At 42.0% G+C, this 144,179-nt stretch overlaps 4 protein-coding genes and 1 pseudogene across 6 annotated transcripts; 2 read left to right on the top strand and 3 right to left on the bottom strand.

The window, feature by feature from the left end:
• Positions 1-685: 685 nt before the first annotated feature.
• Positions 686-20,890, bottom strand: smyd5 (SMYD family member 5). Its single transcript, XM_036551075.1, has 13 exons — positions 20,798-20,890; positions 19,221-19,329; positions 18,709-18,848; positions 14,158-14,279; positions 11,329-11,398; positions 10,853-10,957; positions 10,166-10,228; positions 9,704-9,774; positions 9,501-9,607; positions 5,836-5,892; positions 5,386-5,480; positions 3,205-3,275; positions 686-2,519 (listed from the first exon to the last, which is right to left on the bottom strand). Exons 1-13 carry the CDS (start codon positions 20,888-20,890, stop codon positions 2,372-2,374), a joined length of 1,251 nt encoding a protein of 416 aa, XP_036406968.1. The 3' UTR covers positions 686-2,371.
• Positions 20,891-21,611: 721 nt separating this feature from the next.
• LOC118793059 lies at positions 21,612-30,288 on the top strand (annotated as a pseudogene).
• An 8,270-nt stretch (positions 30,289-38,558) lies between these two features.
• Positions 38,559-60,393, bottom strand: abhd18 (abhydrolase domain containing 18). The gene is made up of 13 exons (XM_036551316.1): positions 60,211-60,393; positions 52,311-52,417; positions 50,614-50,698; positions 49,996-50,096; positions 47,249-47,324; positions 46,568-46,652; positions 45,575-45,602; positions 43,623-43,761; positions 43,281-43,370; positions 42,935-43,036; positions 41,069-41,441; positions 39,641-39,803; positions 38,559-39,115 (listed from the first exon to the last, which is right to left on the bottom strand). Exons 2-13 carry the CDS (start codon positions 52,400-52,402, stop codon positions 39,058-39,060), a joined length of 1,392 nt encoding a protein of 463 aa, XP_036407209.1. The 5' UTR covers positions 52,403-52,417; positions 60,211-60,393; the 3' UTR covers positions 38,559-39,057.
• Positions 60,394-60,665: 272 nt separating this feature from the next.
• mfsd8 (major facilitator superfamily domain containing 8) lies at positions 60,666-77,731 on the top strand. The gene is made up of 12 exons (XM_036551968.1): positions 60,666-61,124; positions 62,171-62,262; positions 62,529-62,572; positions 69,880-70,120; positions 72,040-72,153; positions 72,914-73,058; positions 73,545-73,603; positions 73,933-74,041; positions 74,585-74,719; positions 75,003-75,106; positions 76,164-76,387; positions 76,511-77,731. Exons 1-12 carry the CDS (start codon positions 61,066-61,068, stop codon positions 76,715-76,717), a joined length of 1,533 nt encoding a protein of 510 aa, XP_036407861.1. The 5' UTR covers positions 60,666-61,065; the 3' UTR covers positions 76,718-77,731.
• A 21,580-nt stretch (positions 77,732-99,311) lies between these two features.
• LOC118793459 (E3 ubiquitin-protein ligase RMND5A) lies at positions 99,312-116,511 on the bottom strand. Of its 3 annotated transcripts, none has more exons than XM_036551651.1 (10): positions 116,456-116,511; positions 115,960-116,113; positions 113,396-113,538; positions 111,701-111,835; positions 109,416-109,516; positions 108,235-108,401; positions 107,764-107,929; positions 107,459-107,561; positions 101,019-101,173; positions 99,312-100,043 (listed from the first exon to the last, which is right to left on the bottom strand). In XM_036551651.1, exons 2-10 carry the CDS (start codon positions 116,099-116,101, stop codon positions 99,980-99,982), a joined length of 1,176 nt encoding a protein of 391 aa, XP_036407544.1. In that variant the 5' UTR covers positions 116,102-116,113; positions 116,456-116,511; the 3' UTR covers positions 99,312-99,979. The 3 variants fall into 3 exon arrangements, with proteins under 3 accessions (XP_036407544.1, XP_036407542.1, XP_036407543.1); XM_036551649.1 differs by having other exon boundaries at positions 116,361-116,486; XM_036551650.1 differs by having other exon boundaries at positions 116,273-116,486.
• Between the last annotated feature and the right edge of the window lie 27,668 nt (positions 116,512-144,179).

Genomic DNA, 144,179 nt, shown 5'->3' on the forward strand with positions numbered 1-144,179 from the left:
TCTATCCTGATCTATCAATTTGTATTCTGAGGGAGATCTGAGATATTTTGTTATATTAAATGGTCTTGCATGAAGTGCATTCATAGCTTCTCTAACTCATACTTCATTTTCACCAGCTTCACTAACTATATACATTATAGTGCCAGTTTTATACATTGCCTTTTTTGCACCACTGTGAATCAATTTAGTCTGTTTTGTTTAAAACGTGCTTTACAAATATTACTTCCACTGATTTTGGGATGTGTGGATGGGGTGCCTGCCACAGCTCCTCAGTGTGGAAAGAAGGAAATGGTGTCATGATCTTACCCTCCCCCACACCTCCACTGGGTTGGCCCACCTTGACCTAGGGGCTGTGGTTGCCATGGTGACAGCGGCAGGTGCAAAGGCAGAGGAGCTGTCTGTGACCTGAGCTGACCGACGACTTGGTGGGGAGTGGGGCTCACCTGAACGCTTCAATCAAAAGCCCAAAATTAGACCATTTCCTCCGCTCTGCTACACACGTCATTTCCAATTTGCCACAAACAACATTTGAGATATAATTACATGCTTTTGCAAATTAAGATATCACGCAGGTTTTTTTCTTTTTTGAGTGGGCTGGAATACAATTAAAATGTGTCCTTTTAATCTGGAAAATGGAAATGGACAAAGGCTGTCTGCGTGCCTCTGCTCAGAGAGCTCATCCTGGGAAGAAACTGAGGACACAGTCGTTTGAGCACAATGCTTTATGACAGGGGAGTCAAACAGACAACACAGCATGACTCTACAGCTCATAAATGCGGAAGTTTACACTTAGTTTCTAAACGTCATTCCCTTGGTGTCCCTCTAACTGCTGCGCTACCGCCTCCCCCATGAATAAAGGCCGACACCTCACCGCAGACATGCTCTGCACATCTGCTGCAACAGCGGCATTGTCTGCGTTTTCATCCATTCACATTGCAAGATAACCCGTGTAAACCAAGTTCTTTGCTGAAATGTGAATCTGTCCAAAATGCCTGCATGCATGTAATTAGTCATGACAAAATCCGTCATATTTCCATCATGACATTACCTGCACACTTGAAGCAGGGGGGAATCGGCACAAGGCAGAACATAAAAGGTACAGCAGGTCATAACAGGGCTTCGTTTTAGCATAACATCAATGTTTGTATAATGGGATGCAACTACACAAGATTACTTGACCTGAACACTTTGCACCACTTTCATGAATAGATGAGCACCTTAAGACAACAATTCTGTCTGAAACATGCTCTGATTCTTACGCTAAACAAACAAGGAAACAGTCAGATCTCAGATGCAAGACGACTTGATCAAAGTGCATCCTGAGAAGGCACACCATTAGGTGCTGACAGACACGTTGACATGTATCAAACCTAGTTTGCCACTAGAGCTGCACATTTGTAGGCAGCACTCTTACACTGTTGCGGTGACAGTCTAACAGTATTTAAGTCTTTAGTCTGAAGATTAGTGATGCTGTATCAGGCATAGAGTGGAGATGGACTTCATAACTCCTGTTATGATTCAAATCCCTTCGTCAGGTTAAAAATAAGGGGCATGAGGAAGAAATGGAGAGATACACACATCAAACGGGTATAGTGAACCAGTCAAGTTCCAGCTCTCCAGTAGGAAAGAGGTATAATGAATCAACTTCATTCTAGCTCTACAGTAAAAAGGGTATAGTAAGCCAGGCTGGGTCTAGTTTTACACTGGAAAAGGGGTATAATGAACAAACCTGGTTCCAGCTTTACAGTGTAAAGACGGAGTAATGAGCCAAACTAAATGTGGTATTAGTTAGGTATACAGAGAAGAGAATATACGAACACAGAGTACGAAGTCAGAGGAGAAACAATCATTCTGATTTCAAACCCACTGATGAGGAATGTGAAGAAAAATTCAAATGCGACAGACACATGCCTGCATAGTGAAGGAGCGGTGGCAGGGAGGGAGCCTTGCCAGGTGGTTTTGGAGACACACACTCGTGCTCCAAAATGACAGAGCAGCTCCTCAGAAGTGGCTCGTGTATGCTGGTCTTATGCTGGTCAGGGAGGGGAGTGGCAGAGTAAAAATCCCTGCCACTGGAAGACTCAGGGTGGGGGGTGAAGGGTGTAGCCCAGCTGATGCATAACATTACCTTGGCACCTCTTTGGAAAAACCCTTACCCAAACAAAAAAATAATGAACGTTTGGTAACGCGTTAGTGGTGTTATGCGTTACACACGTTTACATGTCAGAATGTTATGTTTTTGCCCAGTGCAGGTGAGCTAACCAGGCGGGTGGTGTTCCGTGCCATGTATGGTGAATCGAGCAGGTGAGAGAGCCGAGAGAGATGGCTGTGTGTGCGTGGAGGGATGTGGGTGAGTGGGGGGCTGTCCTCGTCACACGTCTGTCATCTCGTCCTCCAGCTCATCCCCCTCTGTCTCAGCCTCTCCGTCCCCATCCTCCTCGTCATCCTCAGAGGTGAGGTCCGGATCCTCAGCTTGGGAGACGCACCGTGGGCAGGTGCACACGAACAGGTAGTTCTCCCTGGTGGGGGGGGGATCTGTTACCATGCAGCCTACCCACTGTCCCCTTTAGCCACAAGTCTTTTAGCTCCATTCAAGAAGAACTTTGGAGTGTGGCAATCACAGCCAGCATTGTACAATACAAGTCACTGCTTTCCATGGAGAGCTGGTGGCAGTCAGATGCAGCCCAGCAAAACCAATGGGGGGGAGCCATCAGATTTCTTTAAAAAGAGTACAGTTAAGGGATACTGCTGAGGCAATACCAGAAAAATGCTTTTTAGCAGGACACAAAACTGCAGTGTCCCACACCCCAGATCATAAAACAAAGCCAACTAATGCATCTGTATGAAAGGATACAAATGGAGGGAAATCAGGCCACAATCAATGTGGCTTGCAATGCACATCTGCTTTGAGTGTGGCTGGGGCAACCAAAATCTTTCACCGAATTTCATTTTCTCAAACTTATTCATTTCAGCAAATTTTAAAAATCATTTGAGTCTGATACTGCTGCATACATGCAAATGTTAACAGAGGAAATGGTTATTTTGCAGAGATGGCCTCAATGCACTGGGCTTTGGAAAAAGAGCCATGACACACAGCTTTTTGACAGCTGGGTGATGGGGATAACTGTATCTCAGCTCAAAGAAATTGGAAAAGCGTAGCTGCCTGAAGTTTTGAGCATCAAAGGGGAATGGGAATTTCCGTACCTCAGGATCTTGTGACGACTATGGCGGCTCCTCTCTCTCTGGCAGCAGTCCAGGTAGCTGATGCACACTTCCTGGAGAGGAGAACCCGCATGTGATTAACGGTTAGAGAAGCCTGCAATGAAGACAGCGTAGCTACATGCAGGAGGACACACGGCTAATATTTACAGATCAGCATATGTCCTTCACCCGAGGGAAATGCATGCAGGGCCGGGTACACTGGATTAAACAGCAATAACTTCTGCTAGGCTGTGTCACTCAGGTTTAATGCTAGCTGTTACCATTCTAACATCTCCCGTTACAGACATAATAAGAAAACTGCAGGTGGTAGCTTTGGGTCAAAATTACCACTAACTTCTAAATTACCTAACAATTAACTACCAAAGTCTTAAGATCCACATACAGACGTGGACAAATTTGTTGGTACCCTTACAGCTCATTGAAACAATGCTTCATTCCTCCTGAAAAGTGATTACATTAAAAGCAATTGTCTCATGTATACCTGCATGCCTTTGGTATGTCATAGAGTAAAGCAAAGAAAGTATGAAGAGAGACAAATTATTGCTTATTCTACGAAGATATTCTAAAATGGCCTGGACAGATTTGTTGGTACCCTTAGAAAAGACTATAAATAATTGGATTATAGTGATACTTCAAACTATTTTCTTTAATTAGTATCACACATGTCTTCAATCTTATAATCAGTCATTCAGCCTATTTAAATGGAGAGAAGTAGTCACTCTGCTGTTTGGTATCATTGTGTGCACCACACTGAACATGGACCAGAGAAGGCAAAGGAGAGAGTTGTCTGAGGAGATCAGAAAGAAAATAATAGACAAGCATGTTAAAGGTAAAAGCTACAAGGCCATCTCCAAGCAGCTTGATGTTCCTGTGACTACAGTTGCAAATATTATTAAGAAGTTTAAGGTCCATGGGACTGTAGCGAACCTCCCTGGACGCGGTCGCAAGAGGAAAATCGACCCCAGGTTGAACAGAAGGATAGTGCGAATGGTAGACAAAGATCCAAGGAAAACTTCCAAAGAGATACAAGCTGAACTCCAAGGTCAAGGTACATCAGTGTCTGATCGCACCATTCGTCGTTTTTTGAGCAACAGTGGGCTCAATGGAAAAAGACCCAAGAGGACTCCACTGTTGAAAGAAAAACATAAAAAAGCCAGACTGGAATTTGCTAAAATGCATATTGACAAGCCACAATGCTTCTGGGAGAATGTCCTTTGGACAGATGAGACAAAATTGGAGCTTTTTGATAAGTCACAGCAGCTCTATGTTCACAGACGAAAAAATGAAGCTTTCAAAGAAAAGAACACCATACCTACTGTGAAACATGGAGGAGGCTCGGTTATGTTTTGGGGTTGCTTTGCTGCGTCTGGCACGGGGTGCCTTGAGTCTGTGCTGGGCACAAAGAAATCTCAAGACTATCAAGGTATTCTGGAGCAAAATGTACTGCCCAGTGTCAGAAAGCTCTGTCTCAGTCGCAGGTCATGGGTCCTCCAACAGGATAATGACCCAAAACACACAGCAAAAAGCACACAAGAATGGCTAAGAACAAAACATTGGACTATTCTGAAGTGGCCTTCTGTGAGCCCTGATCTGAATCCTACTGAACATCTATGGAAAGAGCTGAAACATGCAGTCTGGAGAAGGCACCCTTCAAACCTGAGACAGCTGGAGCAGTTTGCTAAGGAAGAGTGGGCCAAAATACCTGTTGACAGGTGCAGAAGTCTCATTGAGAGCTACAGAAATCGCTTGTTTGCAGTGATTGCCTCTAAAGGTTGTGCAACAAAATATTAGGTTAAGGGTCCCATCATTTTTGTCCGTGCCATTTTCATTTGTTTTATTATTTAAAATATTCTGTTGAATAAAAAATCAAAAGCAAAGTCTGATTTTTATTAAATATGGAATACACAATGCTTTATGACAATTACTTTTGTCAGTTTCAAGTTATTTCAGAGAAAATTGTGGGTTCTTCTTTTTTGTGGAAGGGTACCAACAAATTTGTCCACGTCTGTAGTTCTCTGTGCTCCCAAAAACTGACAATTACTACAAACAAAAGCAGACAGGCAATGCTTCAGTCCCTGAGTTTCTTGGTTGCAATGCATAACTACAGACACAAAGCTACTGCCACAAATTCTTTCCCACCCCTTCCCCCTCCCTGTCTCTGACCTCTCCTGGGCTGATGTCACAGAGTGCTGTGAGGTGAAGCAAGAAGTTGTTGTCGGGGAAGGACGCCTCAGCATTGGGGACACAGCTGTGGTTGCCTAGACAATGTAAAGTGCCAGACAGAGGACAGAAACCAGTGGTTGGAGAAATCAGCAAGAAATGAATCTTCTCTTGAAGTTGTTCACCTCAGCTAGCAAATGTCTGTGGGAAATGGTTCACAAGCATAGGTGTCAGCACACTTGTGGGAGTTGCCCACATGACATGGATGGGCTGCAGTGAATGGTGTCTGCCCCTGGAGACAGTATTCCTCCTTCAGAGGGCTTGCAAAGAGGGTAATGTGAAAATACACACATATATATCCCCTGGGACATTAATGCCTGGACGTAACCCCAGACAGAGCATACAGGAAACTCACTGTGATGTCACTTCCTCCTCAAACAACAAAGTACTCACAGGAGCTCTGGAGCAGGAAGAGGCCTGAGCCCTCACAGTTCAGGAAGTCCCCTGTCTCTGTGAAGACAGACAACAACGCTTGCGGAAAAATGTTTTTGTCTAAAGCAGACTCAATAATCAGGATAAGTGAAAGGAAAAATTTCTGGAAGAACTTTTGGATCATGTAAGTGGCTGGTTGTCACTATCGCCCTAGTGTTGGTTTATACATTTCCGATATGCCACCGCACTGCAGTTATGCTCTGTATTGTTTATGCTCTGTATTCTTTCCACAGCTCTGACCAATCTGACCAGTTACAATGAACTGGGAGTTGCTGGGTTTGTGCAATCCCTCGACACTGAGTGGGGACACAGAGTCTAAAAAGCACAGGATCATTTAATCTAAAACTACCCAGCACCTTCTGCACTTGGGTATCAGGTTTACTTCCAGGCTTTTGTGAGCATTGTTTTCTGAGATATTGGGCCCTGGGAATACAGGAAGAAAAAGTAAAGCTCAAGCTGACACAGGCATATCACAAGGAACTATGTGGATTACAAAGCCTTTAACTTCAGTTCCACTTACATGAATGACTGAAGAGTATTTGCCATGTTAAATAAATGAGAGATAAAAGAGTGTGTGCCCCTCCCCCACCCTATACGGACATAGCCTTTATACACTCACCTGCTAACCCTTCAGCCTAGCCCCGCTCCTTTCACCATCACCCACGGGAGCCTATCAAGCCAATTCTAAGCATCATCATTGGATACCATTTAAGGCGAGACACTACAGGTGAATAGGGGAAAATTTTAAACTAAAAGGTATCACCATGAAACTTTTGTCAGTTGATTACTTTCATTATTATAATTTTTTTTGTATTGTAAGTTTCCCAAAAATTTGCATTTAAATATGCAAATTAGGCAATATATCATTAAATATGTGCTAATTTGCATACATTTAAAAAACTGAAATCTAGATAATGAATAAAGCCAGACTTAAAATATTTATTTCATTTTGACAATATGGTGTAGACCAAAGTTTTTACAGAACAGATTTTGGATACATCCTTTTTTCATTTTGTAAATCAGAAAATACTATGTACAGGTATTAAAAATGCATTTTCGGCACATTTTTAAGAACAAAATGTCTACTAAAATCAGACAAAGTTAGAAAGAAATGTATAAACAATATCCTTCTGTAATATCCTCAAGAAGTACTGTTATGAATGAATATGAAAAGTTTGGTTATATAAGTGCTCTAGAAGTTGAGATTTTTGGTTCAGGAGCATGGAAAAAAACTAATTTGAGAAAATGGCCGTTAAAGACATTATATTGTGAGTTCATATATTCAAATACGTCAGTATTAATGATTATTAGCAACAACAATCCATTCAGTGATACCCCCAATTGCCCACAAACAAACACTAAATATATCTAAATTGTATATATACCTTTATTATTATTATATTACTCTACAACTAAGGATCATAGGCCACAGGACCTTCAAATCACCTGCACCCAGCCCTTTGTGCCCTACCTGTCGATCACATGCTCTCATGCTGAACTGCGTTATCTTTGTTCTATCCATCCCCATATGTAATACCTTCTTTAATTCTTCTAATTCCTGCTGGTGTCTTTTGAGCTTTTAATTGCTCATTTAAACGGAACATGTGCATTATAAGCCACTGTTGTGTGCTGTCTGTCATTATCATCCCCCTGACCTTTCCCCATTTGTTGAATTTTGCGCCTTGATGCACTAACGCCTCGTGACTCTCTGGCAGACTCATCGTCAATTTTAGGATCAGGCTTACTTAGCCTGGCAGTTACTCTTCTTCTGGCAATTGATAACTGATCATGTCTCTTTTTAGGAGGTTTAACATGAATTCTGCGTGTTTTGCCCATTCTGCTTCCTGGTTTCAAACTTGGTGTTGAACGCAAAGGAGGAAGTTCTGAGCATGTCACCTGCCAATCACGTAGCCAGAAATGGTCTATAAACTTCATTAGCCAATGATATTTCGAGAAGCAACCATTTCATCACTCAGTTTGTTCAGTTTGTCGTCGCTAGAAGGAAAATGGCCATATATGAAGCAGCCAGCATTGTGCTACAGGACACGGGCTTTACAACCAGGTATTACACTCTATGGTTTTATGAAAAATCGTGGAGCTATATCGCGCTCAAAAATGCTAACATTGGCTAAAGTTACGAAAAATTAGAGGACTCAAATAGACAAAATGTAGTAAACATATTTGTGTGTAGTTTGGACATTTTTTTGACAATAGTGTTGTAGAAGACATGTTATAGAAGCAAAATAACCAAAAAATCTGAACATTGATGAGTGGAAGCAAAAACGCCATTTTTGCTTACCGTGTCTCGCCTTAAGAAAATCATTTCGCTGCTTACTATAACAGCCTCTCCCCTTTACAGACAGTTCAGAGAAGTTTACATTACAGACAGAATAAATAAATTAGTAAATAAATACAGTATATGTCTACACTGCCTGGTGATTATTGCCTACGATGAACAGATTTCCCTGTGTCCCTCTGTTTCAGCATTTTTCCGAGTTTATCAGAGACAGCTGGATCGTAGAACACTGTCCTGAATCCAGATGAGCGCTTCAAAGTCAGCCCGAAATAGAAGGGATTCTTTAATTATTGAGGGTCATGATGCAGCGGTCGTGGTACTCTCCAGTGGTGGAGTGAGTAAGAGGGGGCGTTTAACGTGACTGTATGTTTATTTAGGAGTATGCATCCATCTTTGGCTGTGACTGTGTGAGACAGTGTGTGTCTGTTTCTATGACAAAGGCTTTGTGCATGTCTGTGTGTCTTTGAGTGTGTGAGCATTTTGAGTGTGTGCCTATGTGCATCTCTCCTATTTGTGCACACTAATTTGCAGGATTCTTAGCACGTTTTAAGAGAGAGAATTGAGGGGACTGTGAGTGTGTATGGTCGTTTGTGGTTATGTACATTTCACATGAAGGCAAATGCATGTCAATTTCCATGTATATGAAAGCATGTGGCTCTGTGTGTTGTTATGGCCAGACTCCTGCCAAAGGTGACTACAGGCAGCTACAGGGCAGTTGGCAGGATAAATACTCCGCACATAAATGTACAACAACCCGGCTACTCACTCTTCCGTTTGGTCCAGCCGGGCAGACGACGCGGTATTTATACAGGTCAGAGAGAAGATAGTTGGAGATACAGCAGTGCACAGGAGTTTTAGATCGAGTGGTTTTAGAGAGGGAAGAAGGTAATGTGGAGTAGACTAAACATCGGTGCGCAAAAGAATGAAATAAAACGATGGGGACCGGCCAGTCTGCAATAGACCGTCGGACCGGTTCCACCGTCCTACCCAAAACAACAAAACAAAACTAGAAAATAAACTCAACAAAAATGCACCACCGTCTCACGAACTTTACACATAAAGTTGCCTTTAAACACTAAGTGAGAAAACAACTATATTAGCACAATATACCACGCTGGTACTCACTCCAATTCCCCGACGACTGTGCTTGCCGCCATAGATGTTTAAATTATCTGAGGTGCACACCTTCGTGCACCCGTGACCCTGACGTCACGTGACCCATAAACATAACCCTACTTCCGTGCACCCTTTACCTGACGTCATGTGGCATACCCATAACAGTGTGGGTGTGGATCTTTGTGTAGGTTTGAGTGTGCGTGTGAACCCTGACCTTTCTCAATGTCCTTGTATAGCTGATCGATGAAGGTGTCCAGCTGCTCCCTCTGCTGGCCAGACAGCTCCAGTGTGTCACAGCCGTGGACCCACTGACTGAGGGAGCTGGGAAAGCAGCAGCCACAGACATGCACCTGATCCTGTCATGCGCTGAACACAAACTATTCACTGCCAAGAAACTGTGAAGGGAAAGAGGGGTACCTGGTGCCGATGCCCTGGCCATTGGTCCCCACAAGCGAGAAGAGGGAGCGAAACCCCTCTGGAGTGAACCACTGAAATGTCAAGACACAGAGCTGCTGTATTGGGCACCATTCTCACAAGAGTCACATCTGACCAATATGAGTTACATTCTAAAAAGCAGAGAGAGTTCTGTGGGTTTGTTTAAGCAGGTTACTTGATTAATCTGACCCAAGTTGAGTGACTTTTCTGTCACTTATTTCACTCGTTCTTTTTGGTGCAGAAATGGTGAAAGGTGCATTTTGGGTTCACCTGTCCCCTATGTTCTGTTACCTGTTGTACCTGGAGACTCAGTCTTCTGAGGGCTACACACACAGAAGGTGATCCTATCCACTGAACTCCCACTCACATGTATTTCATGAGTGTGTGACTAGTATTTTTAATATGTCTGACTTAATAATATCACACTCAACAGGGAGAACTCACCCGGTTGAGGTGATCATCGTAAAGCGCCGTGGTGAACAGGTTCCGCAGCAAGGCCAGCTGCCCCTGTAGGGAAAACACAAAACATGCATTAGCTCCAGTTTAACTATGGTGCCACACCACATTACCCTGGTCACCCAGATAATCACCAATGCCAGTGAGCCAAGACCAAGGCTGTTGCCAGGCGTATAGCAGGTAAAGTTCCTCCTAAAAGAGTTTAGCATCTCACATTTACGGGCTGTTATTGGTGCCTCCCTTAATAATGCAGGCTTATGCGACAGGTGGTTTATGATTGATGGCCAGGGTATGCAAATCAAAGCACAGCTCTCCAGAACAATCCGAGAAAGAGGGATTTGTTGGGATTTGTCAGCTCAGTCATAAAGACAGCTCTGCTGTAGTCCCCGAGTGTCTGCCTCCTTGGTGCTGAAAAAGTTAATGTTACCCCCACTATAGTACAACAGGACCTTGATCAAAGATTTTGAAATGTCTGTAGGTGGGACCATCATGTCTCGTCATGCAACGGGCTGCTTTTCTAGATGACGCCTGTCATGCTTAAGCAGGAAGAGAATCTATTACAGCTATGAAATGAAAGTACAGAGAGTAAGGGGTCTTGCTGCAGATGAGCCATCTCTGGTGCACACAATCTTCAGCAACTCACTGTGCACTACTTGGCCAGCAGGTAGAGCTCACCTGGAACTTCTCTCCCAGTAGCTTGTGCGCAATCTCCTCTTCCTCATTGGCTGTCCGGCTGCAGAACTGAGAGAAGAGATTCAGCCAATGGCCTTTGTCCCGGGCCTGCAGGCCAAACCAATGAACAAAAGAGGGGGAGATAAATTTCAGCCTCATTCCTTATGTTAGCCTTCAGAACAGAAATTGATTTCAATGCTCAAGAAGGCGCCTGGCAAACAGTCATTATCCACTGTTATGTGCTATCACACACTGTAACAGAACACTGAAATATACAGTAATAGAAATATTAGTATGTATTGATGAATAGTAAATATTGCTTCTTTTTATGTTTCACCTTGACTTTGGAATCACTAACTGTGCATTAATCTTATATTCTGTATAACACCATACACCTGTTTTCAGCCAAGAGCCATTTTAGACTATAAGTCCCAGAATGCACCATAGGAAAGTGAAGGTGGAGGTGAGTGGGAAGGCACCTGCTTTACAGTAGAAACCATCCTGACCATCAGCATGATACTGGCTGTCTCTGGGGGAAAGTGCATGTTCCTGAAGGAGGGGGAGAGAAGGAAAGAAAAAAATGAAGTGGGGGGGGGGAGTTAGGGACAGTGTGCAGGCCCTGCCACCCTTTCATGTGCTATGGCAGCAAGTCCCCTGCTAACAGGGGTGCAGTGCTCCATGGTGATAGAAGGAGCTTTCAGGGAGCACTACCAATAAGTCCCTTCCGCATGGTGGTGCATCTGTGTGTAGAGAGGCACTCTCCTGTCCCTCCAGGCCTCATTGGCAGGTCCACACCACCACCAATCCACTGAACAGGACAGGACAAGATCCAGTTAAAAGGACAAGTGACTCTTTTGCATGCTTTTGTACTGTGTTTTTAACCACTGTGTTATACAAATAATTTTAGTAAAACAGCTTCCAATTTTGATTTTTGCAAAAGAAAAGCGAAGAAAAGAGTGTTGAGGGAACAGAAAAGTGGCTGTTCTGGTTAAGTCTTACACTGAAGGCTCCTGCATCAATAACCACAGTTCAGACACTTCTCTGTGCTCTTTTAAAAGTGTCCATGAGAAAGCATAGCCTGCATGCCAACACCAGGCACACTCCAGCTCTCTAAGAACTACTGACATGATATCCACTTTGCACATTTACGCTCTCAGATTCAATTCAAACACCTCCTCCCTTTCTCCATTTAATTTCACACTCCAGTTTAGATTTCAAATGATAAAAAATGTATACCACAATGTACTATGGATACTGATACTAATAAACTACTGATTAGTACTGATACTACTTCTTAAACTGCCAGAGTTGGCCTTTAAGAGGTAGGGTAGTATGCTGCTTGATGCTCATTGCTCAGACTGATTAAGAGAAATCATCCAGCTCAGCCAAAATTACACTGGAGGTCTGGTGTATAACAGGCCTCTGTTCACTGACCACTTGATCATTTAATGATCATTATATCAACAGACTGATAAGTTTAGTAGAATTAGTATACACCGGGACAATGATGATTGCATTCTGTGTAGTTTTTAGGTTGACCACAGAGTTACAACCTGTGACCTACATTCCAGGAGATGTTGCTATGTCGAACTAATCATGCACACAGGCACGCTGAAAATGTGTACGTGGCACAAGGCTGTCCCAACGGAGAGGCCTATGATTTCGAGCACTCATATAGCTGTAGTTCAGTATTAGGTCAGTCACTCCATATTTAACCATTTGGGAATGCATATATCACAGCATACATCACAACCAAGATATCTTAGATCTTTGCTTCTTATATTAAAAGTTTTGTTCTTGAGTGATATAGGGATTCTCTACCCGGTGGGACTTTCTCCCACTCTGCCTCCCATATCAGTGTTTGTGACAAAGAGGAGTCGGGTCAGTGTGTGCTCCCCTATCAACCAAGGATACCCTTGAAGCAATGTTTTTCCAATTAGGTGCCAGACTCTAAACGATGCAAGGTCAGTCATAATCAAATATCTGTACAGCTTAGGTCATTAGTTTCCCACTCTTTAGGATGCTATAAGATGTTGTTTGTGAAGCAGAGTTGCCAGTTCCAGCACCCGCAGCACCAGCAGCAGCAGCGGAGACGGACTGGACCGTGAGAGATTGATGAGTGTGTAAGGCGTAAGACTCTAAGTGTGAATTTAGTGCGTGTAACATCTGAAAGCTGCAAAGCCTTACTGTACTGAAGATCATCAATAAACATCTTTTGCCTCTTCCGCAACAACGATCCAGACTGAAGTTCTTTGTGTAACAGTTTATTAGTTAGCTTGCAAGTGCATCAATTTCACCGAAATCCAACACAGCCCTCTGTAATGAAAATGCAATATAGCAATATACAACTCTAGCAGCCCTCTGCAATGAAAATGTAATGGGTTGTTTAATACTATAGCCCTCTGTAATGAAAACGTAACAGGGTTGTTTAATGCTATAGCAGCCCTCTGTAATGAAAATGTAACAGGGGTGTTTAATGCGATAGCGGCCCTCTGTAATGAAAATGTGAGGGGCGGTTTAGCGCTATGGCAGCCCTCTGTAATGAAAATATATTGTGTTGTTTCATGCCACTGTATTTGAAGAAGCTAAAGAACCTAGAGGCTGGTAAAGTGAAATAAAAAATTTCAATCATCAAGAGAAACACATCTGGCACCATTCATCAGGAATTATGTCCAAACATAGCAGTGTTTGACATTAAGCTGACGAAAAGGACAAGGTTGGTGCCTGTTACTTTAATCACACCCGAGAACATGGCGGATGGGACACAGGACTGGGTTTGCCCCCTGTGCTGCCAATAAAGCCACTCAGGTGTATATGACTGATTTTACCTGTGCGGATGCATGATGAGGTGACCTGAGGACAGAGCTACAATGGACCATCGCATTTTTTATGGTTGCTTGGTCTTCCTGACTAATGACTGCTGCACGTACAGAAAAATGACACTTCAATCACAAAGACTGTCCTCCTCAGTCAAATGTAAAGAGACAGCCTGGGGCCTTTTTCACTGTGAATCATCCAAAAAAAACTGTGCATATCATCCTGAAATGAGAATAACATCACACTAGAACTGCAATAACAGAAGTAGGCCTGAGAGAGGAATTTCCGATTCTTATCTTCCACAGCCCAAAAGAGTGAAAAAGTTTCAAACTTGCTCTGACAGAGGTTATGGAAGAGTTTTGCTGCTTTTCATTTTCTGTAAAGCAAAAATTTTATGCTACCAATCCAAACTGGTGTGCAAGGGCCCAAAGACTCAGAGTCAAACCTCTGCCACACTACCTGGCACCACAGCCCCCCACCGCAAGCCCCACCTCCACGCCTCTTGCAGCTTGTTGATTGGGTGCTCCGGGTCTTCCTGGGACTGGCCTAGACAGAGGGCCCGATGGTACTGGTCCAGTGCAGCCTGCTGACACTCGCTACTGCAGTACATCACCTACAGGGGAGGACAGAATTCCAATTAGCATGTGACATACTGTGTACAACCCACTGGACTGTTCATAAATTGCATTCATCATAAAAGGCCACAAAATGACATAAACATCAATCATCAATAGTGCTACTGATTAGAACAGTCTATCAGGGCATCAGAAATATGATGTGAATTTTCCCCCTTAATTCATAGACATCTTATCTGGCTTTATGGAAGCAAATTTCTAGGACTGCCCCCCAATAGTCAACCAAATGGTAGTCGATTAGAAGAGTCTTAGTTGACCAAGTTTTCATTGGTTGGTTAGTCACAGAAAAAAAACCCCTCAAACTCTATTCGGGAGCTGCGCCTTGTCCTTAAAAAGTTATTAGACTTTGTGTCGGGCAGGAAATCATCCAAAGTGCGGGATCACTTTGAGCGTGTAAAGGACGACCCCAAGAAGGTGACATGCAAACTCTGCATGCAAAGATTTGCCTATCATTTGTCGACCTCAAACATGACTTATCATCTGAAACATGTAGGGGAGAACCGGGACAAAAGTAACGCGGCGATTTTCTCCGAGCCCATACAAGTCTGATATGCATGACTGTGTCAGCATGTACAGCATGCAACACTTACCAGAACCCCAAAAAATCGCGTGGATACATCGTACTTTCACAGAGTTGTACCCGAGAAGCCATTTTCGATCACGGAAAGTAAATTCACTCAAGCGGTACTTTTTTTTTTTTTTTTTTGAATGACAAATTTTGTCTATTGTTTCATGTGTCATAGTCATGATCATTTGACAGATTAATTAGTACTTTACCACAACCTGAAGTTTGCCATGTCAGAGTTTCTCAGTTTAGAAGCAAGTCAGGTTTAACTGTCAGGAGTCTTTGTCAGGACGATTGTAACAGTTGTTTCTTTCGTCCCTCTACAATAACTATACGTATTATATTATCATACCGAAGTCGTTCCACAATTCTACAAAATAGCACCTGGTATCGATAGAACACACACGAGTTGTTGATCACAACAAAAATTAGTTTCTGTCTGTAGCGCTATCTTTTAAAATGACGTTTATCTGAAAAGTGTTACTTTCGCCCCGGCTCTCCCCTAAGTAACCTAACGTTATTATCCCTTTCTCATGCAACTTATTTTTATGCAATGTAGCCCACTACATTACGTTACATGGTTCATTATGCTTTGATTAGCGTTATTCTCATAGTTTTCAGTTAGCATTTGCTACATTTTTTAACATTAAATCTGTTTCCTCAAAGCTAAAATTAACTATAATGTTTCCAATCTAGTGTTCTAATCGTACCGGTTTTAGCATATGTGCTAAACGGCAAATCACACCAGTGTGACCCTATGCACGAAAGGGGTATTCCATAATGCTACATATTTAATGGCCTAATTAACATTAACGAATTGCAAAGTTAAGGCTATATGCAGCTAAATACATATATCGTAATATGCACTATTAGGCTTATCCGAGTGTTCGTGGGGACTGGGGAAGCTAAATTACCTCACCTACTGCATGTTTAACTTCATGTTCTGTTTTTTATTTATCATTTGTTTTATAAGTTATTGTGTTGGTGTTACAAGCCCTGGAACTCAAACCATTCCTGTTTTGGTCTGAGGGGCTGAAACACTTCACACATCTTTCTAGACAGACTGAAAACCCACCTCTTCAGGCTGTACCTCAATTAACCCCCTACCCAGGTGTGATCTTTTGCTCCTCTTATGTGCAATTTTATATATGGAAGTGTATTTCGGTTTTATGTAATTGGGTAGTGAAGGTTTACTTGCATGTGTGTTGAATGTGTTAGCATTATATTTGGAATGATACAGTCCTTAAGTTGTACATATTGCTTTGCTTTTACATGTCAACCTAGGAACACAATCTCAGCACTATGTTTGGTACTGACACTTATTCCTGTGTGGTTAGGGGTGTCCTGTTTGTGCAAGTTTACATGCCACTTTATTAGATGCACTGTGTAAGTCGCTCTGGATAAGAGCATCTGCCAAATGATAATAATGTAATGTGAAAGACATCACAGGGCCTTTCAGTCGTGGTTGTTTGATAGCTCTTTGCAGGCCTGGCACCGACCCATGATGATAACACAGTTGATCTTTCAGCCTGGCTGCAGACCCCCTGGGAGCTCTGCACAGAGCAGAGCTCAGGAACAGCACTGACGCCTTCACATAGATGTAGGGGGTGGAGTTGGAGGCCTTCGCCTCCCGCTCTGCCTAAACTCAGGAGATTGACGGGAGGTACTGTCAGGTGCAGGCACCGTCTCTGCTCGACCTCCAGAAAAGAGAGCTGAGACACTGCCAGACAGCAAGGGTGGAAGCCGCTTACTGCTATTTAGCAAGCAAGGGGAATGGAGTGTTCTAATTATGATGAATTTACATGTTACGCCAGATCAGAGATTAAGATATGTTAATATGTTAAATTATATTAATGTGTTTGTTATTGCCACCATGACGTTCATAACACGCGTCACCTTTGTACCTCTACAGTGGCAATTCTGAACTCTGAAGACATGCCTGTGTCTACATTTAACTGTTTTAAACGTTTTGTCGGAGACAAGCTGCTCCATGCACAGCAGAGTAACCAGCTACATGCTATAGCAGTGTTTCCCACACATAGACTTTACTTGGGCGGGCCACCCAGGTATATTAATGGCCGCCAAAGTATTTATCATTTTTTATTTTTTTATCCGTCCGAGAGAACGACACCATCTGCGAGCGATAATTTTCTACCGCTCATTGCTGACCTTTCCGACTGTAACCAATGATTTCACAGTGTGACGTACTGGAACATGGGCAGCACGACACCGGCGTGAAATATAAACATTGAATTTAAAGATCCAATCAAAGTCAAAATGGAGGACTGGAGAAGTTTATACTGTGTGTCAGGCTTTTCAGAGATGTATGACACCACTTCGAAGTGGTACCACGACCTTGCTAAAAAACGATGCATGACGCAAAGTAGCATCGAGATGGGGCTACCAGGTTTGTAGATTTGGCTGTAATAATTTATAGTTATTTAGCTACATACCTGGCGTACTCAGAAGCTTGCTACAATCCCTGGTTATTAGCTAGCTAGTTGTTCTGTCAAAGTGCCAAATCCAAACGTGAGTTTATAGTATTAACGTTACAGGGCTACAAAAACTTGATAGCAAGCTAGTGTATTAGTATCCCTGTAAACACACATACATCTCTGAGACGTCTATGCAATGTATGCCGATAGACCTGGAAGAGGTATTTAAAAGAGAGTTTGCTCATCTGGAAGACGTCTCTGAGTCATCAAATTTGAATGTCTACAGTTTAACAACAGATTATGGGTAAAGTAAAACATCCAAAACATTTTAAACATTAAAGATCCCGAGACAACATTTCGTGGAACCCACGTTCTACGGGCTCTTTTCCTCCTTCGGCGAACTATCAGAGAAATTGCCAGGGCTTTTTTCTGTTGGCTAAAATACATGTTCAGCAGTTTCCAGAGGAACCCTGAAGCAACCTGAGGGTTGTGAGGTTGAACCCCTGTATACCATACAAGTAGCCCTACGCAAAGAAAGTTAATCTTAAATCCTCTTAAATCCCAGCTAAAAAAATAGGACAGGGCTTGAGCAGGACATGCAGCTGAGAAGACTCCACATGGAGCCCACATCTGGGGGGCGACAGTGGCTCAGGAGACAGAGCAGTTGACTGGGGATTGGAAGGTCCCTGGTTCGAATCTGGCTCATCCTAGCAGAGTGTCGAAGTGTCCTTGAGCAAGACACTGAACCCCCAACAACTCCCAGTGGCCAGTTGGTAAACCTGTATAGCAGCCTCTGCCACTGGTAGGTAGATGTGAGGCATATAACTGTAAAGTGCTTTGAGTACTCAAATGAGTAGAAAAGCGCTATATAAATGCAGTCCATTTACCATTTACCATCTGTGTACACACACCTTCCCCGCCAGGAGTACACTCAGGGGGGTCCTGATGTTGGTCATGTCTGAGGAGATCTAAATTCTGTGTGGACCCACCCTACCTACTGAGCCACACGTAATTACAGATGCATTTAAATTAATCCCCAGCCGCAGGGCCACATGAGCCCCGCAGGGGGTGATCATGCACCGCACCTCTACGGCGGGTGACATGAATCAGCACTCATTCATGCGTGCACAACTGTCAGCAATCGCACTGAGCACCCATGAATGAAACAGGCTTAGCTCATCCTGACCAAGAGGCAAAAGACTCGCAGGAAGAAGCACACACGTGGCAGTCGCAGGGCTAAAAGAGCTTACAAAATAAGCTTTTTTGATGAAGATGTTTGGGTAAACATTTTAAATGCAAATACATGTAATTGTTATTGGAAGCACTAGAACATTGTGCTGAGTCTATAACTCAAAAGTCACTGACCTGGTTCTGGCTGTTTTCATCATTGCCCCCTGGTTGACATACCTGGCATTGTGGGCAGGCCTGGTGCAATTCAGGTCGCACACTGCACTGTTCTGGGTAGGGGAGGAGGAGGCTAGCGTTTCCACTCAGTCGCCGTGCATTCTCCTGGGCCGTCTCCAGGGACCGCAGGCAGAAGTCGCAAGCTGCCCAGCATGGACCAGAGAAGGGGGAGAGGGGTGATATCGAAATGAATGGAGAGAGGGAGAACAGTGAACTGATGTTAGATCCAGCCACATACCAAAGCAAAACTTCACCACATGGCATAACACTGGACCAAAGGTGCATAGAGAAGAAAGAGACAAGAGTGAGAGACAAAAAGTGAAATTTAAAATCAATAAGCAGCACAGCCATGAAGAACACTGCTTTCATGACAACCCTGCGGCCTGACTTCCTTCATTTTTCCTTCATTAAAGCTACAAACACCATGTAGTCATATCACAGGATTAACAACATATCACTGGATTAATCAAGCCATTAAAAACACACCCCTATTTTTAGGCCCATTTGACACTCACCTCGATACTTGTACAAGGCATTCCACAAGAATTGAGCAGACACCAGAGGGCGCTCTACGAATATGGTATCCCCTTTTCGGATAGCTCTTTTGGCAAATAGTCCTTTCCCCTAATAAATGCAACATAACATAACATATAACATAAATGTTTAGGCATGCCTAATTTAAACTTCTTCTAAATTTCTATATAAAACCATTTCAATGTAAGAGGGGTAAGAAAGATTTCACCCCCATTGTTAATGCACAAATGCTGTCCCCTTCAGTAAAAAGAATAAACCAATCCCCTTCACCCAACTTGAAATTCAAGTGCAATAAAATCATTACTCTACACTCTGACATTTAATCCATATGACACTCGTGCCAGCACTGAGCAGCCATGCAGCTCTCTATCCCACGCTACAGTGACTTACATTCAGCAGGGCACCTTCACTGCTTTGCTGGCTTAAATGCTGCTAAAATGTGATTTACTGAAAAAGGGCAGTGCTACTTTTAGACTACTCGGTTAATGTATGCCCTGAAGCCACTGGGATGGCAATCAATGCTGTTTATGCACAGGCGCATGTGAAGGCTGCATTTCTGTAACCAAAGCAATGCTTTGTTCCCACTGAGCACCAGAAAAATATGGAAATGGAATATGACATGGAACAGGAATATGACATGGAACAATCACAGCTAGATATTTTTGTTGTTCATTTGTGCCATTGTGGTGGAATACCTTTCTTTACCTTTATTAAACAGTTAAACTGACAGTTAAACAGCTATTTTGGTAAACCTTACTTGCCAACATGAAGCTCACCCAGGGCATTCCTCTTAAATTAGCGCCAGTTCACTTTTTACGGAAAACTCGATTATGAAGCTTAAACCTATTTCAAAAATTTTACTAACACTTCGAAAAATATTAACGAATGATTATTATGCAAAATACGTTTACAAGCGCGTAAAAGTCCATTTTTTCAGACTTAAAAGCAAACTACTTGTTTGGCCTTGTGAGACTGTTCTTCGCATGAACTTTAAAAAATGGACGGATGTAATGGAATCAGCCAGTGAACCCAGTGAAGGTTTTCGGCTGGTCCACAGCAAATACACGGCTGACGTATATAACATTCTATAACAATTAAAACACTTTTCCCTAACCTAGAAATCGCCTCATAAACGTAATACATTCGCTGCGTACTATTCCAGCTCCTGTACAGCAGCTCGTAGTTTACAGGGTGCCGTGCCGGATGGCTACTGCCGTTATCTAATCCATTATCAGCGCTGCCCTACACATTCGGCTCCTAAACCAACAGACGGGAGTTTTTCCATACCCAGGTCATATCAGACTCATGCAAAAAAATGTAACATCACTTGGTGCTACAAAAATGTTTTCATAACCAGTGTTAAATTTCTGTGCTTAGCAAGACAGTGACAGTGCTCTCTCCAAATTGGTATTCCACGCAGCCAGCTAGCTAGCCTGCTAAAACCAAGTCGCAGCGCAGTACAATGTCTAAACTGTCCAGTTAAATATGAAGACCCTCTTCGTTGAAATGCTGTTTATAATGTACCCTGAGGACAGAACTCTCTTTCGTCAACACTCACCTTGATCTTATCAATAGGTCGGACCTCCACATAACTGCAAACTTTCATTGGCTCCACGCACAGAGAAAACATGTCCCCTATGGTGGCAGCCATGTTTAAATTAGACTCGCCCTTTCACCCCTGCGCGTATCTGTCTTCGGCGACAAACCCAGAAGCCTCCAGTGGAAAACGGACTGCGGCCTGCTACAAATGAGCTTACATCCCGTCAAGTCTGATGGACTGACCCTCCTTAATTACTCGATGAGTACTATGGTTTAATACTGGCATCGTTTGTAGCTTAGCTGATTTGTAGTGGTGTTCAAAACGTTTCTTTTTAGTGATTTGGTACCTATCGTTCAATAAAATGATCCGAATCTTTGACTCACTGATTCGTTCATTTCTATATCCCGTCGGACGGCATACACGAGTCTGTAAATGGTTTTACTGCATTTAAAAAAATTACCCTACAATGTTCCAAACATCAGGTCCATTATTAGCCTGCTCTGTGGCAAAACAGCACGTCTAAAACCAATTGTCAATGAAATTAATAAGTATTAAATCGTAATATCCATTACGTGAAACTGCATCATGCTATTCAAACAATCTTGCAGGCGCAAAGTATACTTCATCTTTAGGAAGGTAATACAACCCCGCGTATAATAAGTAGGCCTACATGTCATTTACTAAAACTAAAGAATGCACTGAGAAAAAAAGAGCTACGCTTGTAGGCCTATTCGAAACGAAAAACTTCGTTTTACAAGTTTTGAACTAAACGAACCCAAACATTTTAATATACTTGCAATCCCCACTCAAATCATAATGTGACAGTGAAGGCATGTCACTGCCCCCGCTATCTGTCACACATACGGTAGCCTAGTTCATTAAACGCACCGAACAAACACATGGGGTCTCCCACACACACGACCTAACATAACTGTGTTACAAAGTAACATAACAAAGTCTTAAAAGAACATTAATCATAAAGAAAAGCTAACGACAAAAACAAAAAGAATCATGGGAACACACACTTCCTTAGCAGCAGTGGCTAACTATCAACCGCTACAATATATTATGTAGTCTAAGCGTCATAATTAAAATAATCCACAAAACCACTGTAGTTTACTGAACTATTCAACAGTGATTCAGGTCAGTAGAGGGCGTTTCACGCTGTACTCTTTGGAATCGTACGGCAACATAATACTGAGAACATTTCGGAGGGCTGTACTACGAAGCGAGGTAACTGGCTTATCCAGGTAACTTCAGGGGTAACTTTGTGACGTCGGGTGTAACTTCCCGATTAACCCGTACTACGAAAGGTGGATAAGTCTTACCCGAGGTAAGTTGTCATGGCAATTGACGCTGCATCTCTAAACTGCTCCGAGCAGGTTATCTTCGCGGTTAACTCGATGTTACCCTATATAAGCACCGCCCCTTCCGCTTCCAGTCTTGTCGAGAAAAATGCTGGCCACATTTGGAAGACCCAGACGACACTGGCGCACGGGTTGTGAGAAGCTCACTCCGCAGGGCAGGGATGTTTAGAGGCCGTCAGAATCCTCTAGCTTACCCCGATAATGTTCTGTATGAAAGATATCGATTCTCATCTGAGGGAATTTAGTATCTTTGTCGGCTTCTAAGGCCAGACGGGTGGGCTGGGGTGCATTGCCACCCAAAAGGCTCGTTTGCCCACCCTATGAAAAATCGGTTAAATTAAAGGTTTATCTGAATTTATATAGTCTAGGCCTATGGCTTATCTCCGCTTTTATATTTCTCTAATGAATCATTGGTTATTTCAAATGTGTGACATAATGGAAGAGGAGTGGTCTTGAACTTTCACCAGTTATCAGCATAACCTTGTGTCAGCGCGCTTTCATTTAAACGGGAAAATGCTACTGGCCGGTTCTTGTGCGAGTCACCAACGTTTTCCATAGGCTAATTTTGCCCGAAAGAAGACTTTTGAATTGTTCATAAAACTTTTATCCATTTTTTTCTCATTCGTAGTGTTGACTAGTGTTTAGTGGCACTTAACCAGTGTTAAGTCGCTATAGTTCCTTGCTGGTTTGTCTTAAAGTAACCTGGCAAGCTGACTTGGATAGTTAAGTTTCTTGAGTTTTAAGAATGCATAGATAGATGGCTTATTCAAAAATGGTCTACCAAGATCACAGACCATTGCTGTTTCTGCCGATCTAGCCCTGCTTCAGTGTCGGCGGCACCCGACATTAAAAATACACGACCTGCCACCCCTGAATGCTTCCACTGTCAAAGACTGGGGCTTGAATAATGATAAACCTTCCCAGCCGATTTTGGCAAGTTACCCTAAACGTATGTTTGGCCAGAAGACGATGATTTAGCGCGAGCTGGTACCAGTCTCGACCGTGGCTGGAGTATTCAGCACAGCGTGATGCAGTTTTCTGTTTTTCGTGTCGTAGGTTGGGTGCCGGTGATAAGGAGGATATATTCACCAAGCGTGGCTTCACAAATAGGAAACGTGCCCTTGACCGAGACAGTGGCTTCCAAAAACATGCATCCAGTGTCATGTGCGGGCTATGTGTGCTTGGCAAGAATATCAGCACAGACATATCTCATGGGTTAAAGATCTCCGGCGTGCAGAGACTTTAAATCAGGCAATGAATTATTACTAGCGTATACGAGCTCTGATATTACCAGACCAGAGCGCAATTTTATTAAAAAACAATCACTGACGCGGTGTTTTTGCGGATGAGTTTTAACCAATGGTAGCCTGTTTAGGCGATGTACTGGCACGAGAGGACTGTGCTTCCAATCAGCAAGTAGTTTCAACTAATGTGAGGCGGTGCCAGGAAGTATTTGCAGGAACTGTATCAGTTGATTACTGCTCAATAGGCTAGCATGCATTGAAATAGATGGGGCATGGAAGGGAAACTTATGAAGGTTGGCGCAGACACAATCACAATAGAACAGGAGGTGAAAAATAAATGGCGGTAGGCTTGGTTAGATGAAAACGGTAATGACGGACAAACGTTCGGCTTGTGTTGTCACAAATTAAACGATCCCGGGGACCTGCTTTGCACCACGTGTTCGAAAAAATACAGTATGGGAAGGCAGCAAAAGGCATTGTATCGGCATGATACAGATCCCTCACACAAAGCAGCTGTTCGGGCTCTTCGTTATTCATCAACGTTGCCGAGAGCTATGGCCGGTGGAGCTGCTGCCGCTTCATCCATTCAAGATGAATCCAGTCGTGTGCAATCATAAAGTCCGCGTTTGTACATTTTATAGCGAAACATGACCTGTCTTTCAGGATAGCGCCAGCGCGTGTCAAATACACAGGTCAGCTACCTATCCACTCACGGCATTGCCTGTCACATTAGGCAATGTTTAGCGCACAAGCTGTCAAAACAGATGTTTTCACTGAACGTTGACGAGTCCACAAACCGCAACATGGACAGAATTTTAAATGTCTTGGTCCGATTCTATGATGATGACTTGGACAAAGTTGTAACATAGCATCTTGCTACTTGACCAGGTTTTATTGAAGTTGCACTTTTCATTTTTAATAGAATTTACGAAAAAAGGAAGCACTTTTAATCTGAGCACGGTAATACAAAATTGTATTAATGTATCAATTTTGATTTGCAGCTGTTGTGATAAGGCTAAATGTACCCAAAAGAAAACACAAGGCTATCTTGCATCTAATATTCTTGTCTTACTAGGCTTGAAAATGACAGCCTGTAATTCTGCATTAAGTTTGCTAGTACTGCACTCTGATCCTTCATTTCTGTAAATTTTGTGTCTATCAAACTACATTAATAACTGCAATTACAATATAAATGGAAATAATCAGCAGTTGTAATATTTTTTGTCATGTGGGAATAGCACAACTGTAGTATATGTGGGCCTACAGCTTTTATCAGAGTATTTTTGAATGAAAAGTAACTTGTGTTGTACAGGCAGAAAGAGAGGTTTTTGAGTTGTGGCTCTTTTCATATTGGATATAGTTGCCCACCCCACATATCCAAATGCCCACCCCAGGGTGACATGCTAGTAATGCCACTGAATGGCACTCGCTGGAGTAATGCCCTCACTGTTGAACAGACAGTGTGCCTTGCTTTGTGATATTTTGCCAGCGGACACTTCAATGAATTCCATCGGTGATGCTGTACATCTGAGCAAGAATACTGTATGCCGTGCAGTTCACAAGGTGGTATTTGCTCTCACTAAACTGCTGGACGCATTTGTTGTGTTCCCTGGCCATTTAAGCGTTCTAAAGATCAAAGAGGCTTTTTAAGCAATCGCAAGTATTTCACAATATAAAAACACTTGGTCTATTTTTAATATGCATAGGCTAGGCATATATATAGAACACATTTTTTTCCCATAGGAATCCCGAGGGTGATTGGTGCGATTGACTGTATGCATATCCCCATTAGAGCACCCCTGGGAGAACATGAGGGGGATTATGTGAATAGGAAGTCATTTCACAGCATCAGTGTTCAGGTATTTGGTCATATCGTATTTGATCTGACATGTAGGTTAACCTATATTATTTTGTCCTCTACAAATTCTACTTATATTCAAGACAATTAAAGACGCATTAGATGGTGATTTTCTTACAATGGTAGTATGTTAAATGGCCCGAAATCCTTTGTCAGATGACATGTGATCCCCATTTAATGGTGACCAGTCTGGAGGCTAGGTGGCCTGGGTCAGTGCACGATTCATGCATTTTTTGGGAATCCACTCTTGGTCAGAGATTTGAACAAGGTAAGACAACCACCACCCTATATTTCACACATCATGCTGTACTGTGACAACTTCTTTCTATCGTTCAAAGGGCATTTTGATGGCCTGCTGCTTGGGGACCGAGGCTACCCGTGTCTGTGTCACCTGATGACCCCCTATCCTGACTCACAAACAAGGGAACAAATAAATTATAACATGGCTCACAGTAACACAAGGGTCTGGAAAGAGATGACATTTGGGGTCATCAAAGCACACTTTGCCTGCCTGCAAGGCTTGCGGGTGCGTCCAGAGCAGGCATGTGAGGTGGTGGCAGCATGTGTGGTGCTCCATAGCATTGCCACTATTAGAAAAGAGAGAGCACCAGCTGCCGATGCCACCAGATGTAATGGACCCAGTGACGTTAGATCACCCAACAGGAAGAGCTGTCAGAGAGGCCATCACAAATTAGTTTTTCCACTAATAAAAAAAGACACACAAAATTATTATTTTTTGATTTATGTATTTATTTATTGGCATTCTCCCTTTCCTAAAAATTAAAAGAAAAAAGTTACAGATGGTAGAGACATATTGATCAAAGCATGGTCAATGTATAGCAATACCTTTTTGTCATGTTCCAGTTTTCCTATTTCCAGTTTTTTTTTTTTATTTGTAGCATTATTTTCTGGCAGTCGAGCTCAAGCATACACTTATAGAGTGACCGCACATCAGATGGGTCAGATCCAGCCTGCACAGCAAAACACATTGAGAGAACGAACATGGCATGCAGGATTCGGCATCATTAGTGTTACATATTGCCAGTATGAATAATCCTATTAATAGCAAAGGAAAAGCTACCCTTTGAGTTCTGTGAGAGGCCTGAGAGGAGGTAGCCATGGGTGGGGCAAGTGGTTGATTTAGCTCTTCCTGAAAGACAATAATGTGATTGCCAACTGAGCAAAGCTTTGTTCTCTTGAAGCCTCATTCTCATTCAATAGATGTATGACTGGAAACATCAGCTCATAACAATTTGCCATACATAGCCTAGTATTAGCCTATGTTAGTCACCGTTAAATTGTCAGACATGGCTGATGTGGTCTCTTCACCCAAGTCCTCCTGAAAAAAAAATTAAAGAGAAAAGCTGTTAGGTTGTATCAACATACAGTATCAACATTGATAAATCCACAGAACTCCTCAATTATTTCCACACTTACCTCTACCTGAGAGTCAGATGAGGGGCATGCTGGTGGCTGGAGTATAGTATCCCCCTCAACTGTACATGAGACAGGCATGTGAACTACATAAAATTATTTTAAACTGGGCAATCAAAACAATTGATATGATATTACCCTGTACGTAAAGGGTGGACATTGAGCTGCCACCTGGGTCAGAACTGACCGCCCCCTCAATCCATTGCCCTTTCGCCATTGCCAACTCCTCTGCCTGTGAAAATGTAGCAGGACGTGGCCCTCCTCCAGTTTTCACTATCTCTGCCTTTTTTCTGTTTGCTGTGAACACATGAATAAGCCATTATAAGTGTAGGCTACACACCACATCTGTACTCAGTATTAATGATGAGAACTATGAATACCACTTGATAGAATATTTTTATATTTCATCCTGACTTATTGCCAGGTGCGCTTTCCACTGGGGTTGCAGCTGAAATGATTGTTAGAATGAAGTTGTTCTTAACACAATAGCATTACATTCATACAAGTAACCCTACAGCCAAGGTGCTTTAGGGAGTAGATCTTAATTCATTAACAGTGAGGAACGGTCAATCTCAGAAATGTAGCCCATGCTTAGGCTGTAATTAAATTATCCTAATTGTTTTCACATATTTAGATAGACTATTTTACGTGTCCTTACATCTCAATCATATTACATATAAAAGAAGAGTCCGTAAGACAAACTAGAGAACATAGGCCTACGACAGCAGCACTGTTCTTACGAATTTACTCTGTCGGCAATAAGCTGCCAACAAGCCTTCCTGGCTTTGTTAGCTGCCACGGTGTTATATTTAGCTGTTAACGTTTCTTTAAACCCCTCATATCCTGACATTATCAACGTGCATTCTTCCGGGGAAAAATACGGAGCACGAGCCATTATGCAAAAACTCTGCCTGCCTTGCCGAACACGCCCCTTTAATGCGAATACGCACAAACTCCGATTAAGTTAACACCGAATCAACTAACCGACATCTTAATCACCGTCGTAGTACCGTTTAACACCAACTCAGGCAATCAGAGTTTGTCAACCCTGACTTTCCTTGATAACCCCGAGTTAAATCTGAGGTTAAACTACCTTCATAGTAGCCTACAGCCCTCAGGGCCCTGCTTCAGAAAGCGAGTTTAGTGAAAACTCTGAGTTTGTTTACCCTGAGATAAGGGAAACTCTGGGTTTTCCGTTCCAGAAACCTAGTAAACATGCGGTGGTTGGGCCAACGTTGGCTTATGGTCATTATGGTTGGCGACCGTCACCATCTGTTGCCAACGTTGGCACACCGTTGGGATGCCACTTTAGCCCAACGGTCACATAATCATCATGAGGCAACATTGGTACAACGTTGGACTAACACTCTACCCCAACCATTGCATAACTGTCATGAACCAACGTTGGCACTACATTTGCATTGTGACTTTTACCCAACCATGGCATTTTCGCAATTAATGTTCCGTTAGCTCTGGACAATTGCAAGGACATTTTTGAAGTTCAGCTGAAACGGTGTGAGACAGCTCTCAGTCTCAATCTGAAGAGAGAAGTAAAGCCGCATCTGGGTAAGTAGCCTACCTAATAACAGTTGTCTTATATTTCGTTAAATAAGTAAATGTATCATGTCTAATTAGCGTACAGTTTGAATTGGAATGGTTACTTTAATATATGGTATTTATATATTTATTTGTTGTCGTATGTTGGTAGTTTTAACCACTTTTAGTGAGATGGATTTACATAACGTTACCTGGTTCTGAGGTAAATTAGCTAGCGTGAGTAGCTACACTATATGGACAAAAGTATTTGGCCACACCTGTTTTTCAGGGTTTGGGCTAGGCCCCTTATCTCCAGTGAAGGGCAAACTTAATGCTTCAGCATACCAAGACATTTTGGACAATGCTATGCTTCCAACTTTGTGGCAACAGTTTGGGGAAGGCCCTTTTCTATTCCAACATGACTGTGCCCCAGTGCACAAAGCAAGGACTATAAAGACATAGTTTGATGAGTTCAGTGGTGAAGAAGTTGACTGGCCGGCACAGAGCCCTGACCTCAACCTCATCGAGCACCTTTGGGATGAACTGGAACGGAGATTGCGAGCCAGGCCTTCTCGTCCAACATCTGTGCCTGACCTCATAAATGCTCTACAGAATGAATGGGCACAAATTCCCACAGAAACACTCCAAAATCTTGTGGAAAGCCTTCCAAGAAGAGTGGAAGCTATTTTAGCTGCGAAAGGGGGATGTGATGGAATGCCGTCACTACGGTTGAGTGTGTGCTCTGACTGCCATACCAATGAGCCTAGCTCTTTGGCGTCGCGGTCAAAGTTGCATGGTTGTTACCCCGTAGACTCGGGCTCGATGCCGGGTGGGGTGACTGCTCTCGCCCTTCGCTACAAATGGTGTTAGAGTGGGATGGCTGGCTGCGAGGCCACCAGAGGCGTGCCCAGTGTGTGAGCTGTATGAAGGACCCCCAGGTTTGGCTGACCTCAGTGTGAGGGACCCCAGAGATGGGTGAAGCACTAGTGAGTGGGGCACCCTGGGATAGTACGGCAGGGGAATGTGTGAGGGACACCATGGTGTGTGAAGTGCATGGGCACGTTTCCTGAAGGGGAGGGCAGTGTGATGGAGTGCCGTCACTACAGTCGAGTATGTGTTCTGACTGCCATACCAGCGAGCCTGGCTCTTTGGTGTTGCGGTCAAAGTCACATGTTTGGTACCCTGTAGACCTGGGTTCAAGGCTGGGTGGGGTGACTGCTCTTGCCTTTCGCTACAGGGGACCAACTCTATATTAAAGTATATGTATTTGAATACAATGTAATGGTCAGGCGTCCGCATACTTTTGTCCATATAGTGTACGTAGGATATTTAGCCGTTTTAGCTAATCCCACACTGCTTGGTTAGCTAAGGCTACGTTTTTTATTTCGTACAAATGGTGAAGTGGTTAACGTTATAAGGGTGTCACAGATATTCAAAGAAAATATTCCATCTGGCCTCAATTTTTATGACAGTGGCTGTAGTAGGCTATCTATAGCCCATACCATAGCGCTATCAATAAGATAGTGTGCGCTAGGTTAGTGTCATATGGTTAAAAGGCAAAACATAGCTTCGTTAAGTGGATAAGTGCCGTTTTGCCTACAGTGCGGCATGCTGCTAAAACACAGTAACTACACTGTTAAAATAGTGTTTAGAAACCCTTAAGCGGGGTTGTGGGGTTAACTGATACAATAATGACTCAATAATGTGTTTTGTTTTTGTCTTTAAGGAGCTGTGCGGGCAAACTTCAAAGATGCCCCAGATGCTGACGTCTGTACGTCAGCGAAAAATTGGCTGCAGTATGCCAAAGACCATGACTGTATGTATTTTGTCATGGTTTAGCCTGTTATATTGTTCCAAATACATTTCTTTTTAAGTTTGTTTTAGCTATTTATTCAATTTTAAAATCCTGTTAATGTTTTTTTAAAAAAGTTTTTTTAAAAAAGTTTTAATAAATCGGTTTTCTTTATTGTTTTTGTCACTGTTTTAGGCCACTCGTTTCCTCTCTTCGATATCTCCAACAACTATGTTAAAAGTGATACAGATAGTGACTTCTCCAACCTTAAATTCTGAATGGAAATTTCTTGTGTAGCGCAGCAAATGTGATATGTTGTATATGAAGGGCATTAGGGCTGTCACTAATAAAAAATCCTGTTCGATATTTTAAACAGAAATGAAGACGAGTTCAAATTAATATTCAAATTTCCGTGTTAAAATGTTTTAAATTCCAAGGCTAAACATAGGCCAATCCAGTGGCAACTAACTAGTAATTGGAACCTGTATGCAGAAGAGGGCGTGAGAGCGAAGTAAACAGAGACAGTCCATATGAGGATTTATTACCGAAAAGTGCCATGCACAAAAACACTGCAGGCCTAGCTTACTGTATCAAAATCAGTTAGAGATTGGGCTGCCATAACATTAGGCTAATAACAGGCACAAACATGAAACTGTGCATCCTTACAACTAACAGCCACATTTACAATTTCAATACAACTCCAACCAGCGATTGTCAAAAAAAAAAAAAAAAAAAAAAAAAAAAAACACACACACACCAACAACTTAAAATGCGCTTAGCCTACCTGAGAACAACTGAAGCTAACTGGTACATTAAATATGTTCAAATAAGTCGACTGCAAATTATTTGCCAGGAACACAAGCTGATCAACATGATCGCAGTCCAGAGCAGAACGTTTTTTTATTAACTATATTCCCAGCAGTGGAAGAGACGCGCTCCGAATGCACTGACGTCCTGGGAACGCTAAGATACCTCGCTGCCAGCTGTGCGAGGTGTGGATATTTTGTTGTTGCCGTCATCTTCCACCACAGCAGTGGATCGATGTTGACTGCCTCGCAATTCTTTCAACAATTTTAGCATTCTTCCATTGTGGTTCATGATCTATTTTTATCTCTATTTTCAAAACTGGCAAATAAAGTTTAAATAATGATAATGTTAATATCAAATTTCTCCGTTCATTTTCGAAACGCGTGTTCATTGAAAAATTTGAATTTAAGGTGACAGCCCTAAAGGGCATATAATTGTTTCTGTCAAGGCTCAGGCAGGGACTCAGGCGCGGACCACGGGAGCTTCGGGTTCCAAGCGTCTTTAATGGAATCGTCAGGCAGAATCGCTAATCAGAAAACGGGCTGGGTCGAAAACCGGAAGGCAGTCCGTGGACAGAACGAGGATCGGGAAACCGGGGCAGGCAAGGTCGGGAACCGGACAGGCAGGCAATCAGGCGAACGAGGCAAGGAGGCAGGCAAAAACGAGGTCAGGGTACGAGCAGGGTCGAAAAAAAACGAGAAACAGGCAGACAGAAGCAAAACGCAAACGGCGGGGACGAAACAGGCGAAAAACACTGACGAACTAGCAACAGGACAGGGAAAAGCAGGGAAGATATAGGGCAGGGCTGACGAGGGAATGGGAAGCAGATGTGGAGGCAATCAGGCGGGCGGAGACCGGGCGGGGAGCGGGGCAGGACTAAAACACAAGGAAAACAAAAGCACATGGGCAAGGAAAAACAAAAACACAACAGCTAAGGAGGCGGAGCACTGAGTTTCTGCCTGCTTCAGAAGACCAAAATGTTGCATTTATCCTAGTACTGTGTCGACTAACAAATGCTTCTTTGCTGTAGAAAAAATGGCATTGAAACCAAATGGTAGGCTGATCGGTGACGGTTGGCTGGCGACTTTGGACGACCGGTGTTAGCGTAACGTTCTAGAACGAAATACTGCTCTGTGCAGAATATCACATGGATTATAGTTGGCTGCCAATGTTGGGCCAACCGTGCAGATAAACGATTGGGCCACCGTTGTAAGAAAAAAAAAAAAAAAAAAAAAAAAGTTCGACGTTGGGCTGTCATGGTTGGGCCAACGTCGAACCGATGAGAAAAAACGGTTGCCCAACGTTGAAAAATGACAATGGGCCAACGTTGGGGCAATGCAAATTGTTTACTGGGAAGAGAGGTAACAAACTCTGGGCCAGTTACCATTGTAACTGACTCTGTGAACCTAACCTGCTCGTTGGCAGATTTTCTTTAACAAACCCTGAGTTTATCCCCATCTCCTCCCTCCTGCTGAGCCTGAAGCTGTCACGGGAGTGACCGGGACACAAACGCGGACCACGTGATCTTCAGGTTCAGGGTGTTTATCAAAACGGCAGGCAGGCAGAAGGACAGTCAGAGACAGCCAGGGTTCAAAACACAGAGAAGCAGTCCAGGGGGAAAACCAAAGTCGGGGAATCGGGGCAGACAGGGTCGGGAACCAGGCAGGCGAGAAATCAGGCAATCGAGTCCAGGCGGCAGGCAGAATCGCAGTCAGGATACAGGCAGGAAAGGCGAAAACAGCAAACACGGAAACAAACAACGGCAGGTACAAAACAGGTCGAAACACTGAAACGAACTAGCAAGAAGACAGAGACACGCAGGGAAGATATAGGGCTGGGGTGACGAGGAGATGGGATGCAGGTGGGCAGGTGAAGGTGATGGGGCAATCAGACGGGCGGAGACCGGGCGGGGAGCGGGGCGGGGCTGGAACACAGGGAAAACAAAAAGCAAATGGGCAGGGAAAAACAAAACACCACAGCTAAGGGGGCGGAGCCCTGACAGAGGCAGCTGTCGGACATGGGGTGTCCTTTCCTCGTTAACCCAATCGATGTTGAAGTCGAATTAATTTGCATTCGCATCGCAATGTGATAGGCCGCTGCATCGATGGGACACATACCCTGCTCCTTCAGTTATTGAAGTAGACTGTGTAAACAGGAAGTCTTTCCATAGCATTAATGTGCAGGTACATTGACTACTGCCTTACAATAACAAAGACTATACATCAGAATATACTGGCACTAATATCTCATTCTCTGTACTGTCAAGATCATATGTGATGCAGCACACTTGATCACGAATGGTGAAGCCAAGTGGCCTGGCTCTGTGCATGACTCACGAATGTATCGTGAGTGTACCCTGAGCAACAGATTTGCACTCCTCCTGCACACTTGTCTCCCTCTTTTAACACCCTCAAAATGTCCACTGTATAATTACAGGCGAGTTTGATGGCCACCTGCTTGGTGACAGAGGGTACCCATGCCAGCCCTCTCTGTTGACCCCTTACCCTGACCCTGAGCCGGGCAACCAACACCGTTTCAATGTGGCCCACTGCAGGACTAGAGCCCATGTTGAGATGGCAATAGGCATGCTCAAAGCCCAGTTCCAATGTCTACGTAAACTCAGAGTAACCCCAGAGAAGGCATGTGACATTTGTAGAAAATTCTTTGTCTTTGTCTTTGTCTTTGTCTTTGTCTTTGTTTGCGCACCACCCCCACCTCTCACAGGCACTTGTTTACAACTCAGTTGAAACCTGGCCAAACCAGTCCTGCTGCTCCCCTTGTCAGCAGGACCCCCACAGGTAACTCGAGGCACAGGTGCACCCCCAAGGACGGCCCCCAGGTCACCATTTGCCCTCGGACCTGCCCGTATCTTTTGGCCACCAATCAGGGCCTCAATAGGGCCAAGGATACGGGACAATATAAAGGTGGTAGTGACCTCCCCCACCTCAGTACCGCAACAATACCTGGGAGGTGAAGAACTGGGGAGACCAAGCCTTTGGGGACCAAGCATTGTGCTGTTGTTGTGTGCGTCTGTGCCACATGCAACACAAACCCTCACATCCACCCATTCAAAATCCCCAATAAACAACTGAACCCGCAACCTGACTCCTGTGTCTTGACCGACACCACACTGTGGTAGCTAATTAGCCTGAGCCTATTTACGGGTGAAACTGCCCCCTCAGTTTCAACATTATTGTGGCATGTGTTGTTCTCCATAATATTGCCACCATTAGAGGAGAGCAACATCCTGCTGTATAAATGAACAACCCTGAGGAAGACCATCCCATCCACCCTGCAGATGTCCTGGGTGGAAGAGCTGTCCGAGACATAATTTGCCAGAATCACTTCACAGATTAAGATACCACAACCCCCAGCAGTCAAATAAAGAAAAATCATTCACATTTCATTTGGTCTTCTTTATTTCCTACAAATACAAAGGTAACAATTAGTATTTTTAACATAATTCATCTGTGACCATGCACCCACCTCTAACCGGCGTTCCAGTAATTCAATTTCAAGATCTGCCTTTCTAATCTGCCGCTCCAAGTACACCATGTCTAGTTCAGTTCAGTTTTGCCATTGTCTTCATGAGATGCATTTTGTACAGCTCCTTTACTGGTAAGTGGGAAAACATAAGAATGACATTAAATTAAATTCTACAGTTCTACATGGAGAATTAACCTGGCATTTACTGAACATCTCACTGTGTTAATCTGCTGTGGAGGTTGATGGACCTATCAACTATCAGTAGCTACCATACATAATACTAAGATGTATACCTCTGTGGGCCTTTCTGAATCCCTCTCCCTCCCCCTCATCATCATCCTGTGATGAAGAGCAGCATTCTGTTTCAGTATACTTTAAACTACTATATTTGGCAAAACCTCTGGAGTATGGAGTACTTACAACTGCAAGGATTTCGGTTGTGGCAGGAGGATCAATATATATATACAGTATACACACACACACGCACACACACACTGTAAATGACCCAATTTAAATTTAAGTTTAAGTTTGATTATAAAAGAAGAACAGCTCTCTGAATTGTATGTATTATCAGCAGAGGTGGAAAACCCCGGCTTCAGAAAGTAAAAGTCCTGCCACGTATTTGTTCCACCCATGCACTACACCAGCTGAATTTAATTAGCAGAACTCTTCAGCCAAGTAGAGGAGCTAATTAGTGAAATCACCTTGTTTAGTGAATGGCTAGAACAAATACATGGTAGGACTTTTACTTTCTGAAGCCAGGGTTTTCCACCTCTGATTATCAGTTACCTTACTATTACTACATTTCTCATGTTGTGGACTTTTATTATCTGACATTCTGTGTTGTATTGATAGACTTTTATTTTGAATTGTGAGCACACACCTCTAGTTCACAGCTCCCGCGAGTTGTGTGGCAGAACAAAAACAAAGGAAAAAGAAATTTAAAGTGAATTTAAAGTTTAGCACCCCCGGAGAGGGCATAAGCTCTTACGGTGATTTTTGTTGATTTCTGATTGTTTACGTTGAGTTTACAATAAAGGTGAAAAAATCATCACTGCAAGGTTTGACCATTCTTCCATGGGATGTTACACACACACTAACATCTTATGTAGGCACTTGTGTCCTGGGGGGTGATTGGCTCAGATGAGCCCCCTCCAGGGATGCCTTCAGCCACGGGTCACCCAGTGTTATGGCTCAGGGCCAGCTCTTCTGCCACTGTCAGAGGTGGTGGTGGTGGCCTTCCACTCATTTTGCGGGCCTCTACCATCTTTCTCTTAGCTGAATAGAACTCAAATGTTAATCTACTAAGCAGGATATTAGGCGAGAAGACATTTATGTGTGTTAAAACAGCATTCTGTTGGGGGTTAAACAAACAGACTCAGAGACAGTTTCTTCCCAAGAGCTGTCTCCATACTCAACTCAAGTTTGCACTAAGAAATTGACATGCCCGCTCACCACTGGCAATGTCATCACCACCACAAAGCTGCTAAGAACTTGCACTGACTTATCATAGCAGATTTGCACTATTATACCATAACTACTTGTTAACTGCCCATGGGATTGCACCTAAATGACAATAGAATTTTATTCAATAATATTCCACCACTTTTTCCACCAGTAATATCAAAAGGAAGTGTGCTTAAATGTTAAATGAATAGACTATTGCATTCAAACTTATGCATTGACTCGGGCAGCAATTCTCTCCCACACCAATTGTCTCTCCTTTGCCGCTGCAGCTGTGTTGCTTTTTTTCTGAAAATGTGCTCATACTCGCCATGAACACGTATCAGAATTTCTCCAGTGAAACTCCAGTGGGGCGAAGCAGGACGACCTTTTTTTTTCTCGCCGGTTGCCATGGTGAATTGTAGTATTGGCGCTCCATTGATGATGGCTTTACATAGTCGCCACTCACGCGTTTAACTCAGAGTAAACATACCCAGAGTTGATTGAACTAACTCAGATAAGCTGTTCTGGAACTGAAAACTGCTATGCCAGTTAATCAGCACGCATGTTTGCAAAGAGGAAGGAACGAATCTTTTGGATTAGCAATTCAGTACACTCAGTAGCCTACACCTCAAAGATTTGTACAAAAAGATTCGTTCCTTCACGTAGCCTGCTGCACATCACTACGATTTGATCTTGTACGAGATGTAATTAGGCACATCCGCGATTGGCACAATGATCATTTTCCCATTACAAGACTGATTAGATTGATTTACAAATAGTTGACCTAAGCTTGTCAAATGAGGTATCTTGCACGGTTAGACAAACGTTTTGCCGCAGTTCCTAATCTTTAGTTTGACTCAGCCGTTGAAAGCCACTCTGAAACACACACACTTCACATAACCATAACGTTTCCCCCTTTCGTGTCGTCTCGCCCGACAATAACCCTCTCCATGATTTGTCATTAATTCATTACCTGTTCGTTTAGATATTCTAGTTTATTTCGTTTCGTCAGTGTTTGTCTGCGTTGTGTTAATAAATTTCTTTATTATTACACCGTCACCTCGTCTGTATTGTATATTAACAAACCTGGCTCTAATAGGCTTAAAAGACCTCATTTTATTGTTATGTTTGTTGAATGTTAACTATCCATGCCAAATGGTATGTCCACTACTGGCCGTGTGAGGAAGTCTGACATCCCCTACACAGAAATATGAAATTTGCTCCTATAAAAGTGTTGGAAATACAAATTTAAGAACTCGCTGCTTTGCATTTCCCTTTATTGTGAAACTGAAAACTGAGTGTTGCTTTGTACAAAAGTGAGTACACCGAACTGAAGGGTAACATTTCCAACTGAAAAGTATTAAAAATGAACACAGTAATTAAATATTCTTGCTCTACTCTCCAAAACATCTGACAATTCAACAATACCCCATTTCAGATTTTATATCTAACACATGCTCCATAATTGTCATTTTAAAAGCAACTTCCATTTCTTTACAAGAAAACTGACTGCTCATTTTAAAACATACACATATGCTTTTAGCCTTTAGAAGACAAGGAACAATTTCAACAATTCTCCATCTGATTTGGAATCAGGGCACTTAATCTACAATGCCTTTGTTGTCTCCAATCACTCAAACTGCTGCCACTCTCTCAGCAGTTATTTTGATGTATGTTCATTTTGCAACTTAAGCTCAAACAGGCTGCGTAAAATGAACAGATGACAAACACATCTTGATGAACATTGAGTACAGTTGGAGGTGTCCATCATAGGTGTGTCTGTGATTATTTTTCATGATCTTTCCACCAATTAAGATATTATCTTTTGGGGAAAAAACACAAATACACACAAATAAACAAAGTGCTTCTGCTTTGTTCATTCCAAAATCAGAGACATACTGAGGAAAAATGTTTTGTAAGAACCTATGACATATGGCAATAGTGAATGATCTCTTAATGCATATGAATTTAACATTTTTTCATCAACTATAGAAACACTGATAATGATTTGCCATTACCTATTTCACGTCTTACATTAATTATAGACCTTCTGGAAAATGTAAATGAGATTTATCTGGGTTGATAACTATATGATAAAAGTTCCCAGCAGCCCAGGTATATGTACATGTCTGCATGCTAGGATGGGAGACAGAGGATTCATGAACCCTAGACTGGAATGGAACACCAATGTGCTGACCTGTATGACCCAATCAGAAGATTGCTCTCTACAGCAAAACACTACGAATGGTTAAAAATGTGAGACACTGCTGACATGACAGTTCCATCCATTTTATTATTAATGAGGCTTCACACACCCATGTCTTGTTCTGAGTCCTGTTTCAAATCCTCTTAGGGAATCAAACCAAATGATTTTTCTTTTAGAATGGAGTGTCTCCACCTGGGTGGAGTTACACAAAATGAGACTAGCCTCCTTGGCACAGAGCGCATTTGGCCTGGTACTTTACTGCAAATCTGTGGGAAGCTGTGATCCCTACAGCACAAGAGTGACAAGCAGAAGTGTGTTGGCTTTCTGGAGGGTGCCATGTCTTTGGTTTAATTGGGACTATGTACTGTAGTTGTAGTGACGCTGTTCTCAGTGTTTGACTTGAGAGGGCATTTTAAATTTGCCACTAACTAAAACTGTGTTACTGTACCATCATTCAAGTGTGAGAGTAAGTCAGTAGCTCAGAGCCTGAGTTTTTCTGGAGTAATGGACCAAGTGGGGTCTCTGATGTGCCATAATGGATGAACAATTTCATTCAAATTTTACTAATTGACATACATTCATTTATCCCAACATACACTGCACTGCACGCCCCCCCCCCCCCCCCCGGCATGTGACAAAGGCATTCTTTTTACACATGCATGGGGAACACCTGCCGTCAATCCCAACAGCCCTAAGGCAGTATGTGACTAAGGAGAAAGGGTGCTGAACTGGGTGTCAAAAATGAGGACAAAAGCACATGGTGAACAGCATGGGTTGGTTGAAGAGGCATTATAGGTCATGTGTACAATTCAATTCATATACCTGCTACACATTTCCATGTTTTACCATAGTACCATTATACAATTTTAAATAGCACCATATTCTTGTTTATTCATGGCAGGAGCAATATGTTAAGTTACAATGAAGCAATGTTTTCAGCAGATTATAATGTAGCTAGTCATGATTACATGACTCTGTTCGTTCCAGAATGCTGACGTCTCTCATCTTCAGTGTGTTGGTGGCTAGAACTGTACATTAGTGTCTGCTCGATCCTTCCCCTCGTAGATGGCACACGGTCGCTCCCTTCAGATCTCTCAGGTTCCTATGTGGAGATGGCGTACTTCAGAAGAAACCGATCAAAAGCATCATATATGGCCTGCCTGTGACAGTGAACACAAAAACACAGATCAGATATGTCACAGTCAGTGACATCACAACCAATGACAACCGCTACCATTGACGTCACTGCCAGTGACATTGGTGCCAATATTCATGTCACAGTTCATGTCATAGTTCATGTCATGACTGCCAATGACATCCCTACCTTCAGTTTCAAGCCAGTTGGACACATCCAAACAGAGGAGTTTTGACATGAGACATGAAACTATCTTCCAGGTAAAATGCATTCATATTTGTTAATTTAGTGCAGTTTAATCATTCACATTCTATAATCAAAATCTCATTATCCTATCATTTCAACAACCTTTACCTGCACAAAAGCATGGAGATCTATTAATTCATCCTGATAGTATGTTCTCATGAATCCATGCATAGGTGTGTATGGAGAGGCAGTGTTTTAAGGTTTCGCTGGAGCTCCTCTGGTACATCTAAATGAACAGACCTTTGGTTCTTATTATCAAACACATAGGAAGTAAGAAACAGACAAAATGCGCTGGCTTGTTCACCTGAACAGGCCTTGTTTGAAGAGATATGCGCTGATGTGGCCGCCATTCAGGTAGCGCACCTCACATCCTGGCCAGATCTCCTGCAGACTCCTCACCCCAGTGCGGGGGATATAGGCATCCTCCTTTGCCTGCACCACGATGATCAGGCTGGGGTCCACAGGGACTGTCGCACACACAGATATTCACACTGGTTACATTACTGCTGTAGCAATACTGCTTTTTTGGGCCTGAACTGTATTAAATTGAACAGAATGGAGTGGAATGAACCAGAACTGGATTGAACTGAACAGGCTACTTGTACTAAGTGACACTGCAAAAATAAAAAAGGATTGTAAATCCTCCTTTATTGTAAAAACTCTGACTGCATTTTACTTGAACTAGGTATTTTCTTAAAACCTAGACATACACCACTGTCCAACCAATATACACACTGACATGATGGTAATCGGTTTAAGGCAGCTCCAATGTCTTCATGAGTTACTGTCACTTCTGGGTTTAAAATCCAAAAAACACCACTTGAGTTGACTAAATGATTGTAATTAATGTTTCTATAATTCATCATGATTATTGAAACATGATTGTTAAACTGATCCTAGTGGTCATGGTCTGTTCTAGTAAAAACAGATGAACCGGAGATTGGGGGCTGTCAGCACATTCTTCAACAATAAAATGCAGTAAATGAGCAATCAGGCGATTGTAAGCTTTATGTAACCCATGCAGACAAGTATCTATTTGACATTTTGTCAGTCATCACATTAAAAGTTTGGAAAAATAATTTTATTTGGTAACTAAAAATACAATTTTTATATAGCTATGCAGCAGTAATGTTAAACATGTTGCTTCCTTGCAAGCCTGATAATATTAAGCACAATTAATGACAGCTGACACACTGCTAGCTAGATATAACTTCAAATGTATCAGCTATCATAAAGACTGTAGCCATCTACATTTCTGAGTAATGTTTTAGTTAGTTTCTCTCGTAGTGAGCCAGTCAGGGAACTTAGGCCAAGTTAGCAAAGTCAGTTGGGCTGAACATCTGATGATCTGAATATCATTTTAATATTGATATTAAAATGATTATTAGCAACTGGTAACCCAGACATGTTGCAAGTTGCAAGTTGCACAGTTCATCCTCAAAGTCACACAATTAGTGGGATAACCTGACACACAACATAGCTGTCTAGATTCTAAGTCAACAACGTCATAAGGACTATAGCTATCTTATGTATATCTTAGGTCTTATATTTCTTATGTCAATATTAAAGTTTGCCAACCGAGCTTCTTCGCCATGCAAAAAGACTGACTGAATGCACTGACTGGCAGTATTTATGCCAATTTATAAAGGGTACAGTGTGACAACTGACAAGTTGACAGTAAGGTACCTGAGAATTTGGTGATGTGGTATCTGAGAAGTTGATGGAAAGCTACCTGAGAAGTTGGCAATGTGTGTGCACTCGTCCATGACGCCCTTCATGAAGCAGAGGGACTCGCGCTGCAGGGTGCGCCGTCTCCCATCCATGCGGGTGATGGTCTTGGCGTTGAGCATGTCCATGTGTGGGGCGCTGCTGCTCACTGCAGACAGCATCTGGTCTAGCCTGTCACGCTCCCTGCCAACCAGCAGCCCCTGTCCATTGGATGTCCCGCCCACTCGTGAGTGCAGGGCCGATGCCCCCAGGTCCAGATTACCCTGCTCCGATTGATGCAGTTTAAGGAGGTCGGAGGTGAAATCCAGATCGGAGAGGGAATCCAAGCTGCTGGGCGAATTCTTCACAAAGTCCTGGCCCATCCTGAAAGAATCCCTCTGAAAGAAAAGAGTTTCAGTCAAACACCCCCAGACCAGCAAAAACACATCTCTTCAGACTCTATCTGGACCCCCCCAAAATTTGCTGTGTTTTTTGTTTTTGTTATCGTCTTTACTTTGGTACTCATTGAGCTGTTTTCGAATTCGGATCTTGTTAGTTGCCCTATACTCTGTAGTTGCAAAAATGACCTAGTACTGCGTCTTCAATAAATGTGCTAAATAAATAAATGTAAATGTAAAAAGGCAATAAGCAATGTAAAACCTCAATCCCTCTCCTCCTGAGTCCTCCATGTCTAAAGCATGCTGAAAATACAATTGTAGCCAATAACTTGGTAGTTTAATTACCTCACGTTTTGATTTTTAAATTTATTTATTTACCAGTGTATTTTTAACTGGTTTTAAACTGAAAAGGTCTGGTGGACAATTCTGTGACAGCAAGCAGCAGGAACGCTGGAGAGCAGTACTGTCCTGTATTTGTACTTTAGTGTATTTTTGTGTAGAAGCACAAACGCTGGAGAGCAGTGCTGTGTTGTATGTCTGTTTTTAGCATTTTAACGTAGCAGCAGGGATACTAGAGAGCAGTGCTGTCCTGTATGTGTATTTTAACGTTAGTGTAGCAGCACAAATGCTGGAGGGCAATGCTGTGCTGTAAGTGTATTAGTGTTTTAGCATAACAGCAGGAATGCTACAGAGCATCGCTGTGCTGTATGTGTGTTTTTAGTGTTTTAGCATAGCAGCACAAACACTGGAGAGAGGTACTGACTTAAACTCAGAAAGACACTGACCCTCAGCATCACAGTAAGAGGAAGCAGGCTGATCAAAGTGATGCATGTTTGTGTCAGCATTTGTGAAGAATATATGCCTACAAGAGGAAGGACTGCTTCAAAGGTGTAAAAAGGTACAAAGCCTGGAAGAATGAATGGCTCAACATTATTACAACATTATTAAATGGGATATATTACATTATTAAATGAGAATAAAGTAATGTGAATCAACATCATTTTAGTCATGTTCTTTTGGACACATCCACACAAGATGGAACCCTTGAGCTCATACAAAAAAGGCAGAATGAAAGAATGAACTGTGCTCAGAATCAAGTAGATTCTCTAGCCCTGCTTTTAAAAACCAGCACAACTGGTTACACAGCAGGTCCTAGGCAGACCTAAGACCTAACAGTCATTCTGCCAAAGAGTGGTGACTTCAAATGACTGAATAAAATTAAGAAATGTCACCCCTTTGGTTAGCATTACTGCTAATGACTTATGGTGCATAACAATTTTCAAAGAAAATCATAGAAAAATAATCAATTTCATAAGAATGATATATCGCCCAGCAATCATAACACCATCAGTGTGTGATGATTACACAGGACCAATATTAAACATTTTATCTAGACACTACCCCCCAAGGTGCAGACGTACCATTTCCTGTGAATGCTAGTTTTATTAAAACGTCTATTCTTCAGAGATTAAGTCAAGTGTAAAGTGACCCACCCCACAATACTCCAAAAGGCTGATGATTTCTTCCTCATACACAGTGTGCATAGCATACTGCTTCTCCAGTTCTCTCCAGTTCACTGCTTTGCTTAAAACGCCCTACAAAAAAGAAGTAAATCCTTTATTGGTCAGTGACATACTCCAAAGTGAAGTGTAATCACTGTACGTCATAAAACAGCCTATATTGCTGTTGTATACAGAAATTTGAGTTCTGAGACATTTAAAATTGCACGTCTATGAAATCACAGAACATACTTCGTAAAACAATAACAAAAGACATACTGGATAATTATGGACAGGTCTGTTATGGCGTGTATACGGAAAGGGTTACAGCAGATCTTACCGTGGTAAAAACACTGGAAGCAGTTGACCAGGAGAGACAGGGCACCAGAGGTATAGGTTTGGGCCAGTTTGTGACTGCTAAAGATGCCATCTGTGACCACAGCAAACACAGCACTTAATCTTACTCTCCTCTCAGAGATTCTTCAAATAATCCTTGCATATTTGTAACAGAGTACATAAATGAATACATTTACCACAGGGCCCTCATGTTATAAAGATCAGTGAATCTGTGCCAAATTTGCACAGTGGTCGGTTCTAAAGTATACATCACACAGGTACAGAGGGGTGGTTAGAGAGTGCATCTGGTAGAGTTGGGATGTGTGGCGTAACCACAGTAACTGACATGTCCTCCCATGGAGATGCCCGTCATGCCCAGTGGCCAGTAGCCCTCTCTCTCCAACCAATGCAGCAAGGCAGCCGACTCTAGGATCAGTGCCCCACCCATCACAAACAGGTCCGACACATTCTTCAGACTGGAGCGCCTGAAGAACACAGCAACACGCACCATAACTGCATCCCAATGTATTCACTGAAATGACACACAACTAGCACACATCAACCCTCTATCTGGGCTTCATTCATCAAAATGTTTATGGAAATGATCATATTTTGTTCTTGGGAAAAGTGCATTTGAATAATCTGTGGCAGATTCACGAAACATTCATAAACACCCTAATTTTGTTCTTACCCTCATTTATATGATAATGAACCCCAACTGTTCTTAAATTAGATGCTCGTGCATGCTATCTCTGATAAGTAAATGCCCAAACAAACTCCATATAAGGACATTCTAACTTCCAAGTCATGAGTATTACCCATGCTGCTGAAAGGGAAAAGCGAAAGATACTTGCTTTGATTCAGAGACATAAATAATTATGACAGAAGATACAAGATACAAGAAAAAAATTTATTTCATAGTTTGAGCAGTGTATGCAACACAAATAAATCACTGATCAAAAATAAGCACAACACAGAAAGGACTCCAACATCTAAATCAATTTTAGAAAACCGCCTTTAGAAAGTTTGTGGGAGTAGACTTTACAGATTTACACCAGGGATGACAAGGTGCACGGCTACATGTAATTCATACTTTTAGTCAAAGACACTTAGTTATTTGAAAGCAAGTCTGAATCATAGCCCTGTTATCTGGAGTGATTTGGGAGTAGGGTCTTCTCTGTGCTGTTCCTTTGATGCCAAACGAACGTCATCTTTCATAGCCATATTGTGGTGGGCACAGCAGGCCAGTGTCATCTTCCTCAGCTTTTTTGTTTTGTACAAAAGTGTGGTGCCTGCTGTATCCAAACACATCTGGCAGCCTTTTAGCAGACAGACAGTGCGCTCCATCACCGAGCAAATGTGGCTGTGTGGTTTCATGCTACCTCCCGTGGTGTCTGCTAGCAGCGCCATTCAGACAGGGCTTCAGCATGTAACTATATATAACAGACAACAGCTCCAATAAAGGTCACTCATCTGAAATGTTTGCCAATTTGCACATGGGCATTTAACCTACATTTCCCTTATTTATTCTGATAGAATTTTCGAGTTCATGACAGGAAAGAAAACCCACACACCGTTATTATTCTTAACCTGTCGTTAGTGCTGAGTTCACTGCTTGCTTACAGGCACAGAATCAAACTTTAAGCACCTGACCCATTATCTACAGTACAGACGGATTCACAATTATATTTTGGAAAGGTAATTAATAACAGTATAAATGTACAGTACAATAGATTAGTATATTTTTTGGTTAATTCCAAACTGAATTATGTTTTTTGGCAAAGTATTTCAACTACAAATGGTCGTTTAGTTCACAATATATTTCTATACTTGTACACTGTACAAGGCAAAAAAAGTCTTGCTGGAATGTGTGCTTGCGTATGTGGTACAAGTGCCCTGAAGCAGACAAAATTTGATCGTATGTAGGAACAAATTCCAGGTAAAAAGAAATTGATGAATTCCAAAGTGTTCATCATTTTGATCCTAAGGACACTATACACACAAAAATGTACATACACATGAACAGCAAATCTGGCCCATTGAAGTTACACGCACAACTAAAACACTCTCACTAAAATTATACACACGTCATTACTTCATGTCATCCATTCACTGTAATTATAGTCCACATCTCCTTAATGATGATAGATATTTACGTCAATTTTAACACCTACTCCAATAAGCAAGAATTAACAGTAATTAATAAGTTATAAAAGTAACTTGTACATGAAATAGATTTTTACGGGGGCTGGAGGGAGTTGGCAGACAAGTAAATGATTTGAAGTGAATACAACTTACACTTGGTCTTTAGGCTTTCTGTATCCATGTGGAGCTCAAAGTTAAGGAGAGAACAGCAAATATTATAGCAGGAAATGGGCCAACAGAAGACAATTATGATATAGAGCATTTCTGCAGTCCTGTTGTTTCATTCTGCTTGTGTACTTATATGGGAGGAAGTGTACTTCAGGGTTATTTGTAATTTTATATGTAGAGGTTTACTTTGCAGTGTGTATTGCGCTCTACTATCATGTTGAGCTAGGCAAGCATTTTTGATCTCAACTTTAGCACTGACACTTATTCACATGTGATTAGTGGTGTTCTGTTTGTGCAGCTTTATTAGACGTACTTTACGTCATTGTAGAAAAAAGCTTCTGCTAAATGAGAATAAAGTAATGTTACAATGTAATAATATAATGTAACACATAACAATGACTTATTACTAAATTCACTTTAAAAATGTAAATGTAAATAAAAATGACAGGGGTGCAAGCACAATGTGTATAGATGCGGGACAGTGAGTGAGAATGTTGCTGAATCTGTAATTGAATGCACACTGCACTTCCTGCTCTCTCCCCTGCTGAATCTGTAATTGAATGCACACAGCACTTCCTGCTCTCTCCCCTGCTGAATCTGTAATTAAATGCATACTGCACTTTCTGCTCTCTCCCCTGCCGAAACTAAAATTTAATGGAGCCTACGATTCCTGCTTGAACCCATGTTGAAACTACTTTAGTAGACACTGCAAGTCTTGCTTTTGTTAACATTCAAAAGGTTTAACAAGGTTTGTCCACTCTTTTGACCAATATAGACCATCTGTACTAGGAGTCCCCATTGGGGTCACTTATCTCCCAGCTACCTGGATCCTGATCTGACCCAGCAGAACTAGCACACTCTCCACCTCATGCTCTGAGTGAATAGGCAGGGTCAGTTCCATGATTTTTCAACACAAAGTCGTTGCACGAGTGTGACTGCCTGCATGTTCTCTACAGGTTCTTCCATACTGAAGGATATAGTAGGGGTTCTCCAGAAGAAGTGATGCCATGCCCGTCTCCTTTATCATTGGCCTGGCCATGAGCGTCCGTCTCCGCCAAAAAAACTGCAAACAGAAACAGCACATAGAGCAGACAGACTCACCACACAAAGAGCACAAACAGCCAATAACCTCACCACATATCAAGTCCCTCTAATGACGGAGCCAGCAGCACATACAGAGGACAAACACACCGCAGATCAATGCTCTCCAACAACACATCTAACATATACAGAACAAATCTGATTCCCAACAACTCGTACATCAGACAGGCAGCACAACTTAGCAGTGATCTATATGTTTTTTTATTGTCATTATACTTTGCATAAACCTGATGAAAATCCAGGCAGAAAAACAGAGGAACCAATATATCCCACTTATCAAAAGAACACTGCCTGTAGCTGGAGGCTGGTCTAAGCAAGCAAAGGCAACAACAAGCTCTACACGGAGGAGACCACAAAAAGCAGGAAGGAAGCTGCTGTTTGAGCTCAAGACGCAAAACCAGCACTCGCCACAACCTTCATTCAACAGGCAGCAGTGGAAGAGAGACAGAGAGAGGTAAGGGCCGGGGGGGGGGGGGGGGGCTGGCACACACGCAGTCGTTTCCACATTATAATCAAAACCATGTCCATGCAGGTCAGGGTGAGGTCAGTCACACTTACGTGGTCTCCAGTGCCTGCCAGATGAATGCATACTGGCTTGTACTTCCTCCACCTCTTGGGTACGATGAACTGGAACCTTTCACCAAAAAACAAAAGAGTGGCAGACATCGCTTCAAGAAGAACCAGTATCAGACACGAAATGATGTTTGCATGAGACAAGTGTTGTTTGTTTTAGATTAAAAAAAAAAGACAGACAGGAAACCAGAGAAAGAGAAGAGTATAAAGTTGAAAAGCTTGCAGGCGAACCCTGACAGCTACTAGGCCTGCACGATATGAGGAAAATCTGCGATGTGCGATAACATTGTTCAATATTGTGATGACGATATGACTCGCAATAAATAAACAAATATTGAAGTATGCATATTAGCTATACAGTTCCTATATCCTTTAATAGGTACACCGCTAACATGGACCCCAAACATTGACTAGTCTATGCCCATTGAATAAAGAAATGAAATAAAGTATTTCAAACATGCTTTTATTGAACAAATTACACATGAACACCCAACCAATTAAACAGAACATTAATTTAAATAAGACATTACAACTATAAGAAATTAAAGTTTAATTTCCCCTGCTCCCGTTAAAATATTTTCTTCTAAACCAGAGGTGCCCAAATTCTTTTCTATGAAGGGCCAAAAATTAATCTGGATGGAGGGTCACGGGCCAAAAATAAATGTTGATGTTATGTAAAATTACATTACATTAAAATGTATTATATTTTATTGAAAATTAATATTCTAAATCTAAAATAAAATTTCAAAATAATAAAATCATTACTCTTTAATCTGCTTAACAGTAATTTTATTAATTTGCAGAGATGATTGTCAAAAACCTAAAACATCCATATGCTTCTTTTTGGGAGCATAAACATATTTAAAAAGAAAGACCTTTCTGACAGAAAGTGCATGCAACTCAAGGTGCTTTAGAAAATTAAGATGAAAACAGTTTTGTAATCAAGAGTGGAAATTTGACTTCGACTTGAAAAATTGACAAAAATATAAAGTTTAATATCATAGTGACAACACTGAATAACAAATCAATATTGGATATTAAGTTTACATTGAGCAAAGTTTAAGCTACACATCATCACAAAATGCCCCCATATGGTAGCTAATGAGCCACAATATCAAACGTATCAACGAAAATTAGCTTCTCATTCACAGGGTCACTCGGAACGATTTGGTCATTTCGTTCCATATAGTAATGTTGGCTAAGTAATAACACCAACAACAGATTATTGGTCGGAAATACAATAGAATCCGCCAACCCAGGCTGCCAGGTTTGGCATAATTGTTTTGCCTAATTGGTAGTGATTTCGCACTGACATGTGTGGCTGAAATGGCAAGTCTGGTTTCCTTACTGTGATCACGTCAAGTTAACAAAATAAAACATGCATTTTAGCCATCAATTTCAATTCAATTCAAATCAGTTTTATTTGTATAGCGCTTTTTACAACACAAGTTGTCACAAAGCAGCTTTACATTGTTCCCAGGCCTGAGACCCCCTGAGAGCAAGCCTAAGGCAACAGTGGCAAGGAAAAACTCCCTATCAGGAAGAAACCTTGAGCAGAACCGGGCTCATGGGGGGGGCCCATCTGCTTCTGGCCGGCACTGGGCAGATAGAACAATAGTAGTTAACAGTAGAGTAATTATAAGAATGTCTCCTAGGATGTCCGGGTCTTGGAATGCAGTTGGCTTTGATGGGCAGGGCAGCGAGGTAGCAACACTCGTTCCTGCGCAGAAATAGCCACGGTCTGTTTCCACGGTTCACAGTTTATTGTAAGTAAACACTTGGCAGAGTGTGGTGTTTTAGTGCTTTTTCCAAAGCGAACCTTGTCGGGAATCGGTTTTGATAGCATGTAACACAATTTCAGCTTTTTATGTGACGTCAGTTGAAATCAGACCGGCAACCCTGTCAAGAAAAGGCCGACTGTAGTTTATCACAACCAGCGCTCACTACGCCCCTGCCCCTTTCCACTCTTTCGTGGAACATCAGTTTTAAGGGACGTGTCATCTTACCCGGAAGAACGTGGTGGCTGGAGCGCCAAAACAAAGGGAGCGAAATTGGGCGGCCCTGTGAGAGGTCAAATGTTTGTGTGCTGAGTCTGAATGCATGGCGCGTGTAAATAAAATGATTCATATCATTCACATGTTCATATCGCGATGACGATGAAAATGCGATTTATCGGTCAGCACTAGCAGCTACGCTATAAAACTGCCTCGATGCTCATTCTGATCTAGGAATGTGTATTGCCATTAATTTCATATTGTAATGGCTACTAAAATCCAGAGTTGTTTGAATGAACTTCTTGCAAACATCAGTAATTTCAGTGACCAACGCCATTTTACATAGGGTTCCTAGGGCTCTCCTTCATGAACAGTGATGACAGTAAAAGAGTTTTATATGTTTCATTGTTCTGTTAATTACCAAGCATTTGGAAACTGCCTCATGCAACAGCAATACTGTGGCTGAGTTTAGAAGTGAATTCTAGAAGTGAACACCCCAGAGATGTTCTGCAGGTGTCAAAGCTTGTAACTGATTGTGATCAATGGGTTTTTTAAACTTAAAGGCAGAATGCTCCAGTTTCACTTTGCTCCTATGTAACTTAAGAATCCAAAACTTCAAACTAGACCACATGAGCATGTCTAAGAAATACAAGAGAGAATGTGATTGGCTGCTTTTGTAGGACAGGTAGGCGTGCCTTGCTACTGCTTTCTGGGCAGGTGAAAACCTCAGCTCTTTACCTGGCTTTAACAGACTCGGGAGGCAGGATACCGGGAACACTGTGCTCCAGAGGAGAGATGAAATGACCACTGAGAATTTTGCAGTCGGTCTGCTCCTCTACCTAGCAAGAGGAAGAAAATAAAATGAGTTGAACCTGCAGAAGCTGGACATTACTGGAACACTTTTACAGTGCACTCACACCGGCAGCGACTTTATCGCTGTATTTCGCCAGGTCGCTGTATCACTGTCGCTAGCTGCAGCAGTCGCTGTGTCCCTGTCGCTTGCTGCAGCCAGCTTGTGGGCGTTGCTAACGTAGTTTTGAGGAAGTGGGCTACACACACTTGGCGACATACAGCGATAAAGTCGCTGCCAGTGTGAGCGCAGGATTACATTTCATCTATCAAACATCAGAATAGCTCAGCTCTACTGAGGGCAAATGCAAGTAAATTTTTAGTGTTTGCATTAACCATCAAAAAGGCGAATCTGACCGTTATCACTTTAGTTGAGCCACAGACCAGCCAGCTAACACCCACCATCACTGAATATTGTACAGAGCAAAACTTCCTGTTTCCGCAGTAAAACAGAGAAACATTTAAGGAGAAAACAATTAACTTGAAATGATTAAAGAGACAGAGTACCTTGTCTATGAAAACAGGATAGTCCTTGGGAACCAAGTCCTTACACCTCTCTCTGTTCCCGATTATCTTCCGGAACTCAAATATTCTATGTTAGAAGAAAGAACAGGGATGAGGGACAACAGGGCAGCTCTTAACGTAGCCTCCAGCTAAACACAGAAAATTTATCAGGATTTTAAATCACCATGGCCAAGTGCCATCTGCTGGTAAACATGGGTGTAACATTCGATTGGGTTAGGACACAACGAGGCAGCTCCAGCACCCCAGTCTGTAATTTCTTTAATTTTTTAAATCCTTTTTCAGGGGTCTAAGCGTGTAGTGCTGGAACCATATTGGTTTTGTTCCGATATTTATTTTTCTGCCCTAAAAGTGTCTGCACAGCAAAAACCATATAAGCTGGAGCAACCAAACTTAGCAGGTAGGTTCCAATTGTCACCCAGTATTCAGGTTAGAAAAATTACCCCGATTGGCCACGTGGTGGCGCTATAAGAAGTCACAACAATTTTTGCCCTATCACTCTGGAACCGTTTGGACTAGAATCAAAATGCTTTTTTCTCCTGATTTCCTGACTCCAGATGAACAAACAAGCCTCTAGACCAAAATGATGCGCCATACTGGATTTCCGCCATTTTAAATTTTTTGTAAAACCTTTAAAATCTGTCTCCTCCTAGGCCGTTTATCTAATTTACATGAAATTTGGTACACAGCATCTTCAAACCAATATCTTTAAACCCAGCATAAAGAAAGTTGCTATGTTAAAAAACGTGGCCACAGTAAACCAATAAATTCTGTGGGCATGCCCTCAATTGATATAATGAGGTGTAACTCCTGCATGCAATGACCAATCATCACAAAACTTGAGAATTTAGATTTATATGACATAAGGCTTAAGCCTACAAAATTTGTTGTAAATGCATCAATAGGTGGCACTATAGAAAACAAATGGTCATAACTCCTAAGGCACTTGCCAGATCAAGTTCAAATTTTGCATGCTGTGTCTTGGTCAAAGGTCCTAATAAAGTCCATAAGGACAAGTTGATAGCTCAAACAAGAAATTTCAGCAGCCCTTATGACCTATCATCATGAAACTTTGCAGGATTGTTTCAGATGTGTCAAATAGCAATCTGTATGAAAATTACATGGCAAACTCACTTTCCACCACTCCCCAGTCAAAAACTACACTTTGCTACATTCCAGATGGCTACACTCGGACCAACATTCATTGACCCAGAAACCTAGACTCAGGTCAACTTTCACTGACCTGAGACGGCAAAAATCATTTGGGTTCTTATAATGGCAAACATTCTTGCATATAATACATGTATTTCACAATGGCAAAAAACTGACCAATTTAACATTTACATTACCTGTCACATTTACATGAGAACTGATACCTATAGGACAATAGGCTTAAGGTGATCAAGTTTGGCGTAAATCCATGAATGGGTGGCACTATAGCAAAGAAATGGCCATATCTCCTAAACCAATTCCCTAATAAAGTTAGAATTTTGTATACTGCATCTAGGTCAAATGTCCTGATAAAGTCTTCAAGGACAAGTTGATGACTCAGAAACAATGGCAGCCATCACACATTCTCCATCACATTAGCACTGTAAACAGAGTGCCAGAGTGCAGGCATCCTGTTTATGCTCTGGGAAGAACAGGCAGAGTAGCCTGCTGGGTGCGAGAGGCTGTGCTACCGTTTCAGATCTTCTGGCTTTCCCCATCCCTGGATGAAGAGTTTGGTGAGGAGAAGCCTTCTGTAGAGAACATCCAGCCGACTCACCCCCATCAGAGATGCCACCACCTACAGAGTGAGAGAGATAGAGAGAGATAGATAGATAGATCCCACACCCCGACCCCAACACTCCCACGCCCCAACCCCTACACTCCCGTGCCCCAATGCCAACACTCACACGCCCAGAGCCCGACCCCAACACTAACACACCCACAGCCAACCCCAACACCGACACACCCACAGCCATACCCCCATACCCCTGCCCGACCCCAACACTACCACGCCCACGGCCCAACACCAACACTAACACGTCCACAGCCTGACCCCTACACTAACACGCTCCCACACCCCGACCCCAATATTCCCAAGCAACGTGCTGCTGTTCATTCTGGGAGAAATGAAGAGCAGCTTATGTTACTGCAGCCCCAGTCCCCAATTCCCAACACTGGGGCTTGCACCCACACCCACACCCACACCCACACCCCATGCCCGCTACCCCATATCTACACTCCAACACCCAAAACCCACGCCCATTTCCTCTCTCCTCATAGTTATGTTGATCAAGAAAACAGAGGACTCCTCGATAAAGAACAACACATACACATACATTCACCATCTAAGTGGTGTGAGCAGGACAAAATAAGTTTGAAAGAAGAGGCAGAATTCAGATTCCAAAGCTATCAAAAAGCTAATGTAGAATTGCACAGTTGCACAGAAGTTTTCAGCATCTCAGGAGTTTTGTCCAGAACAATGGGAAGACATGTGTGTAAGCATCTATACAGCATAACTGGCATGATTAAATTGATCAGGTACAATTCCATCAGTTAGTGATACAATTACAGAATCTAATTAGACAACACCCAATCACTGGGCTGATACAAATGAGAATGGACCTATGTTGTTAATCTGCGAACAGTCCACTCTAGGGGTCGACCGATTATCGGCTCCAATATTTAGCATTTTTACGATTATCGGCATCATTATTTTTTTTTTTATCAGATAAAATAAATTAATTTAAAAATGCGCTACTTTGGCTCTGATGCAGCCGCCTCCCTCTGTTTGTAGTCACCACTCTGTGGTCTCAAGCAATGTCCCGCCCACAGCTTGGTTATTGGTTACACGTCACAAGTAATAGCCTATCAACACTGAAGACTACTGTGCCACAGACGGGCACAGAGGAATGCATTTGCAGACTGGAGCAGCTGTGGTGAGCGAGTGGAGCTGTGTTTCGAAGGTAAGGCAGCAGATACTGCCGAAGTTGCAATAAACATCACAATCCTCTACGCTGAAGTTGCAAAACACCACAATCTTATGATCTATATCTATTATGACAAGCATGCCCAGTTTCCCAGTTACACTGGAAAAGCCCGAATAATGCACTTTGTTGCAGTGATATACAGTTAACTATAACAAGATAATAGAGTTTATTTAAGTAGCGATAGCTATATCTTTGAGTAATGCTGGTGCCAGTGCAATGGGGTGGGGGGATCTTCGAAGAATGGTCGAATAGTTCCCAGTGAATATCGAATAGTATTTTTGCTTGAAATGCCCATCCCTACATAACATTACCGAAGTATGTCCTGAAGCGGTCTCTGACTCTGTTTCTTGTAGAGAGGTGCAGGATATTGTTGTTAGAGACTTTAGACGTAATGGAACTGCATCCATTTTATTTATTTATTTATTTAAATTTTCAGTTAACTTTATAAGAAATGCTGCTGGGAGCTCCCTGCACTTTTTGTTTTAAGATAATGTTGAAAAGTTCTCTTTTAATTAAGCATATGCTTAAAGGCATTTCAACAAAGTTTTGTGTCGGAGTTTGTGTTATTCTAAATTTTGACACCAAGATTTTCATTTTTACTGCAAATGTATATCGGTTCCAAATATCGGTTATCAGTTTCCTTGATTACTAATGATCTATCGGTATCGGCCCTGAAAAAAACATATCAGTCGACCCCTCTCACCTGAACTGGAGCCTCCGATTTTCACCCAAGCAAGACATGCCACGTATACTAGCTTGTTTCATTACATTATGGGCCAACACACTAAATCAATTTAGATCACACGCTAAAACCATGCCACCCATCTCTTAGGAGGACTGTGTACTACTTACCTTTTTAGTTAATGTGATGGACCTAATATACTGTTTTCTCACAAAACAATATTAGGATCCTTGCTAAGAACTCTTACGGGCAAATCTCACTTTTGAAATGTGGCACCTGCCCTCACTATACTGAGAAAACAAAGCCAAAATGCTATCACAAGGGTGTGGTGTGTTAAATTCAGCTGGCATTCAGAGGCTAAAACTGAAGTTTCATAAGCTTTATCATTACATTTTCTATTTAATATAATTGCAGTTAGTTCAGCTGTCTTGTGTTAACTTGGAAAACACACAAGAACCAGACTTACTAACTTGAAGCTGATTTGTCACAATCGATGTCATTATCTGAGGGCATCTAAAATTAGAGGCAACACAATGAACAGGTTTGGAATACTATGAATGGTACATAATGATTAATAATAACATCTGCTACATTATGATTACCACACCAGCTCGACCTGTGGAGGTGACCACTAATTGAACAGGAAAGCAGAACAGCTGATAACATGTGACCAACTATAAGCCTTAGCAAATCATTACAGTGTTACAGTGATGCATTTCACAGTTATTCCCTGTTTCCCTGTTTATGGTGAAGCAGCTTTCTGTTTTTATGCACCAAAGATTTGGAACAAACCCCCATTGCAAATAAGACAAGCAACCTCTGTTGAAAGTTTTAAGAAACAGCTCAAAACCCATTGTTATGATCTTGCTTTCAATTAATTCCACTTTTATTATTTCACACCATTTTCATTATTTCATGTTTCTTTTATATTTCTTATACTTGTTTTATATTTCTTGTACTTGTCTTATGCTCTTTATATCGTAGGATTGTTTTATCATTATCAATTTATTTTATTACTATTATAGTCTTATTTATTTTTTATCTTCTTAGGATTTTATTGTTTTACTGTTTTTTTTTCCTTTGAACATTGTGATTTTTATTGTTTCTCTTGTAAAGCAGCTGCATTCCATGATATGAAAGGTGCTATATAAATAAAGTTTATTATTATTATTATTATTATTATTATTATTCTCCAGCTTAATGGATGAGTCATTTATACACCATTTATACACCACAACAACATGTTCTTTAATACTTTGCTTTCACATAGCTGTTGCTATGAACTACCCCATTGGAAGTATGATGTTGTTGAACAGTTCAGGCACAGGCATGTGGACTATGCTTGCAACTCCCAAATTCAACTTCACTGCAAAGTTCATTACAGTTTAGGGTTGCTCAGTTATGGCAAAAATCATAATCATGATTATTTTGGTCAATATTGAGATCATGATTATTTAACACGTTTACTCATTGACTTTGGAATCATCATGCATTTATTGAACTTATTGAACTCAATTTTAAAAAAATTTGATAAATAAATGAAATAAATGTACACATTTCAATAAATAATGCGGCACAATAATCTTTTTATCTCGATTATCTTGTTTTCATAATTGCTGGAGGCCAAAATCGTAATTGAAAATAAAATTCAACTAATCGCCCAGCCCTATTACGTTTTACTCTTAATGATGAAACAAAACTAATTTTTTCCCCATTCTGTTTTGTTAACATAAAAAATGTCTTCCATGGTCACTGAAAAACAATTCAAACCATTGCGCAAATGACTCTGCATGTGTAGTGGACTCTCTTGCTTAACTCTATCACTCAAAAAGTAAAAGACAGTGACTGACAAGGAAACTCTTTTTAAACAGGAGGAAGGGAACTGGGAAGATGGGGGGGAGTGTCCATGTGACAACATCGCCAGGGGTCCACGTGCCGCTGATGGAGAGGCTCAAAGCTGAAGCCAGCGCCAGAGCGTCAGTGAAGCCGCCTAACACACAAGAACATGCACATACAAGTACTGTACTAAAAATCAGCAGATTTTCCTGCTTTCGTCATTGTGTTTTACATTACAATATTTAGCAGAAGCTCTTACCCAGAGCGACTTACATAGGTTACAGTTCTTTACAATGTTATCCATTTATACAGTTGGATATTTACTGAGGCACAAGTCCTGCTCCTTAACCACTATGCTACGCTGCCGTTTTGATTTCTGATTACACTCAAGCCACTTACTACTGATGGCCTACTGTGGTGAGGCATCAAAAACAATCAACCATTACAAATAACAGAACCAACGCTATTTACAATTATCTTGCTCTAAGAACAGCTCATGGCTTTAGAGTACATTTCATAACACATTCAACAGAGGCATTACCATTCTATTACAGACTGACTAAACATAGTGAGGTGGTATAAATGCCTGCAGGTGGCAATGGTAAACCAAAGAAGTAAGCATATTAGAAAGTGCGGTCAGCAGTCCACCCCCAAAAAAGTCCCTGTGAAGGACACCTGCAGATATTCTGGCGGGTAGGCATGTTCTCCTTGCAACAGGCAACTGTATCCTGGCTCACCTCCAGAATATATCTTCATATAATACAGGTCCTTCTCAAAAAATTAGCATATTGTGATAAAGTTCACTATTTTCTGTTATGTAATGATAAACATTAGACTTTCATATATTTTAGATTCATTACACACAACTGAAGTAGTTCAAGCCTTTTATTGTTTTAATATTGATGATTTTGGCAAAAAAGTAAAGAAAAACCAAAAATCCCTGTCTCAAAAAATTAGCATATGTCATCCGACCAATAAAAAAAAGTGTTTTTAATACAAAAAAAGTCAACCTTCAAATAATTATGTTCAGTTATGCACTCAATACTTGGTCGGGAATCCTTTTGCAGAAATGACTGCTTCAATGCGGCGTGGCATGGAGGCAATCAGCCGGTGGCACTGCTGAGGTGTTATGGAGGCCCAGGATGCTTCGATAGCGGCCTTAAGCTCATCCACAGTGTTGGGTCTGGTGTCTCAACTTCCTCTTCACAATATCCCACAGATTCTCGATGGGGTTCAGGTCAGGAGAGTTGGCAGGCCAGTTGAGCACAGTAATACCATGGTCAGTAAACCATTTACCAGTGGTTTTGGCACTGTGAGCAGGTGCCAGGTCGTGCTGAAAAATGAAATCTTCATCTCCATAAAGCTTTTCAGCAGATGGAAGCATGAAGTGCTCCAAAATCTCCTGATAACTAGCTGCATTGACCCTGCCCTTGATAAAACACAGTGGACCAACACCAGCAGCTGACATGGCACCCCAGAGCATCACTGACTGTGGGTACTTGACACTGGACTTCAGGCATTTTGGCATTTCCTTCTCACCAGTCTTCCTCCAGACTCTGGCACCTTGATTTCCGAATGACATGCAAAATTTGCTTTCATCCGAAAAAAGTACTTTGGACCACTGAGCAACAGTCCAGTGCTGCTTCTCTGTAGCCCAGGTCAGGCGCTTCTGCCGCTGTTTCTGGTTCAAAAGTGGCTTGACCTGGGGAATGCGGCACCTGTAGCCCATTTCCTGCACACGCCTGTGCACGGTGGCTCTGGATGTTTCTACTCCAGACTCAGTCCACTGCTTCCACAGCTCCCCCAAGGTCTGGAATCGGCCCTTCTCCACAATCTTCCTCAGGGTCCGGTCACCTCTTCTGGTTGTGCAGCGTTTTCTGCCACACTTTTTCCTTCCCACAGACGTCACACTGAGGTGCCTTGATACAGCACTCTGGGAACAGCCTATTCGATCAGAGATTTCTTTCTGTGTCTTACCCTCTTGCTTGAGGGTGTCAATGATGGCCTTCTGGACAGCAGTCAGGTCGGCAGTCTTACCCATGATTGCGGTTTTGAGTAATGAATCAGGCTGGGAGTCTTTAAAAGCCTCAGGAATCTTTTGCAGGTGTTTAGAGTTAATTCGTTGATTGAGATGATTAGGTTAATAGCGTGTTTAGAGTACCTTTTCATGATATGCTAATTTTCTGAGATAGGAATTTTGGGTTTTCATGAGCTGTATGCCAAAATCATCAGTATTAAAACAATAAAACACCTGAAATATTTCAGTTGGTGTGCAATGAATCTAAAATAAATGAAAGTTTAATTTTTATCATTACATTATGGAAAATAGTGAACTTTATCACTACATGCTAATTTTTTGAGAAGGACCTGTATATCTCCACATCGTACACAGTATCTCTAGTATCCATCTACCTTGAACATTCCCACAATGCACTCTGGTATACTGCCACCTAGTGGTCATAATTAAACTGACAACTGCACTTAAAGGAATGAGTAAAAGGGTGGAGTCTAAAAAGGGGCACAGCAGGTATGAGTAAATTACAGTGACTAACAGGTGTACATGCTGATGCTCCCATCACAATGCTCTAGATACCATGTGTCAGAATAGAAACCTGGACAGCTTTCCAAAGAAATGCCACTGCTACATATTATGCTCCACCGTAACTCCAGTGTACCATTCAAATCTGCATTTCTGGATCTCAAGTATGGGACCAAGAAAATATAGAAACTAGATACGAGCTCCTGTTGATAAGGTTAATGCTTCTGGAAGGCTGATGAGGTATCAATGTTATATATATGCAAGTAGTACAGGATGAAGTGCAATAAAAGGGGGCAAAGATCACTTATTACAGGGGGCCCCTGCGACCCTGAAGCTATGGGGACCCCTACATTACACTTGTAAACACACCTTGCATTGATGTGACCAAATGTTCAAATGTTCAAATGTTATGTAACTGCACGTGACATTAAGCATTTGTAAGGGCCCTGTGCTATAAACAGATATTTCAGCATTATAACATTATATTTAGCATCACAGCGCAGGCAGGGAGCATGTAGCCATCAACAGCTGGTGAAAGATCATACTTTTAAATCTGTCTGAAGTAACTGAGTTTTCAAGGTGATGGCACATGTTTATATTTTTTTTTTCCTAAATCATGAGCTCAAAAAATTCAATCATACCTCCGGAACGAGTGCTGTTAAAGAGGCTAAAATGATGTTTCACAATCTTTACCATTACGTCCTCTATTTAATATAATTGCAATAACTCAGATGACAATGCCCTAGGACACTGTCATATTTTAAATAGCACAGCTGTCAAAGATGATTGTACTTTTGACAGTCAGAACAAGAAAGTCGAATTATGCGGAAGACCAGACCTTTTGCCACAACTCTAGCGACAGGACACAGACACCTAAAAGTTACATCTTTCATTGATGCTGTGCAAAACCACTACAACAAAGGCGTGTTAAGGTAATACAGATCTCAGGTCCTAGTTAACGCGACCGTCAACTCACGGGAAAATCGTGTCCTTAGCTAGGGTTTAAACAGAGTTATTGTCAAAGGCAAAGTGGTGTACACTGGGGGGTTAGCTAAGCCCATGCTAGGGACGTTTGTTCCCATTGAACCACCGCAACTGTTGGGACAACAGGTTGCTCCGTGAAATCAGGCAGCAAAGTCGCACGGCTCTGTATAGCGAATAATACAGTTTATACATCTAGCGATCTACTCCAACCCTCTTGCAATGGCCACAGCTTGCGTGAAAATTCAACCAAATATCTGCAATCAAATCAACCGACGTTACCCTATCACGGGAACTATCGTTGTCATTTCTGGCGACACTCTCAAAGCCAACGCGCTGAAAAGTTCCACGAGTTTCCGTTTGGCTAACAGTTCACATCTGAGACAGTTTCTCAAAATCAGAAAGAGCAAGGTCAATGAGGAAAAAAACACAGCATCGTGGGTCACGCGACACATGGTCCCTTAGTAACTTAAGTGAAAGACAGAAAAATGCTTAAGTTAAAATGAAAGTCAATCAATGACATTTCACAAGGCTGGCAGCTAGTTAGCTAGTAAGTTTATACTTACTCAAGGACGTAAGGTTGCTAGAGTCCTCATTCAACCAAATCGTTTGCATTTATTTGGTGGAACGTCTAGCTACATTGCAGAGCACAGCCGCCATTTGAATCTCTAGTTCTGACGGAGATGTCACCCTCTACCCCATCAGTGATTCGCAAAAATGAGAAAAAACCAAAGCCACTGCCATACTACTCAACCTACCGAGCTACGCTGACCCCTATGACCCCGGCGGAACACAGCGACTGGCCAATCGGCGTCGGGGCCAAAGTTCAAATAAAACATCACGAATATTGTATGACGTCAACTGGTTGAGTTTCTTTTCTCCTCGCTGACAAAACGTACGCATTTATGATTTGTTTAAAAAGTTTGAGCCCTTTTCAGTGAGCCAATCAAAGGTGTCTGCGCTGTGTTTTGTGAACATCTTTGTAAGTCGGTAGTTAGGTAGCTTGCTCGTGACTGTCGACGCTCGCTCTGGGTGTCTCTCATTTTTTGTCTGTCTGAACTTCAAACTTTGGATGGGGACGGGAAAAAGTCTTTCTCCCGACTGGACGAACGGGCGTACATTGTGCCCCCCCCCCCCATTTTAAAAGCGATCGTTCACGGCGCTGTCTTCCTGTGATGGAAACATATTAGACTTGCTAGCAAGCTTGTCTACCCAGCTAGCTGCAGTTAGTCTGTTTGGAAAGCATGTGTAACGTTCAACTGTTAAGGACGCAGCTAGGATAGCTAGCGAAGTGTTAGCAAGTGCTGCACATTTTGGACTGGAGTCTGATCAGCGAAAGCGTAGCTAGCACGAAAACGCTGAATCGCAAACGGTACCCGCTATCAAAAAGCAATCTACAGTAGCTTTCTAACTAGCTAACAATGTCGCAACTACTGGAATCTGAGGAGAATACACCCTTGTTAAAAGGCGATCTTGGCAGGTGGGTGAAAAAAGGGAGACTGAGTCTGTTTGCCTTAACGCTAACTAGCTAACTGGCTATCTTCGTAAATAACATCTAACCTGGTGACTAAGTGTCATTATTATATATAAATACCAAGTTAATATTAGTATCATGTAGTCTTGAAATTTAGTTTAATTGCTCTTCTGAATGGCGTGTGTATCGTTAAAACGATTACGTAGCTCTCCGTACACTATAGTTACAAATATCCCCCATGCTCTCGGCCTTTCCTGGAGTAGGAATAGTTCGCCAAATTTTGTTAGCCTACCGGGTACGTAATTCTGACTAGTGTATATGTTTTGTATTCATCGTACACCGAATGGTACACAACTTTCTTGCCGACATGCAAGAAGAATAGCCTGTCTTCAAATCAAATCAAGCAGAGCACTGAAATATAAAGGCAATTGTGCGAGGATGTGAATTCTTCCTTTCTTTTTACTTACTGAAGTCAAAATTCTTATTGTATTTTTCATTGTGTTGTTCTTCTCATTTATATTTTGAAGGTAGACTCAAGGGGGCTCGCCTGACTACAGAATATTAAATGATATAGTCTGTGTTGGATGAAAGTTTAATATGGAGAGAATCGAAGGCAGTTGGTTCATTAACCCAGGGAGATTTTTTTGTTTGGACTTCAGCTAGATGAGGAGCTTGGCGTGAGCCTGGTTCACCGAACCAGACACTGTGACAGGTGTTAATTTTCAAACATTTCATGGTTTATTCCAGCAAATGTACATAATTACATTTTATTGCTGTAATAAATGATTTGTGAGGTAAACACCCCACCCTCCTACTCATTTGTGCTAGAGGAAGTGCATAATTTACTTATGATGGGACAGCTTTGTCAACCCCAAAATGGCTGGACGTATCGTGTTATTAGTGATTTGAATGGATCACGGTATTCAGCAATGGAGAAGGAAATGTTGTGATTGGTCTGCATGAGCAAGTTATTGACAGTGTATAGTAGCTGAGTTTGTCATGTGGTTCATCACTAGCATTTCCAGGTAAAGATGCATTTTTGTCTTCTCCAGTGATGGCACTCTTCAGGACGCAGCACGCGAAGTTAAGAGTCGATGGAGGTCCATTCGGGTCATGTACTTCACTATGTTCCTCAGCAGCGTGGGTAAGCATTTTTGCGCACTCACGTATCCATACACGCATATTTGTGCAAGGTTTGTGTCTCTCAGCATGACCAAGGAGCACGTTCCTTCTAAAACAGTTCAGCTTGTGGTTCATGATGTGGCACTTGCCTCCAGCACTGCTGTTCTCAATCACCCAGGGGCAATGCCTACTTAACGTCTTCACAGCTGATCACCTTAGGGCTTTGAATTTTTGAATACTAATTGTTAAAGTTGTGTGAGATGTGAGTGATTGCCTTTTTCTCTTCAGGTTTCACCATAGTGATTACATCAATATGGCCCTATCTGCAAAAGGTATGTCTAAGAATTCTCATTTACTGGATGTCAAGGAAGTATATTATTTCTACCTGAGGTAGTTCCTTGAATGGATGAGAAGGAATATTTGTGTGTGTGTGTGTGTGTGTGTGTGTGTGTGTTGTTACAACTATTGCAACCGGTTTTGTGAGCACCGTTTATTATTATCTGTGTCAGTACTTAGTGCACTGTCTAGAGCCCGACTGATAAATCTGCATGCCGATATGAGGTAAATGCAGATAAATCAGTATCCGCGTTTATAACGGCCAATAAATGACAATTACAAAAGAAACGGAGAGACGGAAGATGGATCCTTCAACCATGTTATCAGTGTTGTAGTTGCGTAGTTTGTCCACCGGAGGGCACACTGCAACTCCACTGTTGGCAACACACGTGTTTGGAACGCCACAAATCACAACAATCAGCTGACCCTAGCAGAGTCGAGCAGAGTAGCCCACGACAGATCATCTGTGATCATGGTAAATTGATAATTGTCAGGTGAAATACATCACTTAAATAATAAATATCCCCCATCACTTCTCATCTTAGCCTAAATAAGCCTGACAATGTTCATGTCAGCCATGCCTGGTTTTGCTGAAGTGACGTGAAAGCCGGTGCCGTCAGTCAAACATCAAAATTCTGTTTAACGTTACGGTAGTTGAGTGGTGTAGGCTAAGCTGTTGACAGATTTGATTGTAGGTTTATTTATGAAACAGTGTGGCAGTTGTAGCAAGTAAACAAACAACAGTCCTATCATTTGTCCCTCGTCACTTCTAAAAATTCTCTGGCAACATTGCTTACAGCAGCTTATAATGCTGTTCATTGCTAAATTAGGTTACCCACAAAGCTAGCTAATGCCATGTTTATCAGTGGAAGACCACTGATGTTAATGAGCGGTTAAACTATAGCGTTTAACTTATTTTGCCTAAATGAAGCAATGGTAAATATACCTGTGACTGGCATGTCTGTAGTTACAATCGGTGCATTGGAAATTATTAACCCTTTTGCGCGAACGGTCACACCGGTGTGATTAGCCGTTTAGCACATATGCTAAAACTGGTGCGATTAGAACGCTTGATTGGAGAAATTCTGGCTAGTTTTAGCTTTGAGGAACCAGCGATTTAACTGTAGAAATACAGCAAATGCTAACTGAAAACTATGAGAAGTTTAATAACGCTAATGAAAACATAACGAACCTGTGCTACATAGCATAAAAAATAAGTTACGTGCGAAAGGGTTGAACCAGAGGGGGCACGTAAATAAACGTGAGCTGAACAAGTATCTAACATGGCTTGGTAGCCAAAGTTATCCAGCTTCTCTTTCAAACGTGTAGTGTGAAATCCCAAAGTCGCAAGTCCTCATTGCAGACAGTCATGTAGTATTAGATGCATTCAACAGCAGCGTTTACTCGAGGTCACTATCGGTTTACTGCATAGTTTAAGATAGTATGATTTTTTTAAAAACTTTTTTGTATTTTTATACATTTGACTTATTCATCAAAACTTTAATATATTTCGTTGTACTTTTGTTCAAAGTACTATTTTTAAACTGCAATATGTCATGTTATCTTGGTGGGAACTCTTAAATAACTACACATAACAAATGTTGGGGAAAATCTTTGTTTATGTTATGTGTTTCTGGGAGAAAAAAAAATATTAACCGATATATCATCGGATTTTTAAATCCTCAAATGTTGACATCAGTATCGGTCTTAATCGTATATTGGTCGGGCTCTAGCACTGTCCTTTAGCAGCAGTTACAGCTTTGAGTTGTCTTGGATATGTCTCCGTGAGCTTTGCATATTTTTATTTTGGAATTTTCTCCCATTCCTCAATGCAAATTTTCTCCAACTCTGTCAAATTAGATGGACAGCATTGGTGGACAGCAATTTTCAGGTCATGCCACAGCTTTTCAATTGGTTTAAGTCTGGCCTTTGACACGGCCATTCCAGAACACAAACCACCTTTGTTCAAACCATTCCTTTGTAGTTTTTGCCCTGTGCTTAGGGTCATTGTCCTGTTGGAACGTAAGTCTTTGCCTTAAACTCAGATCTCTGACTGACTGGAAGGGGTTCTACTCAAGAATTTGCTTGTATTTGGCTTCATCCATGTTGCTCTTGATACCTGAAACTGAGGGGGCAGTTTCACCCATAACTAGGCTCAGGCTAAATTGCTGTCACAGTGGGGTGTCGGTCAGGACACAGGAGTCAGGTTCTGGGTTCAGATGTTTATTGGGGATTTTGGAATGGGTGGATGACTGATGGTTACATTGCGAATGTGCAATTAACATCTATAGTCAATATATACAAACAGGCGTTTAAGCAGTGTTGCAAAGTACATTGCACTGGGATAGCATTGTAGACATACAGGCTTTGTCTGCATTAATGGGTGTGGCAATGAGAACAGTTACACGTAACGATCAAACACTCTCAATTAACGTGCACACACACCCTTCTCTCTCTACAGACAATTGTATTACAACCAGTTGAACTTAGGCAGAGTACTTACTTTGGCACAGACGCACACAATAACAACACAATGCTTGGTCCCCAAGGCCTTGGTCTCCCCAGTTCTTCACTCTGCAGGTGTTGGTCCGGTACTGAGGTTGGGTAGGTCACCACTACCTTTATATTGTCCTGTATCCTTGGCCATATTGAGGCTCTGATTGGTGGCCAAAGGATATGGGCAGGTCGGAGGGCAAATGGTGACCTGGGGGCCATCCTTGGGGGTGCACCTGTGCCTCGGGTTACCTGTGGGGGTCCTGCTGATAAGGGGAGCAGCAGGACCGGTTTGGGCAGGTTTCAACTGGGTTGTAAACAAAGTGCCTGTGAGAGGTGGGGGTGGTGCGCAAACAAAGACACAGACAAAGACAGAAACATGTGGCCCTTTCCTACAATAGCAACAAGCTTTCCAGTTCCTCCTGCTGAAAAGCCCAGCGCATTATGCTACCACCACCATGCTTGATGGAAGGGATGGTGTTACCTGGGTGTTTGGCTGTATTTGGTTTGCCTTTAGAAAGCTCAACTTTAATCTCATCGGACCACAAAATCTTATTCAAAAAGCTCTCAGGTTTTGTCACATGGCTTCTAGCAAACTCCAGATGTGTTGGTGTTCTGGCCCTGCCAATTATTGTTTCGATTGTTTTGGTGACCCCCGCTGGTTCTTTCCAAAAATGTCAATGTGACAGGAAGTGAGAGCACCCAGGAAGTGAGTGCAGTAGGAGCATTGCTAGAGCATGTTGTTTGTATCCAGGGAAGATCCTTTGCCATCCTCGCTTGTTATCCCTTAAGAAGGCATTCCCTGTAAGTAAATTTGTTTATCATCCATCTTTAGTTTGAGTACATCTAAATAAGTGAAATGTTAGTTGAGTTGTTATATTTGATAGCACTCTGTCGGGTTCTGTTAAGCGCATGTATATTGCCTTATGCCTTTACAGTATTTTGCAGTAGTTTTTACAGAATAACAGTAAATTACTAAATACTTACCTGGCATTTATGTATGCGAATATGATTTATGTACACGATACTTATCAGTGTATGTATCTGTATTTTCAGTTTCACACCATTCATATGATAAAAACACTCTCAACATCGCATCGTGGTCCCGAGAGTCATTGTATGGAGGTGTTTAGCTTGCTGGATAAATGAATGGGAGATTCATTGAGGCCAGTACAGTTGGCCTTTCTCAGAAGTGGTTTTCTTCTGTCCACTAGGGGTGCAACGGACCACAAAACTCTATCGATTCATGGTTTTGAGTCACGGATCAGATCATTTTTCGGATCAGCAAAAAAAAAAAGGGGGAGACACATATATCCTTGTTTTCCATTTATTACTTGAAGAACACTTAAAGCAAGGAACTTTTGCCCATGGCCTTAAGTGAAAACAACATTCAAGATGTCCAATGTTTAAATAAAATCTTAAAATAAAATATTCAATACTCAATTGTTAAATTAAAGTGCAATATGAGCGCTTGTTCTGCTGTTCTTCGGCTGTGTCTGAAATCGCTCCCTATTCGCTATATAGTGCATATATATACATTTTAAACTTGAACATTGGATGTAACTGCCAGCTAGCTAGCTAACGTTAGTTTCAGCTAATTTGAACAGATGAACCTGAATGCTAGTTCTTTCATTAAGTTAGGTAGTGATAGCTAGGTAGGTAGCGGTATTATGTAGCTAGCAGGTTAATGTCAGGTCCAACTAGCAAGGCACTTAGCTAGCTAGCTAGCTAGCTGGCACAGTTAGACACAAAGATGTTCATACAAATGTTCAAATAAATTTGCAAACATAAAACTATAGCCAGAAAATGATTAATTTATTGTATGACTGTGAATAGTGAGTGAAGGAGTGAGCGATTTCGGACGCAACCTTTGTCAGAAGCAGCACTTCTTGCTAAGTAAGGTTGCTGGTTATTAAAATGGCGCTTGTATCTTTTCTCTCTTCACTTTTCATCCACACTATTAATAAGCTGCGTTTTAACCGAACGTGAATCGCTTGCCTGAAAAATGACCAAGCGAATTTTGCGCACGTCACAGCTAGTATTTTTGATTGCTGCTAGCAAGTTGCTGAAGAGCGGGGGGCGTGGCTTTTAGCCCTACTTGAAGGTGATCAACAACGATATGATCCATTACACCACTACTGTCACTGTCCTGTAGAGGCCAGATCTGTGAAGAGCTGATGATATTGTTGTCTGCACAGGTTTTCCCATTTCAGCCAGTGAGCTCTGTAAATCCTTCACTGTTGTAGCTGGTCTCTTGGACACCTCTCTGACACTTGCCCTTCTTGCCTGGGTGCTCAGTTTGGAAGAACAGCCTGATCTTGGTAGTGTCTGGGTTGTGTTTTTTTTGTTGTGTTCTTTGTTATAATGGATTTCACAGTGCTCCTAGGAAGGTTCAAAGCTTTGCTGATCTTTTTATAAGCTTTTCCAGCTTTTTTCTTCCTAACAAAGTCATCACAAAGTTTCACAGGCAGTTCCTTGTTCTTTATGTCAGCAGGACTGATCTGATCTGATACAACTGGACAAGGGTGGATTTGAAATGAACACATGTGTACCTTGTTTACCATATTTAGTGTGAGCTCTTAAGAGAATGAAACACTTGTCCTAGTTTAGTCATTTTCATGTAGTGTGGTCCCCAAGCTATGGCCTGCGGACCGGATACGCCCCACCCCCACATTCTGGGTGGCCCCCGAAACAATGTGTGTGATATATTGTATCCGGACCTCTGTTTTATTTAGTTTGACTTTCCGCCTTAAGGTGCAGTTCGCTTGAAATTCCACATTTTTTCCTCTGCTGGCTATCGTATTTATGCTTCCATTGCAGCGAATTTTGCTTGCTTGAAATCGCTGATTTTGCCCCCATACAACCTGACAGCTGCAATGGAGGCGCAGGGTCTGCCTTAAACCTGCCCCCCCTGGGGAAAAAAAAACAGACATTAGACATCGTTTTTTTGGAGTAAAGACTGCTGTAAGTGTGGTAGATGATAGTGTGATAGGCGTGTGTGGATTTATTTAGCGACCAGTTTCACGTTAGTCATCTTTTGAATAATTTGGCAACAGCGATTGTAGCCTAGGCTATTAGCAAGCTAGTTTCTGTAGTGTTGATACTACTGTATGTTAAATAAAATTTGATTTCAGGATACGTTGAATTCACGTTAAGTGACAACCGCAAGTATAGTAAACCCAATAAACAGGTTTTATTTTCGAAGATAACTCAGGGCTCCCGCTCGTTGACACAGCAGATTAACTGGGGACAACACAGCTAGCTACAACAGTCGTTTAAAAGCACTGGCTAAAAACATTGAGTTCACGAGGTAACCACCTTTGCAAATCAAGGACGTAGGAAGTATTCTTTCTGGCTACTCACCGCACGCTATTTTCGGTATCAAATTCTCTATAGCCTACTACTGAACAGTATTCTGTCTGAGTATGTCGTAAATTTTCACATATTACATTAGCTTGTTACTTATTTCGCTGATCGTTAATGAACAAGTTAACGTTAGCTAGCCAGCTGTTTTGTCACTGACGTATTGCTGAGCTAAAGTTAGTATCAGCTAGCTAGCTAGCTAGTAGCGTAATACCGGTGGGAGAATTATGTGCACATGTAACCTGAGCATTCAAAGTATCACAGCTCAGTAAGCTATGCTGACAACCAGAGACCAATTTCTATGTCAACTGTTGCATTAGCTTGCTGGGCACTAACGTTAATGTATATGGATACCTAAATGTTTAGACTGAATAGTTGACTAACAGCCTTATTTCAAGCCATCCTGTTTTATTCTTCAATCAAGATATATGCTGCTTTAAGGACTGGGATTATGTATATAGACATGAAATTCATAGCAAGTTGTCTTCCCCTCCCTCCCATATCAAACTTTCCTACAGCCTTGGTTACAAGATTTTTTTTTTTTTTTTAGCCTAGCTCGATAATTTTCGTTTATTTTCAGAGGAAATGTCAAAGATGAATAGTAAACAAAAATTGATCATGAGTGCCGGGTGTTCAACGAACAATGGACTGATAATTATTTTTTCCAGATTTTCCAGTTCTGCAGATTTGCAGCTGTTTTCCTAATTTAAATGCCAAATATGTACTGTTCAGTATGCACATTTGGCTCTTCCCCTCATGTCCCTCACTCTATCAAACTTTATGTATATACACTACGTGCACTAAAATGGTTGAAGAAAAAGATGAAAGTGGTTGGAATGCTTAAGAATTCGTTTTAATTTTAGTTTAGTTTAATTTTTTTAAAAATTCTAGTTACCTCCCTATTATGTTTTATATGCAACTTTGACAATGTGCCATGGCAATGTAAAATAAACCCAGCTAACAATGGTATATAAACAGATTGAAATATATCATTAGATGTAATGGGTTAATATTCAACTAAGGTAGACCTGTTGTCCACAGTACTATTTACTGTTGCTGACATACTCCGGCCCTCCCGAAGGGTCAGGCAGAGTGATCTGGCCCTCCTAAAAAAAAGTTTGGGGATCTGTGGTTTAAAGAAAGGGGGTGAATACTTATCAATTAAGCAGTTTTCAGATTTTTACTTTTTAAATAAATCTGAAGATATGTAAATACTTTATTTCATTTTATTTCTGTAGAGAGTCACTTCAAAAGGAGCAGAAAAAATCCTATTCTAATATACTTAAATTTGATGTTGCAACACCGCTTAAAGAAATAATCACTGGGGGGTGAATACTTTCTGGAGGCACTGTAAAAATGGAGAACAACCCAGTGGATGTGTTGCCTTTTGAAGGTATTTGGGAAAGCTAACGGTTTGAGCTAAACATGCGCTCTCTTGCCGATTCAGATAGATGACAGCGCCAGCGCCAGCTTCTTGGGTTGGGTGGTGGCGGCCTACAGTCTTGGCCAGATGGTGGCCTCCCCCCTCTTTGGCCTGTGGTCCAATCACAGGCCCAGGACAGAGCCCCTGGTGTGCTCCATCGTAATCAACGTGGTGGCAAACATCCTCTACGCTTACGTGTACCTGCTGCCATCGCACAACAAGTACTACATGCTAGTTGCCCGGGCCTTTGTGGGGTTTGGCGCAGGTAATTCACCTCTTTTATTGCGCAAAGAAAATATAATTGGATTAGGGAATTTCATTGTGAATGTCATGTCATGCAGTACGAGTAACATTGATAGGCTTGCCAGGGTAAGGGTTGTATCTGTGATGTTGATAAACAGTTCAGTGATGTTGAACCTCTCTGTGAGGGAATGTAAGTAATGGTATACGAGTCATGACAGATGTAGACATATATGATTCAATTACTAATGTAGACATGTTTGATTAAATCACCATTGTAGACATATGTGCTTAAATTACTGATGACATGTTAAATGACCTGTTTAGACATTATATGGTAAGTGACTGATGTGGACATATACGATTGAATTACCATTGTAGACATATATTATTAAATGATGTATGTAAACATATGCAGTTTAACAGCTGATGTTGATAGCTTGATTAAATGACAAAATTGCTCCTGTACTGCAGAATGATTGGTCATGCTGTAGTTTTTCCTTTCAGTGTAAAGGGGGATGTGGACAGTTCAATTAAGTTTTTTGATTATGAAAATTGGCGCAAAGCTGTGACAGGCCTTTTTAATCCATTTTCAGGTAGTTGTCATTTGGTTATTTGCACTGATAACAGCATAGATAACTAGTTCAGTCTAGAGTTAGGGCATCGATGCAATGCAGGACACCCTATTGGATTTGTACAGCTAGGTGTGAATCAGTAAGTGTTTTGAGAAATGTACTGCTGGGGACATAAAAAAGCAAAGGATATATAGACAGTATATCCCTTAGAATTTAGTCATTTCTGAGCTTTTGATTTAATCTTACATGTACTATTAATGCATAGCTCAGATGCATTTCTGTTAGCTTGCAGAGCCAGTTGCCAAGCATGTTTGGTTGTCATGATGGACATGTAATTTTGTGTATATTGTTAATAGTATAAAAGAGCTTTATGATCATATCAACTGATAATACCCAGCATTCTTTCAAGGTCTTCTTTCCCCCTAGTTCAGTGCTCACATACCCCTTTTCCACCAACGTGAACTACCTGCTACTTCTGGGCTTGTGCTAGTGCCAGTTTGGAGTTGCTTCAACTTGCAAACCTTCTAAGAACGGGTTTGCATTTCCATGGGCAGAGAGCCACCACAAAGCCACGTCATTACATCACTGTATACGTCTGTATACGTCTCCACTTTCCCACTAGCGCCAAGCTAGCAGTGGTGGCTGCTACGTAACATTGATGTGAGAAATTAGTAGCTATGCTTGCTTGGCTAATGTTAGCTGACCAACAACTAGCTAGCTAGCCATCAGTGTTACGTTCATAACATCGATGTGAGAAATTAGTAGCTCACTACACAGTTAAGAAATACATAGCTGGCTGGCAACAAGGCGAAACGTTTGAAAAATAAAACTTTGGTTTTTCTCCTTCTTTTTAGGCAGACTAGATGCTACACTAGCTCTGGTTTTTTAAAAATTGCGGTCACAAAGTTTTAGTTGGTCACGATAATCCTGCCCTCAGCCCCTGACGTAGCGGTTCTTTGTTCTAGACCAGCAAAGAGTTGGTGCTGCTCTCGAACCAGTTTTCCTGGCCGAGAGCCGGTTCTTTGGCTGTCAAAACGCGAAGAACTGGTTGAAGATTAGGCACCGGCTCTGAACCGGCCCTCGAGGTGCGTTGGTGGAAAAGGGGCAGCAGAGGATACATGTGGTGCTGAAGTGGCTTTTCAAATGCTTTGAATAACATTTTCCCTGCAAACATGCGCACAATACCAAAAATGGGTATGTAGATGTAGTGTATGATAACACAGTCATTGTCACAGAGTAAATTGTGTCCCAAGCCTTTTAAGAGAGGAACATGTATATCCCTGATGTTATTATTGTAACCCTTGGTTTTTGTTATCTGATAACAAAACTGCTGTCACTAATATATGTCTGTCTGTCTATCTATCTACAGGTAACGTTGCTGTGGTCAGGTCCTATGTTGCTGGCGCTACCTCACTGAAGGAGAGGACCAGTGCTATGGCAAACATGAGCGCTTGTCAGGCCCTGGGGTTCATACTGGGTCCAGGTAGGCAACACCGCATTCTCACAATGTTACAACAACCCTGCATTAACATTGCACATCACAGTCAGGCCGTTTACGCGTCTTCCAGCTTTACATTCCCATGCGTAGGTCTCTTCTGTCAGCATGGTTTACTCTGAGAATGAATGAGCGTGGAGACTGAACTGAGCAAGTTGCTGAATCGTGGGCAATTTTAGTGGATCAGTGAAACTCAATCAAGTGCCTGTGTTCTCAGTCATAGACCTCCCATTCATCCAGGATGTTCAGTTTGGTCATGTGATTCTGGCTTTACTCTCCCTGTAAGGCCCCTCTGTCTCACTGTGACAAAGACTCCTAGCTGCACACTTTCCAGAGCAGTTCTTTATTGTACAAATGACACACCCAAAAATGGGTTTGTGGCCAGGATGGAACTAATGGACACTAATGTTTCACTCAGTCTGATACAGAAGTGATATATTGTTCATACTGAGCTATTGAAAGGTTGTGCATGCTGGAAACATGTAAGGTAAAACTTATTTTCCACAGAACCCCGGACACAGTTTCACAATCAGCCCTCCACCTCACAATGATCATTTATCATCAGTACATAACTGCAACTATGTAAATGCTCAGGGAAAAAATCACTAAGCATTTGGGAAATCGGATATGCCAAGTATACAAAGATCCATAGGCCTCTAAAAGGCATGGTCACAGAAGCATACATGTTTTGAAAGGTCGTAGCGCAACTTGCGGCACGTGTAAACTCTGTGGGTGTGTGCTTTCTCAGCATTGCAGGCCGGCCTGTCCTTCATTGGTGAGACGGGCGTGTCACTGGGTGTGCTGGACCTGCAGCTGAACATGTACACAGCGCCTGCCCTCCTGGCTGCCTGCTTTGGCATCATTAACATCCTCCTGGTCCTTCTGGTGTTAAGGTGAGGCACCACCTGCACACCGCCCTGCTGTGTGAAAATGGTGTGGAACGGTGGGTTTAGAGCCAGCCTAACGAGAAGGTCATGGGTTGGAATCCCAGCTTACTGTGGTTCAACCATAAAGCATGGTACCTAACCTGCATTGCTTCTCTGCCCAGTAGGTGGTTAATATGACAGGCTTCATATGTTTCCCATAATGCTGGTGTTCACTAAACTAGTGGGCTATAATTATTTTTACTTCTAATACAGTAGTATACTCTGTATATTACATCATCCATTTAACACTAATACAGCAATATACATTAAGTTATCTGGTGCTGCTGAGTACAGATTTTTTTTTCCAGAGTTTGACTCACAGGGAAAAGTTGGTGCAAGTGGATTAAATAACGAAATGATGTATGATATGACAGGAGGCACTGTTGCCTGCTGGGGTGTAGTGCATAGCATAGATTGCTTAAAAATGTGATGGTGTCATATTTCATTCCCCAGAGAGCACCGCGTGGATGATCACGGCAGGCAAATCAGCGCAATAAATTACATCTCAGAAGGTACTGTTCTGTAATTTCACGTTAAATTTTCGAAGATACTGCTTTCGTAATATTGCTTGTATTTCAGAGGGTACTGCTCTATAATCTTCCATTATGGTAATTTCAATTTTGGTGATTTTTTTGTGTTCTTCAACTCAGCATTCTTAACTATGAGCAGAAAACTGATATTGAGGAGAATTTACTTAGGTCTTTAGTGCATTTTTCTGTTTTGGAGTGTTAACAGATTTGCATGGTCCTGTAATTACTGACTCGTTTTGAATGAAATGGTGTTTTCCCTGTTGAATTTTGCATCTAAAAGGTGACTAATAAGGGTCTCTCTCATCTCTCAGAACGAGTCGGTGTGATGGAGAGCCTGGGCGGCGACATCGACCAAGTCGCCGTCATCACGTCAAACATCCTGTTCTTCATTGTCCTGTTCATTTTCGCCGTTTTTGAAACGCAAGTTGCTTTTCACAGTCTTCTCTGAAAACTGCTGTCTGGGTTTCCTCCGTGTCCTTATAAGGTTAAGAGGCAGCCATTTTGCTAAAGAACTCCGAACTCTGTAGCCAGTAACCAGCTCACCAGCTGTGCGGTAGGCCCCGAAACGTATCTGGTCACTATCTGTGCTCTGAAGTGAGGTTGTGTGTGCCCAAAGACCCAGCAATGAAAAGCAATGGGTAATTTACCCACTCAATTGATGTGCGGTAGGTGTTTCTAATTACGTTAAGGACAACTGGGTAACCGTCAGTGCTTCTCCCTGTAATTGGGGGCAGTCATTGCATACTTATCTCAGTTCAGTGCGCAGTTGTCTCCAGATGTATGTTTAATTGGCTGCAGGAGGCAGGTCTGGTGCAGGGCTCGTTAGCAAGACTATTTGCTCAGAGCTCTGCAGCACAGGCTGCTGGGAGTTCCTCAGTCCTGCTTTATTTTAGGCAGGATTAATAATGTGAGCCCGCTATGTAGTTTTAGCCCTCTCACCAGTGACTGCCTCTACTGCTCCAGGATAGCCACGCCCCTCTCCATGGATATGTTCGCCTGGACTCGGAGGCAGGCTGTGCTCTACAATGGCATCATACTGGCCTGCATCGGGTTTGAGTCCATCGTGGTCTTCTTAGTGGTGAAGGTGGTGTCAAAAAGGTGAGTCAAAGGTGCAAGAGGACCACTTCGATATCCAAGAACATGGTCTGAAAGAGACCATCTCAGCATTCATTGTGTGAAAAACCTTCAGAAACTCTGAATAGGTATAATCAGGGTTTCCTGATGACGCGGCTTGTTGAAATATTTAGATCTGTGCTGACTCCATGGAGGAGACTGGGGTGATGGTGGTGTTTTTTATTGATAAACCCAGCACTGGTGGTAGCATTGTTTTTTCATCTGTGAGTTCAGTAGAGAGACTGATTTGTTGGTTTTCCATTTTCAGGGTGGGGGATCGTCCTGTCCTCCTTGGTGGTTTGGCTGTCATCTTCTGTGGGTTCTTCATCTTGCTGCCTTGGGGAAATGAGTACCCCAAAATCCAGTGGTCAGGTACAGTTTCTCACTTGTGATAACTAGGGATGCACAGTCAGCCACTGCTGTGCAGCTGTAATGATTCCAGTGGCCAACACAGTCCCAAAGCACTTAGTTCCATGATTTGGACTCAAACTGAGGAAATTTTATTTTGGTCCACTGCTTATGAAAATATTTATGGAGGAATTCCTTAACCAGTGGAACACACTGTAAATCAAGCAATTGAATAGAGCTGGTGTCACTACAGAGCTCTGTTATGTGGTATAATACACTGTGCCAGGGCTATGATAGTGTAAGGCACAGTTTCCATGTTGAGGCCCTTTGATATTGCTTTGAATGTGAAGAGGCAGACAGGTCTACAGATGTGGGATCTCTTCCACACATGAGAACAAGAAGTTAGAACGTAACTTCCCTATAAACCACAGTAACTTTGATATGAACATTTGTAATGTATAGTAGGTCAAATGTAAACACACACAGCTTGCACAGTAGTGAGTTCATTAGCCAATTATGCAGTTAAAGTAAAATCCTGAAAAGGTATATAAGGAAACAACGACTATATTTTCAGTTTAGATTGAGATGCCTTATATTTTTCTACCAATGAGTCAGCTAAGCTCCATTTAAGATACTGAAGCATTACTATTACAGATCTCAATATGTCAATCTCAAATATGGCTTCTTATGCTGATTTAAAGCAAGAATGAGGCAATTATTGAAAGCATATTCATGGCTTGCTTCACTTTGCATTTAAAGCGCACATTAAAAGAAAAAAAAAAAGCTGTGGCTATCCTATTCATAATTATTGAAGTCCACCATTACATGAAAATCAGCAGCCCAAAAAAGCAAATGACATCCTCTTTAGATAGATTGGGCTCCAGGTATCCCAGATATGTGAAGGAAATAGGCTTTACCATAAAGCAAGTGATGTGTAATGTACTACCAAACTAAAGGCCATCAGATGAACCTGCAGGTGACGGATGGGGGATCTCTGATTGAGCTGTATTTGCCTGACTCAGCCTGTTGTAAAAGTTAACTTATTTCTGTCTTTCATTGCCTCCACCTCCACGGACTGCAGACCTTCTGAACAGCTCCACCCATGGCCTGATTAGCCCAACCCAAAGCTCCAACTCCACCCTGGAGCCCACAGGCTGCCCTGTGCAGCAGACGTGGTGTCTGTTCACACCCGTCATCCAGTTGGGACAGTACATCACCTCCGACATCCTCATCGGGGTGGGATACCCAGCCTGTAACGTCATGTCCTATACCCTTTACTCAAAAATCTTGGGTCCAAAACCACAGGTGAGCACTATCACTACCCTTCCACACACACAGGCAAACACACTTGCAGGATAAATGTTAGGGCGTGTGAGTATGTTGTGTTGTCTAGGTACACGTGTTAGAGTGTGTATGTGTCCTCCACAGGGCGTATACATGGGCTGGCTGACGGCGTCGGGCAGTGGGGCGCGGACACTGGGGCCGGTGTTTGTGTCCCAGGTGTACACCAGCCTGGGCCCGCGCTGGGCCTTCAGCGTCATCTGCGCGGTGCTGTTGGGCGCTCTTATCCTTCTGGCCGTTATGTACCACCGCCTCATTGCCTTCTCTGTGCGCCACGGACGCATGCATGAATAGCCCCGCCCCGCTTCCTCGGCGGGGCCTGCCCAACTGGACGTGGCATGTGGAAGCCTGCCAGTAGGTGTGGCTACCCAAGACAAATCATCTGTGAACAGTAACTGTTCCGTATTGGCTGAGAGACTGTTCTCTGTACAGGCCTGGGAAAGGAGCAGATTAGGCCAGTTGTCAGTGTGCAAAAAGCATGGTAGGTGGATACTACTGATCTTTCTCTCCAAAGTCACTTCCTCTTGAATGAGGAGGCTGGTTATCTACTGCATTTGATTTTGTGCTGTTTACTTATTACTTTTGTGAGAATGAGAATCAGCAGACTAGAGTAGCCTACAGACAAACTGGACTCAAGCAAGGTTCTAACTTGCTAGAGCAGACTGAACCTAGCTTGAGCCTGTCTCAGCTGTGTGTACTGATCCAGTAGGACCTCATATGGCAGTTTTTTTGGTACAGCCTCTACCTGAATGCATGGCGTTTTGAGGTAATAAATGGGTGAGGCGGACATCCTGTTGATTTTGATGACCACACTGATGCGGATGCAGCATACAGTACGGGTGGTTTTTTGAGACCTGTGCTACCTAGATTGGATGTCGGAGTAAGCATTGGAGTATGTCTCTTCAGGTGTAGCACTGTACAGGAATAATGCTCCTACGTCCTCTTACCCAGCCTCAGCAGCCAGCACTGTTCTACTTGCAGTCAGCCAACACACTGGCAGGGGTCTGTTTGCTGTGGAAATGCCTCTACAGCTCCTAAACCTTCAGCTTCAGCTCAGGTGGTTTGGGGAAATGCCTTCACCTTGCATTGGATGTAGCTGACCTACAGGTATCGTAAGTTTGTGGAAACACAGATATGGAAGCACAGGGCTCCCTCTCGAGGTGGCAGGAGAAGATGGCCTCTCTGTTGTGGAAGGAAGTGGAATCCCCCTCTCATAGGATGACGGTTTGTTTACCTGGAGCCATGATACTGTAGGCCAGGGGTGGCCAACCCTCTCCTGGAGAGCCAGTTTGTTATTCAGCAGCTTCAGGAGTTCATAACGAGTTGATCATTTGAATCAGCTGTGTTGGAGCAGGGAGAGATCTAAAACATGCAGGACAAGTGGCTCTCCAGGAGAGGGTTGGCCACCCCTGCTGTAGGTGTACCCAGCATTAGTCTGTGTTGTAGTTAAAATCCAGTTAAAGTGCATCGGTAGGCATACTAAATATGTTTAGTCAGCCTTCACCCACCTTAACATTCCTTTGGACTTGATTTTATTTGATTTTTTTTAACAAGGTACAGTTATTTGTGTGTGCTTCTAGCGCTGGGGTCTGTAAAACTACTGTCTTTGTTTTAGGGCAGTGTATTTAAGTGCAGTAACCTTATGGCTTAATGTTGTGAGCGCACTGACTTTACCATGCATGGTCCTGATCTAACTTTCAGGCCATGCATAAACGGAAGAGCTGTTATTTTATTTCTCCACTGAAATTAAAGTCTTGCTGTCACTCATAGATGTATGTAAATAAAGTAATATTCTCAGTTGTATAGCTGATAACATTATAGTGATGTTTTACTGGAGTAATGTTCAATGTGTTGTCTTTTAAATTGAAAGGAAGTTTAGGAGTAAAGGTGGATAATGTAGTTTTCCTTTGAGACCTCAGACCTCAGACCATCAGTAAATTAAATTGGCAATGAACCTTTCTCACTCACAGAAAAATTGCACAAACCCAAATGTGTGAATGCCGGAGTACCCTTTATATCACACAGTGATGTGAGGAGTGTTCAAGGGTAAAAGATGTGACTAAACCCAGAGAAAAACTGTGGAAGTAACAGCTGAAATGTTATGTAAATGTGGTCCATGATTCAGAAGCCATGGGGTCATTGCAGGCCATTTAACAGTGTAGAGAAGCTGGCTGACACTTCTCCCATAAATGAACCAAAAGAACAAAAGGTTAAAAGAAATAATTTATTGTAAAACCCAATAAACAAAACAAAGGAAACCAACCTATGCAAAGCAACAGCAGGGACACAATGAGCCTTCTCCTGCTCTGCAACCACACCTGTATTTAATCTGCCTTTAATTGGAGGTGTGGCTTGTTAGCCAATAACATGGTCCCCCCCACAAATCAAAACAGGTGCACACAATTAACAAGTGATTAACAATTAACAATTAGTCTGTAGGGAGAGGTGGTAAAGGCTCTCCTTCACAGACAGATAGCCCTTGTCCAGGGCATCTTACAGCATGCTGTTAACATTCATACACATGTGAATTTTGTACCAGAGAAGTATCTGAAATGGAAATGGTGGAGTAACGCAACTTGGGCAAATTCATACTAAAACGGTGTTAAAACAAAACATACCATGATAAGATGAAGCCTTTGGCTCCATATCCTGTGTGCTGTAACACAGCACAGTTACTCAGATAACTGACAGCACCCTTTTATAAACGGGGTATATCACTGCTTGTACATGCCAAATGGGGAGGGCACTGATTGAAGCTCCCCTGTTGGAGCATTGTCTGTATTAATGTTTCCACTTGGATAAATTTTCATGTCAGAATGACAAACGGTTGAAATTTTCCATCATTTTCATGTAAAAATGTCATCAGATACTGGCATATTTCCCAAACCCTTGGTAACTCCCCTATATTGATGCTGTACAGTGTTTCAGGTAGGGTAATCCCTTAACATTTCTTGAATTTCACGGTGACTTTTGTGAGTGATAGCATGTACCACTGCTCTGATACAGAAAACAGTAATTCAACAACAGTAAATTTTATTCATTAATTCATTAGACTTCATTTATTTAACATTCAAAATTCATTTTTAACATCAATAACATTTTTTTCCAACATCCTGTTATCATGATGATTTAGAAAGTCTGAATGTCCAAAATGGCAGATAGGTTTAAAAATGTTACAAAATTTATGAAGTGATGGGTAATTGCTAAATGAAAGCCATGTTTTTGAGCATTTGGATGGAAAAAATAACAGTAGATTTTTACCAAAGAGTTTACTGATCTTAATAATGGGATGTTTTATTTTTAGGTAAGCATTATTATGTTGTGAAGGTGTCAGTACTTACTAATCTTTGAATGTTTTTTGACTTGAATTGCAACAATTGTCAACTAATTGCATTAAAAATTATTCTGAACATAGCTGCAGTACATAGTGAGTTCTGTTTGATGTATCATTGTAAAAGGCTGTCGTGGTCTCCTTTTTCTCAATGGATTTTTTTAACTGAAATAAGCACCTGTAAATGGTTTGGGTTACCTGGTCCTGGATACAAGATAATTCTGCTGTGTGTATAGTGAGCTAATCTTGTCTCCTAACTGTACATTTAGAAAAGTGTTACTTTGATAGGGTCCAAACATATAATCCATGCTTATACATTTATACACTGCATTTAATTTTACTAGAGAAAATTGAAATTTGCAAATAGATGATGAATGTAAGTTTAAATGAAAATGAACTGTATACAAATATATTTGTTCATGTACAGTGTTTTGAAATAATTTTCATCATGCTGTATCATATCTAAAAATTTGCTGCTACATTGTCACATTTTAACTGAGAAACAAAACGTGTTATTGAAATTGTACTTTGGTCATGCCTCTCTGTTTACACAAGGGTGAGGTTTGTCTGCAAAATGAAACCAGGTATAGTTTCAAGGTGTTGCCATCTAGTGGACATGAAGTAAGCTGTCAAAAGAAATTGTAAAAAAAATCCCTCATTTTTTGAGACCTAAGTATGTGGCAGTGTTCTTGTTAATTTTAGTCAAAGGTATAATTGGTAATCAGGATTGGCTTATTTTATTAGACTGGAGCAGTAAAACTCAACTTTTTGGAGCTGTTGAGGAGGAGTTTGACTGCCCTCAACAAGAGCAAAAGGCAGGAATGTGGTGAGAGATAGGAAACAATACCTAAAGCGTTTTGCCTAAACCACAAGACATTTGGTTTAACATGCCAGAATTGAATAGGCACCCAATAGGAGCCATTTACTGGGTGTGAAGTTGTCTGTTAAACTTTCTTTGGGTTTGATAATTCATTATATTTTGTCTTTATGTAGAGTTCAAATCATAATAGAACAAATAAAAATTAAAGGGGCATAGTGAATGACACATTGAACTTGACGAAAACTAGTTTGAAGGGTCAATATTTAACGTTAGTACACATTGTCAATACACAGTGTCAATCAGAGGTGGAAAACCCCGGCTTCAGAAAGTAAAAGTCCTGCCACGTATTTGTTCCACCCATGCACTACACCAGCTGAATTTAATTAGCACAACTCTTCAGCCAGGTAGATGAGCTAATCGGTGAAATCACCTTGTTTAGTGAATGGCTAGAACGAATACATGGTAGGACTTTTACTTTCTGAAGCCGGGGTTTTCCCACCTCTGGTGTCAATGCATCATCACCTTTTGATTTTTAGTCGTGTAAACATTATTTGAATGTTATTTGATTAGAGTATATTGAGAAATCAGACCAATGACTCATCCAAAGGTAGAAAAGAAGTGTTGCATGGCTACGTCAGTGCTCTACAACAGTGCTCTTCAAACTTTTCCAGCAAAAACTAAACATCTCAACATGGCTATTTTTAAAACAAAATCTTCACTTTTCAATCTGTTGTGAAATCAGATTAAATAAACAGATATACCTGCCTCTGCACTGTGTTTTAATAGTTGCAGAAGAGGAGCCTGAGGGTAGATGTACCTGTAGTGCTTTCATTTTGAAGCCTAACCTGGGGCCAGTATATGGGTCAGGAGCCCTTCTTTCAGAACCAGACACTGCATGGGAACCACATGGTTAAATGAGAATCCTGTTGATAGAACTGCATGAAAACAGCAGTTTAATCAGTGCTTAATACACCAGTATTAACTATGCTTAACACCAGTCAGAACGCAAAACACGTCTGAGTAGTTTAGCATACTTCTTTTTGACATAACAAGCATTTAAAGAACAAATGCGCAAATAATTCTGTGTAAATTCCACTGTAGGAAAGGGCCACATTCCTTAGTTCCTGTTTGTGTACACAACCTCTACCCCTCACAGACCCTTTGTTTGCAACTCAGTTGTAACCTGCCTAACCGGTCCTGCTGCTCCCCTTATCAGCAGGACCCCCGCAGGTAACCTGAGGTACAAGCACTGCCCCAAGAACAGCCCCCAGGTCACCATTTGCCCTCTGTTCGTATCCTTTGGCCACCAATAGGAACCCCAACAGGGCCAAGGACATGGGACAATATAAAAGTAGTGGTGACCTCCCCCACCTCAGTACTGCACCAGTACCTGTCGGGTGAAGAATTGGGGAGACCAAACCCTTGGGAATAGATAGGTGTTATTGTGTCTATGAAACCACACACACAACATACAACCAAATACAACCAAACACTGTAAGGTGGATCTACACATACCACACGTACTCCACACCAAGCAAAGTCCCTTAATTGGTCCATTGGGGACAACTGAGAACGTATATTAGCTTCACCCTTTATGAATACATAGAATGTCAGTCTCTCATCTGTACAGAACAGGCTGGAGATGTGGTGTGTAGACATATTCACCTTCCTCTTTGCCATCTGACATCTGCGGCTGCTCAGTTTCTGTTGCTTAAGATCACAAGACTGCAATAGCTAAATATTCTGGCATGGCCAAGGAGGTTTTCCTCCTCTCACATGTAAGTAGCGTTCTCACCATTTGGCTTGTGCATGTGTTTCTGATGAGATGATGAAATTGGTCTGATACAGCACATTGTGTCTGAAAAATATAAATCCAGAGAAAACACTTGGTTTTACATGACAGAATAGGGTAGGCCTCCTTATGGGAGCCATTTACTGGGTGTGAAGTTATCGAAACATGAACACGAAGATGTAGATCTTGTATGTAAGATGTAAATCTGAAGAAAGCTCTGATTATATATGCAGTGTTGGGCAAGCTACTTGAAAAGTGTAGTGAGCTAAGCTAGTTACTCACCATAAAATGTAGCAAGAGAAATGTAGCAAGCTAAGCTACACCAACAAGGCAAAAGTCGTTTACTACATCAGAAGCTACTTTTTTTATTTTTTTTTTTTAATTGAACCAACTTTATGCCAAGTCAATGCTATGTCAGTGATCAATGTAACTGTCAAACAGATACGTAGGTAAAAAATGTTCAGTTCAATTGTTTATTAAACAATAACCGGTGATCGTTACTCTCACTGCTCCAAAACCAATTTGGCAACAAAAACAAATAAACAAAAAAATGTGCTCCACATAACAAAAAAGTGTCGAGTTCATTTAAACACATGTATTTGTCAAGGTACGGCCATGTCGATGCCTTCTGGGTCAATTCCTCTGCGTCCTCAGCGTTACAGGTTCCCTCTGCCATCTTTCCACCAAGTAAACTCAAGCTCGTATGTCTGTTAGGGATGTGCATCTCCGTCACTGAGGCCGATGCGATACACATCTCGATGCATTGCCAACGATCCGATACATTAAAGCCTACATATGAAGCAACTACTAATGCCATACGATACGATTCACCCCTATTGCGACGCAGTGCGATTCGACACGATTTGATTCAACACAATGCAATTCAACGTGATACGATGCGAGGCAAAGGAATATGATGCTATGCAATTCAATACGGTACAGATAGTTTGATTTTATTTCTTTGGTTCTTAAGCAGACAGCAAATCATAAATTAACTAAAAAAGTGCCATTTTAATTCACATATTTGTCTCTCTAGTGCTGCAACTCAGTAAGTAGCCTATCTCATTTATGCTGTTTCTTTTTGACTTAAATTAGTCGTGCTGCCTGTATACCTTATAGCAGCACGGCATATTTTGCAAATTGCATGTGTCTTGTCAAATTGCCGGTCTCTCTTTAAAAATCTGAAGTGTCGCCAAACATTTGATTTATGGCAATTCGGTGGAACATGTGACTCTTTCTCCTCCATGATAATTTGTGACTGGCTCGGACACGCCTCCATCTCGCGCGAAACTTGACCAACAGACTTGCAGAGAATTGGCCACTGATAGAAGTGAAGATGAGAGAGTGCGCTTGAGAAACAGTTTAGGGGGGAATTAATCTCAACATAAAATTATTGGTCACATTTCTAAAAAAAGGGATATGGCCTCTACTAATAATTATATATAAATAAATCGGATTTTACCGATGCAAAGATGTTAGAAACGATGCATCCCGAGTTCATCCCAAATTTTATCCGGTGCACTTTTTTTAATCGGGACAATCGCATCGTGAACTTTTATGCCGATGCACCGATGCGAATCGGTGAATCTTAACTATCCCTAATGTCTGTATTCCCTTACTCCCCTGTCGTAGGCATCATCTACGGTGGCCCTGAAGTGCAAAACACCTCAGCAAAATAAAAATCACAACAGCAAAATAACGAAACACAACAGCAAAGCAAAAACCACAACCGTAAATAAAAACCACAACCGCAAATAAAAATCACAACAGCAAATCAAAAATCACAACAGCAAATCACTAACAGCAAATCATTAAACACAACGACATTAATTTCTACCGGAAATTAATTTCTATCGGAAATGGCATCTGTCTCCTCCCAAGAACGTCATGATTGCATGATTGGAGACATACAGCGGGAGAGAAAATTCACCTAAGACAGGGGTGGGCAACCCGCGGCTCTTTAGTGTGGTGTCAGATTTATGTCAAATGTCGCGAGCGCAGGAAACATGCTGCGAGCGTAGAAAACATTCTCTCGCACAAAGCAGCCACCACGCTCGAGAGAATTTCTGCTTGGCGAGCGCTGGAGGGCATACGCGCTCTCGCGGGTTAACTGTGCTCGCGCGAATCACGCTGAGTTTTGGCAATTTGGGGGCGTATAACAAATACGGGTCTTACACCTGCATTACCCTTCAGTTGTAGACTTACTGTACCTAAAGATATAACATAAAAATGCCCACATACTTGGCTGTAAGAAGTCCTATCCATACCATACATAATCACATCAAGGAAACTGCAATGGCTTCAGCCATTTACCAGACATGCATCTACAGGCCCGTGTATTAAGACAAGCGAAGACACAAACCTGAATTTGATCAGTTTTGTATTTTTGAACGTATTTTTGTACAGATTATCATTCAAGAATTTTATTTGGACTGTGAAAACAACAGTTTAACATATATTATTTTCTCATTCTTTAGAATAAAACAACTGTTTTTTTAAGAAAAACAATATATATAAAAACTACATTTGATGGACTATGATAAGCTTCTTGAATCCCTTTCTGCGTGTTCTAACGGGTGATTATTGTTTCAAATGATGACACAGGTTCGTGGTGTTGCCTGTCTTTGATGGCACGTGTCTTCAGCAAAGTTTCCAGTGCATGCTGCTCTGATTTTTTGTTGGATTGTAAATAGCCAAATATCTCCAGACTACTGAAGTTGAGTGATCTTTCTTGTCGACCATGTCTTCATCCTTCGAGCTGGTCATGGGCACTGCTTTTTCTTCGGTGTCGCTCATTTCGCTTATTGCGCTCCAACTACAAGCCTGTCAGCCAATCTATCTGTAAACCAGACCACATGCTGGCCTGAATTTATACCTCTCATCGTGCAACCTAACTTGCGCAATGCATACCTCTATTCCTGCGACATGATTGGCAGTTCGTGGTTCATTTCTGTGATGCTATCTAAGCATGGGAAGTAATTAAATCGAACATTTGTTATATTTATATCGAGGAAAATTATATCGTGATCATTACTGTTATCGTTTGATCGCCCAGCCCTACTTTTGAATAAAACAGATCTGGTATTATGAAAGAATTTCAATCAGCGCTGTCAGGTGTATCGTAGCAACGCTGACAGTGCTTAAGCATTCTCTGTTTGGATAGTGGAACATAACATGACAGACAGGCTGAGGGAGAGCAGCGGGGTTTCCTTCTGCCTCATATAAATCGCCTTAATAGTCTAACCTGTAATATTTCTCTCCCATGGATTTGTACTTAAGTGATTCTCAAAATTACGGAATGAAACGCGTCCCGTATCAGTTGAATACGAACATTTTTAGTTTCCAATTACGGGATGATTCCGTATTGTACGGGACGGTTGGCAACCCTACTTCGCTATTACCATTAGGCTACTGGGGATCCGTTGATATATGGCTACACTGCTACCTAGCTGCTAACTCTAGGTAACATTACTAGCCTGCAGATTCCCCATACAATCATATGGTCTTCCCCGAATCGGACACGTTACCTTTACATTTTTTTTTAATTGTAGGCGCACATAATCGTTACTGTAGACAGATATTATTTAATATACATCTGATAGATCATGTAAAAAATTATAAAATGTAAGATTACATGATGATACGATAAAACACACTGTCGAGAATGGTCAATTTTCTGTTGGTACTGGTTAGACTACTGCCTGGTACCAAATAATCATAAATAGCCTACCGCAGCCACCTTGTGGTAAAACATATGAATGAATGCCCATTTAGACCTATTAGCAATGTTGATAGGCTAATTTAGACTGATACGCTGTGGTAGGCTACCTGCTTTTAAAGGGCTCAAATAGGCCATTTTTTGCGGCTCCAGACATATTTTTTTTCTTTCTGGCTCTATAGATAGTAAAGGTTGCCGAACCCTGTCCTAAGACGATAAGAAATGGAACTAACCTTTCTTCCCGCTAAGAAAACATTGAGGCAGAAGACTTCCGGTAGAAATGAATGTCATTGTGATTTGCTGTTGTGATTTCTGATTTGCTGTAGGCTAGTGATTTTTTATTTGCCGTTGTGAATTTTGAATTGCTGTTGTGATTATTGATTTGCTGTTGTGTTTAGTGATTTGCCGTTGTGATTTTTGATTTGCTGTTATGTTTTTTGATTTGCGGTCGTGATGTTTATTTTGCTGTTGTGTTTTTTTATTTGCGGTTGTGATTTTTAATTTGCTGTTGTGTTCCGTTATTTTGCTGTTGTGATTTTTATTTTGCTGTCGTGATTTTTTATTTGCTGCTGTGTTTTGCACTTCAGGGTTACCGTAATCATCCCAGGGATTGGTACGTGATGTCATGCTACGCTACGCCCTGCTTGATAAAAGAGCTTCGTTACTGAAAAGCTATTTAATTCAGGAAACAGCGACATTACCACCACGCTACTGAGAAATGTAGTTAAACTGGTAACGCCGCTACTTTAGCGTCGCTACTGCCCAACACTGAAAGGACAGTGGTAAAGTCATGAATTGGAAACCAGTGCCTTTAAATGATGTACTCATTTACGGTCAATAGGTGACAATATGTGTCAAGATAAGAGGTAAGGAGAAAAATTATAATTATTAAAATTTTAATTCGATTAAAGGGGCATTGTTACGTGCGGCGCACTGGGCGTGTGGAGTCTGGGCCGCCTGCGTCTCGGTTTCCCTCCCTCTCTCCTCTCACGCTCTCTCCTGACGCAGGTATCCCGCTGCGCTGCGTCCCACCTCCTCGTTCCAGCCCGGCCAACCAGAAGCGGGGCGCCCCGATTTAAAGATGCCGGATTCTTGGAGTGCTCACTCGCTGTTTTGATCATTCGTGTTTCATTACTTGCCTTACAAACTTGCCTCTACCGTGTTTTGATTTTTTGCATCGTTTATTGACCTTGTCTCGGTTTTGGTTGCATTCGGTTGTCCTGGGAGGAGGACAGGTAAGCTGGGGGATCCCCGTGTGAGAATTCACTGTGTTAGGGTTAGGTTAGAGGCGGGTGCCGCTTCTGTGTATTTTTTGGTTAAGATAGTTAGAGTAGGTAGGTTTTTGTTTGGCTCTGCCACGCTTTTTTGTTTTTGTATTCAGTTGTATTTGTATAGGTATTTAGGGTTGGTTTTTGTTTTGTTTTGTTCTTTTCTTTGGCACCGCCTGTTTGCCCCCCCCCCCTTTCCCTGTGAATGTTTGTTATTGCATATCGTCTTATAAATATTGTAAATATATCGCGCTCCCTTATACACTGCTCCCGCGTCTGTTTTTTCTTTGGTCCCTGCACTGTCCAAGCCAGCAGGCGCTGGTTGTTTCCTTTTGTATTGTGTCCTGCATACACACCCCTGGACACCATTACGCATCTGGGATGTAACAGGCATACAGAATAAAGAACTGAAGTTGACTAATTATCAACTATCAACTAACACATCTGCAATGGTTTCCATTTTAAAGCCTAACCTAGGACCAGCATGTTGGTCGAGACCCTTTCTCGCTTTCAAGCTGAAGAAAGTGTGATCTCCTCAGTCTGAACATGCAGTAGAACCCATGATCTCTGCCAATTACATAATGAAATATGAAAGCATGGGAACCAAGTGAGCTCCCCTGAAACACACAGCTCAGATTTCACATAAGTTTCATCTGCAACATTCTGTGGGAGTACTCATGCAAAATGTTGACTTCCTCCTGTACAAGACATATAGTGAACAGTCCCTGTACACAAACTGATCTCTCTGATGAGGCCATAAGCCTTATTGATTTATTGACTTTATGATTATATTATTACACTGTACAAGGTTTTTTTTTCAATTTTGGTGGAATATTTTGTCAAAATCATCACAATTAAATGCACAAAACAATTTTAATGATCTTGTTTTTCATTCCTAGATCAGACCATTTTGATTGCATTTTTTCATCTGGCAGTTTCGCTGAAAAGTTCATTGAACATCGATCACAAAGAGCTGGAAGGCAAAACTCTCTCACATTTTCTTTGCAGATATTTAACAAGCAACTGGCACTCTAAAAGAGGCGGTACTGTCATTCTCCCCAGGCTGGGACATAAAACAGCCAAAGCTGCAGACTAGGTGGATCTGTCTGAAATTGGGAAGGCCACAGGTTAATTCTACAGCAGCTCCTTCCACAGTGAAAGTCAATGAGCCTTGTCCATTTTGACTCGGATCGCCTCTTCCTGGCCGTGCTGTATGACCTCGTCTTCTGCATCGACCTTCTGCCTAGGGCTGCTGGGCCTGTACTGCCACGTGAAAGCCAACAGCATCCTGCCAGTGTTCGTCATCAACCTTCTCTTCTCCACCTCATCCACATCACCATCTTGCTCCTGTGGATCGACTACTACCTGAACAGCCAGCACTGGAGCTTCGGAAAGGACTCCTGCAGCATGGTGGCCTGTGTCTTCTACATAAGCCTTTTTGTCAGCGTCTATTTCCTGTGCTGCATAGCGCGGAGTGCTACCCCGCCATTGCCCACCCATTCCGCTTTGGTGGCTACTGCCAGCTCAGCACTGCCACGGCCGTCAGCATGACACTCTGGGCACTGGTCACCATTGGCATGTCAGCCGCCTTTTACATTGGCTACATTAGCAAGTGCATTGAGAATGTTACTGTCTCCAGAACTGTCACCACCCGTGCAAATCAAAAACCATGGTTTTCTGCAGAGGTGCGTACTTTGGTGAAAGCCAAGGATGCTGCCTTTAAGTCTGGGGACAGGGAGGCTCTCATCACAGCCAGAGCCAAACTGTCCCGGGCCAAAGCGCGCCTATGCAAAGAAGATCCACAGCAACTTCATGGACTCCAAGGACACGCAGCGCATGTGGCAGGGAATACAAACCATCACAGACTACAAACACCACCTCAGGTCTGTAGCAGTGACACTTCCCTGCCAGATGTGCTGAATGACTTCTAAGCATGTTTTGAAGCACAGAACAAGGTACTAGCAAGGAAGACAACCCTCTCCTCCAACGACCAGGTCTTCTGCCTGTCCACAGCTGACGTAAGGAATACTCTACGCAGAGTACACCCATGGAAAGCTGCTGAACCAGACAACATACCTGGTCAGGTGCTCAGAGAATGCACTGAGCAGCTGGCAGGCATTCTCACGGACATCTTCAACATCTCCCTGAGCACAGCAACAGTATCTGCTTGCCTCAAAACAACCAGGATCATACCAGTGCCAAAGAAGTCAACCGTGTCCTGCCTCAATGACTACTGGCCTGTAGCACTCACACCCATTGTGACAAAGCGCTTTGAGAGGCTGGTACTGAGGCACATGAAGGTCCATCTCCCAGACCATCTGGACCCATTGCAGAGTGCCTACTGCTCCAACCGCACAACTGAGGATGCCATCACTACAGCCCTCCACCTCACCCTCTCCCACCTGGACAGAAAGGACAATTATGCCAGAATGCTGTTTGTCACGGATTGAATGCCGTGCCATTTGTGGAAGACGCCATCGATTCCGTTTCACAACACTAAAGACATTTTTGTGAACTTGTAAATTCCCGGTGCCAATGGAACATCAGCGGGATTGGTTAAATTTTATGCTTAAAAAAGGGGGGGGGGGGGGGGGGAGAAACGAACTTTAAAAGTTTAAAAGTTTAAAAGTTGAAATGCTAATTAATGTAACTACAGTGTAGAGACGCCAGGGAGTCCTGCCGGCCAATCAAACACAGAAAAAAAAAACTCCGTAAAATTGTAAGGGAAAGTGTGTGAAAAGCATTTTGTTTATTGTTAAATGTTTCACAGGTGGGAGAAGTAATCAATGATTCTTTATGGTAATTGTAATTGGTAAATAAGGGGGGAAACGAAGGAAGTACTTACGCACCGGTTGGCCATGGTATGGCTGTAAAGGGGGGGAGGCGGGTGAAACCATGCACTTAAAAAAGGGTGGGTTTCGCCCTGGGCGAACCAAACAGTAAACAGCAGGGGGGGAATATATGTGAACACACAGCTTCTATGATGGTTGTAAATGTATTACAGTACCCCTTATTGTATGCTGGAAAAAAAATGCTACTCCTGAATAGCAGTTGTCTTTCCTTATGTGAAGTAATAGGAAATGGAAAACCATGTAAATCAAAGTATGTGTCTGAGTGTTTGCTGTATCCCAGGGGGAGGGGCTTCAGGTTTATAAGGCCTGGGTAGAGCACCCTCGGGTGTCTTTTCAAAAATGTGAAGCACGGCAGAGTACGCTAACTCTCCTGGGGTGTGCTATAGGGCCCAGTTGGGGCATAGCCTACTAGTACAAGTAAATTCAGGGTAATCTCTTTCTTTCTTTTCTTACTTTTGCTTTGCCAAGTTTTGTTGTTTGTTAGTACATGTAGCTGTTGCACTGTAAATACCTCACATTAGTAATTCGGGCATCTGTAAATAAACCACTGAGTTTGGAACTTCATCCCTCTGACGTTTTTATTACGCCAACCGGCATCCCAACACTGTTCATAGACTTTAGTTCAGCATTCAACACAATCATTCTGCAGAGACTGGTAGGTGACAGTTTTTCCCTCAGGCAGTTAGGCTCCTCCCCTCCTCGCTGCCCTCTCCTCCCCTCCCGCATTTGCACAGGAACAGAACCCCCACCCCCGGAGCACAGCATGCCCCTGCCCACTCCCCTGGACTGAGCACATAGCCACTTTAAAAAAATGCAATCTGTTTACATATTTACTTGCACTCTTTGCCTTACAATTTGATGTTGTGTTACTTTGTCTATTTATTTATTGTCTCTTATCCTGTTTATTTATTGTCCTGTGTATTTATTCAGTTGCATTGAATGTAGCACCATGGGTCCCAGGAATGTTATTTCAACCCTACTGTATACTGCATATGGATGGGCTGACAATAAAATCTCTCTGACTCTGACTCTGACTCTGACATTGGCCTGGAGGACAAGGGCAACCAGCTGTGCATGGAGACCTATGACTCGAGCCGGGAGTACGCTGCCTTCCAGCTGGCGGCCATGACTTTCTCCTGCTTCTGGCCTTCCTCATGTACATCTATGCCTCGGTTCACCGCAGACTGGCCAGTGTCACCTTGGTGCCACACCGGGAGAAGCAGAGGATCATGGGCCTGATGATGCTCATTGTGGCCATGTTCATGCTGGTCTTTGGGTCATACCAAAAATGCTGTCAAATATTCAACACAAACAGAATGTGTTCAAATAATAAATATTATCGCATGTTTTCAATATGGTTAAAAACATACAGGAATAATGTGAGCACAAAAAGTTGCTTAACTATGTAAGGGGTCCCAGTTTAACAAATGTTCACCTAACGTGCAGCTTAATCCACTTTGGCAGGAAGACTATATGCAGACATAAGCTTTAGATTCAGGTGTCTGATGAAGTGGACTCCTACTGAAACTGGGAGGTAGTTTATATTTTCAAATATTTTCTCACAATCAAGTTACTCAACTGGGGGGTCGAATTACATTCAGGCAAGCTGTTCTCCCGACATGCTCTCTGAGTGGGAAACGGCTGCAGAGGATGATGGAATTACTAATAAAATACATGCCAATGTCTGATGTCCTCTAAGGAGTCAGGCTGCAATGAAAATGAATTCCAGATTGGAGATAAAACAATACAATGGATGTGTATGCACTTATGTCTCATAGCCATTCTTACTTCAGTTAAAAGTTTGGTGCCATGTTCTTCTATAATGAATAATGAATGTTGGTTTGTGATAGCTTCTTCAGCGGTCGGCTGGCAGGGTGGCCTTATTTAATAACATAACAGACAGGCCTTGGGCTATTTTTGTCCCCCCCCCAACTAGTTCCCCAATAAATTAATTTCTCTAAATGAGTAAAAACATTATTTGCAGTCATGTCACAACAACCGGCAAATTTAGAATAAAAGGTTAATTTGGAAACAGAATATCGTTCTCCCTGATCATGTTTTGTGAGCGCGCTACTTTTACTAACTGGATCATTAACAATAAAACTCACTCTTGCCTGCACTCACTCACATTATCAACACATCACTCACAACTGGCACCTTCCCCTCCATGTTTAAGCAGGCTAGGGTAACCCCACTGCTCAAAAAATCTATGCTTAGCCCCTCCCAAATAGAAAACCACAGACCTGTCTCTATCTAAAACCCTTGAACGAGCCATTTTCATCGAGGTCTCTGCTTTTCTCTTCCAGAAAAACTTGTCCAACAAGTCCTCCCTCCTGTCTTGTCGACACCCTACGGTCACGAGAGCTGCCTCCATGTTGTCAGCCCTCATTCTTCTAGACCTGTCCGCCGCATTGGACACCATGAACCATCAGATTCTCCTGTCCACCCTAGCTGAACTGGCCTTCGCCGCACTGCACTTCGCTGGTTCGAGTCCTACCTCACAGACAGATCATTTCAGGTATCCTGGAGGGGAAGGGAGTCCAAGCCCCACCAGCTAACCACTGGGGTACCTCGGGGATTGTGCTTGGTCCCCTCCTCTTCTCTCTATATACAACTGCTCTGGGTCCGATCATCCAGGCGCATGGTTTCTCCTACCACTGCTATGCCGATGACACCCAGCTCTACCTCTTGTTCCAACCTGATGACCTCACTGTCTCAGCATGGATCTCTGCCTGTCTTTTAGATGTCTCAGCCTGGATGAGGGAGCACCACCTTCAACTCAACTTATCCAAGACTGAGCTCCTAGTGATCCCAGCCAGCCTGACGATTCAGCATGAAATCACCATTCTGCTCGGCTCAACGACACTGACTTCGTCCAGGTCTGCTAGGAACCTGGGGGTAGTGATTGATGACCAGCTGAAATTTACTGACCGCATTGCTGTGACTGCCAGATCATGCCGATTTGCATTGTACAATATCAGGAAGATCAGGCCCTACCTATCTGAGCATGCTAAGCAGCTCCTTGTCCAGGCACTGGTCATCTCAAGACTGGACCACTGCAATGTTCTTTTGGCCAGTCTACCTGCATGCACTATCAAACCTCTGCAATTGATACAGAACGCAGCTGCACATCTGGTTTTCAACTAACCAAAAAGGGCTCATGTCACACCCTTCTTAGTCTCACTCCACCGGCTCCCTGTAGCTGCCCGCATCATGTTCGAGGCCTTCATGCTCACATACAAGGTGACCAACAAAACTGCACTCGAGTACCTGTACTCACTGCTGCAACCCTATGTTCCCTCCTGACTGCTATGCTCTGCCACTGAACGGCGCCTGGTGGTCCCGTCGCATCGTGGCGTTAAAATCACTATCCAGGACTTTCTCCACCATTGTCCCCTGCTGGTGGAATGAACTTCCACACCTCATCTGTTCTACTGAGTCCCTCTCTGTATTCAAGAGACACCTGAAGACACAGCTCTTCCGCTCTTACCTGAGCACCTGCAATACCTCCCTCTATCTCCTATTAAACGATATTTGAAAAAAAAGTAATGGTTTGGCTGTAACAGTCTAATGTATTGATTTGGTGTAATGGTTTGGCTGTAATAATTTAACATACTGATTTGGTAAAATCATTACAACCAAACCATCACAACCAAACCTACGTTAAAATCATTACAACCAAATCATTACAACGTAGGTTTGGTTGCAATGGCTTAACGCACTCGCTAACTTCACCTGCTAGTTGGTACCTCGCCTGGCCAACCTTTGGAACTTGTCATGCAGTACTTCTAATATTGTGACCGTATGGTTTTTCGCTTGTGTTGTATTGTACCTCAAGTTGCTTTGGATAAAAGCGTGTAAAACCACGCAAGCACAATCAACTTGAACCTAAGCCTTAAACATGCACCTGCTCCCCGGAAAAAAAAGAAAAAAAAGCAGACATTAGACCGTTGTTTGGAGTAAAGACTAAGTATGGTAGAAGATAGGCGTGTGTGGATTTATTTAGCGACCAGTTTCACGTTAGTCATCTTTGAATAATTTGGCAACAGCAATTGTAGCCTAGGCTATTAGCTAGTTAGTTTCTATACTGTTGAAACTACTGTACGTTAAATAAAATTTGATTTCAGGATATGTTGAATTCATGTTAAACTACAATTGCAAGCACAGTAAACCCATTAAACAGGTTTTTATTTTCAAAGATAACTCGTTGACACAGCAGATTAACTGGGACGACCCAGCTAGCTACAACAGTCTTTCAAAAAGCACTGGGGCTAAAAAACATTGAGTTCAGGAGGTAACCGTAACTGAACAGTATTCTGTTTGAGTATGTCGTAAATTTTCATATATAACGTTAGCTTGTTACTTATTTCGCTGACCGCTAATGAACAAACTAATGTTAGCTAGCCAGCTGTTTTGTCACTGACATAGGCCTGTTGCCGAGGTATAGTTAGTATTAGCTAGTTAGCTAGTAATACCGGCGGTGGGAGAATGATGTGACCAACTTTGTGAAGGAAACTTCACCACAGTATTCAGTCGACATTTTAAGTTTTAGAAACTGCAGACGAATAAATGATTTAATTAAGTTAAAAAACTTACACACAGTATACTGTACTTCCATGCTTTCCTGTTGTTCAAGGACACATATTTTCATGAATGTTGCGCCTGTTTTCCCTGGCTATACAGTGAGGGAAAACCTGTCTGCTGTGTATAGTCCATATTTGGCAGTCTTCTGCTGTGATTGGATGGCATGCACCATTCATTACATCAAAGTGTGACATTTGGTTATGTGGATTAGTGTCATACATTTCACTCCACGAGGAAAATAACATATATGTAGGCCTAATGAGACACATCCAAATGTTGGGTGACACACCTTCATGTTGAGCAAACTCTGCCCCAGATCTGCATCTCCTATGTCCAGATGAGCTTAGTAGTAACAGAGTGCAGCTCTTCTTGAAAGCACTTAAGCAGTGTTTACACACACATACCTTCTTATTTCAAGCCATCCTGATATTGCATTATTCCTTAATCAAGATATATGTAGGGCCGCCCCCTAATAGTCGACCAAACGTTAGTCGATGAGAAGAGTCTTAGCTGAACCAAGTTTTCATTGGTCGGTTAGTCGCAGAAAAAACCCCTCAAACTACATTCGGAGCTGCGCCTTGTCGTTAAAAAGTTATTAGACTATGTCGGGCAGGAAATCATCCAAAGTGTGGGATCATTTCGAGCGTGTAAAAGACGACCCCAATAAGGTGACATGCAAACTCTGCATGTGTAACGTGGGTAGGCTGTCCTCTTACTTTACGTGGCGTAGATAATTGGGGTGTGGTAGCTTACGCATAGCCACTTAGTTTTCCTTATTTAAGTTGCGTATACCTGCCTGTTTAGCGACCTTGCTTCTGCTTCCGGATCTGTGCATCTCCCGTTTCCTGTCTGTGCAGTGATGTTGGACCGCACGCTATCAGCTGTCCTGTGTCCTGGGCTTGCCTACCGAGGTAATCTTTACCCTGTCGGGTGTATAGGTAGGTATAGTTCATAGCGGCATTAAACGGGAAGTGCATGCGGATATGTCAACACATGTATTATTAACTTAATGCTTTTATGTTTGTTCAGAGTATCGGTCGGCCAGTGCTGGAGCCATAGTTTGCCTCTGTCTGTGAGCTCTTGGGAGTAGTGGCTCCTGTTGTGTTTAGTCGAGGTAATGATTCATGGCGTAAGTTTGTTTCTCCAGCATTTACGGTAATTCCTGTGTTTATAATGCGTGCGACGATGCAGAGTTGATTGTTGTGTCCTTGTGTTTTAGGTTGTTCCCTCCTGCAACACTAGCTGCTGTTTTGCCTCTCGATAGTTCCGCCGTCAGCGGAGTGGGTTAGGTTAGACTGCGGGAACTCCTAGTGTTTTATGAGTGTGGCGGCGTGTTTCTACCCGCAATCCAACGCAAACCAACGGGTCGTAGGTAGTTTTAACCGCTTGTTTTAGAACGATTTTAGTATAGTGGGCAAGGAGCTGTTTTGTGGGTCGGTTAGCATATTGGTATTCCTCTTCACTGTGTGTCTTACTGCTAACTGCACTTTATCACGTAGGCATGCGCTGGCGGTTTGAGAGTGAATGAGAGAGCACTTGGGTGAGTATTTTTCACATGCGGGTATCCCTAGTGGTGAGTATACTTCTCCCTAACCAGCTCTTAGCCCAATTTTAGTAGTATAGTATTTTTATATATTTAAACTGTGTAATGATGGAATGTATTTAAATAAATTGACTTTTCTCAACTTTAATAAATTCATTGTGCTTCCCAGAATCACGTCTCTGGCTTATCCTTATAGAAGAACTGGAGGGAAACCTTTTTTTGTAGCGCAGGTGTATACTTGGGGTTTACATACATAAACTATTTCCTTGGGCGAAACTCCCAAGGTGGCGTAGTTGAGCTTTGCCTGTGCCCCACACCTCATGGTTACACATGCAAAGATTCGCCTATCATTCGTCGCACTCAAACATGACTTAACGGGACGAAAATAACACGGCGATTTTCTCCGAGCCCATACAAGTCTGATATGCCTGACTGTGTCAGCATGTACAACATGCAACACTTACCAGAACCTCGAAAAATCGCGTGGATACATGGTACTTTCACAGAGTTATACCCGAGAAGCTGTTTTCGATCACGGAAAGTAAATTCACTCAAGCGGTAATATTTTTTTTTTATTTTTGAATGACAAATTGTCTGTTGTTTCATGTGTCATCATGATCATTTGACAGATTAATTAGTACTTTAAGTACTAATAAGGTTTGCCATGTCAGAATTTCTCAGTTTAAAAGCAAGTCAGGTTTAACTGTCAGGAGTCATTATCAGGACGATTGTAACGGTTGTTTCTTTCGTCCCTCTACAATAACAACTAAACTTATTACTATACCGAAGTCGTTCCACATTTGTACAAAATAGCACCTGGTATTGATAGAACACACACGTGAGTTATTAACAAAAATTAGTTTCTGTAACGTTATCTTTTAAAATGACGTTTATCTGAAAAGTTACTTCGTCCCAGCTCTCCCCTAAGTAGCCTAACGTTACTATCCCTTTCGCACGTAACTTATTTTTATGCAATGTAGCACGCTGTTAAGTTACATGGTTCGTTATGTTTTCAATCGCGTTATTAAGCTTCTCATAGTTTTCACTTAGTATTATAGCTAGCTATATTTAACGTGAAATCACTTTCCAATCTAGTTTTCTAATCGCACGGCTAATCACACCGGTGTAACCGTGTGCGCGAAAGGGTTATTCCACTATGCTAAATAATAGCCTAATGGACATTACCAATTTGCAAAGTTAAGGCTATATGCAGATAAATAAATATATTGTCATATGCACTATTAGGCTTATCCAAGTGTTCATGGGGACTGGGGAAGCTAAATTACCTCGCTTACTGCATGTTTAACTTCATGTTCCGTTTTTTAACATTTGTTTTATAAGTTATTGTGTTGGTGTTAGAAGTTCATAAGTTGTATTAAGTTATGCTGTGTTGAAAAAAATTAACAAAATGTTCAGTCTCCTTGCTGGTTGTTCCGACGCCGTTAGCATTGTCATTAACAGGCAGCTCGCTTCGTGCGTGGGCTTGTAAAATTACACGGTATACGGTTTTGTATTTCTCTGTAATGTACCAGTGTTGATGTTACTTATAGCATCCTTCCTCAGCCCTGGAACTCAAACCATTTTCTAATGCCCCCAAAGTATATATTTATGCTAAATAATTAATGTCATACACGTGTGACGATTAGTCGACTAATGGCTTGAACTAACGACTACTAGTCGACTAGGAAAATCTGTGGTCGGGGGCAGCCCTAGGTATATGCTCCTTTAAGGACTGGGATTATCTATAGACATAAAATTCATAGCAAGTTGTGTCCCCCCCAATATCAAACTCTCTCCTACGCCCTTGGCGGTAACAGTTCTCCGAGTTAAAGCTTCACAGACAGAAATGCTGCCGGATTCCATCTCCACCAAATAAAGTTTTTCTCCAAGTGCGCTTTTGGTCCGGCTCATTTACTTTTAAAATTATACGAAAATCTAACAGCACCAATTTAATCATTTGTGTAGAGGGAGATTTAACCACACATAAATGTGAAGGCAATATTAATCATGTGCTTGATTATTCATTTGCCCTGCTGTAACAAAGGCGTTAGCCTAGCATAGGACTCAAGCAGCCACCTTTTCTTTTTTAGTTCCATATCAACAGAGTACAAAAGCCAATGCCCCAAATCCTCTTTTGCCTTGCCCATCTCTGGCTACTATTAGCATTATGTATTTACATGTAGACGTTTCTTGCCACAAGTTGCAATTTCAGAGATTTTCACATTCTTGCTTTTTCTTTTTGTGACTGAAAAAAACTGAATAGAAAAACTGTTCTATTGTGGAACCTCAAGATCATTTTCTCATTTAATCAACTGGAAGAAAACTAGAAAAATCCAGATCACTGTTTGGAATAAAGACAAAGCCTGAAAGTTTCAATGAGTGGATCATAAATTGTTTGTGGAAATAATAAATTGTCAAGCATTGTGGTGAACAATGATGGTAAACCCTTCACAGAGAGTTACAGGAGCTACAGGAGAGCTCTGAACATTGATTATTCACAGGTAAGCTTTTCACCGGTCTTTATTAATATTTGACTAGCTTCTGTCTGTCTGTTGCAAGTCAGTGGAAACTGTTACAGTAGCATTTTTCCTGACAGACCCATTTACAATTCTTTACTACTAACTTGTATTATATCATAGAAACATATAGGCTTAGTATACCATATCACAGTACTATGTAAAGTATCGTAATTCCTCAGGGTGGATATAAAACTACCATGCTAAACATCAGGATGATCTTCATAAATAATTTACATCACTACACTACATCAATACATCCTAATTTTAAAGAAAAAAGTTTAAATTTCAATAATTTATAAATTAACTGAATAATAAATGTTCATAATTTCAATCCATTATGGATGTGAACCATCCTTAAACAGCTGCAAGAATTACAGACTACTGAGAAAATACTGGTAGACGAAAGTTGAGTTTTTGCTTTATTTCCAAAAACTGACAGAAACAGAGAAAATCCTGTCCCTGTCTGCATTTTCAAAAGGTCTATAATTACTAGATATAGTATTACACAAAAACATTAATGATCATTAAAGCAAAGAAACAATTCTAGCCAGTCCTCCGCAATGAAACAATAATATAAATTATCAATACATTTTAAATATTTGAGGCCCACGGGCTGCAATTTCCACTTGTCTCTGTACATTAAACAACTTATCATCAATGAAAAATAGTATTGCAAACCAGTAGCAGTAGTACTAGCTACATATACATTTAGGCAATTGTATATACATTTTTCAGAGAAAAAAAAAAACATTCCACAGCAATATTCTCAAAGGATGACACATAAGCATATCAATATGATGATATACTGATATTTCAAGAGAAGAAAAAAATCATCAGATTGATTTTGTTAAAAAATAATTATGTATAGATATGTCTTTCACTAAATAAACCATCTGACAGTGCTGGTGTTGCCTCTTCGGATGGTTGTGGATAAGAAGCACAGAACAGTCACTATGTCTCTCCAAATCAAGCGTGCGCGTTAGTATTTCTACATATTGGCACAGTTTCCTAAACCAACATCCTACAGTACAACACACACACACATGCACACACCCCCCACACCCACACCCATACGCATACAGACTCAGTCCCTCACTCGCTCAGCTTCAGAGAGCTGCAAGTCCACCTTTCAGAAGTAGATTTGCTTTGCATCTGCCGGTACTTGCTCCATTGGACAATAGGGACACTTCAACCTTGGAAAAAGAAGAAAAGTTCATTTTGAAAGCAGTTATCATATGGTACAGCAAGGGTCATGCAGGCTGTGTGGCTTTGAGACAGGCTTTGACATCCTGGGGGATACTGCTCAACTCACTGCTCATCCTGAATAAGGCTGCATGCTGAACACATTACATTATATGCATTTAGCAGAAGTTATACAACTTTCTACAACAACTTTCTACTACAACTTTCAGCACAACAGAATGCAGGTCAGACCATCTGTTAACATAAACTTGTGAAACTAAAATTCAGTGCAACTTAAGCTATGAACTCTCTGCTGGTGTTTAATGTAGGTATGCTGAACCATTAAGTATTTGAAAAGACAAATCCAGTCTTCAGCTGGGTTTTTTCATTTGCACACATATAAAGTAATATGTAAAACTAAGCAAATTATTTGGATAATTAAGTAATTAATTACAAACAATTGATTGCAATAAAAACTAGGCCAAAATAGCGAGGCCCCCCAGAGTCTGACACCCTGTTGTAGCCACTGCTACGGCCCTGCAAGACCAGACCTGCACACAATAGCAAGGTGTGGTGTTGGGGTGATCAGACCTGAAACCTTTACAACCACATGGTAGAACTCCAACCTGTAGCAACGATAAGTTCACTTACGTACAGGCATTGCTGCCCACTAGGGGGTTCTCACAATAAACAGCACACTCTAATGCAAGCAAATACATAACACATCAAACTCAAACATCACCTCACAAAAGATGAAGATCACAGAAAGTGTGACTCTGTAAGGGACACGGGCCCAGGGGAAGCCCTGCTACTGCATAACCTACAGACACACCCCAAGAGATGACACTAGAAAACTGGCTAAGAAACTTCACGTTCTTCTGTCATCAAACCTCTCTCTTCCTTTTGGTGTGTGACCCGCAGTGATGAGTGGGCGGGCCCTAGCCGGTGAGGGGAGTTGAACTCAGCAGCTGTGGGGCTAGACTTACTTGCTTCCATTGATCATTTTGTTGAGCGCATCCTTTGAGATGATGTGTCCGCACACCAGCTTCATGGGTGGGTTGTTGTCAGTGGTCTGCTGTCTCAGGATTGGGCAGGCAAACACAGAATGGTACCAGCACTTCTTGCCCAAGTCCACCTCAATCTGCGCACACACATTTCGGAATGAAAAGACATTAATGAAGAGCATCTGGCACATGGTCACAGGCTGCCCAACGAGCCCAGAGCTGGTCATATCCTACACTCTCAGTCATATCCCTGTCTCCACTACAAAGAAACATACAGGCCTACTTCTCCACTACATCTCTCAGGACTGGTAATATCCCAGCCTGTCCCCCTACAGACCAAACATACATCTTCCTGTACTGGTGATATTCCACGCTGTCTCCACTACAAAGAAACACATATACCAAACCTGCATCTGCCAGTGCTGGTCATATTCAACTCCACAACAGAGGCTGACACAGATTAACCCTACAACCCCTACAGCACCACAAAACTCATATATGACAGTAAAATAACATGCAACGTTTCTGCCTCACCCCTCCCCTGAACACTCAGACCTATCTTAAAACCAAACCAAAGGAATGATACACATGAGAGGCTGGTGAGCTGTTGTAACCACACTGTGGCCCTCAACCTCGACACAGCTGACAGTGAAACACAATGATCTTACTGAACCAATGCCCAGAGAGAGTTAAATCTCTGGTTCCTCAAAGCTAAAACTAGCCAGAATTTCTCCAATCAAGCGTTCTAATCGCACCAGTTTTAGCATATGTGCTAAACGGCTAATCACACCGGTGTGACCGTTCGCGCAAAAGGGTTAATAATTTCCAATGCACCGACTGTAACTACAGACATGCCAGTCACAGGTATATTTACCATTGCTTCATTTAGGCAAAATAAGTTAAACGCTATAGTTTAACCGCTCATTAACATCAGTGGTCTTCCACTGATAAACATGGCATTAGCTAGCTTTGTGGGTAACCTAATTTAGCAATGAACAGCATTATAAGCTGCTGTAAGCAATGTTGCCAGAGAATTTTTAGAAGTGACGAGGGACAAATGATAGGACCGTTGTTTGTTTACTTGCTAGAACTGCCACACTGTTTCATAAATAAACCTACAATCAAATCTGTCAAGAGCTTAGACTACACCACTCAACTACCGTAACGTTAAACAGAATTTTGATGTTTGACTGACGGTACCGGCTTTCATGTTACTGAAGCAAAACCAGGCATGGCTGACATGAACGTTGTCAGGCTTATTTAGGCTAAGATGAGAAGTGATGGGGGATATTTATTATTATTTAAGTAACGTATTTCATGTGACAATTATCAATTTACCATGAACACAGATAATCTCCGTCATGGGCTACTCTGCTCGACTCTGCTAGGGTCAGCTGATTGTTGTGATTTGTGGTGTTCCAAACAGGTGTGTTGCCAACAGTGGCGCTGCAGTGTGCCCTCCGGTGGACAAACTATGCAACAACAACACTGATAACATGGTTGAAGGATCCATCTTCCGTCTCTCCGTTTCTTTTTTAATTGTCATTTATTGGCCGTTATAAACGCCAATACCGATTTATCTGCAATTACCTCATATCGGCCGATAATACTGGCACACCGATTTATTGGTCGGGCTCTATACAACACCCTGATTGCATAAGCCTGCACACCCCATCCAACTAATAGAATAGAATAGACTTTATTGTCATTGCACGGTGGGGGTGCAACGAAATTGTGGGTGGTCTACAACAGCAGCGCACTGATGAACATTTATGTACACACAGTACAAATAAGGCACGCGACATAGGAGAAAAAAATATACAAAATATACAATAAAATACAATAAAATACAGATTTACAAATTAAAAAAAAGAAGACACATTGCAAATGAAAAGAAATATAAAGAAAAACTTGTGCGTTGATATGGCCTTTTTTTAAAAAACTACTTAAAGTGCACAGTGGAATTGCACAGTTGTATTGAGGTAGAGGGTTGGGGGGGGGGGGGGGGGGGTCAGTGTTTGTTTGCAGTTCGTATGGCCCAGGGGAAGAAGCTATTTGTTAGTCTGGTGGTGTGGGACTTGATTGACCTGAAGCGCCGTCCAGAGGGCAACAGGTCAAACAGGTGATAGGCGGGATGTGAGGAGTCTCCTGTGATGGCCTTAATTTTACTGAGGCAGCGGGACCTGGATATGTCATCCAGGGTGGGCAGAGGGCAGCTGATAATTTTTTGGGCGGTGTTAATAACCCTCAGCACAGCCTTCCTGTCCTCAGCTGTGGAGCCTGCGTACCACACCCCCAGAGAGTATGTTAATATGCTCTCCACAGAAGAGTGATAGAAGGCCAGCAGCAGCTTCTTGTCCAGGTTGTTCTTCCTAAGGACACGCAGGAAGTGCAGCCGCTGCTGAGCCTTCTTCACTAAGGCCTTGGTGTTGGGTGTCCAGGAGAGATCTGCAGAGATGTGGGTGCCCAGAAACCTGAAGGTGGTGACAGTTTCCACCCGTTCTCCATTTATGAGGAGAGGGGCGTGGACTTGTCTGTGTTTCCTGAAGTCCATGATAAGTTCTTTTGTTTTAAGGACGTTCAGTGACAGGTTATTTTCTGAGCACCACACGGACAGTTTCTCTATCTCAGCCCTGTATGCCGTCTCATCCCCATCGGAGATGAGCCCAACCACGGTGGTGTCGTCCGCAAACTTAACGATGGCGTTGGTTGGGTGGGACGGAGCGCAGTCGTGAGTGTACAGGGCGTACAGTAGGGGGCTCAGCATGCAGCCCTGAGAACCAGTGCTGAGTGTGAGCGTGGAGGAGAGGTGGGGGCCAAGTCTGAGAGATTGTGGGCGGTTTGTGAGAAAATGTTTGATCCAGGTGCAGGTGGGGAGGGGGATCTGCAGTTTGAACAGTTTTGTAACTAATATGTCCGGGATGATTGTGTTAAACGCTGAGCTGTAATCCACAAAGAGCATCCTCACATAGCTCTTCCGGTTCTCCAGATGACTCAGCGCTCTGTGAAGTGTTATGGCGATGACGTCCTCTGTAGATCGGTTCGCTCTATAAGCAAACTGGTGGGGGTCGAAGGAGGGAGGGAGACAGTCTCTGATGTGCTGAGAGACTAGCCATCAAAACACTTCATGACTACAGACGTGAGGGCTATGGGTCTGTAGTCACTGAGACTGTCTATAGCAGGTCTTTTGGGAATGGGGATGATGGTGGCGGCCTTCAGACATGAAGGGACGGTGGCATGCGTCAGGGAGAGGTTGAACAGCTTGGTGAGGATCCCTGCCAGCTGGTCTGCGCATGCCTTGACCACAGTCCCCGGGATGCCGTCAGGTCCAGCAGCTTTCCTGGGGTTCACTGCTCTCAGTGTCCTTCTCACCTCATGCTCCTGGAGAGAGAGAGGGGGGGTGCTGGAGTTGTGGGGAGGCAGTGAGTGCAGGTGTGTGGTGGTCTCAAAGCGGGCAAAGAAGCTGTTCAGCTCCTCTGCCAGCGTGCTGCTGCTGCCGGTGGTCATTGGGCTCTGGCCTTTGTAGTTGGTTATGGCCTGGATGCCCCTCCACATCTGCTGAGGGTTGTTGTCCATGAGGTAGCCCTCCATCTTCCTCCTGTAGACCTCCTTGGCATGTTGGATGCCTCTTCTCCGGTTGGCTCTGGTAGTGCTGTACAGTGAGCTGTCTCCCGTCCTGAAGGCAGAGCTTTGATCAGGGACTGGACTACATTCGTCATCCAGGGTTTCCTGTTTGGAAAAACCCGGATGCGTTTGTCCACTGTGACATTTTCTACGCAGCTCTTAATGTAGAAAAGCACAGTCTCTGTGTATGCCTCTAGGTCCTGCTGTTCAAAGATGCTCCATTCTGTACAAGCAAAACAGTCCTGTAGCTGAGAGAGAGCATTTTCAGGCCAGGTTCTGATGGTTTGTGTGCTCGGTTTTGTTTGTTTTCGGAGGGGGGTGTTGGCCGGAATAGAGATAGAGAGAGAGATGGTCGGATTGTCCTAGGTGGGGGAGGGGCATTGCTCTGTAAGCATGCTTAATGTTGGTGTAGACACGATCAAGTGTATTTTCTCCCCTAGTAGAACACTTGACATGCTGGTGGAGTTTGGGGAGCACAGTCTTTAAGCATGCTTGGTTGAAATCCCCGGCGATTATGTGGACGCCGTCGGGATGAGTCCTCTGTTGTTTGTTGACGATGTGTTGAAGGTGTCCGCCGTGCTAACGTTAGCATCCGGCGGGATATAGACAGCGGTAATGATGACTACAGTTAGCTCCCGCGGCAGATAGAACGGTCTGCACTGGACAGACATGGCCTCTAGGTCCGGTGAGCAGTGGCTGTCTATTATTTTGCTGTTAGAACACCAGCCCTCAAGTACGTAAACACAGAGTCCCCCCCCTTTGCTCTTACTGGAGGCTTTGTTCCAGTCGTGGCGATGGATGGTCCGTCCTGCTAGCTCCACCGTAGCGTCGGGGATTTGCGAGTGCAGCCAGGATTCCGTCACAATCAACAGACAACACTCACGGATGAGGCCGTTGTAGGCTATCTGTGACTGTAACTCATCCATTTTGTTTGCGAGGGATCTGGCGTTTGTGAGGAAAATAGATGGTAGCGGAGGTTTGTGCGGTTGCTTCCTTAGTCGAGCTAGCAGTCCAGCTCTGCATCCCCGCTTCTGCTTCCTCTCTCTGCACCGCCTCCGTCGCCTGCTGGGCCTGGCAACGATCCACGGAGCTCCCAGCGGTCTCGCTAACTCCAGTGGGATGGTATAAGTCCGTGTGAAGGCATTTGTGGCTTCAGTGTTAAGCTGAAGTCCAATGCCTATCAATTCCTGGCAACTGTAGGTTGAGGTTCCGTGGCAAAACAAGACAAGCAACGAGTAAAAACACAAAAGAGTGCGCCGAAGTAGAGAGCCTTGAGCCGCTGCGTCCGTATGCGCCGCCATCTTAGGTCCAGAGGAAGCACCTTTTGCATTTATGACAACAGCAAATCTTTGTGAATAAGTCTCTATTAACTTTACACATGTAGACTTTGGAATTTTATCTCACTCTTCTTGGCAAAAAAGTTGAAGTTCCTGCAAATTGCGAGGGGATCTCCTGTGTACAGCTCTCTGATTGTCTGTCAGACTTTGATTTTGCTTTTCCGAAGCCATACCTTGGTCGACTTGGATGTGTGCTTTGGGTCATTATCATGCTGGAATGTGAAATTCCTCTTTGTCTTCAGCTTTCTGACAGAGGCCAGCAGGTTTTGAGCCAAAATGTCTTGACATCTGGAGCTATTCATTATCCCACCTATCTTGACAAGAGCCCCTGACCCATCTGAAGAGAAGCAGCCCCAAAGCATGATGCTACCACCACCATGCTTCAAAGTCAGTATGGTGATCCTTGGATTATGAGCTTTATTGGCTATGCATATACATATCTTTTACAATTTAGGAACCAAAAAGTTCAACCTTTGTCTTGTCAGACCATAGCACATTTTTCCCACATGGTTTGGCGTGACTGAATGAATCTTTTGGCATAATTTAGACAGGCTTGGATGTTCCTTTTTGTAAGAAAGAGTTTCCGTCTTGCCAATCTACCTCATAGCCCAGCCATGTGCAGAATACGAGAGATGGTGGTCACATGCAACGTGTGACCGGTACCTGGCAGAAATTCCTGTAGCTCCTTCAGTGTTGCTGTTGGCCTCTTGGTACCCTCCCTGATAAGTTTTCTCCTCGTCCTCTCATCAACTTAGGAGGGTCGTCCTGATCTTTGCAATGTCTCTGTGATGCCACATTTTCTCCACCTATTGATGATGGTTTTGACAGTGCTCCATGGTACATCCAGTACCTTCGATATTCTTTTATATCCCTCTCCTAATTGGTACTTTTCAACAATTAGCTCTCGCAGTTTCTTTTGCAACTCTTTGCGGACCATGGCTCTCCCAGTAGTATGCAACCCCAAACATTCAAGCAAATCCTACAGCAACAGCTGACTTTAATCTGGGTTTAATCAGAATCACTTTCATTGATGGCAAGTGTATGCTATTTACATACAGGCATGACTTTGAATGTTAACTTTAACTTTAAACACAGCTAGAGCCCCCATTATGAAAGGGTGCAGACTTATGCAATGAGGGTGTTGTAGTTTTTTTTTCCATTTAAAATGTTCCTAATAATTAACTATTTGTTTTTTCTCTGGATTTTTGTTTGTTGGAAGATCACATTACAGATGAAAAAAGTCTGACATTTACATTGTTGTTATTTCTGTCTTTACATTTCAAAAACCTGCAATTTCATAAGGGTGTGTAGACTTTTTATATTCACTGTAACCCTGCTCACTGAGACAGAGAGCAGGGTCCCTCCACAGGAGCTAACCCTGCTCACTGAGCCAGAGATCCAAAGGAACTAACCTTGCTGCTGTTGTGGCTGTGGGATGTACGGCTGGGGGTGGATACTCACAGGTAACTCGTCCTTCTGGTTCCACACGCCTATGCACTGCCGCTGCTCAATGACTGCTTTAATGTTAATCAGTGCAGGCAGGGCCACACAGCCCGCAGAAAAACTGCAATGAGAAGATCACAGACCTGTTACTCAGACCTGTCACTCCCACATCACTGCCCTTTTGTATCTCACTCAAAGACCCCAACAAAGGACTGGTGACAACACCAAAAATGAGCCACGTGCACCAACTACACAACCTACCCATCACTCAAACACTACCACTGTCAAACATTCAAAGTCTCATCCAATAAGAAGGAGCCCACCTGACACTGAGGGGCGAGTCCACAGACAGGCCCAGCAGGGAGCAGGCATCTCGTGTGAAGATGTCGCAGATGTCTGACCACTGGGTGGAGTCCAGCAGGTGGACGTAGGGGGAGTTCTCGATCCCCTGCCGCAGATAGACCAAGCTGCCCATCAGCACCTGAATGTCTGCAAGAGAGAGAGCCTGAGACTGAGCTGCACTCCTCTAACGGCACAGAGTCTAAGGTACATTCACCTCCACTAAAGACCAAGAGTCTCAGCTATACTCCTCTTATATTAGTTTTCTGTCAATGGTGTTTTGTATAATTTAATCCAATCTAATGTGTTACACTGCTTGTTATGACAATTAATGTTTACCATTCAAAAAATTAGAAATGAAGGTCTTGAAGGCTGGGAACAAATTGTTTGGCTGATGGACTGATGCATTAAATTAAACACACCTAAATGAGATTTTTTTTAAAAAATTAAAGTACCTTTCTGATGGTTGAGCGCGAAAGGCTGAAAGTTCTTGGCATACTGAAGCGCCTCTCTCTGATTGGCTGTTCCTCCCATCAGCAGCGTGATGAAATTCAGTCTGTGCAGCTTGAACTCTAGGGAGCTGTTCTGGGCCACGAGCATTTCACGGTTCTCCACTGCCCACCTGAGAGAGCCAACCAATCAGGGGAGCCAAAAGAGGAATTACACATGCACACAGGCACAGCTTTGAAACAAATTCCACCAACTTCACAGCAAGATACCATGCAGACATGCTGAAACACCTCTATCTGCACTCAACCTGTACTCTCCTTTAACTGGTCCACATGTGCCCATGTGATGTACCAGCTCCAATCACAGAGCAGTGCACAACAGTGCATGAATAATCAAAGTAGTATGGCCTTGCCACCATTTTATTGCTATGGCATTTTTAAACTGTTATGCAAACTGCTTAACTGTTTTAGGGCCTAAAACGATTTATAGCTCAGTTTGAACCAAAACCTGCTCCCGGAGTGATTTCCCAGGAGAACAAAATACTGTTTTTGGACATTTAATACAGTAGCCTTTACTACGAGCCTGTATCTTCTATAGAACACTATGCTTGTTAGCCATTAGCTCAACCTGTACTCTCTCCATTTGCTTGCAAAGTGTAAATATTTCACTCCTAATTCATCAATTCATTCAACATGAACAGCTACAGAAAAAGTGCAGTGTTTTGTTTTAGGAACTTCACTGATAAGTAGGTTTTTGAATCTGAATCACGCTTGCACCTTTTTGAAGTGGCCTGTGTAATTCAGTCACTGCTCAAGACATGGACCGACACAGAGCTAATGTACACTTGGAAAAAGCACATGAAGAGGCAGAGCAAAAGAAAAAAATCCATGCTTCACTTAGTAAAGCAGAAGCACTAGTGCAGGATCACTGCATACCCCTTAACTCCATATGAGCAGCCAATCAGAAAAAAAATACTGATCACATGCAGGCAAAATGTGACCGTGAAATCCCCTCTTCTTAACCACTAAGCAACTGTCAATTCCCCTTGCATAGAAATTTCTATCTGAGGACTGAGGTGTGCTGTGAGCTGAGGAAAAGCCATTAGCCCCTGTACGCATCAGCCCATTCCAGAGTGTCCACGCTTCAGAGGGAGCAGGGTGGACCGCAGGAATAAGAAAAGTCTTACTCTAACGCAGGTCTCAGATCTCGGAGTTTGAGCGCTTCTAGTATTCGGTTTAGCTCTACGAAGGGCTCCTTCTGAGTGGGGTCGATGCAGAGTCCTGCTTCCTGAAACCGAAGAGATAAGTAAACAATTACACCATAACCACTGTTTGCCACTGTGTCTCCAACAAATGACAGAATGACATCACCATCTGAATTGGCTTCAGTCTGCCAACTACTATAAGAATGTAAAACACATTTAATGCTTAGTGAAGCATGTTTCTAAAGTTCATCTGCCATTTGAATGGTTTCCTATCTCAATGCTTCACATCTGATGTGAAGTTGAAATCTAACTGTAGTGTATTCACAGATGAATATACTAACAACCTGCAAACGCATAGAGGAAAACCTGTTACATCAGTTTTTTTTACTATGATACGACCTCTCAGTGTTCACCATGGCTAACCCTACGGTCACACAGACAACACAGGAGACAAAGTGACCGGCTGCCATTCATTTTCAATGAGAGTTGGCGATTTACAGCGACAAGACAAGTGGCCGTTGCAAAGCCAACTAGGTGGGGCTTAAATAGACTAGACTCAAGGTCTGGTTTCTGCAAATACTGAGCGATGCGACACGGTGAAGGCAGCATGACACACGTTGCTGAAACAAATGATCCAACATTCTGGTTCCAGAATGTCTCTTGTCTCTTGATACGTACAGATATATAAATGAAAAAGATGCATGGAGAAGGGTGTCCGAAATCAGTGAGATGCCTGGTATACATATTCATATATATGTGCACTGCAGTCACAGCTTTTTAGCTTTAACTTTAATATAGTGCCCACCCACTATCTAGCTACCTAACTAGCTAGCTAGCTAAACTGAACCGCAACACTTGCTCACGAATACAGTGTAATTTAGCGTAATTCAAGAGAAACGTAGCTGTTCATGTTTGTTAGCTAGGTAGCTAGCTAGCTAGTTGTTCATATTAGGCTAGCAAGAAAATGTTCACAATTGCAAAGTTGCTACTGGCAGTCAGCTACGTTTTGTCAGTTATTGTAGCTACCTTACAAACAAGCTTTCCCTGAGCTAACTGATGCAAACACACTGCTGCTTCGTGTCATTAATAAGTAGGCCATGACACAGGTTGGTTTTGTTTTTAAGGAACTATACCCATATGTTCCTCAAATAAAAAGATTTTAGTATACAGCCATGCGTCGCTTAATGTCCACGATACGTTCTGTGAAATAGGACGTAATGTGATTTGGACGTTGTGCCAACACCATACTATATACTTAGCAAACCTATATCGAATAGACACAAGATTGGATGCTGCTGCTTATGAGTCGAAGCATACACTGTTATACGGTAAACTTTTTAATTGTAAGTATGCAAAGTTCACATTAAAACAACAATAGAAAGTACAGTACAGTACATAAGCTACATAAGACATTAGCATAGGCGTTTATTATGACTATCAAGACATATGTATTATACGGTATACTATGTACTGTACTATTATACGCCTGGCAGCGCAATCGCTTTATTTCCATGAGACATGAGATAGATGTGTTACGTGTGGGAAGCACTGCCTTCACTACATCCGGTTACGTCCGCTACGTCCCGTTCTGCGATCGGGATTTTTAAACTTTATTATAACCTTATGGGACTACGAACGTATATGTGAACGGACACTGTCCGAATGGACTTTAAGTGGCACATGACTGTACAAGCCTTTGGCCTTTTCTTTAGTGATTTTCACAATTTCCAGTGACACTGCATTTATAAATTTGTGTTCCCTTTAGAGCTTTTTAAACATCTCTCCAAATATGGAAAGCTACTATATAGTATTTCATATCTCATTCTTATTGAATCGATATTGAATCAGAACTGATTCGAATCGGATTGAATTGAATTGTTAGCTTGTGAACCAGAATCGAATCGAATCGGGGCATCTGTGCCAATACCCAGCCCTAGTAATCACAAAACTGAAATGTTCAGGATAGTTATGCCTTTGCTATTTATTGCTCATTGACCAGCGGTAGATTCTAAGAAGTCTGAAAAAATAACACTCTACACATTCAATGTACAATACATTTTGGATTTGTTTTTAGGGCAATTTTGTTACTCTTACTATGGCAATCAATTTCACTCACTCCATCCCACTGCATGCTGCCTCTGTCTGCTATCTTTGTTGTGTGCACTACGTGCGCAGTCTGTGTGTAGTCTTTGTCTGTTGTGTGCACTCTGCATGTGGTCTGTGCCTGTCCTGTGCAGTCTGCATGTGGTCTGCACAAGCACACTCACCTGGCACAGCTCCTCCGCCACGTCTAGCACGCCCTGGCGGAAGAAGTGCTCCACCATGACCTCACTGAGCAGCTGCTGGCTCTCCGTCTGCCAGCAGCCCTCGATGCCCACACTGCCCAGGTCTGAGTCCAGGTTCTGCCACACACAACCACACACACTCAACAGACAGTCAAATGGGTTGACCACACACCCTGGGACATTGCACTAGCATCAAAGTACCATGACTCTGACCCTTTGAACATGGAGTATAAATGTCTATGTGTCCAGTTCAGCACAGTAAGGCACTCACTGTTAACAGTGGGTAATGACAGACATGTAAAATTTACCAAAGCCTGTATGCAGAACTGAATTACCATCACACACTCTCACCATACCCATGAAGCCTGAAGGTGCCTCCTGTTGTGACTAGCTATAATAGTCAGTGATTAACTGGGATTGACTGAAGTGTGACCATTTTTATGCTACTTTCCCCATTTAGAAGATTATCTCCAAAGCAGGAGAGCTGCCAGAGGACAGGCCCAGGTCCTGCTCCTTCCTCATCTGACATGCTCACATTGGACATAAGGAGTGACCTGGGACAACAAACCCAGCGAGAGTGTTTTCTTGGACATTCCAATTAATTATCAATATGCATTGTATGGGCCCTCTACTTGTGTGTTTGGTGTGTTCGACCAAACACTTTCCCTGGGTGTGATTGGTAAGTACTTGTTGACCTGTTGCACATAATTGAACATTAACTGAATGTCACAGACCCTTACCAAAGATCACAGATGGCCTCATGTTAATATGGGAGTGTTGATCTTTGCTACTGCTGTGTGAAACTAGTCTACCACTGGTTTGTGAAGTCGACGGTGCTGGTTCTCTATGCCAAGAAGGATCATAGGCCATGATCAGAATTCAGTTAGAATAGCATATTAGAATTGGAGATCTATAGATCTGTAGATCAGATTCTGTATATCTGAAACCCTGTCCTGCTCAGGAGTTAAACTATGTTAACACCCCTGATTGGACACCAAGACTAAGGTATGCTAAGGTGCAGTCTCTGGGGTCATTATGGCCGGTGTGTATTCCGTAGAATGGAATGCTATGAAGGTGACAGGTTCATTAAACCACGACACCATATACAGACAGCACTCATATTACTTGACACTGCAAGTTCATTGGAACTGCGAGTTTGTTATACTATTTTTATACAGGGTGTACTGATCCAGCAATATACCTTATGTAAAACATACTGCACCATGTGTATACAGAAGCTGACACTCTAAAACAAACAGTCAGAGCCTATAAACAGGGCTCTGTGATTGGTACAGTGTCTGGTGTGGTATTCACAGCCTTACTCCCTCATTGGTTAATGCTTGGGTGTTGACAAAGACTCACACCCTCTATCGGCTAGTGCTTGCAGCAGGGTTTATCTACACCCACCCTACTATTGATTCAGCCTCACTCCCCCACTGACGAGTGCTGGGAGCCAGGCTCATCTACTTCCATCCTGGTGTTGATGAAGCCTCACTCCGGTATTAGCTAGGGCTGTGGGTGGGGTTTATCTACACCCACCCTTGTGTTGATGAAGCCTTGCTCCCCTATTGGCTAATGCTGGGTCTGGGTTCATCTACTCCCACCGTGGTGATGATGAAGCTTTACTTCCCCATTAGCCAGCACTGTGGCTAGCTTTTGACTAATGCTGTGGGTTACCTTATCGATGGCCTTTCCCACACGGGACACGCTGCTGTGGATGTCTTTGTGGTGGGATGCCAGCTTCTGCACCGTGTCCTTCACCCGCTTGCAGCACTGGGACAGCACCAGCGTCAGGGTACCGGGCAGTTCTGGGTCCTCACCTGAGGACAGAGATGAGTGGGACAGCAGAGCCTTCAACCGAAAGGCAGGAGTAAAAATAAATCCCAGGGAAAGTGTCTGGTTGGGTGTGAAAAACGTATCTAAACCCTTCGTTGGGTTTACTCAAACACTTTCAAATATTCTTTCAAACAAACTTTAATCATCCAACTTCATAAAAAAATTATTGCATTGTTCCCACTCTGAGAATTTATGGATATGAATTAAGAAAGACATTGTAATTACTTTAACATATGTAATGCTGGAGTAAAAAATATTCCAAGTTAAGGCTCTTAGATCAAACATCTCCTACATCTTTCAACCCCAACTGAACACTACAGTGAAACTGTTCTGTTCTGCGGTGACAGTGTTGCTGGTCATTCCATATCACTGTGTCCACTCAAAACAAAGGAAGATTCTAAACACTTCATTTAATATTGAAACCTATCAGTCGCTAAAAAATCTATTTCAACAAACAATGTACTAAGCAGGGGAGACGCTAACAGAGGCAAGATCACAGATGGTAGGTCAGTATACAGCCAAATTCTCCAACAACCAGCCTTTGACTCTACCTTGTAGTACCTTGTATGTACTCAAATGATTCTTGGGTGGGGACCCAAACAAATTGTTACAAAATACAAGTGCGCGAAAATTCAGTTTGGCATGGCAAAATCCCACAGTTGGAATGCCATAGTGCAACATGCAACATGCACATCCCATCCAGAGCATGTCCTATCTGCAATCTTCACAGAGCCCCATGTTCCCAACAAGGACTCAGACCACTCATGTTTACCCTTGTCAAAGGGTACAGCACTAGTGGCCCAGTGGGGAACTGAACCAACAACCTTCCAGTTAAAAGTCCTGCTCCTTACCACTATGCCACACTGTTGCCCCACACAATTAAATCCACACACATACACTGAATAAACAAACAGTTACATTCTCTTTACTGTTTAGAAGAACCAATATACTGAATGTAAAATATAACAAATGATTGTACTGAGTTAACAATAAACTGCATCAGTTTTTTTTTCTTACCCCTCAAATATAACTACTTTAGTGTCAGTGGGCTTCCTATGGTCTTTTAGATACCATGGGTAACAGTCTCTCTCGTTCTCTGCAAAAAAAGCTTATGCAATACCTCTCATGTCACTATTTCCTACCATTTCTATAACTCACTGTCTTGTCTTGTCACTGTCACCTTACTGTGGCTGGCTAGCTGACATGATAATTACATTTGGCGGTACTGCGCTGAAAATAGGCTATACTGCTTTTTAGTGGTGGTTGCAGGGGTGTTGTTGGAGGTATACGTCACTTTTTAATGAATTAAAGTTGAACAACATAAGAGATCATTTCGGTGAGACTCAGGACAGCTACAGTTACTTTTAGCCCATAACTGGCTCTTGGGTATTTTCCCCATACCTGATATTTCGTCACATTTAAGGCTATGAGTAGGGCTGAAACAACTGATCCCAGATCGGCAGAAAGTAGAAGCACATCTGTACCCCAAGGGGGCCCCTTGTTTTCCTTACTTTGCTGTTGTAGTTTAGTGCCACAAAAAATAAATAAAAAATAAACGTCGCAGGCCCTTTTACAGTCGCATACTCTGTACATACCATGAGCCGGTTCTGGTCACAAAGCAACAGCAGTTAGTTTTTTAAGTGACCGAAGATCACCAGGGTCCTTTTAAACTACGTACCAGTGAATTGTTCTTTCGATATTTCCCGGACAAATGGAAGAGTAGAGATGATGAGCTTTAAAAGATAACTTGGATATTTAAAAATCATGAATTCAAATTTCAGCAAATGGGAAAAAAATAAATTGCGTCAAATGATCCAGTTGTAAGTGAACCCACACTGAACTCGTTAGTGGTTACGCACAAAAACGCGCAAGTTGAACGCGGCGTTGCGATCGCGAATTTACTGGATATAGGCCTATTCAGCTAGCGAAACATTTCTGCCGTCAAGACCGAGAAAGGGGCGCTCGCTATTTATAACAGACGACTTCTGCCCACGTCAAAAAAGTTGATGACATTTCACAAAAATACAGGGACATGCTACAACCAAACCATGCCAGTTCATTCAGCCAGAGATCCAGGCTAGCTCCTTCCTTCGATCTGCCACAGTAACGACGGCAGGGAAGATTCATTAACAAGCCTTTAAAACACGGACAAAACACGCAATCTACACCGAACGCGAACACACGCCGCACACGATAGCGCACGTGAAGACACAGATTGGTGTTAGTTTTTCATCAACGCGGCTAAGCTATCTCCCTGAACTTCTTAGGCCTTCATAAGTGCAAGATCCAATTGTAGACAACTAACAGGTTGCTCGCTTGTAGGCACTTTTTTCTGGGGGTTGAGATACTGGGGCTGTAATCATAAAGGCTATTCAAGCAGGGAACGTCAGGATAAATTAACTCACCACTCGTTTGTAAGATTTCCTGCTTGAGCCCGCTGGTGTACTCGACAAGCTCCTCTAGTGTCCTATCGCAGTGCTGTCCATAGCTCGAAAATTTCTGTAGCACTTTCTCCAACTCACGCTCCACGTTCACACATTGATCCATGGGGCTCTGACACTACGAAGACAGAATTTACAAATCAGCAACGCAATAGCATACTGTATTTCTGAAATCAGATCTTTAACCATCTTGCCAACTATATAGGTATGACAAATAAACTAGCTAGCTGGCTAACCATCAACTTTAGGCACGGGTTGAATGTTTTTGTTTTCGTACCAGACTGATGACTCGCTTGTCTCAGACGTCAACAAAATATGAAATAAAGCAACAGATATTATCTAGGTAGCTAGCTGACAATGCTTACAAAACGATCTTCACCCTCTTGTTGTAGTCTAGCTAAATACATTAGGGTTCCTTAACTCACGAGTTAACGTTACATCAGTAAGTATTTAAACGAACATGGTTGCGAGTTTTTTCTTCTTCCTCAGCATGTTTTCAGTAATTACAACTTCCTCTGCCATACCATGTGACGCGCAGGAACAAATGGGGAAAGGGATATTAAACGGAAGTCCCCCCTGATTGGAGGGATCTCACTGTTAGACTGCATCTTGCAATGCAAATTCTGAGCAGAACGTTTCGGACTTCACTTGACTTTCTGTAATTTATGGCCATTGCTCGCAGATTTTGTAAAAAAAAAAAAGAAAGAAAGCAGAAAGTTTCAGTGAACTGTTTTATTTATCTCCAACAGCTCTCAGTTCGTACAGAAAATATAAACAGCTGGGGATCTACGAATGTACTGAGTAGAATATATCTCTTGCTTATAGTTCTACACAGTTTTACAACAAACGTAGTACGATCGTAAAATACAGCCACAGCCGCTCAAAGGGGATAATCGGTTACATGGGACATGATTTTTGAGAAACAGGCCATCTGCATAGTTCTACATGAGCAGTGCGACAGAGCATCTGTTAAATTGAAAATTTCCAGAAAAAACAGTAGAAAAATAGTAGTAAAATATAGTAAAATAGTAGAAAAAAACAAGATCACGTTGTTCTGCAATTAAGAATTGTTCAATGCTATTGTTGAATGTGTTATAGACAAAATTGCTTGCCATTTGAGGGAAGGCCTATGTTTAAAGGAAAAATAACAAATGCAACCCATAATCAACAATTATAAAAAAAGATCACTTCTAAACGTCATTTGTAGTATGCTGTTCATAACACAATTTTCAGACTGAGAATAAACATTACAGTAATGACAGACCTACCATACAAGATGACATATGTCTACAATCATATAAGGTACAGAAACAGAATGTTAAAATAACAGAAAAAAAAACAATACAGGTAATATGTAAACTCACAGAGATCGTAAAAAACAATGACAGTTTAAAGCAATATAAATGTAAGGAGAGCATAGACAAAAGACTTTGTTTAGAGTTCAGATGCTAAAATCTTGTTTAAATGTGTGATTTTCAAAGAAGCTTGAATTCTCAGTCTGTGTAATCAGAGCTGGCCCATGGCCGTATAGGCGAATGCTAGGGGCGCTGTCCATCCATAGGGGCACCCCAAATGAGGGAAGAAAAAAATTCAAAAATTTTAACTTTTGTTATTTTTTATTAATACTATCTTAATACTTTAATAATATTTTGTATTATTATATTGTATATATTATATATACAATATATATTATATATACAATATATATTATATGTATATATATATTGTATTGTATTATTTTGTAAAATATTACAAAAAAGTTGACAACAACATAACTACATAGCCTATTTTCTGGGTTGCCTCAGCATCTCAGCATTACCCCGGCGCATCACCATACCCCCACTTGCTCTTAGTTAGACTTACCTGATTGTGGGGGATGGGCAAGTTATCTGAAGTAGTGAGTGACACTGACTGTGAAACGTGATACGATTAACATCAGTAGCCTAATTCAAATATATCTTTCATGTCAAAAAGACCAAAGCCCTCTGTGGTCCAGGGAAGAAAAAGAAAAAGAGGAGGACAAACGGGAAGCAGACAGAGGTAATGTGATGAATGAATAGTTTATCCATTGCATAGTAGTTATCGTTGGAGCAGAGTGTTACTAGTTTACTTTGGATGATAGTAACGTTTGCTAATTTAATAAATAGCTAGAGTTAATGTTCATTAGGGAAAGTTGGAAAGACTATTCAGGTGTTTGGGGAATAACCTAAAACATAATTTTGAGAAATACACTTTTTCTTTTAAGTGTGCTGCACGAACCATCCACTGTCTGCCTCAAGAAACCAGGCATACATTTTTATTGACATCTTAGTCTAGTTAGCCAACGTAGCCCTGCTTGTAATAGTCAATTAAAATGCTTTTCCTTTTCCATCCCTTTTTGTAATTAACAGTTGTAGGTAGGGCTGTGGTGGAAAGCTGCTTCCAGTCTGGGCCAGTTGGTCTGGTGGCTCCCTCCATACTTGTACTGCAACGTTTCCAAATTAAGCAATTTTATATGATAATTACAAAAATAAGTACAAAAAATAACTGTCAGAGTCTGATGCAATTGGTTTATTGTATATGTTGCAATATGTATATGTTGTATATGATCACATACAGTAAACCGGGCTGGTCCACGGAGCAGTCTCTTGTCACCCTGTCCCCAAGCATTCTGGAAAACCCCCCAAATGCATATTTCTTTTATGCTTATTCCCTGGCTCCTCCTGTTGTGGGCCTTAGACTCAAACTTCTCCTGTGAAGTCACATCTCCTTCCCATGTTGTCTAGCATACCTTTCTAGTACATCATTATCTTCACACCTTCTGCACATCTCTAATTTTTTTAAAACGTATCCTGCCTGGAATTTCCCCATTATTTCCAAGGCCGCACTTGTTATATATTTTTTTTAAAAACTCGGACATCTGGCTTGGCCTCGCCCCAATTCACTTCACAATTGTAGGTTGAAACAATTCTCTGTTTCAACCTACAATAACCCTAGAGGCAGTGTTTATGAACTAAAGTAAACCCTTAGCAATGGTAGTGCTTTTTAAATCCCATACTGTTTTACCACCACAGGGCTGGGCGATAAAACAATAATAATTATCGCAATATAATTTTCCTCGATAGAAATATAACAAATGTTTGATATAATTAATTTTCATGCTTGGAAGATGCACAGAAATGAATCACAAACTGCCAATCATGTTGCAGGAATAGAGGTATGCATTGCGCATGTTAGGTTTTACGGTGAGAGGTATAAATTCAGGCCAGCACGTGGTATTGTTTACAGATAGAGTGGCTGACAGGCTTGTAGTTGGAGCGGAATAAGCAAAATAAGCGACACCGAAGAAAAAGTAGTGCCCATGACCAGCTCGAAGGACGAAGCCATCGTCAACAAGAAAGTAATTTGGAGATATTTTGTTTTACAATCCAACAAAAACAGAGCGGTGTGCACTGCAAACTGTGTCGCAGGCACGTGCCATCAAAGACAGGCAACACCACAAACCTGTTTCATCATTTGAAACAATATCACCGGTTAGAACATGCAGAAAGTAAGAAATTAAAGTCCCAAACGCGTGTTGTTAGTGGATCCTCCACAAGCACGAAGCCAGTACCCAGTGAGAATACCCAGGAGCAAAAAATTCGTATCAGCATTTTCCAGCACCGTGCCTTACAACAAAAAAACGAAAAGACACAAAGACATCACAAATGCAATTGCATATTGCATTGCAAAAGACATACTTCCCAATAGAACTGTCGAAAATGAGGGATTCAAGAAGCTTATCAGCTGTCACAAGGCAGCTTTAAAAACTTGAGATTGTAGACAGACTTGTCTTTCTTGCCCGTAACTTGTAGAGTAAAGCTTTGCTTGTTTAAAACTTGTACAGAAGATACTGACCACAGTTGAGATTTTTCTTTTGTCTATTTATTTTGTTTACATTGTCAGCTAAAACACTGACAAAATATTTCAACCCGTCTGTACAAAGGGTTTGGCATGCTGACCAGAATTAAGATTTCTTTGTCTGTTTATTGTTTTATTTATTAACATTATCCTTTAAAACACTTTTAAGCTTTGCAGTCTCAGCTAGGGCTCGCGGTAATAAAGCAACGAATTACCGTGATTTTAACGCGGTAATAATATTTTATATTTTAATTCACATAATTCTGTAGGATATACAATAATTGCGTCTGAAGCAGCATGAACAGGTAGGCTATATGTAGCCGCATTAAAACAGTTTTAATTATTTTTCAAATCAAATGACAAATAAGAAGATGGTAAGGGAACATTAGGCTAATAGTTTCATTGCCATTCATGATGTCGGTAGGCTATCTACTACAATCACTGGTTGTATAAAGTGCTGCAAAAAACGAAAAGTACTCATTCTTTATTTTACGGTCTTCATGTTTTGTGCTAAGAAAACCAACTTGTCCACTTTATCCTGTTTAACCCTTGTAATGTGTTAGAAAGCTGTCCACATCTTTTGTGTTAGCGGGTCAAATTTGACCCATGACTTAACTCAGCCCAAAATACTCAAAGAACAATGATTATCATCCAGTATTGTTTTTCACATCATAGCTAACTTGTTATGCGTTGATATCCATGTAAACACTGTTTTAAATGTTATTTTTTTGGCCCCATGGACCTTTCATCTTACAATATACCACTAGTTTTTAACTTTCATTTTTAACTTAATATTATTAACCATAATGACATCTGTTGTGTTACAGGTCAAAATTGACCCGCACAGATTTATGCTAGGAAAAGAGGTAAAAAGTTTTTTCTCTTGATCCCCTTGGCATCCCCTGGTTGCTTCCTTGTGCGGGTTGCTGGTGTGGGTGTAGCCTGAAGCTCTCACACTAAATTGACAGAGGCTTGGGTTCGGGGCAGCCACTGCCGTCGTTCAATGTGGGGATTCACCAGAGACCTCCCCAGCTCCTCCAGAAAAAGCCTCCTCTTGTAGGGTTTTCCAGTGTTCCATCCGGGATTTATTTCAGTCCACACTACAGATGCACTGTATGCAGAGACATCCAATATATTGTAAAAGACAGCCATTGGCCACCTTTTGGTCTTCCATTTGTATGTGTATGTGGCAGTGACCTTGTCTAGATTGTCAGCTTTGTTTTTGTTGTAATCCAGGATCATATCTGGCTTTTTGTCCTCCCTACTGTTCACAGCAGCATTCTTGTGGAGAGTGGACATCACAATGACATTTTTGTTGTTTTTTTGGTATGAACAGCTCAAATACTGTCTTGATGTCTTGAACATGTGATACAACATATCTAGTAGGCCCGGGGGTCATTCTGATGATGTTCTCAGTTGGTGCTCTGCCTTGGGTGTCATAAGGGATCAACGACCATGAAATGTCACCTTTTTTTGATCTGAAGACCTCTCTTTGAGCATCTGTGTCATTTGGGCTGTCTTCTTCATCAGATGTGTCTTCTTGTTCAGGATCATACTCAACATCATCCTCATCCTCAAACACATCCTCCTCAATGTCACTTTGCTCTCTGTCCTCAATATCACTTTCATGACCAAAGATATGGTCAATAGCCTCATAGACAGTGAATCTCTTGCTCATGTTGAAATAGATTGATGCTGCTGCAGAATGAAACTGATAACAACTCACACAAGCCTTATTTATAGATTCCAATGTTCAGAGAATTCTGTGCATATTGTTGACGCCATGCCCCCAAAGATGATACAAAGCATATCAATATTCTGAAAAAAGCTGTGTTACCGTGGGGTTAGGTGTCCCCACAGAAGACAGGGTTTTGGGGGGCAAGCTGTGTGTGTGTGTGTGTGTGTGTGTGTGTGGTGTGGGCAAATTGAGCCAAATCTGAGAGCAACCCACAAGTTTTATATGATGCATGGATGCATGCAACAGCCAATATTCTTGGCGGGTCATATTTGACCCATAACACCACAGATGTCACTTTTTTTAGAGACCTTCAGAATTTACTAAAATGGTGACAATTTCTTTTGTTAAAATAGCTGTTTCTGAGGATATCAGGAAGCCCTGTTCCAATAAAAAAAAAAGTAAATGGTACTTTTCACATATCTTAACTTGAAAACGGGTCAAATTTGACCCTAACACAATATAAGGGTTTAGGGAGGCCTGCAGGGGTGTAACGATATTGCCTGCCGCACTGAACACACGTTCTGATGGAGTGCTCGTGGCGCATATAGTCAAATATTTTTTGGCAACCCTTGAAAGCAGAGGGAATCGCGCCTGGTTGTCTCGCCACCAGGTAATTGGATCACTGTGCAAATCCAGGGCTTCCTTCTGCAAGTATCTTCCGATCTCAGTGTACACACGGATTCTCTTAGGGATCGGAGTTGATGTTTTTTCTTTTCTTTTCCCAAGCAGATCTGCCAGATTCATTTTTTGGGGGGGGGGGGGGGGGGGATTGGTGCACTTGCTCCCTCTCCATCTCTGTCATCCCGCCGTTCTCCGGCCACTGCCAGCATCTCCTCCATAAGTGCATCTTTTAGCTCGTCTGTGATGCTGAGGTCTTTATATCTTGGGTCAACAAACGAGGCCTTTGCCAAAAGTAGTTGAGTTGGGGGTGCACTGTATTTGTCAACCAAGACTGCAGTCATTTTTTGCACATCAGTTGTGTGTCTTCCTGGGAGCAGAAGATCCTCAGTTATGAGCTGTAGGACTGGTTTCACGGAAGACGCAGTAACTGTTTTCTCCGAAGACAGCGCATCTGTGAAATCGGCAACTTTCTTCAGTGAACATTCACAGATTCAAGGACTTCAACGTCCTGCCACGTCGGAATCAAATGCTGACTGCGTCTGTCATCCAAAACCCTCCGAATGGCAGGGCCTTGCTCGAGAACGCACTCAATCATTTTCTGTTTAGTACCCCACCTGGTGGGACAATCCTGTGAACAAATTGAAAACAACATTTTAATTAGGCCTACTAGATTTTTCTTTTCAGTAATGAAAAACTTACTTAATTAACCAAGTAACAGCCAACAATGACACGCTGATTAGTTTACAATGGAAATGTGAGGATATAAGGTATAGAATTTATATGCTATATAATTTGGTATAATTAGTAGGCTACCTTTGATTGCCCACAGGAGAGGAATAATTGTTTTGTCGGGTGACAGGTTGAGGTTGAGGCAGTGGTTCAATCATCAAATTTGACTATATCAGTAGACCTAATCCCTTTTCGATATATTTTGAATGAAATAGGAATTAGGCTACTGAATCATATTGGACAACGTTGCATTGAATGAAATCTCGCATACCTATGAATAATCTCTTCAAAAATGGTTATTGTCTACAAAAATAGGAAGCCTAGAGCAACTCACCAGAACTAAGGAATGTTGAGGTATGTCGAGCTCCGCTTGTTCTTTCTGAAGCTTTCTCCTCTTTTGCCAGCTGTGCGAGAAAGTCGTCACCAGCGTTCTGCACAAACCAATGGCCTGGGCCGAGTGGTCCTTTTCTGTCTTCATTGAATTTGTGACGGCTAAATGTAGATTGTGGCCAAAGCACGGTAGCCATTGCCAACCAAGTTTTTGAACTGCGCCCACAATATTTGCCCCATTGTCCGTAGTGATGCAGGCCAGCTTTCCTTCATCCAGGGACCACTCTGCGAAGGAGGACTGCAGAGCTTCAGCCAGGTTGTCGCTTGTTTCGCTTTCTGGCATAAACACAGTTTCTAAACACTTTGCCTTTAGCTCCCAGTTTGTGTTAATGTAGTGTATTGTCAGACTCATATATGGTATCATGTTGACGCTTGACCACATGTCTGTTGTTGTGGAGAAGTGATGGACTTCTTTCAATTCCTGCATTATGGTGTCCTTCACTTTTAAATACATTTCTGGGACTGCCGTCTGGGAAAAATACTTTTTGTCAGGCAGTGTATATTGTTTGTCAAATAACTGCAACATTTCTTTGAAGGATGGCTTCTCCACTGTTCGTAATCTCTTCAACGAGATAGCGGGTCACGCTGTCCGTTAGCGCTCACCACTGATGGCTGTCTCGTTGGTATTTAGTACATCCTGCAAAAGACTCGGAGAGTTCCAGCTGACGTTTCTGGCCTGAGGTTGTCGGTCTATCTGTGCTGCTGCTGCCGAGGGCCGCAAACATTGCAGGGTGATTGATTGTAAGATGTGATCTTAGATTAGATGTATTTCCGTGTGAGACTGGTACCTTTTTTGACAAACGCGGCATATTGGCGCATCCAAATTAGCTGGCTGCCCCTTGTCATCTGGCTCAAAACCAAACTGTGCCCAAACTGGCGACGTAACATTAGACTTTGACACAACCTGCTATTGTCAGGCGTAGCCTAATCACGTGAAAGAAGTGAGTTGCTGTAAGCACGCAATTAGAAGTCCCTGTTTTTTAGGTCGTGCCATGCTTCGGTATTTTATATTTGTGTTGTGTGTATTCTTGATCATTGTATAAGTTGTATAAGTTGATCATTGTATCATTGTATTGTATAAGTAGTCAAGCCTATACAAAATTACAAATTACTACTAATGATCAGATACACAAGGGAGTCCGCTATAAGTTTAATGGAGCATTCCGCCCCCTAACATGCCAAACTTTGTGTTTGCGCTATAGCAGGGTTTGGCAACCATTACTATCTAAAGAGCCATTTTTGGCCAGAAAGAAAAAAAAATCTGTCTGGAGCCGCAAAAAATAGTCTATTTGAGCCCTTTAAATGCAGGTAGCCTACCACAGCGTATCAGTCTAAATTAGCCTATAAACATCGTTAATAGGTCTAAATGAGCATTCATTCATATGTTTTACCACAAGGTGGCTGTGGTACGCTGCTTATGATTATTTGGTACTTTTAACTTTGCATTTCCTATATTTACAAGCATTGCGGCGTGTGGGCATTAGCTGGTGGCATAAAGCCACCAGGCAGTAGTCTAACCAGTACCAACAGAAAATTGACCATTCTCGACAGTGTGTTTTATTGTATCATCATGTAATCTTACATTTTATAATTTTTACATGATCTATCAGATGTATATTAAATAATATCTGTCTACAGTAACGATTCTGTGCGCCTACAATTTTACAAAAATTGTAAAGGTAACGTGTCCGATTCGGGGAAGACCATATGATTGTATGGGGAATCTGCAGGCTAGTAATGTTACCTAGAGTTAGCAGCTAGGTAGCAGTTTAGCCACATATCAACGGATCCCCAGTAGCCTAATAGTAATAGCGAAGAGTTGTGCTGTTAGGTGTAATATTAATAAAAAACGAAATCCCAATGTGAAGTTTTATGTTTTATCTAAGGCACTTACACAATCAATAAGTTAATTTACCTCGAAACTAGCCAAGACGGTCGATGACTGCACTTTTTGAGAACAGCAGCATTCAGAATGACTTTTTTTCCAAGACAGTTGAGACCACAAACGTTCTGAAATGTAAAGGAAATTTGCTTGTGTCAAGGGAGTAATTTATTACCTAAATAGTATAGTGGAAACAACTGTACCAAATACTTTTTTGGGTAGTCATGTAGTGACCAAGTACTGTATATAGTGCAAGGTGAGGAATTCATGTGTTGAACCATGTCACCTCACCCTTCAGCTGTAATTAAAAAAAAATCAAGAAGGAATTAAGATGGGTCAATCAAGAGGAATTACAAGCAAGGATATCATAGCTATATACAAAAGATACTTTTTCTGAATTCCAATGTTATTCACTACATTTACATATAGAACAGGTAAACAAAACTATTTACAGGGTTTTCCAGTAATACCCACTCACTGTACACACTTTGACTCTGACCAGTCTTCACTCACATTCAACCAACCAACCCAAAATGAGGGCAAAGACTCTCTTAAATACCCTCCCTAGCTGGCTGGGATGATCCAAAACAATTTTAATTCTTTTTAATCCATACTGTTAAAATTGCAGTAAATAACAGAAATAATTTACATTATAAGTAGAATTTCAATTATAACACATTTTACACATTGTCCGATTTACCCATGTTCAGAAAATAAACATATATGAAAACTGGTGTTAACTGGAATATACCACCCGATGTACATTATATATTATAAATACAGTCCCAGCGCAAGGAATCACCCTTTGCTTTGCACCCTTTCCTGCCCCAGAAACAGTGGCTGCTGACGGAGACGGAGACCACACAGACGTGCGGTAAGACGTTTGCTAGTTAGCACACTAACACAATGCCATAAAACATTTAAAACTAAGTTAAAACTGTCTTATCTAAGTTTTTAACAGCCTATCTGCACTGCTCAAGAAGACAGTATGGTCAAGTGAGGTTCTTTGGGTTGTATAGTCATACTAGAGATGCATTTCTGGCAGAAAATGCGAGTGTTATTGCGCCGCAACATCATTGAATCTTAACTACAGAAATAGGCTACTCGATCTGTCTCCAGCTGAAGTGTAGTCACGGAGCAAAAGACCATTGAATCCAACTATCGACTACCACTGTGTGCAATCCCTCGTCATACCACTAGAGACCTAAAACTTTCCCCATCCATTTTCAATGGGAAAATAAGCGAGTAAAAACGGCAATAAAAAAGTGGACCGATCAATTAGTTGTGAACAAGCACACTACTAAGCATTAGGACCTGTTACCGCTGCAGTGGAATCGATATCGATATCGTGAAAACTGTGGGAGTAGGGCGCCAAAATGACAGGAATAATAATAATAATAATAATAATAATAATAATAGCAATAAAACATAACGATAACAATATGTGATTGCTTGCGAAATCACATATTCAAGGGAGGGGGGCAAACAGTCCGTTAGCAGGGTGGGTAGAGTCCCTCATGATGCAGGAGGTCTTTTTCCTGCACCTGCTGTTGTAAATATCACCGATGGTGGGTAGGCTGCTGCCGATGATCTTCTGTGCAGTCTTTACCACCCACTGCAGTGCCTGTCTGTCTGCAGCAGAGCAGTTACTGTACCATACAGTGATGGAGGAAATGAGGATGCTCTCCACCACACACCTGTAGAAGGAAATGAGGACTGAGGTGCCAAGGCCAGCGTGCTTCAGCCTCCTCAAGAAGTAGAGGCATTGGTGGGCCTTCTTCTTATGGTGGCTATGTTGATGCTCCAGGTGAAGTTGTCAGAGATGTGCACCCCCAGGTATTTAAAGCAGGAGACCACCTCAACAGCTGCTCCCCCCATGTAGAGGGGAGGGGGAGTGGTGCTGATCTTCCTAACGTCCACAATCATCTCCTTTGTTTTCTTTACATTGATGGAGAGGTTGTTTACTTTGCACCAGGTCTCCAATTTTCCCACTTCCTGCCTGTACTCGGACTCATCACTGTGAGTGATGAGTACCACCACTGCCGTGTCATCTGCAAACTTCACGTTATGATTGCTTGGATGCTTGCCTGAGCAGTCATAGGTCAGCAGTGTGTACATTAGGGGGCTCAGGATGCATCCCTGGGGGGAACCGGTATTGAGGATGATGGGGGAGGATGAGATGTTGTGGATTCTAACAGACTGGAACTTATTTGTTAAGCAGTGTCAGCTTGTCAGGGTTTGTGGGATGATGGTGTTAAAGACGGAACTGAAGTCCGGGAAGAGCAGTCTGACATATGAGTCCTTGCTCTCTAAGTGAGTGAGGGCCAGGTGAACCACAGATGAGATGGCATCTGCAGTGGATCTGTCTGTATGCGTACTGGTGGGGGTCTGCTGTGACGTCGATGTATCCTTCATGTGTGCCATGACCAGCCATTCGAAGCACTTCATGATTATTGGGGTAAGTGCTACCAGGTGATAGTCATTCAGGCATGACACTGTTGAGCTCTTCAGGATGGGGATAATAGTAGCAGTCTTAAGGCATGTTGGGACAATCGCCTGGAAAAGTGATGTGTTGAAGATGAGGTGTTAAAGCCCTTCTGGGCACTAGTGTGGTATGGGTGGGATGGCCTGCATAGAGGCTGGGGCTTCCAGGTTCAAGGGTGATGCCACTGGTGGTGGTAATCAGGTAGGGACCATTAGGTGCTAGAGTGATGTTGGCAGAACTGGCTGGGAAGAGCCAGTGGCTTCCAGCTGACTGCAGGTTAAGAAACAGGCAGTGGACAACCAGGGGCCTCTGCAGGTCAGGCAGTGGGCAGCAAGAAGGCAGGAACCTCCAGGCCCAAGGATTGCACCAGCAGGGTTGGGTGTCATGAGCTGGGAATCTCAAAGTACCCAGGTGGCGCTTGCAGGTCAGGCAATGCAGTGTCAGTGGCTTGCAGGCCACATATGATGCTGGCAAAAATGACTACAACCAGGCAGGGACCTACAGGCAACCAAATGGGAACACTGGATCGGACAGTGTTTAGTCTGGGCTCCAGAGCGGTGCGGGCGAGTTAGCCATTATGACATAAGGGCCTTCAGGCATCTTGGTGGTGCTGGCAGGACAGGCACTGCTGAGCAGAACATCTCCAGGTCTAAAGTGATCACAGGCAGAACTGGCAGCACTGAGGTCGCGGCCACAGATTTGTGCTGCTGAGTTTGTCACCAAGATCTCCTGGGCCCCTGAATGATGCTGGCATATCAGGCTGTGTTGAATTGAGGACATCCAGGTACATAGGTGGCACTGGCACATCTGGTACTACAGAGTTGAGGGCCTTCAGGCCCAAGGATGGTGCTTGTGGGACTGGTAGTACAAAAGTAGGAGCATAAATGCCCCATGGTTTGACTGGTAGGTCTAGCAGCGACAAGCTGAAGTGCTCCAGGTATTCATGTGGTGGTGGCAAAATGAGCATCCAATTACCCATCACTTTGGTGGTGCCATGCTTTGGTCTTGGTAGGTAAAACATAACACAAAAGTTTCTTACAATGTTAAAATGCATACATAAGTACAGATTGTGTCATGAATTCAGTGTCCAGATAATGAAGGAATAAATAAATATTGGTAACACCTCTCACATCTGTGTTCTCATAAAGATACCATAAACAGGTTTCTTATAGTTAAATATTATGTAGATTAATACAAAATTATGTAATTAATTGTACATGTCACATGTCAATTGTACATGTCACATGTCACATGTCAATTGTACAATTGTACAGGTCACATGTCAATTGGACATTGCACTCATTACTGCACTGTCTCAGTACTTTTATATTTGCACTGCTGTACATACTACAATCTGTACATACATTATATGGACAAAAGTATTCGGACGCCTGACTATTACACCAACAGGGACTGTAATGACATTGTATTCAAATACATATACTTCAATATGGAGTTGGTCCCCCTTTTGCAGCTATAACAGCTTCCACTCTTCTTGGGAGGCTTTCCACAAGATTTTGGAGTGTTTCTGTGGGAATTTGTGCCCATTCATTCTGTAGAGCATTTATGAGGTCAGGCACTGGTGTTGGACGAGAAGGCCTGGCTCACAATCTCCGTTCCAGTTCATCCCAAAGGTGCTCGATGGGGTTGAGGTCAGGGCTCTGTGTGGGCCAGTCAAGTTCTTCCACACCGAACTCATCAAACCATGTCTTTATAGTCCTTGCTTTGTGCACTGGGGCACAGTTCATGTTGGAATAGAAAAGGGCCTTCCCCAAACTGTTGCCACAAAGTTGGAAGCATAGCATTGTCCAAAATGTCTTGGTATGCTGAAGCATTAAGATTGCCCTTCACTGGAGATAAGGGGCCTAGCCCAAACTGTGAAAAACAGCCCCATACCAATTTCCCTCCTCCACCAAACTTCACAGTTGGCACAATGCAGTCAAGCAGGTAACGTTCTCCCGGTATCCGCCAAACCCAGACTCGCCCATCTGACTGCCAAAGCCATTCCATGAAGCTCCCGCCACACAGTTTTTGTGCTTACATTAATGCCAGTGGAAGTTCGGAACTCTTCAGCTATGGAATCAGCAGAGCGTTGGCGACTTTTACGCACCATGCGCCTTAGCAGTCATTGATCCCGCTCTGTGATTTTACGTGGTCTTCCACTTCATGGCTGAGTTGCTGTTGTTCCTAAACGCTTCCACTTTCTAATACTATCACTTACAGTTGACCGTGGAATATCCAGCAGGGATGAAATTTCACGAACCGTCTTATTGCAAAGGTGGCATCTTATCACAGTACCACGCTTGAAGTCACTGAGCTCTTCAGAACGATCCATTTTGTATCACAAATGTTTGCAAATGGAGACTGCATGGCTAGGTGCTTGATTTTATACACCTGTGGCAACGGGTCTGATTGAAACACCTGAATTCAATAATTAACAGGTGTGGCCAAATACTTTTGTCCATATAGTGTATCTTGTCTATACTGTACATACAACCCTTATATATATATATACACTCCCCTTTCCAACTCTGTCCACTTCACTTCCCTATGTATAACACATTAATATATTACACATATTTAATAATCTGTTAACACTGTACATACTGTAAAATATAGCATCACTTATACTCGAGTAATTACTCTTAACCGCACTTTCTGTAAATAATACTATTCTTTTGCACTTCTGGTTAGATGCTAACTGCATTTCATTGGCTTTGTACCTGTACTCTGCACAATGACAGTAAAATTGAATCTAATCTGACCTAATCTAATCTAATGTCATGAAAGAATGCATAAATAAATATATAGATAGATAAATACATAGCCCCATGGCTAGCACCCTCAACACACATAAGACATCATTAAAAAGTTTCTTAAAATGTTGAAAAAAGTACAAAATTTAAGTAGTTAGTAATGTAGTTCATTATTTAACTTAATTAATCTCATTTAACAAATTTATTTATTTAATTAATTGATTTCTTATTAATGTAGGTAAGGGCTCTGTGATCATAAAGACAAAAGAAAGGCAAATAAAGGTGTAGAAAACCAGAAATAAATAGATAGATAAATAAGTAGATAGATAAATAGATAACTCACAGGCCAGCAATCTCAACATAGGTAAGACAAAAAACAAAATTTTCCTAAAATATTACAATGTATAGATGAATACAGAATTTATGTAATTATTTAATGTAGTAAATTAATGTAGTTTCTTTAGGTATTGAATAAATTAGTGTCTTTAATTTATTAATTTACTGTACATATGGTGAATGAATAAATAAATATAGGTAACACTTCTTTCATCTGCAATGTCATAAAGACATAACAGTTGTATTTTAACAAAGTTGGAAACAAAAGAAAGGCAAATAAAGCTATAGAAATAAATAAAGTAGTAGCCAGCCCACTGACCAGCAGCTTCATCGTGTGTAAGGGATCATTTTAATGGGGGCAGGCACATGCAGAGGTGGGCTCTGGGTGTCCGAGCCAATGTTGGTCCAAGTGGCCATTGTACACTGTGGAGCCCCACCAACCCCCACCCCCCACAGGAGCAAGCACCAGCCCCAAAAAGTTCTCTGCACATGTCTACCCCCATGTTACCTATGTTGAAATTGCTGGCTTCCCCCACTCCCCAACACAGTGGACGGAAATATGACGTACACGGGACATAACAATTGCACAAGTTATTTTTAAAATAATGTACATTTAAACAAATTTAACTAAATGAAGTGAGTTGGCACCACCTCCACACATTTTCTTTTTCTGTGATATAGACATGGTCAATTACTGTACCTCTTTCTGTTGTGGCCTTTTGTACACACTGAGTGTATCCATGGTGTTCTATCAATTTGGCAATGGAAGATGATGCAGAAATATCTTCATTGAAGTCCCCCATGATAACCTTTAGTCCTGGATACTTCTCCAGATCTGAGAGCACTTTCAGGAGCTGCTGTTGAAACAGGTCTGCAGTATAAGAATTCGGTCTGTACAAAACTGCAGCAGTCAAACTGATACGTGGAACAGCAAGATATATACATTCTAAATTACAGGTCTGTGGAATTATGACATTAGCCTGACTTATTTCAGAACAAAATATTCCAACCCCACCACTTCTCTGTTGTTTTAATTTAGCAAAAAATGGTTTGCTGACTTCATAGAAATTAAATCTTGGATTGTGCTTAAACAAGAAGCCTGGCAATTGTGGTGGATTTTCTATGTTGCCAAAACTTAACCATGTTTCTGTTAAACAAATACAGTCAGCACTCATCAGGTTTTAATGCGCTTGAAGATCCAGAAAATGAGCTTTCAGACTTTGGATGTTATGAAGTGCTATAGTGAACTGAGTGGTAGGCTTTCTGAAACTGTCCATGTCCAAAACAAATTTAGGCATAGCATTCATAGCAGCCATCAGGATTGCCTGACATTCAAGATAAAAGTCTGGTTGATTCATAATGTATTGTTTTAATTAAATGAGTTTTCCCTGTACCTGCTCCACCAGTAACAAAAAATCTGAATGGTTCAGGGTTTTCTCCGAGAACTTTTTCCAGACACCATTTACACACTTTATAGAATATTTCTGATTGTTTTTCATTTAATGACCTCAGTAAATGCAATGCTTCTTCTCTTGGCATTAAAACATTATTAGTTTCAATAGTGTGAGCAGTCTGAGGTTTTGCTGTGAGATCTGGAATATTTTCCACAGCATCATCTTCATTTGTCACAATGTTCTCTTTCAGCAATTCTACACATTCAAGGCGTTCTTTTTCTGACTCAGGACAGATTTGAGCCCAGGCATCTTCCAATTCAATATTCTCTTCCAAAAGTTGTTGAGCCTTGTCTATTTCATCACTTTCTTTTTCAAATATTGTTCTGTTGGAAGTAACAATTGATTGCGCTATTTGTACATCATCAATGCCACATCGCACTGCACCACACTTGTAAAAATCCTCATATGACTCAAACTGCACAGGCTTTAGTTGACTGTCTTCATAATATGGCAGGAAAAGCTGAAGCAATGAGTGATGGTACTTTTCTGGGTCTTTTGTGGGTGAAAATCTTGGATATCTCACAACAGCAGGTTGTGCTCATGTCCTTCGTTGTACAAAGCCACAGTTGTTGTTCAATTTACTTATTCCATTTTTGGAGAGATCTGTTTTTGTGGAGATGTCTGACCTTGACAGTACTCTGTACTCAGAACAAAAGCTTGCAAGACATAGATTTTGAAATTCCTTTGTTTTTGGTCGACTCTTGTACCTGTCAACTATACTAGTCATCCAAAAAATTTGCTTCATCTGCAGTTTCATGATACTGAGCTTTCTTTTGCAGCACATTCAAAGGCAAACTCATCTTTACTGGATTTTGTCCAATGGAGATAAACTGGACTTTATGAGAACATTCTTTCAAGTGCATATTTGTTATTCGATACACTGCCTCTTGAGCTGGGACTTCTCTATTGTGTAGATGAATACTTCCAAGCTGTTTAAATGCTTCTTTTGCCTCAAGATTTCCATTCATGCCTTCGTTCAAGCAACAATCCCATTTCTTGCTCTGCTTTTGTGATGTAAGTGAGGATGTACACTACTACAGAAAAGGTGTCAGTAATGTATTGAATGTCCATATTGGCCTGCCAAGCACAAAGTAAATCTTTATTGTATTGGTTGATCCAAATGGCGTTTGGATTTCTCTTTAATAAAAACAATGCTTTTTTTCTTAGAATATCTGTTGTAAGCTTTTTCAAAAGGACCTTGTGATACCCCGATAGAGGCAAAAAATGCATCGGCTGAATCAAAACTCATCTCAGAATTTGACAATGCATGTTTGACTCTCTCCAGAATTGCCACTGCACTGGTATTCTCATCTTTGCCGCTCAACTCTTAACGTTGAACTACCTGCTCTTGTCACAAAAGTACGACTGGATGGCGGTCATGGGAAATTAAATCTACAAACAGTTTTCTTCTTCCTGCATGTCTTTTAATGTCTGGTGCTGTGCTTTTGAACACTATTGACAATTTCATCAAGTTCCTCATTTTCTGATGGTAACTCACATGTAATGTAGGTGTCAATGAAATCAGCAGCCTCTTCATCACTTTGCTTATCAAACTGTGGGGCATTCTCAACCCAGAAAAGGCAGTGAACATGTCATCTTTGAGTAATGTTTTGTCAGACCCTTTTCACAATGCAATTGAAACATTAGATACAATTTGATCAAGCTCTGATATGTACTGAGCATAAAATATCATAAAATCTGTATTTTTGGCAAATCTTCCATCGGCATTGAGTATTCATGCATTCAAATAGCGTGACAGTGTTATTTTTTCTTCTCTGTCATCATGAAAAGTTGGGCCCATATTTCAACCTCTGTTGCTCATGGTCCTATGTATTTCATACTTGATGTTACATACTGCTGCACTGATGTATACCCATCTCTCAAATACATGTCAAACCTTGTACTGTTCTTAGTAAGATGTACTACAGCACGTCGAATTTTCATTCGATTTTCATTTCCACATATTGCATGAGCCAATAATCTGAAAAAGCAGTTGCCATCTGGCTGAATACTCTTTGTCTTACAGGCATATCCCATGGGGCCAAAGGGTGTGGTTTGATCAACATCAATGTTTTCATTAGTCAACTGTAAATGTGAGCATAAAGTATCCTGCTCCATATGGGTTAAAGGGTTGAAAAGAAATCTTGGATTGATGAGATCACCAACTATGATGTCATCTCTTACATTGTCATCGTTTGACTTCTTAGGCACTGTAAGGAAAAACAATTCCGATCTTCGCAGAAAAGACTTCTTTATTTACAGGAACGGCAGTTGTCAGAAATATGTGAAAACGCACTTTGGGTTCAGCGGAGTCGATCTGAACCCCGAGCACTCAGCGAAAGCATTCTTTATACTGATACAGAGCTTTGATCAGGATGGACAATAATTAGCATACAGGTGGTGAAATACAGGAGGTCTGGTAATTGCATTATCTTCCCTAGCAAGAACAGTTCTCAATCACCCATCACCGGTTTCTTTAGAAGTACCAATTGCTGCAATGGCCAGCCACGGCCAAAGTGACAATTGAAGTCTGTGAGCAGAACTGTGGTTACAATAAGGCCATCTAGACAAATGAATACAGGTATTAGCATACCTTAAGTGAGAGGATCTGTGCTCTCTTATGCTGCACAGATCCTGGACCAAAATCTTACAGCACATTGGTATTTCCATGTTGTCTGTTCTTATTGCTCGTACCCATTTTCTCTTTTACACCTTTATCATAAAAACCTGAATATCTTCCATCATCGCACACTTTTGGTCTACCTTTCAGCATGCAACTATAAAGTACTTGGCCATTTACTGAAGCAGATAAACTGTAACCAGCCATTGCTGGACTTGCATCTTCACTCACTTTGCGTTTACCTTGCAGCACTACACTATGAAGTGGTTGACTGGCAGCTCCACCTTGTTCTGCTATTCTGTCACACGCCATCACTACAGTTGTGTCACCTCTTTCTTCATGTTGCTCTGACACTGTAGTGCTGCCACGTACACTTGCCTTGACTCCAGTGACTTCAAACTGTTTTCCTTGTGCATGTAATGATAGTCCTAAATTTGTAATATGTTCTAACAATGACTCAAAGTTACAGTAGTAGGCTACTAGGCTTTTACCTGCACCATCAAATCTACCATTGCTGCTTCGTGAATGAGAGTCAATCAGTGCATATCACCCTCTTTGACAATTGCACATACATTAAGATTTACATTCAATAAACATGCATCACACTCCACAAGTGCTCTTGTGATTGCTGCTTCTGGTGACATCAGGATGTCCGCCCAACCATCCACATATGAATCAACACCAAATAAACCATTAAAGGATTCACTGTATTTTATTGTGAAGCTGTGATAAGACACAGTACATGTATCTGGTAATTCATTGACAGAGATGAAACCACAGCCTGTTGGATCACAAATCTTACCGTCACATCTCATACCACTGTATAAGTTGTCTCCACAAAGCAGGACATCATCCAGGTCTTTTAGATGGTTCATGGTTGGGTCATTATCAGTCATGTCACAGGCCATAGGCCATGAATCCCTGTCAGTCAAGTCTGGCTTCTTGACTCCTCCTCCTTGACCTCCTCGGTCAAGGCAGCTGGCAGCAAGGGTGTGACCCCCTGCTCCATCCTCCACCTCTTGGCTGCCTGGGAGTGCCGGAACGTCTTTGTATGGGGCATCTATGGAACACAGACACAGACAGGACAGCATATAGCCATCTCTCAAAATAAATGAACCACTACAGTAAAAACTGTAACATAAAATAACTTGAAGTGCCAGTTGAGACAACATTTATCAGTTAAATGCAACCCACAGCACAACGTACAGTTTTGTCACAGTGAACATGTGGAAGCATTTATTTGGTTTAGTTCTTTATTAGCAATTTGAGTGTCTTTGTTAATTATGTCAAAATAGTTCATTCAACCTTGATGGAACCCATTATATTTGCACAGTTAGGTAAACAATGTTTTCCTTGGGTAATCAAAAAACTTGCACAGGCTTCATTTACATAGAATTACCTCATCTAAAATCTTACAAGTACACAGATTTCACTAATAAACCAAACAATGACTAGCTATATGGCAAGGCTGTCCAAAGTCAGTCCTGGCGGGCTGGTGTGTATGCTCGTATTTTGGGTAACGTTTCAGTCAATTACACTGCAAAAAAAACAGTTAAAAGTATACACATCCAGTGCACTAGAAATCCAGGAATGACTTTGGAGAATCCAATGTTATATGTTAAGAAATGTTATGCAAATACTGTGCAGTGTGATTAGTAATCTTATATGCATCTTTCCCTAATTTTTAACACTGCTTAAGTCTAACTCCTTAAAATGTTGTGTGAGTTGACTCGCAACATGTTATTGAGATCACCAGTACTCAACTAATTCAATGTTCAGTGTAGGACAGAATAAACATATATCCAACTCTGTACAAATAGAATTCTAGCAATTAAGCAAGTAGGACATTCACTGAGAGGCCAGCCTTCTTCATGGTTTCACAACTGTTTAAACTCCAATGGTTGAATTATTTTCAGAAAGTACTTCTTAATAATGGCAATTTTTACCCATGTGGATATATAAATAGTATCTGTTAAAATGCCATTATTGCATTGACTGTCCTTCTTGAAAAGGATGGATCATGATGGTGAGAAAAGCTCACATCAAGAATACTCAAATTACTCACTGAAACACCCTTAAGGATTTCTCCACTTAGCTACACAATAGAGCCCAGGGACGTTGCTAGACATTAAGCTCGACTGGGGCACAGGCCCCCCATTACTCAAATCACACAATTTTCTTCTTGAATGCCTGCTATGAAATGTGCTATACAATGTGCTATATGAACTTCCCTTGCTTAGCCCACTATTACTGCTACTGCCATACTGCTGCTGCTGAAACTGAAACAACTACTGGTAAAGGTAAAAATGTAGAGATATTAATCTTTATGAAAATATTTATTTCAACATACATCATGAACCATCTCAACGTGTTTTTTAGGCATAAAAGTCATACCCTGCATATGCAAATAGCAACAACAAAACCCAACTCAAGTCATGAAACTATTGCATATTTGCATTTAGTCCCGCAGTGTTATCATTCCTCAATCCTGATTCTTGTTTCGCGTGCCGATACACGGATTGTTGCATGCGCGCCGCGGGGCACAGGCTACGACATGCGCACTGCCGTGCACGGACAGTAATGTGCGCGCCACGGTGTACGGACCCGGACCGCAAGGTGCGCGCCTTATCTTGTATTTTGGGTTAAACTGCGTTGCTTTGACATTGTTGATTATAAAAAAAAATCCATTTTCCCCGTTATTATCAATCTAAATTAATCCACTGCCAAACACAGGAGCTTGTTAAAACTCGAACGTGAGATTCTACTGGGCAGATCAATACTGGGGCACGTGCCCCAGTAAAAGGGGTCTAGCAACGCCCATGATAGAGCCTACTATTTGCATTGCTTCATTTTGTATACAACACACATAGCAAGTCATGAATTTATGCTTTAAAAAAAGTCATGCGCCGCTTAACATCCATTCGGACAACGTCCGTAACCGGATGTAGTGAAGGTAACCCTTCCAGCACGCAACACGTGTATCTCATGTCTCATGGGAATAAAGCGATTGCTCTGCCAGGCATATAAGGGTACAGTGTATTAATGTGTACTATGTTTAGTACTGTACAGTATTAAACAACTTAACCCATATATTACACTGTACTTTAGTTGAAATACAGTACGATACTGTTTACAGTATCTTGGCTACAGTAGCCTACTCCATATAGGTTTGCTAAGTATATACAGGGGCGGAGCTATAGGCGGGGAAGGCAGGGCAGTTACCCCTGCCCTTCCTGAGTTGCGGGGTGCCGCTATTTATATAGCTCTTGCCAGGTATACTACTTCATCAGGGTGGGGCTCAAAATTTTGAAAATATAAAATATATTTGTCTAACCCAATCCTAAATATATTCCATTACTTATTTCTATTCAAAAACATTATTTTATAATCTATATTGTTTTTATTTAATCAAATAAACTCACGTTTCTCTCATTTGCCGACAACTGCAGTGCATGATGGGTATATCTCTGATCTTCGAAGATCATCTGACGTAGGCTAGCCATTTAGTTCAGACAGACAGAGAGGGGGGGCCCTTGACCAATTTCTGCCCCAGGGCCCTTTGTAAAGTTGTTCCGCCACTGAGTATATAGTATGGTGTTCGCACAACGTCCAAATCACATAACGTCCTGTTTCACAGAACATATCATGGACGTTAAGCGGCGCCTGACTGTACTTTGCTTGAGTGTTCACTTACCTTATTAGTCACTTGGAACGCTACAGGCAGGTGAAATTCAGACAGGACACATAGGAGCAAACATCTTTTAGGACATACTGGCAATCAGGTTTTGTGCTGACTCTTCCCACAGCACCTCTGTTTTGATGTTCTATTTCTATACATACTAAATCAAGTTCAGCACTGCTGCTCTTTTCTTATGGTATTCACTGTCAACTTAAGCTATGTTCACATTGGCATTACCATCGCTGTTGGGCGGTAACCTTGTATGTTCAAAACAGTAACTTATCAGGAAAAGGAATAACCGTGTCATCACAGTTGTCGTTGTGTCTTTATATATGGTCAGACACTTACATGTGTCATTACTAACATTTTACCAAAATCAAGCTCGCAAGTATATAAAACATTCTCGCGCACAAAGCAGCCACCACTCACGAGAGAATTTCTGTCATTTCAGAAATTCTGTCATTTGCCATTTCAATCATAAGAGGGCCAGTGCCCGCCCCCAAATTGTCAAAACTCAGGTCGATTCGCGCGAGTTGAATTCAACCTCGCGCGAGCACAGTTAACCCGCGAGAGCGCGTATGCCCTCCAGCGCTCGCCAAGCAGAAATTCTCTCGCGCGTGGTGGCTGCTTTGTGCGAGAGAATGTTTTCTGCGCTCGCGACTTTTGACATAAATCTGACGCCATACGTGTCATTGATTAGAACGGCCGCATCTGAGGCAGTAAGTGCATTGCATTACGTTATCAACTTACATGTTACAAAGTTTATTGTAGGTATGGGTGCGCTTATTTTTACTGTCGTTTAATACATTTGGCCAAAATCTCTTGTTATAAAAGATTAAGTGCTATGAACAGGCTACTGAAGACAGTATTGGCTATGACTAGACTGCAAATGCTAAACTGCACTCCAACCTACCGTGGTTTGCCTGCACTCTTCTCCGCTCCCACATGTCTCAGGCCTCAAATACATACAAATACAAAAACATTAGCCTTTATAGACTTGGTGTTTCTTGAGTAAAGAAAACGCTGTACGTATTCAAACAACCAGTTCTTTATTTAGCATTGCATTGCAGCTCTTGCATTAAAAACAACCAGAGTGTCTCCAAACTGCCTACTACTGCTGTGTATTTTTCTACAGTAGGCTATAGCTAGCTGCTATACTTCATCTATCATCGCCGTTTCAATAATGGACAGAGTTTTAACTGAGTTTTCTAATAAATATTACTTTCGATGAAGTAGGGACTGATCTCGCTAGCGAGAGAAAGGCTATGAATAATCCGATCATTTCGTGTCACATCGCTAGCTAGCTACACTAGTCTCCTCAGCAAACACTTCCATCTATAATCACAGTGTTAACATCAGAACTAAATTTGATAAATAGGTACACTGCATAGTTTTAATTGAGTCTGCAACCTTGGGCTATTTGCCTCAGACGAAATCGACTCCTCACTATTTACCTTCAGCTCTGCTGTGGCCGGCACTTCACTCAAGATGGAGGCGGGGTGGAGCTATGGGGTTTTGTTGACAGATCCAATCCAATGGAGTTACGAGATTTAGTCACAAGATCTTTTTAATACTTTTCATTGGTTAAATATTTGTAAAACCCACAGACAGGCGTGAAGGGTGACCAATACCATTGACTTATGAAAAAAAGGGCGAAACATGCAAATACGACGTTTCCACCCAACAGTGACGATATATTTTAATCTGATTAATTTTATAAGTACAAACTAAAAAAGAAAAACACATGCAATCAGATTTGTACAGATCCGATCCAAAGTACATTCATATGTGGTTTAAAATGCGATTCAAATCACATTTCGGGAGATGCGTTTCAGTTTGACCACTCAGATTAGATTTCAAGATTTTTTTCCCCATCACGTTACACAATTCGTCGAAACTAATCAAGGCCATGGCCATTACTAAAGTTTTACGGTACATGATTAGCTAGCTATGTAGCACCCTACATTGCGGAATACATGCCACACCATTTCCTCGAGCTGCCTTGTTAGGTAACAGAATCCGCAACACAGTGGCCATGGGAATAACATTTGCTTGCCAGTTGTGCAAAATAGTTTTATATCAAAACGCATTCTTTTTATAACAGAGCTTATTACGAAAAGCTAATTTCACTGCCCATATTGTTAGCTAAATACATATGCATGCAAATCATACCGACGGACATGCAGTAGCCTACCCTTACCATTCGCGGACGATGTAAATCAGTAGCTATAGCAATTCAGATAGATAGCTAGCTAATTCAAAACCAGGTGAAACTGCGTAACATGATTAGCTACGTAGCTAGCATGTCTAAGACCAAATTGCCGAATTCATTCTTTCATTCATTTCCCACCATGTTTTTTTAAAAGTTACCCTACATGTTAACTTGACAGCTAACGGTATATTTTCTATTAGCTACCGTTATCAATGTGGGTAAACACTTGTGGTGGAAAATTTTTGATAAAGTGTATACCCCATATGTAAATTATGAGTATTGCCACTTTCGCCCCCCCCAGAGAAAAGCGGAGCTTGACGTGGTACGATTAAGCTTGTTACATGGTGGAAATAAGTTATTGCCAGCAAACACCATAAGCATTGCCAACAGATGTTAGCTTTTGATTTTAACGACAGTTATTGACATATTAACTGAAGTTGATTGATATATTACATTAGCTATTTACTTTATCTTTACTGTACATGTGGAGGTCTGGAAGTGTATAAGGAAACCAGACAATCTAATATGTTAGCCTTAAATAATATGTATTCTATTATACTTTGTATAGTGGAAAATATTGTTTGCATTAAGCACTACTACTGAAAAGTAATATGATGTGATTCTATGCCTAAATAATGCTGGGGGTTACCCTAGGTTATAAACATTGCATGTAGGCCATTGTAAGACACCGCTAGGGGGGTAATCTTGGGGGCTATTACAGGACAGTGGGTGACCTTGGAGAAGGAATGCCTTCAGCATTGGCCCTCCCTGGAAGTCACCCCAGAACCTTCGTGCACTATGTTGCTGTTCTATAGTCATGCCAAATTCTCCTATTGGTTCATGGTCTACGCTTATTGTATCTTTTCTGCCTTCACTTCTCCTATTGGTTCATAATCTACGCTTATTGTATCTTCTCTCCCTTCACTTCTCCTATTGGTTTACTGTCTACACTTATTGTATCCTTTTTCTCTGACTCATAGTCATGCCACCTTCGCTTATTGTATCTTCTCCCCCTGACATGCCCCTACAGTGTGTCAGCATTTTTTGCCTCCTTTTAACATAGGCATCCCATTTTAGTTTTATATTTTCTTTTAGGAGTCATACAGCTAGAAAATAAGAGCTGATTGCCTGCTTTGGCCTAGCTGACATCTACTAGCAAATGCTTGCGAACTGTATGTGGATTTACTGCAGTTTGTCATAGTTGCCCATCATAGTTGTGCTGAGCCAACGGCCCCCCTTTGCGGGGTTTAATTCTTCTTTGTCTTGCTCTCGCGGCCCATCTCCTGGGCCGTGTCCAGACGGGGCCTAGTTCTTACATTAACCCTTTGCTTTAAGGCCTAACCTTGTAGCTTATGGCACATAGATATCTGTGTGCCTTCTTACAGTCTGCAGCACCGTGGTCTGGCTAACTGAGTTACTTAACCTTTTTTATTATTTAAATGTGGGCCTGGAAATAATGGTAATATTCCAGGCATATATGCTGTGTATTATTTAATTATGTTTAAAAATCATATAGGTGTGGAGTGGAAATAATGGGAAATTTCAGAAGTGTTATGTTTAAAAATAATATACAATTAATGACGATGGAGTTTATGGGACTTTCCAGGTGGGGTAAAGGAGGAGTGAGAAAAGGCATAAAGGATGGATGTAGGCTGAGGGGAAGGCCGAGTGATTGGGGAGTGTTTGTGAAAGTATACACACTGCATTTACACCTGTTGCTCCGCGGACCAACCCGGTTTACTGTATGTGATTGATCACCATATGCAATAAACCAAACAACCATGATTACATCAGACTCTCTGAGGACTTATTATTTTCTGGAAGGCATCAAAATGTGGAGGAAGACCCTCGGTCCATTTGGCCCAGACCAGGGGGATATCCACCACACTCTTGACAACATCTACGATATTGCAAAACTTGTCAGGATTTGCACATATAACGCTGCGTAAAAGTTTATTTTAGAAATAAAATCACACCTGCTTATGAAATACAACTGTAGATAACAACCTAAAATGCTACTGTCATGCCCAAGCTTGTACACTACTCACCTTGTAGAAGAGCAATTTCAGAACGGAAGTACTTCTGCTGGAGCTTGGTTAAAACAGCTCTACGTGACTTGACATCAGTGCCCAGACATTTTACAACCAATGACAGCTGGTGTTCACAATGACCAGTTATCCTCGTTGTTTCTTGACAGAGCCTATCAACATTCGATTTTCTGCATATTCACCACTTTCACATAATTTGCCTTCCCTCGAAAATAAAGGACCGATGTGTATGCGTATTTTTGTTCCAGCTCAGCACATGCACACCTAACCCAACTAATCTCTTGATTCTATTATATGTGTTTGACACCTGGGATGTATACATTATAGAATAAATGTCAGTTTATTATCAACATTTTCCCGTTTAACATTTATTGTACCAGGAAGTCAAGGAGTGTTGCTGACCTCTCTTACAAATTACACTGACCAAGACTGGATGGGCCTACTGTAAAAAGCCAAGCCAACCCCCCCCCAAAAAAAAAAAAAAACAAAACAAAAAAAGACTATAGCCTTGTCAGGTCCTAATGTAACCGAAACAAAATGTACTTAGACATGTTTTAGCGCAGTGCCATGAATGTGTCATTAGACTACGTTATCTTTAACTGTCCCCGTTTTTAACTAGCACTCCGCTATCAAATATATAACAAATATAAACACTATAACATGTCCGATGACTTGGCATTGAACTCACCCTGGGCTGTCTGGCATTTTGGACAGCGATGTTTGCAGATCACCTGTATTCCGGTAACAGTTCCTGACAATTCGGAAAGCTTCTCGTCCTCACCTAGTTCACTACAATCAGCCACTTCAATTCCACAAATTTCTGTAATGGTTGTGGATGGACTCCCCGACAGATATATTCGTCCTTCCCTTTCTCTTGTCGATAGGTTTGTGAACTTGTAGGACTTCAAAGCACCCACCTGAACAATCTGTTTGTCCCACACAGCAAGTTTCATCTGTCCTGTTGAATCGCCGATCTGGAATTCTTTGAGCTCGCAGTCTGTTCCATTCACTGTGACAACTTTGCTCAGGGTTCCCTGGACCAGAATTTTCGCTTTCAGGTCACCGACCTGTTACACACACAAAGGCACAAAAATTACGATTGCAAAGAAAATATTAATAACCGTTGACTTCAGAATATATGCTACGACATTACAATTAAATTGAAATTACTGTAGCCTCATTCAGATTTATTTAAAGGCGCTTTAAAAACGACTTTCTTAAAACCTGTTCATACTAAGTGTGCACTACACCAACATGACAACACACGTTAATTAAATTTTGAAGGCATATTAAAACATCTTTTTCAACAGGTTAATATGCTTTTAACAATGGGTTACATCAACAAGAGAAAGCAC

The sequence above is a fragment of the Megalops cyprinoides genome, chromosome 18 (assembly GCF_013368585.1).
Source record: "Megalops cyprinoides isolate fMegCyp1 chromosome 18, fMegCyp1.pri, whole genome shotgun sequence".
Lineage (NCBI taxonomy): Eukaryota > Metazoa > Chordata > Actinopteri > Elopiformes > Megalopidae > Megalops > Megalops cyprinoides.

Bases quoted from the DNA above. Each gene is read 5' to 3' on its own strand.
- abhd18 (XM_036551316.1), bottom strand. From the start codon at position 52,402: ATGGGGGTGAGTCGGCTGGATGTTCTCTACAGAAGGCTTCTCCTCACC. The intron at 47,325-49,995 runs GTAAAGAGCTGA...TTTTGGTGAAAG, and splicing joins CCCGAGTCTGTTAAAGCCAG to GTTCCAGTTCATCGTACCCA. The intron at 43,037-43,280 runs GTAAGATCTGCT...TCTTTTTTGTAG, and splicing joins CTTCCAGTGTTTTTACCACG to GGCGTTTTAAGCAAAGCAGT.
- mfsd8 (XM_036551968.1), top strand. From the start codon at position 61,066: ATGTCGCAACTACTGGAATCTGAGGAGAATACACCCTTGTTAAAAGGC. The intron at 73,604-73,932 runs GTACTGTTCTGT...CTCATCTCTCAG, and splicing joins AATAAATTACATCTCAGAAG to AACGAGTCGGTGTGATGGAG. The intron at 75,107-76,163 runs GTACAGTTTCTC...CACGGACTGCAG, and splicing joins CCCCAAAATCCAGTGGTCAG to ACCTTCTGAACAGCTCCACC.
- LOC118793459 (XM_036551649.1), bottom strand. From the start codon at position 116,402: ATGTATTTAGCTAGACTACAACAAGAGGGTGAAGATCGTTTT. The intron at 116,114-116,360 runs GTAAGCATTGTC...CTGTCTTCGTAG, and splicing joins AAGAGGGTGAAGATCGTTTT to TGTCAGAGCCCCATGGATCA. The intron at 108,402-109,415 runs GTAAGACTTTTC...TGGCTCTCTCAG, and splicing joins GATCTGAGACCTGCGTTAGA to GTGGGCAGTGGAGAACCGTG.
- smyd5 (XM_036551075.1), bottom strand. From the start codon at position 20,890: ATGGCTGCCACCATAGGGGACATGTTTTCTCTGTGCGTGGAGCCAATG. The intron at 9,775-10,165 runs GTGAGTTCTCCC...TTGACATTTCAG, and splicing joins ACGATGATCACCTCAACCGG to TGGTTCACTCCAGAGGGGTT. The intron at 2,520-3,204 runs GTACGGAAATTC...CCCCCCCACCAG, and splicing joins AGTCGTCACAAGATCCTGAG to GGAGAACTACCTGTTCGTGT.